General features: G+C 51.2%; 4 protein-coding genes across 9 annotated transcripts in view; 2 read left to right on the top strand and 2 right to left on the bottom strand.

The window, feature by feature from the left end:
* numa1 (nuclear mitotic apparatus protein 1) overlaps positions 1-22,980 on the top strand; it is a 143,579-nt gene extending 120,599 nt beyond the window's left edge. For all 5 annotated transcript variants that reach the window (XM_038817996.1, XM_038817997.1, XM_038817998.1 and 2 more), the window contains 5 exons: positions 10,688-10,824; positions 14,414-14,638; positions 16,590-16,703; positions 19,920-20,069; positions 21,512-22,980. In XM_038817996.1, the coding sequence (XP_038673924.1) occupies positions 10,688-10,824; positions 14,414-14,638; positions 16,590-16,703; positions 19,920-20,069; positions 21,512-21,553 (668 nt within the window). In that variant the 3' untranslated portion in view covers positions 21,554-22,980. The remainder of the gene's footprint in view (positions 1-10,687; positions 10,825-14,413; positions 14,639-16,589; positions 16,704-19,919; positions 20,070-21,511) is intronic.
* A 526-nt stretch (positions 22,981-23,506) lies between these two features.
* On the top strand, positions 23,507-25,964 carry LOC119977263 (keratin-associated protein 5-5-like). Its single transcript, XM_038818000.1, has 2 exons — positions 23,507-23,644; positions 23,675-25,964. The coding sequence occupies exon 2, from the start codon at positions 23,885-23,887 to the stop codon at positions 24,935-24,937; it is 1,053 nt and encodes a 350-aa protein (XP_038673928.1). The 5' UTR covers positions 23,507-23,644; positions 23,675-23,884; the 3' UTR covers positions 24,938-25,964.
* A 2,186-nt stretch (positions 25,965-28,150) lies between these two features.
* Positions 28,151-42,647, bottom strand: LOC119977867 (interleukin-1 receptor type 2-like). Of its 2 annotated transcripts, XM_038819127.1 has the most exons (7): positions 42,440-42,639; positions 38,130-38,225; positions 33,336-33,401; positions 33,097-33,232; positions 31,062-31,198; positions 29,393-29,441; positions 28,151-28,390 (listed from the first exon to the last, which is right to left on the bottom strand). In XM_038819127.1, exons 1-7 carry the CDS (start codon positions 42,471-42,473, stop codon positions 28,324-28,326), a joined length of 585 nt encoding a protein of 194 aa, XP_038675055.1. In that variant the 5' UTR covers positions 42,474-42,639; the 3' UTR covers positions 28,151-28,323. The 2 variants fall into 2 exon arrangements, with proteins under 2 accessions (XP_038675055.1, XP_038675056.1); XM_038819128.1 differs by lacking the exon at positions 31,062-31,198 and having other exon boundaries at positions 42,440-42,647.
* Positions 42,648-70,045: 27,398 nt separating this feature from the next.
* Positions 70,046-136,374, bottom strand: LOC119977271 (RING finger protein 121). The gene is made up of 9 exons (XM_038818011.1): positions 136,261-136,374; positions 118,794-118,831; positions 111,632-111,773; positions 104,005-104,159; positions 97,627-97,734; positions 89,589-89,709; positions 86,584-86,717; positions 83,616-83,717; positions 70,046-72,927 (listed from the first exon to the last, which is right to left on the bottom strand). The coding sequence occupies exons 1-9, from the start codon at positions 136,345-136,347 to the stop codon at positions 72,807-72,809; spliced, it is 1,008 nt and encodes a 335-aa protein (XP_038673939.1). The 5' UTR covers positions 136,348-136,374; the 3' UTR covers positions 70,046-72,806.
* Positions 136,375-142,045: the final 5,671 nt, after the last annotated feature.

Raw genomic sequence — 142,045 nt, 5'->3', positions numbered from 1 at the left:
GGCCGGACCCGCTTGTCTGGGAACGGAGCCGGGCCGGTCCCGCTTGTCTGGGACGGGGCCGGGCCGGTCCCGCTTGTCTGGGACGGAGCCGGGCCGGTCCCGCTTGTCTGGGAACGGAGCCGGGCCGGTCCCGCTTGTCTGGGACGGAGCCGGGCCGGTCCCGCTTGTCTGGGACGGAGCCGAGCCGGTCCCGCTTGTCTGGGACGGAGCCGGGCCGGTCCCGCTTGTCTGGGACGGAGCCGGGCCGGTCCCGCTTGTCTGGGAACGGAGCCGGGCCGGTCCCGCTTGTCTGGGACGGAGCCGGGCCGGTCCCCCTTGTCTGGGACGGAGCCGAGCCGGTCCCGCTTGTCTGGGACGGAGCCGGTCCCCCTTGTCTGGGACGGAGCTGGGCCGGTCCGGTCCCCCTTGTCTGGGACGGAGCCGGTCCCGCTTGTCTGGGATGGAGCCGAGCCGGTCCCGCTTGTCTGGGACGGGGCCGGGTCGGTCCCGCTTGTCTAGGACGGAGCCGAGCCGGTCCCCCTTGTCTGGGACGGAGCCCGGCTGGTCCCCCTTGTCTGGGACGGAGCCGGGCCGGACCCGCTTGTCTGGGAACGGAGCCGGGCCGGTCCCGCTTGTCTGGGAACGGAGCCGGGCCGGTCCCCCTTGTCTGGGACGGAGCCGGGCCGGTCCCGCTTGTCTGGGACGGAGCCGAGCCGGTCCCGCTTGTCTGGGACGGAGCCGGGCCGGTCCCGCTTGTCTGGGAACGGAGCCGGGCCGGTCCCCCTTGTCTGGGAACGGAGCCGGGCCGGTCCCCCTTGTCTGGGACGGAGCCGGGCCGGTCCCGCTTGTCTGGGACGGAGGCCGAGCCGGTCCCGCTTGTCTGGGACGGAGCCGGGCCGGTCCCGCTTGTCTGGGACGGAGCTGAGCCGGTCCCCCTTGTCTGGGACGGAGCCGGGCCGGTCCCGCTTGTCTGGGACGGAGCCGAGCCGGTCCCGCTTGTCTGGGACGGAGCCGGGCCGGTCCCGCTTGTCTGGGACGGAGCTGAGCCGGTCCCCCTTGTCTGGGACGGAGCCGGGCCGGTCCCCCTTGTCTGGGACGGAGCCGGGCCGGTCCCCCTTGTCTGGGACGGAGCCGGGCCGGTCCCCCTTGTCTGGTACGGAGCCGGGCCGGTCCCGCTTGTCTGGGACGGAGCTGGTCCGGTCCCCCTTGTCTGGGACGGAGCTGAGCCGGTCCCGCTTGTCTGGGACGGAGCCGGGCCGGTCCCCCTTGTCTGGGACGGAGCCGGGCCGGACCCGCTTGTCTGGGAACGGAGCCGGGCCGGTCCCGCTTGTCTGGGAACGGAGCCGGGCCGGTCCCCCTTGTCTGGGACGGAGCCGGGCCGGTCCCGCTTGTCTGGGACGGAGCCGAGCCGGTCCCGCTTGTCTGGGACGGAGCCGGGCCGGTCCCGCTTGTCTGGGACGGAGCTGGTCCGGTCCCCCTTGTCTGGGACGGAGCTGAGCCGGTCCCGCTTGTCTGGGACGGAGCCGGGCCGGTCCCCCTTGTCTGGGACGGAGCCGGGCCGGACCCGCTTGTCTGGGAACGGAGCCGGGCCGGTCCCGCTTGTCTGGGAACGGAGCCGGGCCGGTCCCGCTTGTCTGGGAACGGAGCCGGGCCGGTCCCCCTTGTCTGGGACGGAGCCGGGCCGGTCCCGCTTGTCTGGGACGGAGCCGAGCCGGTCCCGCTTGTCTGGGACGGAGCCGGGCCGGTCCCGCTTGTCTGGGACGGAGCTGAGCCGGTCCCGCTTGTCTGGGACGGAGCTGAGCCGGTCCCGCTTGTCTGGGACGGAGCTGGGCCGGTCCGGTCCCCCTTGTCTGGGACGGAGCCGGTCCCGCTTGTCTGGGACGGAGCCGGGCCGGTCCCGCTTGTCTGGGACGGAGCCGGGCCGGTCCCGCTTGTCTGGGACGGAGCCGGGCCGGTCCCCCTTGTCTGGGAACGGAGCCGAGCCGGTCCCCCTTGTCTGGGACGGAGCCGGGCCGGTCCCGCTTGTCTGGGACGGAGCCGGGCCGGTCCCGCTTGTCTGGGACGGAGCCGAGCCGGTCCCGCTTGTCTGGGACGGAGCCGAGCCGGTCCCGCTTGTCTGGGACGGAGCCGGGCCGGTCCCGCTTGTCTGGGACGGAGCCGAGCCGGTCCCGCTTGTCTGGAACGGAGCCGAGCCGGTCCCCCTTGTCTGGGACGGAGCCGGGCCGGTCCCGCTTGTCTGGGACGGAGCCGAGCCGGTCCCGCTTGTCTGGGACGGAGCCGAGCCGGTCCCGCTTGTCTGGGACGGAGGAGCCGGGCCGGTCCCGCTTGTCTGGGACGGAGCCGGGCCGGTCCCGCTTGTCTGGGACGGAGCCGGCCGGTCCCGCTTGTCTGGGACGGAGCCGGGCCGGACCCGCTTGTCTGGGAACGGAGCCGGGCCGGTCCCGCTTGTCTGGGAACGGAGCCGGGCCGGTCCCGCTTGTCTGGGAACGGAGCCGGGCCGGTCCCCCTTGTCTGGGACGGAGCCGGGCCGGTCCCCCTTGTCTGGGACGGAGCCGGGCCGGTCCCGCTTGTCTGGGACGGAGCCGAGCCGGTCCCGCTTGTCTGGGACGGAGCCGGGCCGGTCCCGCTTGTCTGGGACGGAGCTGAGCCGGTCCCGCTTGTCTGGGACGGAGCCGGGCCGGTCCCCCTTGTCTGGGACGGAGCTGAGCCGGTCCCGCTTGTCTGGGACGGAGCTGGGCCGGTCCGGTCCCCCTTGTCTGGGACGGAGCCGGTCCCGCTTGTCTGGGACGGAGCCGGGCCGGTCCCGCTTGTCTGGGACGGAGCCGGGCCGGTCCCGCTTGTCTGGGACGGAGCCGAGCCGGTCCCGCTTGTCTGGGACGGAGCCGAGCCGGTCCCGCTTGTCTGGGACGGAGCCGGGCCGGTCCCGCTTGTCTGGGACGGAGCCGGGCCGGTCCCGCTTGTCTGGGACGGAGCCGAGCCGGTCCCGCTTGTCTGGGATGGAGCCGGTCCCCCTTGTCTGGGACGGAGCTGGGCCGGTCCGGTCCCCCTTGTCTGGGACGGAGCCGGTCCCGCTTGTCTGGGACGGAGCCGGTCCCGCTTGTCTGGGACGGAGCCGGGCCGGTCCCGCTTGTCTGGGACGGAGCCGGGCCGGTCCCGCTTGTCTGGGATGGAGCCGGGCCGGACCCCCTTGTCTGGGACGGAGCCGGGGCCGGTCCCGCTTGTCTGGGACGGAGCCGAGCCGGTCCCGCTTGTCTGGGACGGAGCCGGGCCGGTCCCGCTTGTCTGGGACGGAGCTGAGCCGGTCCCCCTTGTCTGGGACGGAGCCGGGCCGGTCCCCCTTGTCTGGTACGGAGCCGGGCCGGTCCCCCTTGTCTGGGATGGAGCCGGGCCGGTCCCCCTTGTCTGGTACGGAGCCGGGCCGGTCCCGCTTGTCTGGGACGGAGCTGGTCCGGTCCCCCTTGTCTGGGACGGAGCCGGTCCCGCTTGTCTGGGACGGAGCCGGGCCGGTCCCGCTTGTCTGGGACGGAGCCGAGCCGGTCCCCCTTGTCTGGTACGGAGCCGGGCCGGTCCCGCTTGTCTGGGATGGAGCCGGGCCGGTCCCCCTTGTCTGGTACGGAGCCGGGCCGGTCCCGCTTGTCTGGGATGGAGCCGGGCCGGTCCCGCTTGTCTGGGACGGAGCCGAGCCGGTCCCGCTTGTCTGGGACGGAGCTGGGCCGGTCCGGTCCCCCTTGTCTGGGACGGAGCCGGTCCCCCTTGTCTGGGACGGAGCCGGTCCCCCTTGTCTGGGACGGAGCCGGTCCCCCTTGTCTGGGACGGAGCCGGTCCCCCTTATCTGGGCCGGAGCCGGGCCGGTCCCCCTTGTCTGGGACGGAGCCGGTCCCCCTTGTCTGGGACGGAGCCGGTCCCCCTTATCTGGGACGGAGCCGAGCCGGTCCCCCTTGTCTGGGACAGAGCCGGTCCCCCTTGTCTGGGACGGAGCCGGTCCCCCTTATCTGGGACGGAGCCGGGCCGGTCCCCCTTGTCTGGGATGGAGCCGGTCCCCCTTGTCTGGGACGGAGCCGGGCCGGTCCCCCTTGTCTGGGACGGAGCCGGTCCCCCTTGTCTGGGACGGAGCCGGTCCCCCTTGTCTGGGACGGAGCCGGGCCGGTCCCCCCTGTCTGGGACGGAGCCGGGCCGGTCCCGCTTGTCTGGAACGGAGCCGGGCCGGTCCCGCTTGTCTGGAACGGAGCCGAGCCGGTCCCCCTTGTCTGGGACGGAGCCGGGCCGGTCCCGCTTGTCTGGGACGGAGCCGGTCCCCCTTGTCTGGGACGGAGCCGGTCCCCCTTGTCTGGGACGGAGCCGGGCCGGTCCCCCTTGTCTGGGACGGAGCCGGGCCGGTCCCCCTTGTCTGGGACGGAGCCGGGCCGGTCCCGCTTGTCTGGGACGGAGCCGGTCCCCCTTGTCTGGGACGGAGCCGGGCCGGTCCCCCTTGTCTGGGACGGAGCCGGGCCGGTCCCGCTTGTCTGGGACGGAGCCGGGCCGGTCCCCCTTGTCTGGGACGGAGCCGGGCCGGACCCGCTTGTCTGGGAACGGAGCCGGGCCGGTCCCGCTTGTCTGGGAACGGAGCCGGGCCGGTCCCGCTTGTCTGGGAACGGAGCCGGGCCGGTCCCCCTTGTCTGGGACGGAGCCGGGCCGGTCCCGCTTGTCTGGGACGGAGCCGAGCCGGTCCCGCTTGTCTGGGACGGAGCCGGGCCGGTCCCGCTTGTCTGGGACGGAGCTGAGCCGGTCCCGCTTGTCTGGGACGGAGCTGAGCCGGTCCCGCTTGTCTGGGACGGAGCTGGGCCGGTCCGGTCCCCCTTGTCTGGGACGGAGCCGGTCCCGCTTGTCTGGGACGGAGCCGGGCCGGTCCCGCTTGTCTGGGACGGAGCCGGGCCGGTCCCGCTTGTCTGGGACGGAGCCGGGCCGGTCCCCCTTGTCTGGGAACGGAGCCGGGCCGGTCCCCCTTGTCTGGGACGGAGCCGGGCCGGTCCCGCTTGTCTGGGACGGAGCCGGGCCGGTCCCGCTTGTCTGGGACGGAGCCGAGCCGGTCCCGCTTGTCTGGGACGGAGCCGAGCCGGTCCCGCTTGTCTGGGACGGAGCCGGGCCGGTCCCGCTTGTCTGGGACGGAGCCGAGCCGGTCCCGCTTGTCTGGAACGGAGCCGAGCCGGTCCCCCTTGTCTGGGACGGAGCCGGGCCGGTCCCGCTTGTCTGGGACGGAGCCGAGCCGGTCCCGCTTGTCTGGGACGGAGCCGAGCCGGTCCCGCTTGTCTGGGACGGAGCCGGGCCGGTCCCCGCTTGTCTGGGACGGAGCCGGGCCGGTCCCGCTTGTCTGGGACGGAGCCGGGCCGGTCCCGCTTGTCTGGGACGGAGCCGGGCCGGACCCGCTTGTCTGGGAACGGAGCCGGGCCGGTCCCGCTTGTCTGGGAACGGAGCCGGGCCGGTCCCCCTTGTCTGGGACGGAGCCGGGCCGGTCCCCCTTGTCTGGGACGGAGCCGGGCCGGTCCCGCTTGTCTGGGACGGAGCCGAGCCGGTCCCGCTTGTCTGGGACGGAGCCGGGCCGGTCCCGCTTGTCTGGGACGGAGCTGAGCCGGTCCCGCTTGTCTGGGACGGAGCCGGGCCGGTCCCCCTTGTCTGGGACGGAGCTGAGCCGGTCCCCGCTTGTCTGGGACGGAGCTGGGCCGGTCCGGTCCCCCTTGTCTGGGACGGAGCCGGTCCCGCTTGTCTGGGACGGAGCCGGGCCGGTCCCGCTTGTCTGGGACGGAGCCGGGCCGGTCCCGCTTGTCTGGGACGGAGCCGAGCCGGTCCCGCTTGTCTGGGACGGAGCCGAGCCGGTCCCGCTTGTCTGGGACGGAGCCGGGCCGGTCCCGCTTGTCTGGGACGGAGCCGGGCCGGTCCCGCTTGTCTGGGACGGAGCCGGGCCGGTCCCGCTTGTCTGGGATGGAGCCGGCCCCCCTTGTCTGGGACGGAGCTGGGCCGGTCCGGTCCCCCTTGTCTGGGACGGAGCCGGTCCCGCTTGTCTGGGACGGAGCCGGTCCCGCTTGTCTGGGACGGAGCCGGGCCGGTCCCGCTTGTCTGGGACGGAGCCGGGCCGGTCCCGCTTGTCTGGGATGGAGCCGGGCCGGACCCCCTTGTCTGGGACGGAGCCGGGCCGGTCCCGCTTGTCTGGGACGGAGCCGAGCCGGTCCCGCTTGTCTGGGACGGAGCCGGGCCGGTCCCGCTTGTCTGGGACGGAGCTGAGCCGGTCCCCCTTGTCTGGGACGGAGCCGGGCCGGTCCCCCTTGTCTGGTACGGAGCCGGGCCGGTCCCCCTTGTCTGGGACGGAGCCGGGCCGGTCCCCCTTGTCTGGTACGGAGCCGGGCCGGTCCCGCTTGTCTGGGACGGAGCTGGTCCGGTCCCCCTTGTCTGGGACGGAGCCGGTCCCGCTTGTCTGGGACGGAGCCGGGCCGGTCCCGCTTGTCTGGGACGGAGCCGGGCCGGATCCGCTTGTCTGGGACGGAGCCGAGCCGGTCCCCCTTGTCTGGTACGGAGCCGGGCCGGTCCCGCTTGTCTGGGATGGAGCCGGGCCGGTCCCCCTTGTCTGGTACGGAGCCGGGCCGGTCCCGCTTGTCTGGGATGGAGCCGGGCCGGTCCCGCTTGTCTGGGACGGAGCCGAGCCGGTCCCGCTTGTCTGGGACGGAGCTGGGCCGGTCCGGTCCCCCTTGTCTGGGACGGAGCCGGTCCCCCTTGTCTGGGACGGAGCCGGTCCCCCTTGTCTGGGACGGAGCCGGTCCCCCTTGTCTGGGACGGAGCCGGTCCCCCTTATCTGGGACGGAGCCGGGCCGGTCCCCCTTGTCTGGGACGGAGCCGGTCCCCCTTGTCTGGGACGGAGCCGGTCCCCCTTATCTGGGACGGAGCCGAGCCGGTCCCCCTTGTCTGGGACGGAGCCGGTCCCCCTTGTCTGGGACGGAGCCGGTCCCCCTTATCTGGGACGGAGCCGGGCCGGTCCCCCTTGTCTGGGACGGAGCCGGTCCCCCTTGTCTGGGACGGAGCCGGGCCGGTCCCCCTTGTCTGGGACGGAGCCGGTCCCCCTTGTCTGGGACGGAGCCGGTCCCCCTTGTCTGGGACGGAGCCGGGCCGGTCCCCCCTGTCTGGGACGGAGCCGGGCCGGTCCCGCTTGTCTGGAACGGAGCCGGGCCGGTCCCGCTTGTCTGGAACGGAGCCGAGCCGGTCCCCCTTGTCTGGGACGGAGCCGGGCCGGTCCCCCTTGTCTGGGACGGAGCCGGGCCGGTCCCGCTTGTCTGGGACGGAGCCGGTCCCCCTTGTCTGGGACGGAGCCGGTCCCCCTTGTCTGGGACGGAGCCGGGCCGGTCCCCCTTGTCTGGGACGGAGCCGGGCCGGTCCCCCTTGTCTGGGACGGAGCCGGGCCGGTCCCGCTTGTCTGGGACGGAGCCGGTCCCCCTTGTCTGGGACGGAGCCGGGCCGGTCCCCCTTGTCTGGGACGGAGCCGGGCCGGTCCCGCTTGTCTGGGACGGAGCCGGGCCGGTCCCCCTTGTCTGGGACGGAGCCGGGCCGGACCCGCTTGTCTGGGAACGGAGCCGGGCCGGTCCCCGCTTGTCTGGGAACGGAGCCGGGCCGGTCCCGCTTGTCTGGGAACGGAGCCGGGCCGGTCCCCCTTGTCTGGGACGGAGCCGGGCCGGTCCCGCTTGTCTGGGACGGAGCCGAGCCGGTCCCGCTTGTCTGGGACGGAGCCGGGCCGGTCCCGCTTGTCTGGGACGGAGCTGAGCCGGTCCCGCTTGTCTGGGACGGAGCTGAGCCGGTCCCGCTTGTCTGGGACGGAGCTGGGCCGGTCCGGTCCCCCTTGTCTGGGACGGAGCCGGTCCCGCTTGTCTGGGACGGAGCCGGGCCGGTCCCGCTTGTCTGGGACGGAGCCGGGCCGGTCCCGCTTGTCTGGGACGGAGCCGGGCCGGTCCCCCTTGTCTGGGAGCGGAGCCGAGCCGGTCCCCCTTGTCTGGGACGGAGCCGGGCCGGTCCCGCTTGTCTGGGACGGAGCCGGGCCGGTCCCGCTTGTCTGGGACGGAGCCGAGCCGGTCCCGCTTGTCTGGGACGGAGCCGAGCCGGTCCCGCTTGTCTGGGACGGAGCCGGGCCGGTCCCGCTTGTCTGGGACGGAGCCGAGCCGGTCCCGCTTGTCTGGAACGGAGCCGAGCCGGTCCCCCTTGTCTGGGACGGAGCCGGGCCGGTCCCGCTTGTCTGGGACGGAGCCGAGCCGGTCCCGCTTGTCTGGGACGGAGCCGAGCCGGTCCCGCTTGTCTGGGACGGAGCCGGGCCGGTCCCGCTTGTCTGGGACGGAGCCGGGCCGGTCCCGCTTGTCTGGGACGGAGCCGGGCCGGTCCCGCTTGTCTGGGACGGAGCCGGGCCGGACCCGCTTGTCTGGGAACGGAGCCGGGCCGGTCCCGCTTGTCTGGGAACGGAGCCGGGCCGGTCCCGCTTGTCTGGGAACGGAGCCGGGCCGGTCCCCCTTGTCTGGGACGGAGCCGGGCCGGTCCCCCTTGTCTGGGACGGAGCCGGGCCGGTCCCGCTTGTCTGGGACGGAGCCGAGCCGGTCCCGCTTGTCTGGGACGGAGCCGGGCCGGTCCCGCTTGTCTGGGACGGAGCTGAGCCGGTCCCGCTTGTCTGGGACGGAGCCGGGCCGGTCCCCCTTGTCTGGGACGGAGCTGAGCCGGTCCCGCTTGTCTGGGACGGAGCTGGGCCGGTCCGGTCCCCCTTGTCTGGGACGGAGCCGGTCCCGCTTGTCTGGGACGGAGCCGGGCCGGTCCCGCTTGTCTGGGACGGAGCCGGGCCGGTCCCGCTTGTCTGGGACGGAGCCGAGCCGGTCCCGCTTGTCTGGGACGGAGCCGAGCCGGTCCCGCTTGTCTGGGACGGAGCCGGGCCGGTCCCGCTTGTCTGGGACGGAGCCGGGCCGGTCCCGCTTGTCTGGGACGGGGCCGGGCCGGTCCCGCTTGTCTGGGACGGAGCCGGTCCCCCTTGTCTGGGACGGAGCTGGGCCGGTCCGGTCCCCCTTGTCTGGGACGGAGCCGGTCCCGCTTGTCTGGGACGGAGCCGGTCCCGCTTGTCTGGGACGGAGCCGGGCCGGTCCCGCTTGTCTGGGACGGAGCCGGGCCGGTCCCGCTTGTCTGGGATGGAGCCGGGCCGGACCCGCTTGTCTGGGACGGAGCCGGGCCGGTCCCGCTTGTCTGGGATGGAGCCGGGCCGGACCCGCTTGTCGCAGCTTCTCTAGTTTCCAGATACAGAGACGTTTCACAGAGGTGAGGATTCGAGCTGGTTACTGGCTCTCGATGTATTTCAGGCAAGGAGAGCACGAGTGGAACAGCTTTTTCTTTCTTCGTTTATTCCCAACTCAGTTCAAGAAACCAGTTCAAAGCTTGAAGCTGAGCTCTGTCAGGTGATTTCCAGTAAATGACTAGGTACTTTGCGTTTAACACAGTGTTTCTATCAATTAAAGGAATTGCAGAATGCCGAAGGAGGCTATTGGGCCATCGAGTCTGCGTCGACCCTTTGAAAGTGCCCCCATTTCCCAACCTTATCCCCATAACTCTGTAGCCCCACTGCACACTAAGGGGCAATTTAGCATGACCGATCCTCCTAACCTGCACAACTTTGAACTGTGGGAGGAAACTCCACACAGATCGTGACTCACGGCCAGAATTGAACCCGGGTCCCTGGCGCTGTGAGGCAGTCGCGCTAACCACTTTGCCACGTGCTGCCCTTATTGCCAGCTATGCAGGTCAGTTGGCTGAAGTCATGTAACTTCTAGGAACAGACATTCTTATTAACAGTCCTAGTCTAAAAAGATAAATCCCAGGCAGCTTTCAAGTGTCCAAATAACACAATGTCATTCCACATTTATAAAATATATATCTTGAAGATTTGGGACTGGATTCTCCGCACACGCCTAGCGCCGGGACAGAGAATCCATTTGCGGGAATGGAATCGGGACTGCCCCCCCCCTCGATTCTCCGGCCCCCGAATACGCCGCGCCACGTATCCTCTACCTGCGGCCATCGCCCCGCTATTCTCCGCCCCCAACTGCTCGAATTCCTGACGATGTGGATCTAACATGGTCCCAGCTGTTCAGGATACTCGCGTGGCGGGCCGCTCGGGGGGAGGGAGTGGGGGGGGGGGCTCATACAGGACCGGGCTATTTTTGGGCAGGCAGTCCGGGTTGGGTACACGGTTGATCGGGGACACTATTTGCGCGGTCCAGCTCCGTGCGAGTCCGCCATGGAACTCGGCGTGGCCGCTGGAAGTGCCGGGGGGGCCATAACAGCAGCTGGAGCTGCGAGTTTCACAACGGGTCCCTGCTCGCCTCCTAGAGGCTGAGAATATGTCCCTTTAACACCAGTTTTTCTGGCAGCAAAGACCACCGTTTTCACGACAGCGTGGGTACATAGTCCCTGAAACAGAATCAAGCCCTTGGTTCTAACAAACGTTTCACGCCTAGAGTTCCATAATGGATTGGAAACGTTAACTGTTTGTCTCTCTACAGATGCTGAGAGGCCGGCAAAGTTTAACCAGCATTTTGTTTTAAGCCAATATCTGCAGCATTTATTTAATCTTTATTCAGTACCTGTCAGCAGTTATGCTGCCTAATTTGCTGATTTATCCGGATGGGTTTTGTATCACGTTCGCTTTTCTCTCTACCCCCTCAATCAGGTTCAAACACTTTGTACCCAGGAAGCTGCCAGGATGAGCCGGACCAGCTGGACAACTGGAACCGAATTGCTGAGTTACAGCGACGGAACGGAGAGTGTGCCCCACATATGAAATCCTCGTATCCCTTAGAATCCACTGTAAGGAAGCAGGTTTACTTCACAGTTCTGCCCCCCCCCCCTCTCTCCCCGCCTGCCCCCCTCTCTCCCCGCCTGCCCCCCTCTCTCCCCGCCTGCCCCCTCCCTCTCCCCGCCTGCCCCCCCCTCTCCCCGCCTGCCCCCCTCCCTCTCCCCGCCTGCCCCCTCCCTCTCCCCGCCTGCCCCCTCTCTCCCCGCCTGCCCCCTCTCTCCCCACCTGCCCCCCTCTCTCCCCGCCTGCCCCCCTCTCTCCCCGCCTGCCCCCCTCTCTCCCCGCCTGCCCCCCTCTCTCCCCGCCTGCCCCCCTCCCTCCCCGCCTGCCCTCCTCCCTCCCCGCCTGCCCCCCTCCCTCCCCCCTCTCTCCCCACCTGCCCCCCTCTCTCCCCGCCTGCCCCCCTCTCTCCCCGCCTGCCCCCCTCCCTCCCCGCCTGCCCCCTCCCTCCCCGCCTGCCCCCCTCCCTCCCCCCTCTCTCCCCACCTGCCCCCCTCTCTCCCCGCCTGCCCCCCTCCCGCCCCGCCTGCCCCCCTCCCTCTCCCCGCCTGCCCCCTCCCTCTCCCCGCCTGCCCCCTCTCTCCCCGCCTGCCCCCTCTCTCCCCGCCTGCCCCCTCCCTCTCCCCGCATGCCCCCTCCCTCTCCCCGCCTGCCCCCCTCTCTCCCCGCCTGCCCCCCTCTCTCCCCGCCTGCCCCCCTCTCTCCCCGCCTGCCCCCCTCTCTCCCCGCCTGCCCCCCTCTCTCCCCGCCTGCCCCCCTCTCTCCCCGCCTGCCCCCCTCTCTCCCCGCCTGCCCCCCTCTCTCCCCGCCTGCCCCCTCTCTCCCCGACTGCCCCCCTCTCTCCCCGCCTGCCCCCCTCTCTCCCCGCCTGCCCCCCTCTCTCCCCGCCTGCCCCCCTCTCTCCCCGCCTGCCCCCCTCTCTCCCCGCCTGCCCCCCTCTCTCCCCGCCTGCCCCCCTCTCTCCCCGCCTGCCCCCCTCTCTCCCCGCCTGCCCCCCTCTCTCCCCGCCGTGCCCCCCTCTCTCCCCGCCTGCCCCCTCTCTCCCCGCCTGCCCCCGCTCTCCCGCCTGCCCCCCTCTCTCCCCGCCTGCCCCCCTCTCCTCCCCGCCTGCCCCCCTCTCTCCCCGCCTGCCCCCCTCTCTCCCCGCCTGCCCCCCTCTCTCCCCGCCTGCCCCCCTCTCTCCCCGCCTGCCCCCCTCTCTCCCCGCCTGCCCCCCTCTCTCCCCGCCTGCCCCCCTCTCTCCCCGCCTGCCCCCCTCCCTCCCCGCCTGCCCCCCTCTCTCCCCGCCTGCCCCCTCCCTCTCCCCGCCTGCCCCCCTCTCTCCCCGCCTGCCCCCTCTCTCTCCCCGCCTGCCCCTCTCTCTCCCCGCCTGCCCCCCTCTCTCCCCGCCTGCCCCCCTCTCTCCCCGCCTGCCCCGCTCCCTCCCCGCCTGCCCCCCTCCCTCCCCCCCGCCCCCCTCCCTCCCCGCCTGCCCCCTCCCTCTCCCCGCCTGCCTCCCTCCCCGCCTGCCCCTCTCCCCGCCTGCCCCCCTCCCTCTACCCGCCTGCCCCCTCCCTCTACCCGCCTGCCCCCCTCCCTCTCCCCGCCTGCCCCTCTCCCCGCCTGCCCCTCTCCCCGCCTGCCCCCTCCCTCTCCCCGCCTGCCCCCCTCCCTCTCCCCGCCTGCCCCCTCCCTCTCCCCGCCTGCCCCCTCCCTCCCCGCCTGCCCCCTCCCTCCCCGCCTGCCCCCCCCCTCTCCCCGCCTGCCCCTCTCCCCGCCTGCCCCCCTCCCTCTACCCGCCTGCCCCCTCCCTCTCCCCGCCTGCCCCTCTCCCCGCCTGCCCCGCCTGCCCCCCTCCCTCTCCCCGCCTGCCCCCCTCCCTCTCCTCGCCTGCCCCCTCCCTCTCCCCCCGCCTGCCCCCCTCCCTCTCCCCGCCTGCCCCCTCCCTCTCCCCGCCTGCCCCCTCCCTCCCCGCCTGCCCCCTCCCTCCCCGCCTGCCCCCCCCCCTCTCCCCGCCTGCCCCTCTCCCCGCCTGCCCCCCTCCCTCTACCCGCCTGCCCCCTCCCTCTCCCCGCCTGCCCCTCTCCCCGCCTGCCCCTCTCCCCGCCTGCCCCCCTCCCTCTCCCCGCCTGCCCCCCTCCCTCTCCCCGCCTGCCCCCCTCCCTCTCCCCGCCTGCCCCCCTCCCTCTCCCCGCCTGCCCCCCTCCCTCTCCCCGCCTGCCCCCCTCTCTCCCCGCCTGCCCCCCTCCCTCTCCCCGCCTGCCCCCCTCTCTCCCCGCCTGCCCCCCTCTCTCCCCGCCTGCCCCCCTCTCTCCCCGCCTGCCCCCCTCTCTCCCCGTCTGCCCCCCTCTCTCCCCGCCTGCCCCCCTCTCTCCCCGTCTGCCCCCCTCTCTCCCCGTCTGCCCCCCTCTCTCCCCGTCTGCCCCCCTCTCTCCCCGTCTGCCCCCCTCTCTCCCCGTCTGCCCCCTCTCTCCCCGTCTGCCCCCTCTCTCCCGTCTGCCCCCCTCTCTCCCCGTCTGCCCCCCTCTCTCCCCGTCTGCCCCCCTCTCTCCCCGTCTGCCCCCCTCTCTCCCCGTCTGCCCCCCTCTCTCCCCGTCTGTCCCCCCTCTCTCCCCGTCTGCCCCCCTCTCTCCCCGTCTGCCCCCCTCTCTCCCCGTCTGCCCCCCTCTCTCCCCGTCTGCCCCCCTCTCTCCCCGTCTGCCCCCCTCTCTCCCCGTCTGCCCCCCTCTCTCCCCGTCTGCCCCCCTCCTCTCCCCGTCTGCCCCCCTCGCTCCCCGTCTGCCCCCCTCTCTCCCCGTCTGCCCCCCTCTCTCCCCGTCTGCCCCCCTCTCTCCCCGTCTGCCCCCCTCTCCTCCCCGTCTGCCCCCCTCTCTCCCCGTCTCCCCCCTCTCTCCCCGTCTGCCCCCCTCTCTCCCGTCTGCCCCCCCTCTCTCCCCGTCTGCCCCCCTCTCTCCCCGTCTGCCCCCCTCTCTCCCCGTCTGCCCCCCTCTCTCCCCCGCCTGCCCCCCTCTCTCCCCGCCTGCCCCCCTCTCTCCCCGCCTGCCCCCCTCTCTCCCCGCCTGCCCCCCTCTCTCCCCGCCTGCCCCCCTCTCTCCCCGCCTGCCCCCCTCTCTCTTTCTTTATTTTTCTGTCTCTCTCTCTCACCCTCCCTCTGCCTGCCCTCCATCTCTTTCTCTCTTCTCCAATCTGCCAAATCAGATTTGTGCAGCTTACACAGTGCAGAGGGTGACCATTCAGCCCACTGAGTCCGTGCTGCCTAAAATCATGCTTCAGTTTCCCATTCTGTCTTTGTGCAAAATCCTCTAAATTTCTCACCCTCGAGTACCTGATTAAACAAATGACAGCGACACCCACAGCCCGTCAAAGAATAAAGAAAATAAAACCTGCTGTGATGGATTTGATCTCCATTCTCTGAATTACTGGTGCTGTAATGTTTGTGCTGTGTTACTATCACCCCATCTTAAACACGCTCCCTAATCCTGGGAGACACCAGTAAATCCTCTCCCCCCCCCCCCCCCCCCCCCCCCCCCCCCCCCAGCTGCTTGGGAGGTGAACAGGGCGTTCGCAAAGGCAGCTCAGTGTAACTAAACTCGTTGTATTTTTCTCCCCCTCCCCAACCAGACGGTTGCCAATGAATCGATGATGACTGAGGATGAGCTGAGGCTCGGAGACCCCGAGGCGACTCTGCGAAGAGCCACCCTGCTACCTCAGCAGATAAAGGAAGTGAGCACCGCCCGCCTGAGGAGGACGTCCTCTGACCAGCGTGATCCCAACTGGAAAGGAGTCACCACTCGCCAGCGCAAGCGACTCTCCGAGGAACCACACCAGGGATCGGACACCCCGGCGGTAAGGAGAGGCGAGCCGCTGACCGTTCTCTTTTGTGGCTGGGGGCTCATGTGGGCCATAAACATTGGGACAGATCCGCTGGGCTGAAAAGCCTATTCGATTTCTGAAAGGAACGGAAAATAATACATTTATACAACACCCTTCACAATCTCCGGATATCCCAAAGTGTTTTACTACCCATTACATAACTTTTTCCAAGCTCAGTCAGTGTTGGAGGAAATGCAACAGCTAATATGTACACAAGATCCCACAAGCCACGATATGTTCAAACAAGAGCCTGTCTGCCCCTCGGCTGACTGTCATAGATCCCATGGCACTGTTCCAAAGCTCCAGGAAATGTGCCTGTCAACCTTGACCAAAGCAAAACATCCAGTCATTTGTCTCATTTCAGTTTGTGGGATCTTGCTGTGTGTAAATTGGCTGCTGTGTTTTCTGCTTTGCTGTGCTGATCACACTTCAAAAGTACAGCATCAGCTAGAGTATGCTTTCAGAAACCCTGAGGTTGGGAAAGGCACTATCTAAATGTGAGGTTGTCCATTTCAGGAGCAACAATAGGCAGGCAGATTATTATTTGAATGGGTGCTAATTGCGAGAGGTGGATACACAGCGAGACCTTGGTGTCCTCGTACATCAGTCACTGAAAATAAGCGCGCAGGTACAGCAGGCAGTAAAGGCAAATTAAATGTTGGCCCTCATAGCGAGAGGATTTGAGTATCGGAATAGGGATGTTTTACTGCAATTGTATAGGGCATTGGTGAGGCCACACCTGGAGTATTGTGAGCAGTTTTGGTGTCCTTATCTGAGGAAGGATGTTCTTGCTATGGAGGGTATGCAGCGAAGGTTTACCAGGCTGATTCCTGGGATGGCGGGACTGTCATATGAGGAGAGACTAAATTGGTTCGGATTATATTCATTGGAGTTTAGAAGAGTGAGAGGGGGGGTCTCAGAAAACTCTAAAATTCTAACAGGATTAGACGGTAGATTCAGAAAGAATGTTCCCGATGGTGGGGGAGTCCAGGACTCGGGGTCATAGTTTGAGGATCCAGAGAGAGGTGACTCTGTGGAATTCACTACCACAGAAAGTAGTTGAGGCCAAAACGTTGTGTAATTTCAAGGTGATTAGATACAGCTCTTGGGGCTAAAGGGATTGAGGGATATTGGGGGGTGGGGGGGGGAGGTAGGATCAGGGTATTGAACTTGATGATCAGCCATGATCATAATGAACGACACAGCAGGCTCGAAGGGCTGAATGGCCTCCTCCTGCTTCTATTTTCTATGTATGTCTGTATCTGAAAGCTAGACTTTGTTTCTAATTGCATGGTTTGGGCAATGGCCATTCTGAACAGAGGCACATGAGTAGGCCATTCATCCCCTCGAACCTGTCCCGCCATTTAATGTGATCATGGCTGATCTGTGACCTTACTCTGAATACCTGCCTTTGGCCCATATCCCTTCATATCATTGCGTCACTGAAATCTATCCACCTCAGATTTAAAACTAAATTAATTCCAAGGGTCTGGCAATTCCCAGCCACAGACTATGGCAGAACTGAGAGGTTATACCTATCTTTACCCAGACAGTGGTGATTATGTGTAATTGACTCCCACATGGAGTGGTTGAGGTGAATAATATAGATACATTTAAGGGATAGCTGGATAAACACAAGGCAGAAAAGAATAGAGCGATATACTGATGGGGTGCAATGGGGAGGGCAGTAGAAGGAAGATTGTGCAGCACATTAACACTTGCATATGAATGGCCTGTTTTTGTGTTGTACATTGCCTGTAAATTCTGTGAAAGGAATGGAATCTGGAATTGCTCAGGACTGGGTTTTGAGGCTGAGACTGCTTTGAATGAATGGGGGTTGTATACAGAGCAGGTCTTTCTTTGTACAGTGCTTGTAATGCTTTGCAAATCTTTCTGCACTTCAATGTTTTTCCTTAATCTGCAGGCCAAGAAGCAACTGAGCTGTTTTCCACGGCCTGTCACCCCAAAGGAAAAGGAGAAACGTGGCCACTCGCTGTTCGAAAACCAAGCCAAGCGCCAAAATAAGGCCAAGAACCAGGTACATTTCTCCGTTACTGCAATACAATTTTAGACCCGAAGAAAGGACAGAGCTGCATTTCTCAGTATTCTTGTACCCTGACCGGCGTTAATCCCTCAGTCAAAACAGATTATTTGGTCATTATCTCATTTGTGGGATCTTACTGTGCCGAAATTGGCTGGCACATTTCCCACAATGCAATCGTGGCTGCCGTTACAACCAGTCACTTCTTAAAAGAAATTCAAGCTCCGAGTTCTACACTGACCATTACAGCAAAATGTTTCACGTTTTATACACAAACTTTTACCTTAACTACTAATTTAGTAGTAGTACTACATTTCATAAACCTTTATACTTCTAACCTGGGCAATCCCTGTTCTACTTTTATTTCCATCCAAGAGTATCCCTATATTTTACAGGATCTTGAGGGCTCCTTTGCCTCTCCTGGGTCTAAACCGAGGCGTGCCACAGCTCTCAGCGATTCACCATTATTTTCCTCCGTGTTCCTTCTAGTCTCTGAGTATGAGCGTCCTTGAGGTCATTCTGCTGGCATCTGGCCAGGCAAACCCTCCAACTTCTGTTTAGCACAGGGCTAAATCGCTGGCTTTGAAAGCAGACCAAGGCAGGCCAGCAGCACGGTTCAATTCCCGTACCAGCCTCCCCAAACCGGCGTCGGAATGTGGCGACTAGGGGCTTTTCACAGTAACTTAATTTGAAGCCTACTCGTGACAAGTGCTTTTCATTTCATTTCAACACTTAATTGTGAGGTCCACAGATCAAGCAAGGGCCTCACTGTGTTCTTGCTGATTGACTGCAAATCAGAAATATCACCCCCACCCTGGCTCCTGATGGCCCTCTGCTTCTGGCTCCCCGGCTGCTTTTTCAGCAGATTAGGGTTAGCAGATACTCCCTGCCTCTGTCAGCACTGCTGCCTGGCAGACTGTCTGCTTCTGTGAGAGAACACACAGATAAAACTGAAAGGACAGGAGAATATCTCCAGGCAAACTATTCCCATGGTAACCATGCCACACCTGAGATGTCCAGATAGACGATTAACGTAATTATCTCCAATTCCCAAATTGTCCCTTTGTTCTGGGAAACCATTTGAATAGCGTAAATCCCTTATTGAGACAGTTGTACACGTCATCACTAAGAAGCTCGGCGGTGACCCATTGCTTATTGTTTTCCCACTTCCACTTCTGGCCTTCTTAATAAAGAAGGCCACCCTTTTATTTGCAATTACTTTCCATTTGTTTAGCAGCTTCTCAAAGCAGTGTGTTTTCATTGATCTTCTGCGGGATTCTCCGTCTGCGGGATCCTCCATTGACTGGCAGCGCACTCCTGACGGCAGGTCTCCCAACAGCGTGGGATACATAGAACATACAGTGCAGAAGGAGGCCCATCGCGTCTGCACCAATCCACTTAAGCCCTCACTTCCACCCTATCCCATAGCCTAATAACCCCTCCTAACCTTTTTTGGACACTAAGGGCAATTTATCATGGCCAATTCACCTAACCCGCACGTCTTAGGACTCTGGGAGGAAACCGGAGCACCCGGAGGAAACCCACGCAGACACAGGAAGAACATGCAGACTCCGCACAGACAGTCACCCAAGCCGGGAATCGAACCTGGGACCCTGACGCTGTGAGGCCAAAGTGCTAGCCACGTGTGCTACCGTGGATGGCTACAATGGGGAAATCCCATTAGCCGGCTGCCGGAACGGTGAATCCCGCTGCCAGTTGAGCCATGGGTCCGATCTCTGAATCTCTCGGGTATGTCATTGCCAATGTGGCTGTCTCACGCTGCTTCCTTCCACCTCTGATCAGACGTCTCAATTGCCTCTGCATGGAGTCTTCGCTGCTGGTGTGCCTTGGGCGTCTACCTTTATCCCCATCCCTCCTTCCTCGCCTTTCCAGAAACTTCTCTGGCTTCCGGCCAATGAAGCCTCAGAAGGAGGATCCAACACCCAATCAGTTTCTTGTTGTCCACGTGACAGGACACCCGGGCGGGGTCATCTCCGGTGGTGTTGCTGCACATAACCTGTTTCTGTATAAGATAACGGCAGGAACTCTGGGTGCCCGAGAGTCTTGCTGGGTCTGGGCTACCCAATACAATAGGATCGATGATCTCCTGGAGTGTGACTGACGGGACAGGGTCAGACATGTTCTGGAAGTTTGTCTGTTGGGTTGTGTAATTGACTTTGGCCAAGTCTGAATTCCCATCAGCCTGCCTGAGGTTTGCACTGCAGTTTAGTTTAAAGTGTTCAGTTCTTTAATTTAAGAAATACAATTTAATCGGGCTCAAAACAAGAGTGTAGTGTGAAGCACATACACCAATATAACCGGTCAGGATGAGTTTAGTACATTGAATTTGTCAGTATGTCAATTTGATTTGATAGCAGGACGATCTGACATTCACCGTTTGACACAACTGAGGGGCTGGCGGGGCTGGTCAGAAAGAACCAATCACATTTAGACCCAGACCAAGTTTTCAAACTTTCTTTCACCAAAAGATATTAGTGAAAACAGATGTTGTGCATTATTTTCCAATTCTCTGTTGAAGAGCTTTAGATATGATTTATTAATGCTGGTCAAGGTGGCGTGTTTCAGAGTGATGGTTCGGGATTATCTCCCCAGGCATCACGTTCCAGAGCTCAGTGCTGCATTTCAGCTGCATAGATTGGGAAGGTGGGAACTGTTTCCCTGGAGAAGAGGAGGTTAGGAGGAGATTTGAGAGAAGTGTTTGAAGTAATGAGGGGCCTGGAGAGAGCAGACCAGCAGGCTGAGAACCAGAGGGAACACATTTACGGTGATTGACTAAAGAAGCAGAGAGGTGGTTAAATCTGGAATGTGCTGCTTGAGTGGGTGGCGGAGGCTAGTTCAGAGAGAATTGGATTATTATCTGAAAGGGAAATGCGTTGCAGGGCTATGGGCAGTGGTAAATTGCTCTTTCAGAGAACCCGTGTAGATACAAAGGCTGAATAGTCTCTCTCTGCCGTAACCATTTTATGGAATCTAGATGTTCTCTTTACAGAGCTTCACGTTGCAGCATCAACTCCACCTGTCGACTGATCTGAAACCTTACTTGCAGCACGCTGTCAGAATTGAGTTTCAATCCTCAGCAGCAGGTTTGCGAACTCCCCTGTCCTTTCCCATTGGAGCCTGTGGTATGGGGAGAGGCGACACTTCTCACTTCCCGACATTTACCTTTTTTCTTTTCTTCCTCTCTCCTCCCAGGATGACAGACGCAAATCGATATCTTACACCGTCTTGAACACGCCTCGAAGGTTGGGCAACACTCTGCTGAGGGGCATCAATAAAAGGGCAACTCCCAAGAAAACCCCAAAGAAATCACCCAAGAAATCTCCCAAATCAAATTCTAAAAAGGTAATTCTCTGATTAAATGGCAGGGGTACAAGTGTCAGGAGGAAAGCTTTGTGCTTTTTCAATACTGTTTGGGTTGTGTGTGTTTCTTGCCCATCTCTGGTATGCTGGAAATATTGAAAGTCAACCGTTGGTGTGGGACTGGATGTGGGCCCAGAGTGGGTAAGGACGACGGATTTCCTCTACTAAAGGACAAGAGTGAACCGTCTGGGTTTTTAATAGCAAACCAGCAACCTTGTGGCCGCTTTAATTAATGGCAGCCCAGATTCATTGCATATGAGTGAATGACAGATACATGGTAGGTGCGGTATAACATTGACGAGTGTGATGTTGCCCACTTTGGTCGGAGAAACAAAATAGATAAGTATTATTTAGAGGGTGATAGATTGGGGAATGTTGTCTTGCAATGGGAGCGGTGTGCCCTTGTGCACCAATCATTGAATGAAAGGGTGCAGCAGGGCAAATGATATGTTGGTTTTCATTACAAGAGGATTTGAGTTCCGGGACAAGGATGTCTTAGTGCAGCTGTACAGGGAATTGGTGAGACCACAGCTGGAATATTGTGTGCAGTTTTTATCTCCTTATCTAAGAAAGGTTATACTTGCCATAGAGGGAGTGCAGTAAAGGTTCACCAGGCTGAATTTTGTGATGGCAGGAGGATTGTCGGATGAGGAGAGGCTGGGTCGACTGGGTCTGTATTCACTGGAGTTTAGAAGAATAAGAGGGGGTCTAATTGAAAGGTATAAAATTGCCGAGGCCAAATTTAAGGAGGAAAAAGATTTTTGGACACTAAAGACATCCAGGGGTATGGGGAGAGAGAGTGTGGCATTGAGAGGCTCAGCCATGATCATATTGAATGATGGAGCAGGCTCGAAGGACTGAATGGCCTACTTCTCCTATTTACTGTGTTTCTATAAGCTGTCCTATAGACGTTTAAACTTTTAATGTTTGTGTTTGTCCAATATCATAGGCACTGGGGCAGCACCCCCCCTCTAATTGCTGCAACTTGAAAAGTCTCCATTCCCTTTCCCCATGGTGCCCTGAACCTGGATCCTTGTCCTCTCTCAACCCTTGCTGTGGGAAGCTAGCCTGTGGCCTAGTAAATGTCTATGGGCGAGGCACCATCGCAATGAAACAGCCAGTTCGCGTGCAAGAAACAGTGGGCTGGGCGAGTAGTAGAGACCAGTGAGCTCATCTGTATCCTCCTCTGCCATTGGATCAATCTGCACTCACTGTGTGCCGCCCCCAGCCTGTCCAATAATGCTGCCGCCTGCAACACCATCCCCCAGGAGCCAGTAATATTGTCCAGCACATGGAGAAAAGGGAATGGGTATTCTCCCTGGTGTTCTGGGACCAACGTTTACTCCTCTGCCAACATGTAAACTCGGCTGGGTATTTCACCGCTTGCTCTGCCCTCTGGCTAATCCCCCATTTTACTGTTTCAGGAAATTGGCAGTCGCAGGATGCCCAGGACGGTGAAGATGTGAGTGTTGATTGGAGGGCAACTTGACAAGATCCCTGAGGAGGAAGCTAACCCGCCCAGGGCTGGATGTTTCTGCAGACCCGTTCTGCCTGAAGAAAATCGGGCAAACTGCTGGCTTACTCTTTTATTTTTTTAACGAAACAATTTGCCTTAAGAGTGATTAACGAGGTCAGACTGACTACCAGTCAGTGTAGAGTACAGTAGTATCAGGAAGGTGAGTTAACCAACTCCCTCCTAGTTTTGAATTCTCATACTGGTTACTCGAGTATTAGGATCGCGGCTGAAACTTTCTATCAAACTATATTTCTTACGTCCTTTTGCAAGCCTTGCCTGTTGTAAATTTTCCTGTTGGTGTTTTTGAAGCAGGTTTTCTCCTTTGATAAGACTGTACAGTGGCAGCAATTTAGCACCTGTCACCTGCAGGGGCAGGTTAGTGCGCGTAATTTTATAAAGAAATACAAGTTGAGGCCCAAAGCTCTCAGCTGACGGGGTGGGGGCCAGGGACCCAGTTTATCCAGCCTCGGGGTACACCTTATGTCCCCTATCCCTCCTCTCTCCCCCTTCTCCCCCGCCCCCTCCCCACCCAGAGCACTTCTTGTTCCCATGTCCGAATTGAGGGAAGCCAAGATTACTCTCTCCCACCTCCTGCCACTGTATGGCTCTACAGAGCATTCCTGCAGCTAGTTAGATTGTAGCTGTCGCACATTGTCGCGTTGTGACTATGCAGGGGGCGAGACATAAGAATGGAGACCTGGTCTGGTAACCTGTCTTAAAGCAGCTGTTGTCAATCACTTGGGAGTAATTGGTGGAGGCGACATTAATAATCCGACCCTTTCGATCAGGTCCACTCTGACCGTTTATCGCTCTATTGCCGGCCTCTACTTCCGGGTTAATTTGAAATCGCAGTGTGTTAGCAAAGAAATTGTTTGAATATCTGTGTGCTGTATTTGGGCAAGTGTTGACACAGTTAGTTTGACCAGCAGCACAAGGTAGCTTCTTCCCTTTTGAGAGCTCTCCTGATGTCGGCTTCGCCACCTTATCCCCTCCCGTCTCTAGGTCGAGCAGAGTTGAGCGAGAGTGAATATTGAGCCAAACAGCTTGTCGGGTTGCTGGGGGCTGTTGAAGAGAGCGATTTGGCTCCGAGGTCGCCCACGAGATGCACCAGCTTGTGGTTAATCAGTTGGACATTGTGGTTAAGTACAAATCGCTGACATAGAGACTTCTAATTGGTGGTAAAATTAGCGAGAGAGTAGGGTGAAGAGATTAGAAGGATAAGTTTATAGTGATCAGATTCAAACTGCAGCCTTTTATCCCCACCTCCCCGACCCAGATATTGGAGTAAAAGACTGAGCAACAAGTGCTGTCTCTAGTCTCAACGTGCTGGATGTCAATCTTCGGGACCCCTTAGACGTTATTCAATTGTCTATATTTTTAAAAAACATTTCCGGAAATGAAAGTATTCATTATTGATCCGGATGTACAACATTCTGGTGCTGGAAGGCGTGCACAGGGCATTCTCGTCGTCTTGTCCACCTGCCTGTCACTCTCCCAGTGCCACTGTCTGTACAACACTAATTCATCCTGACAGTGTTCAGAGACATGTCACTCCAGCTCTCTACCCTGTGCAGGCTTGCCCCCTGTATACCGCTGTGCCACGTTATGTATATGTAGACATTATTAATCAGTGATTGCGTGTTTATTATGATAAGCCTGTTTTAAGCTCTTGTAGGTATAAAGAAATTGAATATTGAACTTTTAAAGACACATGGCTAATTTCAGTCTCTGCAACCACAAAGGCTGTGAGCTGGTAACAGAATTCCAGCTGGCTAACGGCACAAATTTATTTAACTTTTAGAATGCCTGATACCAGCCTGGGAAAGCATCAGATCTTTTCATTTTAAATAAACTGAGAGGATCAGGCTAATCCAGACTGCACTGGACAAACGCCAAGGTGTGAGCGCGTGTGGGGCGCTGTGCATGTGAGCGTGTGGGACTCTGTGAGCACGTCAGGCGCTGTGTGCGTGCGGGAGAGCGTGTGGGGCGCTGTGCATGTAAGCGTGTGAGACACTGTGAGCACGTGAGGCGCTGTGTGCTTGCGTGTGGGGCACTGTGTGCGTGCGGGAGAGCGTGTGGGGCGCTGTGTGCGTGCGGGAGAGCGTGTGGGGCGCTGTATGTGCATGTGGGAGAGCGTGTGGGGCGCTGTGTGTGCGGGAGAACATGTGGGGCGCTGTGTGTGTGCGGGAGAGCGTGTGGGGCGCTGTGTGTGCGTGCGGGAGAGCGTGTGGGGCGCTGTGCGTGCGGGAGAGCGTGTGGGGCGCTGTGCGTGCGGGAGAACATGTGGGGCGCTGTGTGTGTGCGGGAGAGCGTGTGGGGTGCTGTGTGTGTGCGGGAGAGCGTGTGGGGCGCTGTGCGTGCGGGAGAACGTGTGGGGCGCTGTGTGTGCATGTGGGAGAGCGTGTGGGGCGCTGTGCGTGCGGGAGAGCGCACCACGCACGCTGTGTGTGCGTGCGAGAGAGCGTGTGGGGCGCTGTGCGTGCGGGAGAACATGTGGAGCGCTGTGTGTGTGCGGGAGAGCGTGTGGGGCGCTGTGTGTGTGCGGGAGAGCGTGTGGGGCGCTGTGCGTGCGGGAGAGCGTGTGGGGCGCTGTGCATGCGGGAGAACGTGTGGGGCGCTGTGTGTGCATGTGGGAGAGCATGTGGGGCGCTGTGTGCGGGAGAGCGTGTGGGGCGCTGTGCGTGCGGGAGAGCGTGTGGGGCGCTGTGCGTGCGGGAGAGCGTGTGGGGCGCTGTGCGTGCGGGAGAGCGTGTGGGGCGCTGTGCGTGCGGGAGAGCGTGTGGGGCGCTGTGAGCATGTGGGGCGCTGTGTGCGGGAGAGCGTGTGGGGCGCTGTGCGTGCGGGAGAGCGTGTGGGGCGCTGTGTGTGCGTGCGGGAGAGCGTGTGGGGCGCTGTGTGTGCGTGCGGGAGAGCGTGTGGGGCGCTGTGCGTGCGGGAGAGCGTGTGGGGCGCTGTGTGTGCGTGCGGGAGAGCGTGTGGGGCGCTGTGTGCGTGCGGGAGAGCGTGTGGGGCGCTGTGCGTGCGGGAGAGCATGTGGGTCGCTGTGTGCGTGCGGGAGAGCGTGTGGGGCGCTGTGTGTGCGTGCGGGAGAGCGTGGGGGTCGCTGTGTGCGTCCGGGAGAGCGTGTGGGGCGCTGTGTGCGTGCGGGAGAGCGTGTGGGACGCTGTGTGTGCATGCGGGAGAGTGTGTGGGTCGCTGTGTGCGTGCGGGAGAGTGTGTGGGTCGCTGTGTGTGCGTGCGGGAGAGCGTGTGGGGCGCTGTGTGCTTGAGGTACCACTTTGTGTCGTGGTTGGGGGAGGGCGACTGCATGTGGGGGGAATGGCGAGGTGCATGATGTTTGGGTGGGGGATGGAGGGGCTGTGTATGGGGTTGGGGGGGCGAGTTGTGTGTGTGTTTGGGGGGGTGTGAGGAGTGGATGGGGTTGTGTTCTTGAACTGTACGTGTTGATGGCTGAGAGTGAGTGATATGCGAGTGTATGTATTTGAATGCATTCATACGCACATCAGAGTCTGTGTCTGTTTTTGTAAAGGATCCTGAGCACTCTGGAAAGGTGGGGCGCGCGTACCTTGAATCCCTTCCTCAGAGATTCACCAAGTGGATCTGCCCTTGTATCAGTTTCATTGGGGAGTGGGTGCCAGTTAATCCCAAAATCCCAGCACCCATCCCCCTCGTGAGCCCATGGTCACCATGGAGACGCACTTATTTTTTTTTTTAAAACACGTTTCTGAAACGTGTCTGGCTGCTGACTGAGCTCCCGGCTCAGGGGCATCCTGCAGCCAGCTTGGAACTCCGTCCTCACCCTGTGTAAAAGCAAGGTGGCATTGCTGGGCATGTGGGTGAAGGCTAGCGGGAGACGCCAGTATTTGGCACGGAGCAGAGATCTAACTTTTCCCCTCCTCCCAGCCACTGGTCACCCTGATCCAGGGAATTTTCCTCCCAGTTTATACTTTGTTGTTTTCCAGTGTCCTTTTCATATCAACACCAGCCAGCCTAAGCAGGAACTTTCGAGCACTTGTACATGATTGAGAATCTGTCAGGTTTTGGTGACCCACTATGCGCTTAGTTTGTGTGGGCGCAGGTGGTGACAGAAGGCGTTTCCTGATGGTCCCATTATCTGGCCGATCTGTCTGCAGACAATGGCTTATGGACTTGCCTTGTGGTGATTTTTATCACCGACTTTATTACTGTCTGAGATGATGTACGATTTGCTCTCTCTAAAGCAGGCTCTTAATATTAATTTTTTTTATACAAGATGTTTAGACTTGTCTCTTTTTCTCTCTACACTGCACTCCTTCCGAATGCACAATGTAATCCTAAATGTTGTCTCCACTTAATAAAATAAATGTACCTGTTGCATACTTCCTCCCTGTGTTTTTTTTGAAGATGTGATGCTGTAACAAAGCTGATTTATTCTGAGGCAGAACCGGGTGGAGTTAACTCTTCAAAAACTTATCAATTGAGCTGGAAGCTCCCCCCATACCCAGCTGCCTGTGGGCCAGGGAACAACCTCCATGAGAAAGAGAAAGGGTCACGTGTTTGCACAGCTGGGAATACTCGGCAGTATCTGTGGAGAGGGAAACAGGGTTAACGCTCCCTCAGAACTGGGAATAGTTTGAAATGTAATAGGTTATGAGCAATGGGTGGGTGGGAGAAAGACAAAAGGAAGGTCTGTGATGGAGTGGGAGAAAGGGGAGATTAAATGACAAAAGTGTTAGTATCCCAGGGTCAACGGGAATGGACAAGCGAATCACTGCTTCACGTGGAAAGAATGTTTTGGGTCTTGGATGGTGAGGAGAACGGAGTTAAAAGGGCTGGTGTTGCATCTCCTATATTTGCATGGGAAGGGGACAGCACATTGGGGTTGATTGTGGAGTGGACCAGGGAGAGAATGGTCCCTTCACAGTAAGATGACGGGGAAGATGTTTTTGGTGGTGACACATCATCCCGGTGGATGCGGAGGCTGGTGGGGTAGACAATGAGGGGGGGATTCCTATTGTGGTTCTGGGAGCACAGGGAAGGGCCTGGAGCACGAGTGTGGAAAATATGGTGGACACGGCGAGGGTTTGTTAACAACAGTGGGGGACAAGGGGAAATCAAAAAAGGGGGGGAAAGGGAGAAGTCTCAAATCCCGGTGTAGAAAGACCATCGTCTTCTAAACATGGATGGAGGAGGAGGAACTGGGAGGATAAATCCATACAGGTGTAAGGAAATTTAATCGAAGGAGTTAGTGGGATTCTAATAAATATTAGTTGATGGTCTCCAGCAGTTGAAGGGAAAAGTCTGGGATGGATGACATTTGGGGCAGCACGGTAGCACAGTGGTTAGCACAATTGCTTCACAGCTCCAGGGTCCCAGGTTCGATTCCGGCTTGGGTCACTGAGCGGAGTCTGCACGTTCTCCCCGTGTGTGCGTGGGTTTCCTCCGGGCGCTCCGGTTTCCTCCCACTGTCCAAAGATGTGCAGGTTAGGTGGATTGGCCGTGCTAAATTGCCCCTTAGTGTCCCAAATTGCCCTTAGTGTTGGGTGGGGTTACTGGGTTATGGGGATAGGGTGGAGGTGTGGGCTTGGGTAGGGTGCTCTTTCCACGAGCCGGTGCAGACTCGAGGTGCCTCTGTGCGGCATTTCCCACCAGTGGAGTGGACCTTGACCTCTAATGTTCTGACTTGGGAGTGGGTTTGCTTCACAATGTGCCAAGGCTGACCACACAAGGCAGCTTGCCGGCTCCGCTGGCTCCCTGACATTGGGCCAGCGGGGCTGAGGTTGTTCCAATGTCGTTCTCTGAAGTTGGCAACTGAAATGTTAAATTGTTTTCCCTGCTTTTTGCGGTTTCTGTTTACCCTCCACGATCGACTCCATCTTCGCCTCGCACCCTCCACATAAATATTCCCTAACTCCGTTACATCCTCCTCCCACACTGTATCATTCTGTTAGCTCCATGACGAGGCCATGTGGCCCATCATACAGCTGCTGGCCCTGAAGATGTAGTAGCATCATCAGTGTACACTCATGAAATTAGTATGATTTATTCTGATTTTTTAAACCTGTAAAATTCGATGGTTTTTTAAAAAAAACCCAAGTTATTTTGCGATCTTGATTATAGAAAGTATTTAAGCATGCAAATTTAACCGTTCTTGGTGTTGTGAGGTTAACACACGCATCTTTAAAAAGCATGTGGTGTCCTGAAGCATTTGCCAGCTATTGAAAGATGCCTGAAGTGTAGCCACCTGTGCAACACAGCAAGGGTCCACAAACGGCAATGAGATCAATATTGACCAAAACACGAGACACCTGATGGAAGACTCCTTTGCTTTTCCAGTAGTGGTTGTGGGAAAGTCTCGGTGAAAGATGGCAGCTCCAGCCGGAAGGAATATCCTTGGTGCTGCACCGGGGGGGGGGGGGTGTGGGGCGAGATTATTGTGCTCAATTCTCCAAAGTGGGACTCGAATCCACCATCTCCCAAGTCAGAGGTCGGGATGGGTTGACTAACAGCAAAGGCTGATGCCTCAAAGTGGGGAAAAATACCAAAAATGAAACAAAAGATGTCCAGGTAGACTTGTGAACTTGTTCTTTGTTTAATTTTCCCGTACTGTACAGTGTTGTTGGCAGATATTGCCAGCTGTCCGTTCTTGGGGCATTTTTCTGTCGCTTTGGGCAGCTGATCGCAGCAATGCAGCCTTCAAGGAGGTTGGCGTGTTCCAGGATAGTTTCTCATCATTTCCCATCACTGAACCTTTCTCTGGGTTGTCATTAACCTGTAGGCAAGTTTCCAACTTCTACTTGAATCGTTGCTGCAAAATTAAAAATAAAACCTCATATTTATGGGCAGCACGGTAGCATGGTGGTTAGCATAAATGCGTCACAGCTCCAGGCTCCCAGGTTCCATTCCCGGTTGGGTCACTGTCTGTGTGGAGTCTGCACGTCCTCCCTGTGTGTGCTTGGGTTTCCTCTGGGTGCTCCGGTTTCCTCCCACAGTCCAAAGATGGGCGGGTGAGGTGGATTGGCCGTGCTAAATTGCCCGTAGTGTCCTAAAAAGTAAGGTTAGAGGGGGGGGGGGGGGGGGGGGGGGGGTTGTTGGGTTACGGGTATAGGGTGGATATGTGGGTTTGAGTAGGGTGATCATTGCTCGGCACAACATCGAGGGCCGAATGGCCTGTTCAGTGCTGTACTGTTCTATGTTCTATGAAACCACACGGTGCAGAAGGAGGCCGTTCGGCCCATTGCGCCTTCTCGGAAAGAGCTACCTAATTAGTCCCACTCCCCCTGCTCCTGCCCTTTTCCTGTTCGCTTCCCATTTCCGATTCACTGTTACTAAATCGGCTTCCACTGCTCTTGACAAGAGATGGATCACTGTTGTCACAGATGTTATTTGTGACTTTGATCACAATTGTCATGGGGGAGGGTGGCACAGTGGTTAGCACTGCTGCCTCACTGCACCGGGGACCCGGGATTGATCCCGGCCCCAGGTCACTATCCGTGTGGAGTTGGCACATTCTCCCCGTGTCTGTGTGGGTCTCACCCCCACAACCCAAAGATGGCAGGTGGATTGGCCAGCGCTAAATTGGACAAAAAAATGAAAATGAAATGAAAATCACTTATTGTCACGAGTAGGCTTCAATGAAGTTACTGTGAAAAGCCCCTAGTCGCCGGAATGTGGCGACTAGGGACTTTTCACAGTAACTTCATTGAAGCCTACTCGTGACAATAAGCGATTATTATTATTAATAATTGATGGTGTGTTGAATTGTTCTAAGGGACAGGAGGGGGATTTCATTAAAAATTAAAATACTTACCAGTTTCCTCTGCATGGGCCAGTGCTCGAGAGTGATACCTTCTTCCTCACTGTAATTTAATGACAGGGAGGGAGATGTGTTTAATCCATTTTTATTAAGGTTTTACCAGTTACAGCACAGTTACTGTCAGTGTCTCACTCATCGCCCATCAATCCAGGAATTGACGTTGAGGTGAGCGGATAACAAAACGTTGCACAACTGAGGATATGCTCACCAGCTCTGGGAAATACATTGTTACATGTGGCTTTGATACATCTGCTAAATATGTCCACTCCCTCCACAGTAACACTGAGGGAGCGCCGCACTGTCAGAGGCTCAGTACTGAGGGAGTGCCGCACTGTCAGAGGGTCAGTACTGAGGGAGTGCCGCACTGTCAGAGGGTCAGTACTGAGGGAGTGCCGCACTGTCAGAGGGTCAGTACTGAGGGAGCGCCGCACTGTCAGAGGGTCAGTACTGAGGGAGCCGCACTGTCAGAGGGTCAGTACTGAGGGAGCTGCACTGTCAGAGGGTCAGTACTGAGGGAGCTGCACTGTCAGAGGTCAGTCCTGAGGGAGTGCCGCACTGTCAGAGGGTCAGTACTGAGGGAGTGCCGCACTGTCAGAGGGTCAGTACTGAGGGAGTGCTGCACTGTCAGAGGGTCAGTACTGAGGGAGTGCCGCACTGTCAGAGGGTCAGTACTGAGGGAGTGCCGCACTGTCAGAGGGTCAGTACTGAGGGAGTGCCGCACTGTCAGAGGGTCAGTACTGAGGGAGTGCTGCAGTGTCAGAGGGTCAGTACTGAGGGAGTGCTGCACTGTCAGAGGGTCAGTACTGAGGGAGTGCCGCACTGTCAGAGGGTCAGTACTGAGGGGATGCCGCACTGTCAGAGGGTCAGTACTGAGGGAGTGCCGCACTGTCAGAGGGTCAGTACTGAGGGAGTGCTGCACTGTCACAGGGTCAGTACTGAGGGAGAGCCGCACTGTCAGAGGGTCAGTACTGAGGGAGTGCTGCACTGTCAGAGGGTCAGTACTGAGGGAGTGCTGCACTGTCACAGGGTCAGTACTGAGGGAGAGCCGCACTGTCAGAGGGTCAGTACTGAGGGAGTGCTGCACTGTCAGAGGGTCAGTACTGAGGGAGTGTTGCACTGTCAGAGGGTCAGTACTGAGGGAGTGCCGCACTGTCAGAGGGTCAGTACTGAGGGAGTGCCGCACTGTCAGAGGGTCAGTACTGAGGGAGTGCCGCACTGTCAGAGGGTCAGTACTGAGGGAGTGCTGCACTGTCAGAGGGTCAGTACTGAGGGAGTGCTGCACTCTCAGAGGGTCAGTGCTGAGGGAGTTATCACTGGTGACCTGACCAATATTCTTCTACCAGGATGCTATTTAAGAATAGCGTCCCGAACTCTCACTGCACTGGGGAGATCCGGCGAGTGGACCTTTCCAGTGTAGAAAACGGCGCTCTGTGCAGCCCTTCCCTGCTTAAGCCCCTTATACAACACAAGTTGCGTTTTATAGCCATGTGTACCTCGGCGGTGCGAGCGCCAGGAAACATGCAGCTAAACGGTGTCGTTTATGGGACTTTGTTCCCGTTTAGTTGAATCGAGCCCCCAGGATCTTTGGTTCCAAGCCTTTACTGCTCTCATTCTGAAGCGGCTTTCGATTGTGCAGCAATACTGCCACCTGCTGTTCACTTACCTAAAGTGATGTTTTTCACTGAACTTCCACTGGGATTCATCACGGCACATGTGAAGTTAGTCTTGAAATCTTCTGGTGTGACCTTGGTGAACCTCAAATATTTCTGGATAATCAGTTTTCCATTATCAGTCTTGAATCTATTGAGGATGGAGGAGAAGAGACACGGTGATTTCCACGGGAAATATTGGCTGACCAAGTGGCTAAGGTTCTTCAAGTTCACCAAGGGCCAGTGCAGACTCGATGGGCCAAATGGCCTCCTGTACTGTAAATTCTATGATTCTAAGATCAATTGCAATTTAGCAGAGGAAGCATCGCTAATCCCCAGGGTGGCAGATGCTCATCACATTTGCTTCAAATTCTCACACCTCTTCAATGATGCTATTGTCACTCGCCTCGTGTACAAATCTCTCCAATTTCTCACCTCCTTCCCCATCTCTGCAACATCTCCCATGTCCACAATCCTCGGATGTCTGATCTTCTCCGCTTCTGTGTTTTCCGTTTTAATCACACCACTGCTGTTGGCTGTACCTTAAGCCACCAAGTCTGTAAAGTCTGGAATGTTACCCCCACCCAAACCGCTCTCTCTCCCTCACCCTCTCACTCTCTCGCTCGCCATCCCTCTGACGCTCTCCCCACTCTCTCTCTCTCAGACTCTCCATTCACCAAGCTTTTGCTCACTTGCCCTATCATCGCCTTCTGTATCTCCGTGTCCACTTCTGTCTGTTAACCCAGTCCGAGTGCAGACCCTTCCTCTCACCAACCTCGCCCCCAATCAACTGCCATCTCCATCTTCTGTCCTGAAGGTTTACATCTAATTTCTCAATACATGACACAGAGAACAACACCAGCTGCACTGTCAGAGGGTCAGTACTGAGGGAGTGCCGCACTGTCAGAGGGTCAGTACTGAGGGAATGCTGCACGTCAGAGGGTCTGTACTGAGGGAGTGCTGCACTGTCAGAGGGTCAGTACTGAGGGAGTGCCGCAGTGTTGGAGGGTCAGTACTGAGGGAGTGCCGCACTGTCAGAGGGTCAGTACTGAGGGAGAGCTGCACTGTCAGAGGGTCAGTACTGAGGGAGAGCTGCACTGTCAGAGGGTCAGTACTGAGGGAGTGCCGCACTGTCAGAGGGTCAGTACTGAGGGAGTGCCGCACTGTCAGAGGGTCAGTGCTGAGGGAGTGCCGCACTGTCAGAGGGTCAGTACTGAGGGAGTGCCGCACTGCCAGAGGGTCAGTACTGAGGGAGAGCTGCACTGTCAGAGGGTCAGTACTGAGGGAGAGCTGCACTGTCAGAGGGTCAGTACTGAGAGAGTGCTGCACTGTCAGAGGGTCAGTACTGAGGGAGTGCCGCACTGTCAGAGGGTCAGTACTGAGGGAGTGCCGCACTGCCAGAGGGTCAGTACTGAGGGAGAGCTGCACTGTCAGAGGGTCAGTACTGAGAGAGTGCTGCACTGTCAGAGGGTCAGTACTGAGGGAGTGCCGCACTGTCAGAGGGTCAGTACTGAGGGAATGCCGCACTGCCAGAGGGTCAGTACTGAGGGAGTGCCGCACTGTCAGAGGGTCAGTACTGAGGGAGTGCCGCACTGCCAGAGGGTCAGTACTGAGGGAGTGCCGCACTGTCAGAGGGTCAGTACTGAGGGTGTGCCGCACTGTCAGAGGGTCAGTACTGAGGGAGTGCCGCACTGTCAGAGGGTCAGTACTGAGAGAGTGCTGCACTGTCAGAGGGTCAGTACTGAGGGAGTGCCGCACTGTCAGAGGGTCAGTACTGAGGGAGTGCCGCACTGTCAGAGGGTCAGTACTGAGGGAGTGCTGCACTGTCAGTGGGTCAGTACTGAGGGAGCGCCGCACTGTCAGAGGGTCAGTACTGAGGGAGTGCCGCACTGTCAGAGGGTCAGTACTGAGGGAGTGCTGCACTGTCAGAGGGTCAGTCCAGGTATGGCATTGGGTTGATTAGACATGGGTAAGGAGGCCGAAGGTGATTCGGGGATGACAGCTAAGCCAGATCTTGACACTGGGTTATTTTCAAACATTCTAACTTACATTTCCTTTCCTTCGTACACTCTGCCATCCTCAAATGCATCCTCGATGAATTGGTGATTGGCCAACCAGTAGATAATGGTTGAGAATTTGTCGGAACTGCCTGTGGTTGCCTGGCAGGTGACCACCAGCGACTTCCCTGTGAGGAAACAAAGATACCGTTTGTGAATAGCTGTGTGGCTCAGCCCTAATTCAGCAGGTCTCGAGTTATTGGTTTGTTGGTCAATGATGGACGTACTTACCCAGCTTGGCATTGACGGTGGTGCCAGCTGGCACGGTGATTATCGGAGGACCATATTCTTCAAACCCTGTGAAGACAGAACCAATTCTTTGATACATGTTGAAAAGAAAACCATAAAGTCACAGAGTTTACGGCCGAGAAAGAGGCCCTTCGTCCCAGCGTGTCTGCACCTACTATCAAGCACCTATCTATTCTCATCCCATTTTCCAGCAGTTGGTCCATAGCCTTGTCTGCAGCTGTTGGAGTTTCAAGGTCTCATCTAAATGCTTCTTAAATGTTGAGGGTTCCGGCCTCTGCCGCCCTTTCAGGCAGGAGAGGTCCAGATTCCCACCACCTGCTGCAAAGCAGAGCACTGGAAGAAGGCCATTCAGCCCATCGAGGCTGTTCTGCCATTCAATTAGATGCTGGCTGATCAGGATTTCCGCTCCATCCTTGCTCCCTACCTTTGCCTCACTAAAGGATCTGATTTTGACATTTCCAATTGAGCCCCTCCCCCCCAGCTTTGGCCGCATTGCTGGGAGCGAGTGCCAGATTCCCACTCCCCTTTGTGTCAGAAACTGCTTCCTTACATCCCCCGAATGATCTGGCTCCTGACGTGTCCTGCCCCCTTATGGACAGATGAATTAGGAGCAGGAGTAGCCATTTGGCCCCTCGAGTCCGAAGGTCACAGCTGATGTGTTTGTGTTTTGGGTTTCCTATCTAACCCTCGGCTTCTCATTCCCAACAAAGATCTTTGGTAATTTAACCCCTTTACCCCAGTGTTACTCTGGGGAATCTGCACTGCTCCCTCACTAAGTCCAGTGCGTCCTTCCTGAGTTTTATATTAGCCTCAGAGAGGGACCTGGTGTTCAGAACGCATCACAGAATAATACAGCGCAGAAAAGGCCCTTCGGCCCATCGAGTCTGCACCGACACATGAAAGACACCTGACCTGTCTACCTAAACCCACTTGCCAACACCTGGCTCATTGTCTTGAATGTAAAGACGTGCCAAATGCCCATCCGGGTGCTTTTAAAGGATGTGAGGCAACCCGCCCCTACCCCCTGATGCACCATCGATTGCACGTGAGGCGAGTGATTTACCAATGTCAGGCTTTAATTAACTAGAACACAGCCTGGCGATCGTCCACAGTGGAAAGGGACGATCGTCAGGCTTCTGAGCATTTATACCTCGTTGATAGAGGCGTGGTTAACTCAGCCTCTCGGCCAATCGGTCGAGAGGCACATGACCGACCAGGGCCAATGGTAAGCCGACGTTCTGGCCCAATGGCAGACGAGTATGCAGATCATATCATCACACCCCCCTCCCAGGCCGTGTGTTCCAGACCATCACCACCCTCTGGGTAAAAAGGGTTTTCCTCAAATCCCCCCTAAACCTCCCACCCCTCACCTTGAACTTGTGTCCGCCTCTTAACTGACCCTTCACCGCAGGGGAACAGCAGCTCCCTATCCACCCTGTCCACGCCCCTCAGGATCTTGTCCACCTCGATCAGGTCGCCCCTCAGTCTTCTCTGCTCCAGCGAAAACAACCCAGGCCCATCCAACCTCTCTTCATAACTGACACGTTCCATCCCAGGCAGCATCCTGGTGAATCTCCTCTGCACCCCCTCCAGTGCAATCACATCCTTCCTATAGAGTGGCGACCGGAACTGCACACAGTACTCCAGCTGTGGCCTCACCAAAGTTCTCCAACTCCAACATGACCCCCTGCTTTGGTAAACTATATGGGGAACTTCCCCAGTTCACAGGAAATGGGTCTCACCATAAATTGAGCGACACGGTAGCACAGTGGTTAGCACCGGTGCTTCACAGCTCCAGGATTCCAGGTTCGATTCCCGGCTCGGGTCACTGTCTGCGCGGAGTCTGCACGTTCTCCCCGTGTCTGCGTGGGTTTCCTCCGGGTGCTCCGGTTTCCTCCCACAAGTCCCGAAAGACGTGCTGTTAGGTGAATTGGACATTCCGAATTCTCCCTCTGTGTACCCGAACAGGCGCCGGAATGTGGCGACTAGGGGCTTTTCACAGTAACTTCATTGCAGTGTTAATGTCAGCCTTACTTGTGACAATAAAGATTATTATTATTTGTTACCAGAGGCAAAGTTAAATGGCTTGAAGCAGGTTTCATGTTTCAATTGCTGGAGCAGTAAATGCAGAGAATGTGTTCAGATCCCAGCACGGGGAGTTTGATAAATCGTATTGGAATAAGGAGCAGGAATCAGTAAAAATGTCCATAATAAGAATAATCTTTAATGAAGTTACTGTGAAAAGCCCCTAGTCGCCACATTCCGACACCTGTTCACCATGAACATAGATACATACAGTGCAGAAGGAGGCCATTCTGCACTGACCCACTTACGCCCTCTCTTCTACCCCATCCCCATAACCCCTCCTAATCTTTTTGGTCACTAAGGGCAATTTATCACGGCCAATCCACCTAACCCGTACGTCTTTGGAGTGTGGGAGAAAAGCGGAGCACCCGGAGGAAACCCACACAGACACGGGGAGAACGTGCAGACTCCACACAGACAGTGACCCCCAAGCCGGGAATCGAACCAACAGGCTTATTTGGAATCACTAGCTTTCGGAGCACTGCTCCTTCATCGGGTGAGTGATGAAGGAGCTGCACTCCAAACGTTAGTGATTCCAGATAAACCTGTTGGACTTTAACCTGGTGTTGTAAGACTTCCTACTGTATTTGGCCACAGGAGAGAGGCTGGGGGACTGGAGGATAGACAATGTGGGGCCATTATTCAAGAAGGGAGGAAGGGAGAAACCAGGAAACTACAGGCCAGTCAGTCTAACCTCAGGGGTGGGGAAACTATTGGAAGCAATCCTGAGAGACAGAATGAATCTGCATTTGGAGAGGCCAGGATTAATCAGGAACAATCAGCGTGGCTTTGTTAAGGGAAGATCATGTCTGGTGTTGTAAGACTTCTTACTGTGCCCACCCCAGTCCAACGCCGGCATCTCCACATCATGGCCAGAGAGGAATTGGAAATTATTGCCAGCACCCCTGCTATTTCCTTCTTTGCCTCATTCAACAGCCTGGGATACATTTCACCCGGCCCTGGAGATTTATCTATTATTAAGCCTGCCAGACCACTCAGATCCTCCTCTCTGTCTATGTTGATCACTTTAATTTTATTACAGTGCTTCTCCCTGATTTCTACACCCACACTGTACCTCTCACTAGTGAACACCGACACAGAGTATTCATTTAGAACCCTACCTACATTCTCTGGCTCCACACGCACATTACCACTGTGGTCCTTAATGGGCCTAACCCTAACTCTTTCCTTAGTTATCTTTAGTGTACTTGTAAAACAATTGAGGATTTTCCTTTATTTTACCTGCCCGCATCCCTTTTAGCTCTCCTGATTTCCTTTTTAAGTTCCCTCATGCACATTCTATACATCCCTACGGCATCTACTGTTTTGAGTCCTCGATATCTGCCATCAGCCTCCCTTTTCCCCTGATCCAGTGCTGTATATCCCTCAATATACAGGGTTCACTGCATTTGTTGGTCCCACCCTTATTCTTAATTGAAACATGTTGGCCCTGAACTCTCCCCGTTTCCTTCCTGAATGCGTGCCACTGTTCTGTCACAGATTTACCGAAAGGTTCCTGCTCCCAGTCCTCCCTGGCCAAATTATATATACGTGGCTGGCTGGAAGGTACACACATTCATAGGCAGGGCACTGTCCTCTGCAAAAACACGTTCAACCTTTGCACCTTCTTCAATTCAACAAAAGGTTAGGGGGCAGCTGTTCCCTGGTGCATTCACCATGGCAATGCCTTGACCAATCAGAGTCCACTTGCCAGCCAATCAGCACCTTGTTACTCCTGTAGTACAAAGTGTTGTTCCATTTGAAGTTTGGTATTCTTGGGTCTGTCCTGATGAATGGAAGGTGCAAGGTTTTCACAGAATTTCTCTTTTTTTGACCTTATTCAAGTTATGTACTAGCAAACAAACATTTGTAAAACAAAAAAGAAAGACATGCATTTATATCGCGCTTTCCACAAGCAAAATGTTTCGCAGCGAATGAAGTACTTGTTGAAGTGTAGTCTCTGTTTTAATTTAGGAATTACAGCATTCATTTTGAGGACAGCAAGATCCCATGAACAGCAATGTGTGAAAGGAAGCAGATCAGCTGTTTTTTGTGATGTAGATTGAGGGATAAATATTGTCCAGGTTCCCGGGGGAAACTCCCCCGCCCCGCTTCAAAATGATGCTTTGACATCCCCGGGCACAGATCGTACCGCAGTTCAGTGTCTCTTTTGAACTACAGCACCTCTGACAGTGCAGCGCTCCCTCTGCACCGCACTGGATGGTCAGCTGGATTGATGTGCTCATGTCCCGGAGTGGGACCTGAACCCAGAACCTTGGGATTCAGAGGCCAGGGTGCTGCCACGTGTTGGTGTGACGTCCTGGACTGCTTTGATTGGCTGTCGGGAAGGGGCCTGTAGCTGACATCAAAATTCCCTGAATACATTTTCTCTTGTTGTTGCTGGGTGTTTTATTTTGCCTCCCCCTGGTGGTGTTAAGCTCGCGGAGCACCGGGAAGGAGAGATGGGGAAGGAATCTGGATTTTCAACCCATTGTGACGGTGGAGCTGACTCAATGTCGCAATCGGCCTTTTCCTGGTGTGTTTGGATGTTAATGTATTTTGTGCGCCGACAGTTCCCCTCACTATAGCTACCATCGCATATCAGTGTAATAGAGCAGCGATTCCCAGGGCAACCCACCATCCGAGCAGAGGGACCATTGCCATGGGAGCTTTCCCCCTCGAGTACGTTACCTTGGTCTTTGTATCCATCTCCTGAAAAATGAGCATTGACAACTCCATGGTGCAGAAACAACAAGGGCATCACGATGCACCACAGTACTTCCTGCCCTGGAAAAGGTAACAAAAAGTATTTCAGGAAAATTGCCCAGACTATAAATAAGCATCAGTAGATGTTCAATTTTAACTCTGACTCTCTTAGTATCTCCCTTGTTTCTAAGGCACAAGGATCAATTCCCACTCCAGAACTTTGACACAGCAGACCAGGTAATGCTCGAGTGCAGTACTGAGGGAGTGCTGCACTGTCAGAGGGTCAGTACTGAGGGAGCGCTGCACTGTCAGAGGGTCAGTACTGAGGGAGTGCCGCACTGTCAGAGGGTCAGTACTGAGGGAGTGCTGCACTGTCAGAGGGTCAGTACTGAGGGAGTGCCGCACTGTCAGAGGGTCAGTACTGAGGGAGTGCCGCACTGTCAGAGGGTCAGTACTGAGGGAGTGCTGCACTGTCAGAGGGTCAGTACTGAGGGAGTGCTGCACCGTCAGAGGGTCAGTACTGAGGGAGTGCTGCACTGTCAGAGGGTCAGTACTGAGGGAGCGATGCACTGTCAGAGGGTCAGTACTGAGGGAGTGCCGCACTGTCAGAGGGTCAGTACTGAGGGAGTGCTGCACTGTCAGAGGGTCAGTACTGAGGGAGTGCTGCACTGTCAGAGGGTCAGTACTGAGGGAGCGCTGCACTGTCAGAGGGTCAGTACTGAGGGAGTGCCGCACTGTCAGAGGGTCAGTACTGAGGGAGTGCTGCACTGTCAGAGGGTCAGTACTGAGGGAGTGCCGCACTGTCAGAGGGTCAGTACTGAGGGAGTGCCGCACTGTCAGAGGGTCAGTACTGAGGGAGTGCTGCACTGTCAGAGGGTCAGTACTGAGGGAGTGCTGCACCGTCAGAGGGTCAGTACTGAGGGAGTGCTGCACTGTCAGAGGGTCAGTACCGAGGGAGTGCTGCACTGTCAAAGGGTCAGTACTGAGGGAGTGCTGCACTGTCAGAGGGTCAGTACTGAGGGAGTGCTGCACTGTCAGAGGGTCAGTACTGAGGGAGTGCTGCACTGTCAGAGGGTCAGTACTGAGGGAGTGCTGCACTGTCAGAGGGTCCGTACTGAGGGAGTGCCGCACTGTCAGAGGGTCAGCACTGAGGGAGTGCTGCACTGTCAGAGGGTCAGTACTGAGGGAGTGCCGCACTGTCAGAGGGTCAGTACTGAGGGAGTGCTGCACTATCAGAGGGTCAGTGCTGAGGGAGTGCTGCACTGTCAGAGGGTCAGTACTGAGGGAGTGCTGCACTGTCATAGGGTCAGTACTGAGGGAGTGCTGCACTGTCAGAGGGTCAGTACTGAGGGAGTGCTGCACTGTCAGAGGGTCAGTACTGAGGGAGTGCTGCAGTGTCAGAGGGTCAATACTGAGGGAGTGCCGCACTGTCAGAGGGTCAGTACTGAGGGAGTGCCGCACTGTCAGAGGGTGAGTACTGAGGGAGTGCCGCACTGTCAGAGGGTCAGTACTGAGGGAGTGCCGCACTGTCAGAGGGTCAGTACTGAGTGAGTGCTGCACTGTCAGAGGGTCAGTACTGAGGGAGTGCCGCACTGTCAGAGGGTCAGTACTGAGTGAGTGCTGCACTGTCAGAGGGTCAATACTGAGTGAGTGCTGCACTGTCAGAGGGTCAGTACTGAGTGAGTGCTGCACTGTCAGAGGGTCAGTACTGAGGGAGTGCTGCACTGTCAGAGGGTCAGTACTGAGTGAGTGCTGCACTGTCAGAGGGTCAATACTGAGTGAGTGCTGCACTGTCAGAGGGTCAGTACTGAGTGAGTGCTGCACTGTCAGAGGGTCAGTACTGAGGGAGTGCTGCACTGTCAGAGGGTCAGTACTGAGGGAGTGCTGCACTGTCAGAGGGTCAGTACTGAGGGAGTGCTGCACTGTCAGAGGGTCAGTACTGAGGGAGCGCTGCACTGTCAGAGGGTCAGTACTGAGTGAGCTGCACTGTCAGAGGGTAGTACTGAGTGAGTGCTGCACTGTCAGAGGGTCAGTACTTTTTTTTTTATAAATTTTAGATTAGCCAATTATTTTTTCTAATTAAGGGGCAATTTAGCATGGCCAATCCACCTACTCTGCACATTTTTGGGTTGTGGGGGCGAAACCCACGCAGACACGGGGAGAATGTGCAAACTCCACACGGACAGTGACCCAGAGCCGGGATCGAACCTGGGACCTCAGCGCCGTGAGGCGGTTGTGCTAACCACTAGGCCACCGTGCTGCCCTGAGAGGGTCAGTACTGAGGGAGCGCTGCACTGTCAGAGGGTCAGTACTGAGGGAGTGTCGCACTGTCAGAGGGTCAGTACTGAGGGAGTGCCGCACTGTCAGAGGGTCAGTACTGAGGGAGTGCTGCACTGTCAGAGGGTCAGTACTGAGTGAGTGCTGCACTGTCAGAGGGTCAGTACTGAGGGAGTGCCGCACTGTCAGAGGGTCAGTACTGAGGGAGGGCTGCACTGTCAGGGGGTCAGTACTGAGGGAGCGCCGCACTGTCAGAGGGTCAATACTGAGGGAGTGCCGCACTGTCAGAGGGTCAGTACTGAGGGAGCGCCGCACTGTCAGTGGGTCAGTACTGAGGGAGTGCCGCACTGTCAGAGGGTCAGTACTGAGGGAGCGCCGCACTGTCAGAGGGTCAATACTGAGGGAGTGCCGCACTGTCAGAGGGTCAGTAAAGAGGGAGTGCCGCACTGTCAGAGGGTCAGTACTGAGGGAATGCCGCACTGTCAGAGGGTCAGTACTGAGGGAGTGCCGCACTGTCAGAGGGTCAGTACTGAGGGAGCCCTGCACTGTCAGAGGGTCAATACTGAGGGAGTGCCGCACTGTCAGAGGGTCAGTACTGAGGGAGTGCTGCACTGTCAGAGGGTCAGTACTGAGGGAGTGCTGCACTGTCAGAGGGTCAGTACTGAGGGAGTGCCACACTGTCAGAGGGTCAGTACTGAGGGAGTGCCGCACTGTCAGAGGGTCAGTACTGAGGGAGTGCCGCACTGTCAGAGGGTCAGTACTGAGGGAGCGCCACACTGTCAGAGGGTCAGTACTGAGGGAGTGCCGCACTGTCAGAGGGTCAGTGCTGAGGGAGTGCTGCACTGTCAGAGGGTCAGTACTGAGGGAGCGCTGCACTGTCAGAGGGTCAGTACTGAGGGAGTGCCGCACTGTCAGAGGGTCAGCACTGAGGGAGTGCCACACTGTCAGAGGGTCAGTACTGAGGGAGTGCCGCACTGTCAGAGGGTCAGTGCTGAGGGAGTGCCGCACTGTCAGAGGGTCAGTACTGAGGGAGTGCTGCACTGTCAGAGGGTCAGTACTGAGGGAGCGCTGCACTGTCAGAGGGTCAGTACTGAGGGAGTGCCGCACTGTCAGAGGGTCAGTACTGAGGGAGTGCTGCACTGTCAGAGGGTCAGTACTGAGGGACTGCTGCCCTGTCAGAGGGTCAGTACTGAGGGAGCGCCGCACTGTCAGAGGGTCAGTACTGAGGGAGAGCTGCACTGTCAGAGGGTCAGTACTGAGGGAGTGCCGCACTGTCAGTGGGTCAGTACTGAGGGAGCGCCGCACTGTCAGAGGGTCAGTACTGAGGGAGTGCCGCACTGTCAGAGGGTCAGGACGCTGCAAATTTGGAATGTTCTGCCTTTCAGGCTGTTGGAAGCGTTGGAAAGGAAAGAGTTTGCAAACGTATGGAGAGGGGCAGGAATGGGAGAAATTGGATCATTTTATTTTAACAGATCGAGCAGAGTCGATGGGCCTAATGAACCCTGTGCTGGTTTATTCTATGAAGGAGGCCATTTAGCCGCTTGTAACTGAGCCAGCCCTATCCTACCCCCTACTCTTTTACCCCCATGACTCTGCAGATTTACCCTTCTCCCAGTATGTTTCCAATTTCCCTTTGGATATTACTGGACCTGCTGCCACTGAACTTTCAGGCAGCCCCTTCCAGATCACAGCAAGTCGCTACGTGATAAACATTCTCCCCTCTCACTCTTCTGTCAATTACCTCCAATCTGTATCCTCAGTTTGCCGATCCTCCTGCCCTGACCGGGAGGGGGGAGGGGAGGGGGGAGGGGGGGGGGGGGGGGGGGGGGGGGGGGGTGGAGCCGTTCACAACCGTTTCCCAAGCACACTAATTTTGACACAATCCGTGATGATAAATGATGCTGGAGGCTCATTCACCAGAACGTGCCCTGCCGACATTAATAAATTTGTTTGTATTTTAATATTTCCATGCCTTCTATCATTTTGTATCTTAAAGAGAGAAGAATGCAAATCCTCACCAATCCGGTTATTCCCGAGGGTTTTGGCTGTCATCGGCAGTCCGGTTGAACGATGGGGCTTTGCGCTGTCGATGTTCGATCTGTGTCAATGTCTCACAGGCCGTCTGTTTATAACGTTACAAAACCGCTTCCTCACCACGTCAGGAAGCACGTGGCTTCCTGACTTTGCTTTTAGATTTTTACCTCGTTGCTGGAATGTGAGATCTCTTTGCGGGCTGACCTGGCGGAATGTGGGCTGACCTGGCAGAATGTGGGCCGGAGTGTGGGCTGCCCTGGCGGAGTGTGGGCTGGGGTGTGGGCCGCCTGGCGGAATGTGGGCTGGGGTACGGGCTGCCCTGGCGGAATGAGGGCTGGGGTGTGGGCTGCCCTGGCGGAGTGTGGGCTGGGGTGTGGGCTGACCTGGCGGAATGTGGGCTGGGGTGTGGGCTGCCCTGGCGGAATGTGGGCTGGGGTGCGGGCTGACCTGACGGAATGTGGGCTGGGGTACGGGCTGACCTGGCGGAATGTGGGCTGGGGTGCGGGCTGGGGCGGAATGTGGGCTGGGGTGTGGGCTGACCTGGCGGAATGTGGGCTGGGGTACGGGCTGACCTGGCGGAATGTGGGCTGGGGTACGGGCTGACCTGGCGGAATGTGGGCTGGGGTACGGGCTGACCTGGCGGAATGTGGGCTGGGGTGTGGGCTGACCTGGCGGAATGTGGGCTGGGGTGTGGGCTGGGGCGGAATGTGGGCCGCCTGGCGGAATGAGGGCCGCCTGGCGGAATGAGGGCCGCCTGGCGGAATGTGGGCTGGGGTGTGGGCTGCCCGGGCGGAATGTGGGCTGGGGTACGGGCTGACCTGGCGGAATGTGGGCTGGGGTACGGGCTGACCTGGCGGAATGTGGGCTGGGGTACGGGCTGACCTGGCGGAATGTGGGCTGGGGTGTGGGCTGGGGCGGAATGTGGGCCGCCTGGCGGAATGAGGGCCGCCTGGCGGAATGAGGGCCGCCTGGCGGAATGTGGGCTGGGGTGTGGGCTGCCCGGGCGGAATGTGGGCCGCCTGGCGGAATGTGGGCCGCCTGGCGGAATGTGGGCCGCCTGGCGGAATGTGGGCCGCCCTGGCGGAATGTGGGCCGCCTGGCGGAATGTGGGCCGCCTGGCGGAATGTGGGCCGCCCTGGCGGAATGTGGGCCGCCTGGCGGAATGTGGGCCGCCCTGGCGGAATGTGGGCCGCCCTGGCGGAGTGTAGGCTGGGGTGTGGGCTGACCTGGCGGAATGAGGGCTGGGGTGTGGGCCGCCTGGCGGAATGTGGGCTGCCCTGGCGGAATGTGGGCTGGGGTGTGGGCTGACCTGGTGGAATGTGGGCCGCCTGGCGGAATGTGGGCTGGGGTGCGGAATGTGGGTTGGGGTGCGGGCTGACCTGGCGGAATGTGGGCCGCCCTGGCGGAATGTGGGCCGCCCTGGCGGAATGTGGGCTGCCCTGGCGGAATGTGGGCCGCCCTGGCGGAATGTGGGCTGCCCTGGCGGAATGTGGGCTGGGGTGCGGGCTGACCTGGTGGAATGTGGGCCGCCTGGCGGAATGTGGGCCGCCCTGGCGGAATGTGGGCTGCCCTGGCGGAATGTAGGCTGGGGTGTGGGCTGCCCGGGCGGAATGTGGGCTGCCCTGGCGGAATGTGGGCTGGGTGTGGGCTGCCCGGGCGGAATGTGGGTTGGGGTGTGGGCTGCCCGGGTGGAATGTGGGCTGCCCTGGCGGAATGTGGGCTGGGGTGTGGGCTGCCCGGGCGGAATGTGGGTTGGGGTGTGGGCCGCCCTGGCGGAATGTGGGCTGCCCTGGCGGAATGTGGGCCACCCAGGCGGAATGTGGGTTGGGGTGTGGGCCGCCCTGGCGGAATGTGGGCTGCCCTGGCGGAATGTGGGCTGCCCTGGCGGAATGTGGGCTGCCCTGGCGGAATGTGGGCCGCACTGGCGGAATGTGGGCCGCCTGGCGGAATGTGGGCTGGGGTGTGGGCTGCCCTGGCGGAATGTGGGCCGCCCTGGCGGAATGTGGGCTGGGGTGTGGGCTGCCCTGGCGGAATGTGGGCTGGGGTGTGGGCCGCCCTGGCGGAATGTGGGCTGGGGTGTGGGCCGCCCTGGCGGAATGTGGGCTGGGGTGTGGGCTGCCCTGGCGGAATGTGGGCCGCCCTGGCGGAATGTGGGCTGCCCTGGCGCAATGTGGGCCGCCCTGGCGGAATGTGGGCTGGGGTGTGGGCCGCCTGGCGGAATGTGGGCTGGGGTGCAGACCGCCCTGGCGGAATGTGGGCTGGGGCGGAATGTGGGCTGGGGTGTGGGCCGCCCTGGCGATGGTGACTCACCAGCAATGCAGACAGGTGAGTTCTGTCTGTCGTTGATACGGTTTCCAATTCACGATTCAATCCAGTTCCCAATCCAGGTAAAAATATATATTTTTATTACAAGCATTGCAAAATGCTTTCACAGACACATTTAAAAAAACACTCAAATATTCTAACTGTAATAACCCCAAGACCACCCCCTCCGCCACACACACACACTATTCACTCGCACCCTAGCAACTACAATAGAGCCTTCCCTGTCTTCAGCAACCACCCGTATATGTCAGAAATCCTTCCAAATCATCGTGACCACCTGTGTCGGTCTCGGCAATTGAGGGAACGGCGAGCGTTCTTGGCAAACAATGTCTCGCGTCTGCAGATACCTCCCGGGAGTTGAGGTAATGACCTGCACCCCCCCCCCCCCCCCCCCCTGCTGCCCGAATTGCTGGCCGATTCTGAGAGATGCCACCACTACCAGGCTCGTTGTGGATCTGGCCGGAGAAAACAGGAGAGGGGCAGTGACCAGCGCCCACCACCCGACTCAGGAGGCTTCCTCCATCTGCCCCCTGCCCGACCCCGCCCCCCCTTCTCACTGTTCGCCGCCCAGTCATAAAACACCAAATTTGGTAGAAAGTTAATTTTAATCGCCTGGCGAGCAGCACATGACTCACTGGGACAGCAGCGCTGAGGACCCGCGTTCGAATCCACCCCCCCTTCCCTTTTTGAACCCTCCACCAACTCCAAAGAACACCTCCCACCCCCCTCACCCCCCCCCCCCCCCCCCCCCCCCCTCCACAAACATACAAAACCCAGCAAACCTTGGCATGGAACCACACCCCACCAACTAGACCGAAACCACCCCCCACCCCCTCACAATGCTCCCATTTCCTCGAGTAACTGAGAGCATAGTGACCCCCCACACTACCCAACCCACACTGCACTCTCCATCCAAGATGGGGCGGCACGGTAGCACAGTGGGTAGCACTGTTGCTTCACAGCGCCAGGGTCCCAGGTTCGATTCCCGGCTTGGGCCACTGTCTGTGTGGAGTCTGCACGTTCTCCCCGCGTCTGCGTGGGTTTCCTCCGGGTGCTCCGGTTTCCTCCCACAAGTCCCGAAAGACGTGATGTTGGGTGAATTGGACATTCTGAATTCTCCCTCTGTGACCTGAACAGGCGCAGCAATGTGGCGACTAGGGGCTTTTCACAGTAACTTCATTGCAGTGTTAATGTCAGCCTACTTGTGGGGCGGCACGGTGTCACAGTGCTTAGCACTGCTGCCACATGGTGCCGAGGGTATGTGATCAATCCCGGCCCAGGGTCACTGTCCGTGTGGAGTTTGCACGTTCTCCCCGTGTCTGCGTGCAGCACATGCAGGAATCAAACCTGGGACCCTGGTGCTGTGAAACAACAGTGCTAACCACTGTGCTACTGTTCCCGCCCGATAAAACTATTATCGTAAAAACCCATCTGGTTCACTAATGTCCTTTAGGGAAGGAAATCTGCCGTCCTTACCTGGTCTGGCCTACATGTGACTCCAGACCCACACAGATTTGAAAATAAGGAGAATTTTTAAATTGTTTGGAATTCTTATACGATTGTTTAAAATTAGATTGGTCAGGAAGAATGAGGCTTTAAACAAGTTCGCGAGCTGAGGACTATACCAGAGGTCAGGAGGTTAAACCTATTCGGTGCTGTAGGTGGATGAACACCAAAGGCCTCCCGTACCAGCCTCCCCGAACAGGCGCCGGAATGTGGCGACTAGGGGCTTTTCACAGTAACTTCATTCAAGCCTACTCGTGACAATAAGCGATTTTCATTTTCAGTGAGTGGTAAACACTCAGATTAAAGGTAGCTTCACAAACAGCCAATGGAGAATTGGCTGAGTTTCTGTGCCAGCTGATAGAGCTGCCCGGTGGATAATGTACCTCAGGGTCACTGTCACCCACAACTCCTGCTGAATAACTCCAGATTAATTCACCCAGCACCCCCTGAGCTCGCTGACCTACACTGCCTCACGGTCCGACGTCACCTCAATTTTAAAATTCACATCCTGGTTTTCAAATGATTCCCAATGGTGGAATCTCCTCCAGACCCACAACAATGTGTCTGCTCTCCTCGAATCCTAGCCCCCTGCGCATCCCTGATTTTAATCTCTTCCCCATTGATGGCCCTCGGCTGCCAGGGCCGTTAAACTCTGGAACTCCATCCCCCAACCTTTCTGTCTCTCTCCTTAAAACCTTTGATCGAGCTAGAGGTCAAATGTCCGAATACATCCTTGTCTGGTTGAGTGTCAAATTGTGTTTGACAATCGTTCCTTTCGAGCACCCTGGGCTGGTTGGCCCTGATGAAGGTGCAACATGAATGTAAGTTGTTGTTGAGGACTTTCTGTGCCTGTTTGTAACTCTCCCACAAGGTTATATAACAGTTGGGAAGCAGTGAGGGCTGTAACTCGGAGTGACGGAGGAGGTTTCTCGATGTATTTCTCCTCTGTCCCTTTTACATGTTTGCTGTTAAACACGATTGTGTTGAATTAAACATTTTATTAGTTAACACACAAGTTTGTATATCTTGTTAGGGCACTAGAGGGAGCTTCACTCTGTATCTAACCCCGTGCTGTACCTGTCCTGGGAGTGTTTGATGGGGACAGTGTAGAGGGAGCTTTACTCTGTATCTAACCCCGTGCTGTACCTGTCCTGGGAGTGTTTGATGGGGACAGTGTAGAGGGAGCTTTACTCTGTATCTAACCCCGTGCTGTACCTGTCCTGGGAGTGTTTGATGGGGACAGTGTAGAGGGAGCTTTACTCTGTATCTAACCCCGTGCTGTACCTGTCCTGGGAGTGTTTGATGGGGACAGTGTAGAGGGAGCTTCACTCTGTATCTAACCCCATCTGTACCAGTCCTGGGAGTGTTTGATGGGGACAGTGTAGAGGGAGCTTCACTCTGTATCTAACCCCGTGCTGTACCTGTCCTGGGAGTGTTTGATGGGGACAGTGTAGCGGAGGCTTCACTCTGTATCTAACCCCATCTGTACCAGTCCTGGGAGTGTTTGATGGGGACAGTGTAGAGAGAGCTTTACTCTGTATCTAACCCCGTGCTGTACCCGTCCTGGGAGTGTTTGATGGGGACAGTGTAGAGGGAGCTTTACTCTGTATCTAACCCCGTGCTGTACCTGTCCTGGGAGTGTTTGATGGGGACAGTGTAGAGAGAGCTTTACTCTGTATCTAACCCCGTGCTGTACCCGTCCTGGGAGTGTTTGATGGGGACAGTGTAGAGGGAGCTTTACTCTGTATCTAACCCCGTGCTGTACCTGTCCTGGGAGTGTTTGATGGGGACAGTGTAGAGGGAGCTTTACTCTGTATCTAACCCCGTGCTGTACCTGTCCTGGGAATGTTTGATGGGGACAGTGTAGAGGGAGCTTTACTCTGTATCTAACCCCGTGCTGTACCTGTCCTGGGAGTGTTTGATGGGGACAGTGTAGAGGGAGCTTTACTCTGTATCTAACTCTGTGCTGTACCTGTCCTGGGAGTGTTTCATGGGGACTGTGTAGTGCAGTGTTCTACAAACTTTTTTTCCAGGGACCCATTTTTACCAACCGGCCGACCTGTGCGACCCACCATTTTCTCTTACCTTGTTTGCTGCTGACAAAAATGGAGGAAATGGTTTTGGGTGCCTTTGGCCCTCGTACACGCTCCTCCAATGTGATGTACCATCCATTGGACGTGAGACACGATGAAGGTCCAAACTTAGGCTTTAATCAGCTAGACCTCGGAGGCAGGGTCTACTAGCCTCTCGACCAATTGGAGAGCAGTCACATGACTAGACCAAGCCAATCAGATTAGAGGCACATGACCAGCCAAAGCCAATGGGAAACCAGTGCTCTGCGCCAATGGCAGTGCTCCTGATCATACCATCACATTCACCCCTTGTGGAGAAAGAAGCCGGGGGGTGGATTGTTGTAAGGGGAAGTGAGAGAGAGGGGGGATGGGGTGGGGTGGGGCGGGGCGGGGCGGGGGGGGGGGGGCGAGGACGAGGACTGGTGGTATGAGTAGAGATAATCAAGAAGATGGAGGCTGCCCACTGGCTCGTGGCAAAAATGAACAAAACCGAATACAGTTAGGTGCAAAGAAAATGACAATAGAGTCCAATAAAGTCCCATGGTCGCATCAGATGGACACGATCAGCCTGTCGGGTGCCCGTGATGTTCTGGTGAACCGTCGCAGTGGAGCCGGTGATGTCGGGCCGATGGTCGTCCTTGCCTCCGGGAGCGTCGGTCGTAGATGTGTCTCCGTACCCCGGGCCGGTGGTGGAGACGCTGTGATCGGGGAATGGGGGGTCTGTGCGCTGGGTCGTGGGGGCGCAGGGGGGAATCGGGATTGGGGGGGAGGTGTTGATGTGGGGGGGGGAGGCCGCAAGCCGGCGGATGCCAGGTCCCGGAGCGAGACCGTATCCTGCCGACCGTTGGGATACTCCACGTACGCATATTGCGGGTTAGCGTGGAGCAACTGGACTTGTTCCACCAACGGGTCGGACTTGTGCACCCGCACGTGCTTCCGGAGCAAGATGGGCCCGGGGGTGGCCAGCCAGGTCGGGAGAGGGGATCCGGAGGATGACTTCCTGGGGAAAACAAGAAGACGTTCATGAGGTGTCTGATTAGTGGTAGTACAGAGGAGAGACCGGATTGAATGCAGGGCGTCGGGGATCACCTCTTGCCAACAGGGGATAGGGAGATCTTGGGACCGTAGGGCCAGCAGGATGGTCTTCCAAATGGTACCATTCTCCCGCTCGACCTGTCCGTTACCCCGGGGGTTATAGCTGGTCGTCCTGCTAGAGGCAATGCCCCTGCTGAGCAGGAATTGACGCAGCTCGTCGCTCATAAAGGAGGACCCCCGGTTGCTGTGTATGTACGCGGGGTAACCGAACAGGGAGAAGATGGAGAGGAGGGCCTTTATGACGGTTGTTGTGGTCATGTCGGGGCAGGGAATGGCGAAAGGGAAGCGGGAGTACTCGTCGATAACACTCAAGAAATATGTGTTACGGTTGTTGGAGGGGAGGGGACCCTTGAAGTCTATACTGAGACGTTCAAAGGGGCGGGACGCCTTTACCAGATGCGCTCGTTTGGGGCGGTAGAAGTGCGGTATGCACTCTGCGCAGACGTGGCAGTCCCTGGTGACTGTCCTGACCTCCTCAATGGAGTAGGGCAGGTTGTGGGTCTTAATAAAATGGTACAAACGGGTGACCCCAGATGGCAGAGGTCCGTGTGGAGGGAGCGGAGGATCTGTGCGCTGGCACAGGTACCGCGGGATAGGGCATCAGGAGGCTCATTGAGCTTCCCAGGACGATACAAGATATTGTAGTTGTACGTGGACAACTCGATCCGCCACCGTAAGATCTTGTCGTTCTTAATCTTGCCCATTTGTGCATTATCGAATACGAAGGCTACTGACCGTTGGTCTGTGAGGAGGGTAAACTTCCTGCCGGCCAAATAGTGCCTCCAATGTCGCACCGCTTCGACTATGGCCTGATCTTCCTTTTCCACCGAGGAATGGCGGAGTTCGGAAGCGTGGAGGATCCGGGAGAAGAAGGCCACGGGTCTGCCCGCTTGGTTCAGGGTGGCCGCCAGAGCTACGTCAGACGCATCGCTCTCGACCTGGAATGGGAGGGACTCGTCGATAGCGCGCATCATGGCCTTTGCAATATCCGCTTTGATGCGGCTGAAGGCCTGGCGGGCCTCCATCGACAGGGGAAAGGAGGTGGACTGGATGAGGGGGTGGGCTTTGTCAGCATAATTCGGGACCCACTGGGCGTAATAAGAGAAGAAGCCCAGGCAGAGTTTGAGGGATTTGGGGGTACTGGGGAGAGGGTGTTCCATCAGGGGGCGCATGCGTTCGGGGTCGGGGCCTATCACTCTGTTACGCACTACGTAGCCGAGGATGGCTAGACGGTTGGTGCTAAACACGCACTTATCCTTATTGTAAGTTAGGTTAAGGAGTTTTGCGGTTTGGAGGAATTTTTGAAGGTTGATGTCGTGGTCCTGCTGGTCGTGGCCGCAGATGGTGACGTTATCGAGATACGGGAAGGTGGCCCGTAATCCGGACTTGTCGACCATTCGGTCCATCTCCCTTTGGAAGACCGAGACCCCATTTGTGACACCGAATGGAACCCTAAGGAAGTGGTAGAGGCGCCCATCTGCCTCAAACGCGGTGTACTTTCAGTCACTCGCGCGGATGGGGAGCTGGTGGTAAGCGGACTTAAGATCCACCGTGGAAAAGACTTTGTATTTCGCGATCCTGTTAACCAGGTCGGAAATACGGGGGAGAGGATACGCGTCCAGCTGCGTAAACCTGTTGGTGGTCTCACTGTAATCAATGACCATCCGGTTTTTCTCCCAAGTCTGAACTACCAGCTTTTGGGCTCGCCAGGGACTGTTGCTGGCCTCGATAACTCCTTCCTTAAGGAGCCTCTGGACCTCGGACCCGATGAAGGTCCGGTCCTGGGCACTGTATCGTCTGCTCCTAGTGGCGACAGGTTTACAATCTGGGGTGAGATTAGCAAACAAGGGAGGGGGGTCCACTTTGAGGGACGCGAGGCTGCAAACAGTAAGAGGGGGAATAGGGCCGCCGAATTGGAAGGTCAAGCTCTGCAGGTTGCACTGGAAATCCAGGCCCAAGAATGCCGGAGCACATAGACAGGGGAGAATGAGGAGTTTGTAGTTTTTGAAAACCCTCCCCTGGACCGTGAGGTCCGCTATGCAGCACCCGGCGATTTGGACAGAGTGCGAACCCGAGGCTAACTCGATCTTATGTTTGACTGGATGGATGGGGAGCGCGCAGCGTCTTACCGTGTCGGGGTGGACGAAACTTTCCGTGCTCCCGGAGTCCAGTAGGCATTTTGTCTCATGCCCGTTGAGCTGGATCGTTGTCGTACTCTTGGCGAGCGTGCGTGGTCGCGACTGGTCGAGTGTGATGGAAGCAAGTCGTGGCGAGAGTTCCAGATCCTCCTCGGTGGCAGAGTAATCGCTGGCAGGGCCTTCCGTGTTGGCCCAAGATGGTGGCGCCCATGGGAACCTCGTGGCGGCTGGGGGCAAGGTCAGCGGCGTCTGCGGGCCGGTCGGGACCACAGCGTAATAGCCCTTCTTCCCGCAGATCTTACACAGAGCGGAGCGGGCCGGGCAGCGCGGGCGGGGGTGTTTGGAGAGGCCGCAAAAAATAGCAGCGGGGCCCCGCTAGCTTGTCGGAGCGTCCCGCAGCGCAGGCCTGGGGGGGGGGGGTCGGGGTCAGCGGAGGACGGAGGTGGCGCGTGCCATGAAGTCTAGGGGGTTGCTGCGCGGCCGGGGGCGTATGAGCGGGCGTTCAGGTCGGCGAACTCCAGGGAGGTTGCCAGGGTCCGTGCCTCAGTTAGGCTGAGGGTGTTCTTCTCCAGTAATCGTTGGCGGACAAAAGGGGACTGCATGCCAGCAACGTAAGCGTCTCTGATCAAAAGTTCCATGTGCTCTGTCGCAGAAACTTGGGGACAGGCGCAATTTCTCCCCAGAGCCGCGAGGGCCCGGTAAAACTCGTCGAGGGACTCACCAGGGAACTGTTGTCTAGTAGTCAGGAGATGCCGTGCATATACTTTGTTGACCGGCCGGAGAAAGTGTCCTCTCAGGATATCCATAGCAGCGTCATAATCATCTTCGTCCTCAATCATTGAGTATACCGCCGTTCCCACGCATGAGTGGAGGATGTGGAGTTTCTGCTCCTTGGTGAGCTTGCCGGCCGCAGTCGGCAGGTAACTGTTGAAACACGCCTGCCAATGTTTAAAGATTGCAGACGCATTTGCTGCATGCGGGCTGATACGGAGGCTGTCAGGCTTGATGCGTAGCTCCATTCCAAAATTCTAGCTGATTAAATTGATGTACCATCAATTGGACGCGAGACACGATGAAGGTCCAAACTTAGGCTTTAATCAGCTAGATGTTAGCCCGGTGGTCGACTACAGTGAAAGGCCGACCACCGGGAACTCTGGGTACTTATACCCCACCTCGGAGGCGGGGTCTACTAGCCTCTCGGCCAAGTGGAGAGCAGTCACATGACTAGTCCCAGCCAATCAGACGAGAGGCACATGACCAGCCAGAGCCAATGGGAAACCAGTGCTCTGCACCAATGGCAGTGCTCACATTCATACCACCACACAACGGAACCTGTTGGGTGAAGGTGAAGCCTTCCGGTGTCGGAAAGTATGGAGTCTCCACCTTTCCAAAGTTTGGCATTTTTGTCCTGTAAAATTTTATCAAATAAAACCCCCCGAACTTGTAAAAACAAATAAAAATAAAATAAATAAAGTAAATGAAAAAAAAAATGAAAAAAATAAATGAATAAAACCCCCCAAACTTGTAGAATGAAAAGCTGCGACCGTTTAAAAAAAAAGCAGCTTCACTGCTCAAGCGCGCCCCATCATTGGTGCGCACCGTCGATCTGGCGCGCATGCGCAGTGCGGCCGCATTTTTTTACACGTTTGCAGCCGTTTTGCAGGCCGCTGGCAGCCGGCTGTTCCACACAGATTCGCGCGATTGAGAGCGGCGATAGACAGCTCAGCGACCCTCCCGAGTTTGACAATGCCTGTTGTAGAGGGAGCTTTACTCTATACCGAACCCTGTGCTGACCATTCAAATTCCGCTTTTCTAAATGTAACACTCTGACTCTATGATTCACCTGAGGAAGGAGCAGTACTCCGAAAGCTAGTGATTCGAAACAAACCTCTCAAACGTCTTACTGTACTCTGACTCTAGGCTGTCGTCTTCCACTTGATCACCTACATTTTCACTTTTTGGTGGATTCCTGTCCTGCTCCCACTGTCGGGGGACAGTCGGCCACTTCACCCAGACAATGACGTATGTTTAGAAATGTCGTCATTGATGTAATGCAGGAAAATTGGAGGCTATTTGTGCATGGCAGGATCCCACAAAGAACAAAGTCAGCACCTGTTTTTAATTATGTCACTGAAGGGATAAGGGTTGGACACAGAACCAAGAGGAAAACTCTCCACTTACCTGACAGGTTCTCTGTTTAATGTTTCAACAGACAGGAAGCACCTCTGAGCACTCCCTCAGTACTGGCCCTCTGACAGTGCAGCACTCCCTCAGTACTGACCCTCTGACAGTGCGGCACTCCCTCAGTACTGACCCTCTGACAGTGCAGCGTTCCCTCAGTACTGACCCTCTGACAGTGCAGCACTCCCTCAGTACTGACTCTCTGACAGTGCAGCAGTCTCTCAGTACTGACCCTCTGACAGTGCAGCACTCCCTCAGTACTGACCCTCTGACAGTGCGGCACTCCCTCAGTACTGACCCTCTGACAGTGCGGCACTCCCTCAGTACTGACCCTCTGACAGTGCGGCACTCCCTCAGTACTGACCCTCTGACAGTGCAGCACTCCCTCAGTACTGACCCTCTGACAGTGCAGCACTCCCTCAGTACTGACCCTCTGACAGTGCAGCACTCCCTCAGTACTGACCCTCTGACAGTGCAGCACTCCCTCAGTACTGACCCTCTGACAGTGCGGCACTCCCTCAGTACTGACCCTCTGACAGTGCGGCACTCCCTCAGTACTGACCCTCTGACAGTGCGGCACTCCCTCAGTACTGACCCTCTGACAGTGCGGCACTCCCTCAGTACTGACCCTCTGACAGTGCGGCACTCCCTCAGTACTGACCCTCTGACAGTGCGGCACGCCATCAGTACTGACCCTCTGACAGTGCAGCGCTCCCTCAGTACTGACCCTCTGACGGTGCAGCACTCCCTCACTACTGACCCTCTGACAGTGCAGCACTCCCTCACTACTGACCCTCTGACAGTGCGGCACTCCCTCAGTACTTACCCTCTGACAGTGCAGCACTCCCTCACGACTGACCCTCTGACAGTGCAGCACTCCCTCACTACTGACCCTCTGACAGTGCAGCACTCCCTCACTACTGACCCTCTGACAGTGCGGCACTCCGTCTGTACTGACCCTCTGACTGTGCGGCACTCCCTCAGTACTGACCCTCTGACAGTGCGGCACTCCGTCTGTACTGACCCTCTGACTGTGCGGCACTCCCTCAGTACTGACCCTCTGACAGTGCGGCACTCCCTCAGTACTGACCCTCTGACAGTGCGGCACTCCCTCACTACTGACCCTCTGACAATGCAGCACACCCTCAGTACTGACCCTCTGACAGTGCAGCACTCCCTCAGTACTGACCCTCTGACAGTGCAGCACTCCCTCAGTACTGACCCTCTGACAATGCAGCACTCCCTCAGTACTGACCCTCTGACAGTGCGGCACTCCCTCAGTACTGACCCCCTGACAGTGCGGCACTCCCTCAGTACTGACCCTCTGACTGTGCGGCACTCCCTCAGTACTGACCCTCTGACAGTGCGGCACTCCCTCAGTACTGACCCTCTGACAGTGCGGCACTCCCTCACTACTGACCCTCTGACAATGCAGCACACCCTCAGTACTGACCCTCTGACAGTGCAGCACTCCCTCAGTACTGACCCTCTGACAGTGCAGCACTCCCTCAGTACTGACCCTCTGACAGTGCAGCACTCCCTCAGTACTGACCCTCTGACAGTGCGGCACTCCCTCAGTACTGACCCCCTGACAGTGCGGCACTCCCTCAGTACTGACCCTCTGACAGTGCAGCACTCCCTCAGTACTGACCCTCTGACAGTGCAGCACTCCCTCACTACTGACCCTCTGACAGTGCAGCACTCCCTCACTACTGACCCTCTGACAGTGCAGCACTCCCTCACTACTGACCCTCTGACAGTGCGGCACACCCTCAGTACTGACCCTCTGACAGTGCAGCACTCCCTCACGACTGACCCTCTGACAGTGCAGCATTCCCTCACTACTGACCCTCTGACAGTGCAGCATTCCCTCACTACTGACCCTCTGACAGTGCAGCACTCCCTCACTACTGACCCTCTGACAGTGCGGCACTCCGTCTGTACTGACCCTCTGACTGTGCGGCACTCCCTCAGTACTGACCCTCTGACAGTGCGGCACTCCCTCACTACTGACCCTCTGACAATGCAGCACTCCCTCAGTACTGCTCCTCTGACAGTGCGGCACTCCCTCAGTACTGACCCTCTGACAGTGCAGCACTCCCTCAGTACTGACCCTCTGACAGTGCGGCACTCCCTCAGTACCGACCCTCTGACAGTGCAGCACTCCCTCAGTACTGACCCTTTGACAGTGTGGCACTCCCTCAGTATTGAACCTCTGACAGTGTGGCACTCCCTCAGTACTGACCCTCTGGCAATGCGGCACTCCCTCAGTACCGACCCTCTGACAGTGCAGCACTCCCTCAGTACTGACCCTCTGACAGTGCGGCACTCCCTCAGTACTGACCCTCTGACAGTGCAGCACTCCCTCAGTACTGACCCTCTGACAGTGCAGCACTCCCTCACTACTGACCCTCTGACAGTGCAGCACTCCCTCACTACTGACCCTCTGACAGTGCAGCACTCCCTCACTACTGACCCTCTGACAGTGCGGCACACCCTCAGTACTGACCCTCTGACAGTGCAGCACTCCCTCACGACTGACCCTCTGACAGTGCAGCATTCCCTCACTACTGACCCTCTGACAGTGCAGCATTCCCTCACTACTGACCCTCTGACAGTGCAGCACTCCCTCACTACTGACCCTCTGACAGTGCGGCACTCCGTCTGTACTGACCCTCTGACTGTGCGGCACTCCCTCAGTACTGACCCTCTGACAGTGCGGCACTCCCTCACTACTGACCCTCTGACAATGCAGCACTCCCTCAGTACTGCTCCTCTGACAGTGCGGCACTCCCTCAGTACTGACCCTCTGACAGTGCAGCACTCCCTCAGTACTGACCCTCTGACAGTGCGGCACTCCCTCAGTACCGACCCTCTGACAGTGCAGCACTCCCTCAGTACTGACCCTTTGACAGTGTGGCACTCCCTCAGTATTGAACCTCTGACAGTGTGGCACTCCCTCAGTACTGACCCTCTGGCAATGCGGCACTCCCTCAGTACCGACCCTCTGACAGTGCAGCACTCCCTCAGTACTGACCCTCTGACAGTGCGGCACTCCCTCAGTACTGACCCTTTAACAGTGCGGCACTCCCTCAGTACTGACCCTCTGACAGTGTGGCACTCCCTCAGTACTGACCCTCTGACAGTGTGGCACTCCCTCAGTACTGACCCTCTGACAGTGTGGCACTCCGTCTGTACTGACCCTCTGACAGTGCGGCACTCCCTCAGTACTAACCCTCTGACAGTGCAGCACTCCCTCAGTACTGACCCTCTGACAGTGCGGCACTCCCTCAGTACCGACCCTCTGACAGTGCAGCACTCCCTCAGTACTGACCCTCTGACAGTGTGGCACTCCCTCAGTATTGAACCTCTGACAGTGTGGCACTCCCTCAGTACTGACCCTCTGGCAATGCGGCACGCCCTCAGTACCGACCCTCTGACAGTGCAGCACTCCCTCAGTACTGACCCTCTGACAGTGCGGCACTCCCTCAGTACTGACTCTCTGACAGTGCGGCACTCCCTCAGTACTGACCCTCTGACAGTGCGGCACTCCCTCAGTACTGACTCTCTGACAGAGCGGCACTCTCTCAGTACTGACCCTCTGGCAATGCGGTGCTCCCTCAGTACTGACCCTCTGGCAATGCAGCACTCCCTCAGTACTGACCCTCTGGCAATGCGGTGCTCCCTGAGTACTGAACTCGTGTTACCTTTTTTTTAACCAATTATTATTTTCTTTCCAATTAAGGGGCAATTTAGCCTGCCCAATCCACCTACTCTGCACATCTTTGGGTTGTGGGGGAGAAACCCACGCAGACACGGGGAGAATGTGCAAACTCCACACGGACAGTGACCCAGGGCCGCGATCGAATCTGGGACCTCGGCGCCGTGAGGCAGCAGTGCTACCCACTGCGTCACCATGACGTCCTTCAATTCATGTGTTTTCCGACGCAATCTAACCACAATTATATAAAAATAATGCAAGGACGATATTTGGTGTTGAGTCACATTTTGACATTTGAGTGATTTTTTGGTTCCTGTCCAGATCGCCCATTGCTTAAAATAATCATTGTTCACAATTTGTAGAATGGGGAAGATAGTTTGGTGTTTCCAATTGGTGTTTCCAATCAGGAAGGCCAAACACTTTCCAGTAATAATGACAATCAGACTTAAACAATAAAATTTCTCCCCAAATCCCCCGAATTTCTGTCTGGTTTCTTGAGCTGATACTTTTTAATTTGAACAATCTCATGACCGTGTTTGGGGTGGACCAGGGGGCTCAGGGAGTGGGGGGCGGGGGGGGGGGGGGTCTCGGGGAGTGGGGGGGGGTCTCGGGGAGTGGGGGGGGGGGGGCTCGGGGAGTGGGGGGGGGGACGCGGGGACAACTTTGTGTTCAGTGATAAATACCTTCTCATTTTTAATTGAAACGAACCACACTTACAAATGGCCAGTGGGGTACTGGGAGTACCCCACTGGTACTGAAGTCCTGGGAGAGCAAAGAGCTGTGAATACTCAAAATCAGAAACATGAACAGAAAGTGCTGAAAATTCTCATTGGGTCAGGTAGCATCTGGGCAGAGAGAAGCAGAATTAATACTTCAGCTCCCCGATCTACACTTGTGCTGCTATAAATTCTTTCAAAATAACATCCATCATTTTCATTATGACCGATGTTGAGCTAACCTGTAGTTTCCCGCTTTCTGTATCCCGCCCTTTTTGCATAATGGAGTTGTATTTGCTACAGAACATAGAACATAGAACATAGAACATTACAGCGCAGTACGGGCCCTTCGGCCCTCGATGTTGCGCCGACCTGTGAAACCATCTGAAGCCTATCTGACCTACACTATTCCATTTCCATCCATATGTCTATCCAGTGACCACTTAAATGCCCTTAAAGTTGGCGAGTCTACTACTGTTGCAGGCAGGGCGTTCCACACCCCTACTACTCTGAGTAAAGAAACTGCCTCTGACATCTGTCCTATATCTACCACCCCTCAATTTAAAGCTATGTCCCCTCGTGTTGGTCATCACCATCCAAGGAAAGAGACTCTCACTGTCCACCCTATCTAACCCTCTGACTATCTTATATGTCTCTATTAAGTCACCTCTCAGCCTTCTCCTCTCTAACGAAAACAACCTCAAGTCCCTGAGCCTTTCTTCGTAAGACCTTCCCTCCATACCAGGCAACATCCTAGTAAATCTCCTCTGAACCCTTTCCAAAGCTTCCACATCCTTCCTATAATGTGGTGACCAGAACTGCACGCAGTACTCCAGGAGCGGCCACACCAGAGTTATGTACAACTGCAGCATGACCTTGTGGCTCCGAAACTCAATCCCCCTACTGATAAAGGCTAGCACACCATATGCCTTCTTAACAGCCCTATTAACCTGGGTGGCAACTTTCAGGGATTTATGTACCTGGATGCCGAGATCTCTGTTCATCTACAGTACCAAGAATCTTGCCATTAACCCAGTACTCTGCATTCCTGTTACTCCTTCCAAAGTGAACCACCTCACACTTTTCTGCATTAAACTCCATCTGCCACCTCTCAGCCCAGCTCTGCAGCTTATCTATGTCCCTTTGTATCCTATAACAACCTTCAGCACTATCCACAACTCCACTGACCTTCGTGTCATCTGCAAATTTACTAACCCATCCTTCTACACCCTCTTCCAGGTCATTTATAAAAATGACAAACAGCAGTGGCCCCAAAACAGATCCTTGCGGTACACCACTAGTAACTGAACTCCAGGATGAACATTTGCCATCAACCATCACCCTCTGTCTTCTTTCAGCTAGCCAATTACTGATCCAAACCGCTAAATCACCTTCAATCCCATGCTTCCTTATTTTCTGCAGTAGCCTACCGTGGGGAACCTTATCAAACGCCTTACTGAAATCCATATACACCACATCAACCGCTTTACCCTCATCCACCTGTTTGGTCACCTTCTCAAAAAACTCAATAAGGTTTGTGAGGCATGACCTATCCTTCACAAAACCGTGTTGACTATCGCTAATCAACTTGTTCTTTTCAAGATGATTATAAACCCTATCTCTTATAACCTTTTCCAACATTTTACCCACAACCGAAGTAAGGCTCACAGCTATAATTACCAGGGTTGTCTCTACTCCCCTTCTTGAACAAGGGGACAACATTTGCTATCCTCCAGTCTTCCGGCACTATTCCTGTCGACAAAGACGACATAAAGATCAAGGACAAAGGCTCTGCAATCTCCTCCCTGGCTTCCCAGAGAATCCTAGGATAAATCCCATCTGGCCCAGGGGACTTGTCTATTTTTACACTTTCCAAATTTTCTAACACCTCCTCCTTGTGAACCACAATTCCATCTAGCCTGGTCGACTGAACCTGAGTATTCTCCTCGACAACATTGTCTTTCTCCACTGTAAACACTGACGAAAAATATCCATTTAACGCTTCCCCTATCTCCTCTGATTCCACACACAACTTTCCACTACTATCCTTGATTGGCCCTAATCTTACTCTAGTCATTCTTTTGTTCCTGATATACCTTTAGAAAGCCTTAGGGTTTTCCTTGATCCTATCCGCCAATGACTTTTCGTGTCCTCTCCTCGCTCTTCTTAACTCTCCCTTTAGGTCCTTCCTGGCTAACTTGTAACTCTCAAGTGCCCTAACTGAGCCTTCATGTCTCATCCTAACATAAGCCTTCTTCTTCCTCTTGACAAGTGCTTCAACTTCCTTAGTAAACCACGATTCCCTTGCTCGACAACTTCCTCCCTGCCTGACAGGTACATACTTATCAAGGACACGCAGTAGCTGTTCCTTGAAAAAGCTCCACATTTCGATTGTACCCATCCCCTGCAGTTTCCTTCCCCATCCTATACATCCTAAATCTTGCTGAATAGCATCATAATTGCCTTTCCCCCAGCTATAATTCTTGCCTTGCGGTATATACCTATCCCTGCCCATTGCTAAAGTAAACATAACCGAATTGTGATCACTATCACCAAAGTGCTCACCTACATCTAAATCTAACACCTGGCCGGGTTCATTACCCAGTACCAAATCCAATGTGGCCTCGCCCATTGTTGGCCTGTCTACATACTGTGTCAGAAAACCCTCCTGCACACACTGCACCAAAACTGACCGATCTATAGTACTCGAACTATAGTATTTCCAGTCAATATTTGGAAAGTTAAAGTCCCCCATAACAACTACCCTGTTACTCTCGCTGCTATCGAGAATCATCTTTGCAATCCTTTCCTCTACATCTCTGGAACTATTCGGAGGTCTATAGACAACTCCCAACAGGGTGACCTCTCCTCTACTGTTCCTAACCTCGGCCCATACTACCTCAGTAGACGAGTCCTCAAACGTCCTTTCTGCCGCTGTAAAACTTTCCTTGATTAACAATGCCACACCCCCCCCCTCTTTTACCACCTTCTCTATTCTTACAGAAACATCTAAATCCTGGAACCTGCAAAACCATTCCTGTCCCTGCTCTACCCATGTCTCCGAAATCACCACAACATCGAGATCCCAGGTACCAACCCGTGCTGCAAGCTCACCCACCTTATTCCGGATGCTCCTGGCGTTGAAGTAGACACACTTCAAACCAGCGTCTTGCTTGCCAGTGCCCTCTTTTGAACTTTTAACCCTATCCCTGACCTCACTACTCTCAACATCCTGTACACTGGGACTACAATTTAGGTTCCCATCCCCCTGCTGAATTAGTTTAAACCCCCCCGAAGAGCACTAGCAAATCTCCCCCCCAGGATATTGGTACCCCTCTGGTTCAGGTGAAGACCATCCTGTTTGTAGAGGTCCCACCTACCCCAGAATGAGCCCCAATTATCCAGGAAACCAAAACCCTCCCTCCTGCACCATCCCTGTAGCCACGTGTTCAACTCCTCTCTCTCCTTATTTCTCATTGAGCTAGCACGTCGCACGGGTAACAACCCTGAGATAACAACTCTGTTTGTTCTAGCTCTCAGCTTCCACCCTAGCTCCCTGAATTTCTGTCTCAAATCCCCATCTCTCTTCCTACCTATGTCGTTGGTACCTATGTGGACCACAACTTGGGGCTGCTCCCCCTCCCCCTTAAGGATCCCAAAAACACGATCTGAGACATCACGAACCCTGGCACCTGGGAGGCAACACACCAACCGCAAGTCTCTCTCGTTCCCACAGAATCTCCTATCTGTTCCTCTAACTATGGAGTCCCCAATGACAAGTGCTCTGTTCTTCTTCTCCCTTCCCTTCTGAGCAACAGGGACAGACTCTGTGCCAGAGACCTGTGCCCCATTGCTTACCCATGGTAAGTTGTCCCCCGCAACAGTATCCAAAACGGTATACTTGTTATAGAGGGGAACGACCACAGGGGATCCCTGCACTGCCTGCCGGTTCCCTCTCCCTCCCCTGATGGTAACCCATCTACCTTCTTCTTTTACCTGAGGTGTGACTACCTCCCTATAACTCCTCTCAATAACTCCCTCCGCCTCCCGAATGATCCGAAGTTCATCCAGCTCCAGCTCCAGGTCCCTAAGGCAGTTCTCGAGGAGCTGGAGTTGGGTGCACTTCCCGCAGATGTAGTCAGCAGGGACACTCGAGGTGACCCTTTCCTCCCACATTCTGCAGGAGGAACATTCAACTGCCCTAACCTCCATTCCCACTGAACTAACTTCCCAACTACTGAAAACAAAAAACTAAAACACTAAAAAAAAGAAAAACTTGTTAGTTTAGCAATCCAACGGACAGAACTTTTTATTTTGGTTAGAGGAGGAGGATGGGTGGGTACGTAAGTAGTGTTTCGGGTAAAGCTGTCACTCGAGAACAGCCCCTTCACAAACCACCTTCAACTTACGCTGACCGTACAGCACGTATGCAAATCTCCCCGGAACAGCCAATCAGAATCGCTGCTCTGCTGCCCTCTGCTGGATGCTTGCCTTCACTCAACCTCCTTGGGTCACTTGCGCAGGTACACCTTCAATTTACGCTGACCGCACTGCACGTATGCAAATCTCCCCGGAACAGCCAATCAGAAGCTCTGCTCTGCTGCCCTCTGCTGGATGCTTGCCTTCACTCGACCTCCTCAGGTCACTTGCGCAGGTACACCTTCAACTTACACTGACTGCACTGCACGTATGCAAATCTCCCCGGAACAGCCAATCAGAGCTTTGCTCTGCTGCCCTCTGCTGGATGGCTGCCTTCACTCGACCTCCTCGGGTCACTTGCGCAGGTACACCTTCAACTTACACTGACCGCACTGCACGTATGCAAATCTCCCCGGAACAGCCAATCAGAAGCTCTGCTCTGCTGCCCTCTATCTTCCAATCTAATGGGACCTTCCCTGAATCCAAGGAATTTTGGAAAATTAAAAACAATGCATCAACTATCTCATTAGACATTTCTTTTAAGACCCTAGGGTGAAGTCCATCAGGACCTGGGCTTTTGCAGGCTCACATACCAACGATTTACCCAGTACCACTTCTCCGGTGGATAGACTTTTCCTGAGTTCCTCCCTCCCTTCCGTTTCCTGGGTGACAGCTGTTTCTGGGATGTTACTTGTATCCTCTATTGTGAAGACTGATGTAAGATGCCTGTTCAATTGATCTGCCATTTCCTTGTTTTCCATGATCAGTTCTCCAGATTCACTTTCTATAGGAGCAATGTTCACTTTGTTAACCTTTGCTTTTTAAAATAGTTATAAAAACTTTTACTATCTTTTAATATTTTTGGTTATCTCTCTCTCTTACTCGTACTCCTGCTGCTATTTTCTATGTTTCTCTGTTTAGAACACATTGTTCTAAAATTCTGTCCCAAATACACTCTAACTGATCCACTACGGTATCTTTAACAATTTGATTTATCCAATCTATCTGAAGATTAAAATTTTCTACAATATCTTTCTTACAAACACCCATTATGTCTTGATTTATTCTCTGTCTTACAAACTAACTACTGTTTGGGGGGCCTATAAACTATTTGCACCAGTGACTTATTTCCTACCTCTCAAACTGATTCAACATTTCAAACTGAGATTATTTTTCACAACTGTACTGACTCATGCTTGTTTTAAAAATATTTTTATTGGTTTTATATATTTTGTATCCAACAATTGACAAAACAACACTAAACCTACACATGTATTCACAACCTGGGGGTCATCCAGACAACAGCTGTGGGCGTGTCCCCCCCTTTAACAGACGCATGTTTCTTACATATTTGATATTTTTCAACATGGACAAGACACGAATTTCCAGACACTTAGGTACAGTTTAGTTTGGGTGTTGGATTGCCTGCGAGCAATCCTCTGTAGCTTTTGTCATGGGCAGCACGGTGGAACAGTGGTTAACACTATTGCTTCACAGGTCTAGGGTCCCAGGTTCGATTCCCGGCTTGGATCATTGGCTGTGCGGAGTCTGCACGTTCCCCCTGTATCTGTGGGTTTACTCCGGGTGCTCCGGTTTCCTCCCACAAGTCCCGAAAGACAAGCTGTTAGGTAATTTGGACATTCTGAATTCTCCCTCTGTGTGCCCAAACAGGCGCCGGAATGTGGCGACTAGGGGCTTTTCACAGTAACTTAATTGCAGTGTTAATGTAAGCCTACTTGTGACAATAATGAAGATTATTATTATTATTGTCCCACCTGCTTGTTCCTCACGTTCCACTTGCATATATTAACCCCCCCCCTTTCCTTCCCCAGCACCCCCCCCCCCCCCCCCCCGCCTCAATTCTTTCTCCTCTCTGTCCCTTGGCTAGTCCCGTGTGTCTCCCTGGCTACGAGCAGATCTTGGAACAAGTTGGTGAACAAGTTGTGGTTAGGTGCCTCCTGTTTAGCGCTTCCAGAGTTCTCCACCTATCTTTAGGCCTAGTTCCACCTCCCATTTTTTCCTTGTCTCTTCCAGGGGGCAGCGCACCTCCTCCAACAGTCTCCGTACAAATCCACACAGCCCCCCCCCCCCCGCCCTCGCCCCTGGTATCGGAGGGTACATCGTTCTTTGCAGAGGAGGTTTTTCAGTTGAATATATCTGAGGTTGTTCCCTCTCGGGAGCTGGAACTTACCGTGAGTTCCCCCAGGGTTGCTACTCTATCGTCTTTGTCCATGTCCTCAACCGTCAGAGTCCCCTCATCCTCGCTCCACCATTTGAAGATGGCTTCTATTGTTGTGGGGGTGAACCTATGGTTGTTGCAGACGGGGGCCATGATAGACATTTTGGTTAGACCAAAGTGCTGTCCCATTTGGTACCACGTCCAGAGTGTGGTTACTACCATTGGGCTATTTGAGTACCTGGCCGGGGGAGTGGAGGGGAGCGTGGTTGTGACCAGTGCTTGGAGAGACCTCCCTGCACAGGAACTCTCGTCCATCCTCCCCCACTCTGCTCCCGGTTCCTTGACCCATCCCCTTACTCTTCCTGCAGTGGCTGCCCAAAGGTAGAACTGGAGGTTTGGGAGGGCGAGGACGGCCACATTTCCCCTTGTCTGTCGAACCGTCTTTTGAATTCTCGAACCTGGGACCCTGGAGTGGTGAAGCAACTGTGCTAACCACTGTACTCCCGTGCTGCCCACGATCCTTTCTCTTTGACTTTCCAAGTCAACTATTTAGTTGAATATCTTTGTCACAGCCCTAGATATACATCTAGGACACTGTTCCCACTTCAGGTGAAGGTCATCCCAACAGCACAGGGCCGTGGAAGCAAATGTAATGGTAATTTTCAGAAGGAATTGGATACTTGAACAGGAGGAATCTCCCAGCTGACGGAGTAATGGCAGGGTGGCGAAAATGGGTCAAATCTTTCAAAGAGCTAGTAGAGACTCGATGGGTCGATTGCCCTTCCTCTGTGATTTATGTATTTGTGAGCTTTTTCTCCTTTTTATCTTGATGCAAGAAGCTCGTCAAAATGTACTTTTATCCCAAAATTGTCTTCAAACTGTGGTGGCTTGAGATTGAAGGCTTCCAGTGGTTAACAAGGGGGTTTATTGATGAAAAGCAAAGGCAGTCAAGTAACAGGCTCAGAACACGAGACAAAAAGTCCTAATCCTTCAGACTGCCCAGGATCCCTGCGCAAACTCCAAGCTGGTCACGTGGTCCATGCAGCCTGCCCCTTAAAGGGACCACGCAACCACACGAATGCTCTTCTACTCCAGGCCAGGAGTCAAAACGGTAACCACAATATTGTCATGATGTGGAGATGCCGGCGTTGGGCTGGGGTGAGCACAGTAAGAAGTCTGACAACACCAGGTTAAAGTCCAACAGGTTTGTTTCAAATCACTAGCTTTCGGAGCACTGCTCCTGCCTCAGGCGAATTGGAGAGGTATTGTCATGACAATGAGGTTGTTATTATGCTGGACAAGCTATAATAGATGGTTCACTATATCCTCCAGGGAAGTGAAACTTTTTTTTACTTTCACGGTCACATTACTGAGATTAGCTTCTTAATTCCATAATTATTGAAATGACGTAATTTAAATTCCCTCAGCTCCACTGGTAGGTTTTGAACTAGTTTTCTGATCATTAGTTCAGGTATTTGGATTTCTAGCCCCCCTATGTTACCAAATGCCAATTTGAGAGCAGCCAATTTGACTTAGCTAGCTGCCTGATCCTGTGTAGAGGGTGCCAATTTGCCTTTCACTTTACTTCTTGCCCTTTGTCTCCTGCTTATTAATTCTTCTCACTTCCTCAAAAGCTATTCCTGCAACTTGACCTTTAGTCTCCTTCCCTTTGCGTCCACTGGATTAATCACGTGGGTACATATACTGTGCCAGATAAACGGTTATCATCACCACTGCCTGCTGTCCTCTACGCTTCTACAAAAGAGGGTTACATTAGAAGTGAGGTAATGTATTTTGGGAGGGCAAACACAGCTAAGGAATACTCGAATAACGGAAGGATATTGAGAGGGGTTGAGGAAGTGAAAGACCTTAGGGTGCATGCTCACCTGAAGGTGGCAGGACAGGTAGATCGGGTGGTAATGAAGGCCTAAGGAATGGTTTCCTACATTTGCACGGTAGCACAGTGGTTAGCACTGTTGCTTCACCGCGCCAGGGACCCGGGTTCAATTCCCGGATTGGGTCACTGTCTGTCCGGAGTCTGCACGTTCTCCCCGTGTCTGCGTGAGTTTCCTCCGGGTGCTCTGATTTCCTCCCACAAGTCCCGAAAGGCGTGCTGTTAGGTCATTTGGACATTCTGGATTCTCCCCGTGTACCCGAACAGGCACCGGAGTGTGGCGACTAGAGGGTTTTCACAGTAACTTCATTGCAGTGTTAATGTAAGCCTACTTGTGACAATAATAAAGATTATTATTATTGGGTGAGGTAATGAATACAAAAGCAGGGATGTAATGCTGGAATGGATAAAACACTGGTTAGTCGACAGCTGGAGTCAGGGCAGCACAGTGGAGCAGTGGTTAGCACTGCTGCCTCAAGGCGTCAAGAACCTGGGTTCGATCGCGGCCCAGGTCAGTCTGTGTGGAGTTTGCACATTCTCCCATTGACATAATTAAAGACCCCTCCCACCCGGCTTACTCACTCTTCCAATTTCTTCCAACGGGCAGGAGATACAGAAGTCTGAGAACATGGACAAACAGACTCAAAAACAGCTTCTTCCCCGCTGTTACCAGACTCCTAAACAGCCCTCTTATGGACTGACCTGATTAATACTACACCCCTGTGTGCTTCACCCGATGCCGGTGTCTATGTATTTACATTGTGTACCTTGTGTTGCCCTATTATGTATTTTCTTTTCATGTACTTAATGTGTTTGAACTGCTCGCAGAAAAATACTTTTTACTGTACCTCGTTTATAACTTGTTTATAACAATAAACAAATCCAAATCTATGTGGGTCTCACCCCACAACCCAAAAAGATGTGCAGGTGGATTGGCTATGCTAAATTGCCACTTCATTGGAAAAAAATTGAATACTCTAAATTTTTTTTATTTTTTTAAAAGTCCACAGCTGAAGTTGTGTACACAGTTCTGGTCACTTTCCAGGAAGAATTGCTCTGGAGAGTGCAGAGATTTATTTACACGAATGTTGCCACGGCTGGAAAATTGCATCTTTGAAGAGAAATTGGATAGTCTGTTTTCCTTAGAACAGAGGAGGCCGAGGGGTGACTTGATTCCGGTATACAAAATTATGAGGGATCCAGATGGACAGGAACAACTTGATTCCCCCTCGTTGAGAGTCAATTAGCAAGGGACACAGATGTAAGGGGATTGGTAGGATTAGAGGGGACATAATGGCAAGACCTTTTTCACCCAGATGGTGGGTACCTGAAATTCGCTGCTGCCCAACTCGTATAAAAGGTACCTGGATCTGCACCTTCAGTGCTGGAACCTGTGTGGACACAATGGGCTGATTGGCCTCTTTCTGTGCCATAACTTTTCTATGATTCTAAGGGGTAGTTTAGCATGACCAATCCACCTAACCTGCACATCTTTGGACTGTGGGAGAAAACCGGAGCACCCGGAGGAAACTCACGCAGACACGGGGAGAAAATTGCAGTCACCCGAGGTGTTGAACCCGGGTCCCCGATGCTGTAGCTGTGCTGACCGTAGTATTTATGCTACAATCAAGCCTCCTCCCATCTTTCCACATCTAAATTTCGCATCGCAACTATCTCTTCCATCGTAACTATCGTCTAGTTTTGTATATATACGACTCTCTTCACCGTTTCCTACGCTGGGGAGATCCACATTCTCACCAGTCCTTGGGTTAAAGAAATTTCTTCTCAATTCCCTATTGGCTTTCTTGGTGACTACCTTATATCGACGGCTTCCTGTTATGGGTCATCCCCACAAGAGGAAACATTCTCTCTCCATCCACTTTATCAAAACCTTAAATAATTTTAAAGACCTCCATCAGGTCACCCCTCAGACGTTTTTCAACATAAAAGAGATTCAACCCATCAATCTTTTAATCATGTGTAAACCCACGAAGGAAAATCTTCTCTGCACCTTCGCCAAAGCCTTGATGGCCATTTTATATGGTGGCCAGAACCACATACGGTGCTCTAAATATGGCATAACCAACGTTTAATACAGGATGAGCAGAACTTCCCCTCTTTTCAATTTTATCTTTTAGAAATAAAGCCTATTGCTTGTTTTTTTTCTTGAAATGCCCTTGCTAATCTGTGGCACGTTTAGTGATTGGTGTAGATCATAGAACACAGTGCAGAAGGCAGCCATTTGGCCCATCGAGTCTGCACCGACCCACTTAAGCATTCACTTCCACCCTATCCCCATAACCCACCCTAACCTTTTTTTTTGGCTACTAAGGGCAATTTAATTGGATACTAAGGGGTTGGTTTAGCACAGGGCTAAATAGCTGGCTTTGAACGCAGACCAAGGCAGGCTAGCAGCACGGTTCGATTCCCGTACCAGCCTCCCCAAACAGGCGCTGGAATGTGGCGACTAGGGGCTTTTCACAGTAACTTCATTTGAAGCCTACTTGTGACAATAAGCAATTTTAATTTAATTTCATTTAGCACGGCCAATCCACCTAACCTGCACGTCTTTGGACTGTGGGGGTAAACAGGAGCACCCGGAGGAAACCCACGCAGACACGGGGAGAACGTGCAGACTCCGCAGACAATGACCCAGCGGGGATTCGAACCTGGGATCCTGGCGCTGTCAAGCCACACTGCTAGCCACGTGTGCTACCGTGCTGCCCGTGTACTTGTACTCTGGGATCTCTTTGCTGACCCCCGCCCCCAGATGTGCACCTTTCAAGTAATAAGTGACCTCCCTGTTGTTTCTACCAAAATGTGTTATCTAATTTTTCTGTGTGAACTTCATTTGCCAATGTTTTGCCCATTCTGTAAATGGTATTAAATGTCACAGGTAATTTGTGGCAGGCCTTTTATGTACTATGTCCTCCCCTCAATTTGGCGTCATCCATAAATTTAGAAATTACATTTCTGATCCCAAAATCCAGACCATGAATTGTGAACAGCATTGGTTCCAGCACTGATCCTTATGGAACATCACTTCCCACCTTCTACCACTTTGAATAACTACCCTCTACTGTCTTGAAGCCCCCAACTCACCATTCTCCACCCTTATTCACTAGTCTATCGAAGGCCTTTAGAAAATCCAGATATATTACATCCACTGCCTTACTCTTGTCCACCCTCCTTCCTTATTCACTGTCCAATCTGACAAAATATCCCAATCTGAAACATGAACTCCTCTGCTCTCTTTGAGGTTGACAAACATTTACCGATCTCTTCCTTCCATGACATTTCACTGCCTTTTTGAGGTGTGTTGACTCGACAGCCCAGACAGCATGTAACGTGTACACTGTTTATTGATATGGATTGCACCAGTCTATTTTTACAGATCCAGAATACCAGAGAAATGGCAGTATGTTTCAGAGGTGACGATACTGACCAAACCAGCTTCTTGATGCAGCAGGGTTGCGGGAGACGAGCAAACATTTCAATGTTGACTGAAATAATTTTTTTCCCACCAGCCAATCGCTGTTGGCGGTGCCAACTGAACCCTAGCCAATAACTGACCAGCTGACAGACCAGACATAGTCCCAATCACCAATCAGTGGATAGGGTCAGAAGGTAATCTCAGTGATAGCTGCCAATGAGTGAACACTCTCTTGCCAGGCCACGAGCAGTGATTTCTCTGTCTTCTTTTCCTCCTCCAGTTCCATCTCTTCCCCCACCCACCCAAGATCAATGCACACACTTTCCGATGAGGAGGATGAGGCTGCAGGGAGCTGGTCACCGACAGGGATCAGGAGCCGGTACCTTGGCTTCTTTCACCCACCCAACGGCCAAGTGAACCAATATTCATCGCAGCTGAGGTCAACTCCATTCAGGGAAGACCGGCCCTTCCTTTACCCATCCGGGTTGGCAACACGCTGCACGGCACATCCCATGGAGGAAATCTGCCTCATTCCTTGCAAGAAGGCACAAACTGCATTATTTTCACATTTGTAGAATCAACAACTTTGGAAAGGACAGGAGGGCACACCAGCTGACATACACTTGTCTATTTATCAAGCCTTCATACACCAAGACCACAAAATGTGGTCAAATACATTAACTGGTCATTTCTACATTGGTGGAGTGATTCTGGGGTAGGGGAGGGGCTGAGCTTGCAATGAATCCAATGCATTGCTGACTAACCCCCCCGGAGAATCTAATATAAAAGATCAGAGTGTAAAAATAGGGCTTTTTAAATATATATCTAGTATAAAAAGGATGGATTTCAACCTATTCCTCTTTGAATTTTGTCTACTGGTCTCAACCCCTCCTCCACTTCAGTTTCTAACTCCCATCTTTAACAGATTCTCTCTCTTGCTCCCTCTTTTAAGGCAATAGTTTAGCCCAACATAAATCAGAGTCCGCCAAATGGTACACACCCTTTGGTGAAATTCCTCAGTTCCAGGTTGAATGTACTTCATTCCCCAATAAACCTGGTCAGAGAAACCAGGAATTTTATTTGATCGGACTCCAAGTCCAAACCCTATTACAGCCCCAGTTCCTGTAATGGCTACCCCCTTATTACAGCCCCAGTTCCTGTAATGGCTACCCCCTTATTACAGTCCCAGTTCCTGTAATGGCTACCCCCTTATTACAGTCCCAGTTCCTGTAATGGCTACCCCCTTATTACAGTCCCAGTTCCTGTAATGGCTACCCCCTTATTACAGTCCCAGTTCCTGTAATGGCTACCCCCTTATTACAGTCCCAGTTCCTGTAATGGCTACCCCCTTATTACAGCCCCAGTTCCTGTAATGGCTACCTCCTTATTACAGTCCCAGTTCCTGTAATGGCTACCCCCTTATTACAGTCCCAGTTCCTGTAATGGCTACCCCCTTATTACAGTCCCAGTTCCTGCAATGGCTACCCCCTTATTACAGTCCCAGTTCCTGTAATGGCTACCCCCTTATTACAGTCCCAGTTCCTGTAATGGCTACCCCCTTATTACAGTCCCAGTTCCTGTAATGGCTACCCCCTTATTACAGTCCCAGTTCCTGTAATGGCTACCCCCTTATTACAGCCCCAGTTCCTGTAATGGCTACCCCCTTATTACAGCCCCAGTTCCTGTAATGGCTACCCCCTTATTACAACCCGTTCCTGTAATGGTTACCCCCTTATTACAGCCCCAGTTCCTGTAATGGCTATCCCTGTACAGTATTACAGCCCCAGTTCCTGTAATGGCTAACCCCTTATTACAGCCCCGACTGCTGCATTAGCTACCCCCATGTTACAACCCAGTTCCTGTAAGGGCTACTCCCATATTACAGCCCCAGTTCCTGTAATGGCTACCCCATATTACACCCCAGTTCTCGTATTGGCTACCCCATTACAGCCCCAGTTCCTGTAATGGCTGCTTCAATATGCTACCCCACATACCTACACCTAGTCTCCCCCCTCCAGAAAAGAAACTGTTGACTGTTCATTTACAAATGTTAAGTTGCACTCAGATTGGCCCTAGCTCTCTCCAACTCACTTGTTGATAACCCTGGCCCTACACACAGTGAGTAACCAAGCATCATTTATATCAGAGAAATGCAGATTTTCAGTACTATTAGCCAGGTTGGGTCTTCAGAGACGAGAAACAAAACACCCCTCGGACCTGCGCTTCCAATTCTTTCAGGGTAATCCGCAAAGGAAGAGCCGGACGTTCAGCCCCCAAGCCAGTTAGGTGGGAACAGGAGGCGACCATTCAGCCCCTTGAGCCTGTTGTGTAGGAACAGGATTAGTCAATGCCAGTCCACGATGGGGGAGACAGGTATGAGAACAGGTCTAATATGAATATTCACTCTTTTGGCAGGAGGAGGGGAAAATTAAACTGAAGAAAATAGTTCAGATGTCAACAAGCTCAATTCTGCACTGGTCCAGGTGTTGGCTTCCTTCTCTCAACTCACTTCTTTGGAGGATGCAGGGATCCAACCGAGTTCAACGAAACGTCCTGGTTGCTGCATTCCATGGAATTGAAGTTTGGGGGAGGGTTTTCAGAAAGGGGGGGGTGAAGAAAAGGGGGAGGATGAAGAGGAAAAAATGAAAAAGGGTAGGGGGGATATTATGATATTATTCAAGTCCCAAACTGTAGTTGATGCCTTGGACCAGTCCGATGATCACAGGTTGCCAAGCAACCAAGTAACGTAGCCAATCCAGCAGTTGGCCGTACATGACGTGAGGTCGCTCCCAGCTTGGAAAGGAACCGTTAAAGAAATTGCAATTGTGAAACAGGCAAACCGAGAAAAAGGGGAATACGCCAACCAACTTCCTGAATCTGCCCAGGACACAGTGACATGTTTACAGAGCCGTTCTCTGTGGGCCGTGCAAGTCAACAACTTGTGACAGCCACTCAGTTTTGATCTGCTCTGTATTTAGACACAAAAGCATCTGACACAAGTTCCAACCTCCAACACCCACCAGTCTGTGCAGGTGACAGAGTTCCTTATTCCATAGAAACAAAACACAACATGCGGTTCATTAAACACTGGTTAAAGAACCTCTGCATCATGCTAAAGAAATAAAGACAACATTGGTGAATCATTGAGTCATGCAGGCCCCAGTCCAGAGCAGGCAGATTGATTATCATTGAAAATAAATAGATATTGATGACATTCTTGGAGCGAGGCAGGGAAGTGGGTGGATTGGCGTTGCCCAACCTGTGTGGGTATTACTGGGCTGCGAACGTGACAATGATTCGTAGGTGGGTGATGGAGGAGGAGGGAGCCGCATGGAAGAGGATGGAGGCGGCGTCCTGTGTGGGTACGAGTTTAGAGGCGCTCGTGACGGCCCCGCTGCCACTCCCCCCAGCAAGGTACTCTTCGAGTCCAGTAGTGGTGGCTACCCTCAAAATCTGGGGGCAGTGGAGGCGGCACAGGGGGGGAAGTGAAGGCCTCAGTTTGGTCCCCGATACGGGGGAACCACCGGTTTGTACCAGGGAGGATAAATGGAGGGTTTCTGAGTTGGCACAGGGCAGGTATCAAGCGGATGGGGGACCTCTTCCTCGACGGGAAGTTTGCGACCTTAGAGGAATTGGAGGGGAAGTGGGGTCTCCCACCAGGTAATACCTTCAGGTATATGCAGATTAGGGCATTTGTTAGGCGGCAGGTGGCGGAGTTTCCGCTATTGCCGCCAAGGGGGGTTCAGGATAGGGTGCTCTCGGGGACGTGGGTCGGTGAGGGTAGGATCTCTGCAATTTATCAGGTGATGCAGGAGGGGGAAGAGGCCTCGGTGGAAGAGCTGAAAGCGAAGTGGGAGGAGGAGTTGGGGGAGGAGATTGAGGAAGGGACGTGGGTGGACGCCCTGGGGAGGGTGAATTCCTCCTCCTCTTGCACACAACTTAGTCTAATCCAACTAAAGGTGCTGCATAGGGCGCATATGACTGGGACCAGGCTGAGCCGGTTCTTTGGGGGAGAGGACAGGTGTGGCAGGTGTTCAGGGGGCCCAGCGAATCACACCCACATGTTCTGGGCGTGTCCGGCGTTGGAAGGTTTCTGGAAGGGGGTGGCGGGGACCTTGTCCGAGGTGGTTGGCTCCAGGGTGGGACCGGGCTGGGGGCTCAGTATTTTTGGGGTAGCATCGGAGCCGGGAGGGCAGGAGGCGAGAGAGGCCGGTATTCTGGCCTTTGCGTCCCTGGGGGGGGGGGGGGGGGGGGGGGGGGGCTGTTTAGCACACTGGGCTAAATCGCTGGCTTTTAAAGCAGACCAAGGCAGGCCAGCAGCACGGTTCGATTCCCGTAACAGCCTTCCCGAACAGGTGCCGGAATGTGGCGACTAGGGGCTTTTCACAGTAACTTCATTGAAGCCTATTTGTGACAATAAGCAATTTTCATTTTCATTTCATTAGTAGCCCGGCGCAGGATTCTTTTACAGTGGAGGGACGCGAAGCCCCTGAGCCCGGAATCCTGGATCAACGACATGGCTGGGTTCATTAAACTGGAGAGGGTCATGTTTGCCCTGAGGGGGTCGGTGCAAGGGTTCTTCCGGCGGTGGCAGCCTTTTCTGGATTGCCTGCCGGAGTGTTAGAGGGTGGTCAACTTCAGCAGCAACCCCCGGGGGGGGGGGGGGGGGGGGGGGGGTGTACAAGTTCGTTCTCATGGTTTTATGCTTATTTCTTTTTCTTGTTAATTAACAAAAGCACAAAATGCTGGTTGGGCAGCATCTGAGGAAACGGTTAACGTTTCGGATCTAAATGACCCTTCTACACAATTGAAGAAAGCAGAAATGTGCAGAATTGCATGGTTGGAAAGGAGGTGGAGGAGGTGGGGCAGAATTGAAGACCAGGAATAAGTTCAGGCCTGGATGCAAAAGAATGTTAATGTTGGCAAAAGGAGTGTTAGCAGAATTGATGACCTCCTCCCCTGACACAAACCAAACCAATTTCCGCTCTTTCAGCTTCCGAGGGGGAACGGGTTCCTGTACTTGCAGATTCGGAATTTTGTGAGGAAGGAGCTGGCCACACTTCCACAGTTACCATCCCTTTCATTGCTGGAAAAGATAGTCTCGGAGGATGAGGTGGGAGTGGGCAAGATCTCAGATAGCAATGGGCAGTTAATGGAGAGGGCGAGGGCCTCGATGGAGGAGCTAAAGAGAAGTGGGCGGAGTTGGATGGTGCATTTGAGGATGGGGCGTTTGGAGTGAGGCCCTGCGTAGGATAACCGCCTCATGAGATTAAGTTTAATTCTATTTAAAGCACATATGACAAAGTTGTGTGAGTGGGTTTTTCCAGAAGGTGGAAGGCAGATGAGAGCGGTGTTTAAGGGGGTTGCGAACCACATACATGTTCTGGTGTTGTCCGAAATAGGGTGGGGTTTTGGGAGGCCTTTTCGGGGATGATGTCGGAGATCTTGGGGGTGAAGGCGGCCCTGAGTCTGTGAGAGGCGATATTTGGAAGATCTGGGAGTGCAGGAGGGGAGGGAGGCTGACGTGTTGGCCTTTGCCTCCCTGATAACCCGGGGTTGTTCGGTTTTATATTATAGTTTTAAAGCGGTGCATGTTGGTGGTATAGTGGAGGGGGTGTTTATAGTAGAAAATGTACAAGGACGGACGTTTGTATATAAAATGAAAATGTCCTGAATAAAAATATTTTAAAAAAAGAGAATGTACACAGACACAAAGGGTGAATTAGCCTTTTGTGCAGTAACCCGCAATTCTGGAAGTCAGCGATTGCATTGTGTTCATTTAGGAGCAGTCAAGGCAATGGAGAGATTTCCTGAAGTAGTACCAGTGATGAAGGACTTTAGTTACACAGAGACCATGGGGTTGGCTTTCCTCAAAGCAGAGAAGGTTGAAGGGACATTTAATAGAGATGTTCAAAATCCGGACAGAGAACCTCTTTCCAAACAGCACAGATCTAAGATAATTGACAAAAGCAGAGGGACTTGGAAGAGAATTACCTTGGCTGGAGAGCTGCTCTGGCTGAATGCATTGGCTGAAAAGATGGTGGAAGTAGATTCACAAATACACAAGCAATAGGGCCAACCATTGGGCCATCAAGCCTGATCTACCCACAATTTATCATCCAGGATAATATCCAGGCCTGGGGCTGACAAGTGCCAGGCAATGACCACCTCCAACAAGACAGGATCTAACCATCTCCCCATCACATTTAATGGCATTACCATCGCTGAATCCCCCAATATCTACATCCTGGGGGTTACCATTGACCAGAAACTGAACTGGACTAGCCGTATAAATACTGTGGCTACAACAGCAAATCAGAGGCTGGGAATCCTGCGGTGAGTAACTCACCTCCTGCCCCGCAAAGCCTGTCCACCATCTACAAGGCACAAGTCAGGAGTGTGATGGAAAACTCTCCACTTGCCTGGATGAGTGCATCTCCAACAACACAAGCAGCTCAACACCATCCAGGACAAAGCAGCCCACTTGATTGCTCCCCTTCAACAAACACTCACTCCCTCTGTCACTGATGCACAGTGGCAGCCGTATGTACCATCTACAAGATGCCCTGCAGGAACTCACCAAGGGTCCTCAGACCACTACCATCTAGAAGGACAAGAGCAGCAGATACCTGGGAACCCCACCACCTGGAGGTTCCCCTCCAAGTCACTCACCATCCCGACTTGGAAATATATCGGCCGTTCCTTCACTGTCACTGGGGCAACATCCAGGAACTCCCTCCCTAACAGCACAGTGGGAGTACCTACACCACAGGGACTGCAGCGGTTCCAGGAGGCAGCTCACCACCACCTTCTGAAGGGCAATTAGGGATGGGCAATAAATGCTGGCCTAACCAGCAATGCCCACATCCCATGAATTAATGAACAAAACAAATGATCATAATTTTAAAAAATATATAAATTTAGAGTGCCCAATTAATTTTTTCCAATTAAGGGGCAATTTAGCATGGCCAATCCACCTACCCTGCACATCTTTGGGTTGTGGGGGCGAAACGCACGCAGACACAGGGAGAATGTGCAAATTCCACACGGACAGTGGCCCAGAGCCGGACTCGAACCTGGGACCTCGGTGTCATGAGGCAGCAGGGCTAACCCACTGTGCCACCGTACTGCCCTTTAGATGATCTGTGTTTCAAGTTATCTTTCCAAGGCGAATTGGATAAATATTTAAAAGGAATAAAGAAACCTTGTAGGTCTAAGGGGAAACTGCAGGAGGAGTGGAGGTAATTGGATAGTTCTTTCCAAGCGTTCCCTGTGTTAAAAATTCTATGTAAACAGTGGCCTGTGACTGAAGTTTCGGCACGATGGAATATTTCTCTCCAACTTGCTGCAATTTATTGAAAATAAATAATGACAGCATTCGGCCATTCGACATACCGCTCCCCTGACTAAAAGCAGATGCAGCCAATTCTCCAGTCTTCCCTAATTTAGCTGCTGCAGCAATCAATCTTCCTTCCCTTGGAAGTCCTCGCCCTCTGACTGACACTTTCACAGTAATCAGGAACTCTGTACGTGCGTGCGTGTGGGGTCTGACCTCCTCCAAATTCATGTTGTGCATTACTCAGGCTGTACTCATAATCCACACGTCACTGATACCTCTGTGACTTCCAGAAACCAGCCTGCTAAGGGGAAACAATAGTCGGCGTTTTCAGCCCTGATTCAGGATTCTTCCAACTTATTAGTAACCTAAATGAAACTGCTTCGTAAAAATAATTCTCAAAGCAACTAATGCGTATTCCCCATGACTCGATAACACTGAAGCGACAAGTGGTTTACGAGAAGGTTTTGCAGTAATTGATACATGACCGACTTCACGAGATAACTGGTTGGCAAAATCTCCAATACAACAGCTGAATAAAAAGCCCGGGGCTCTGAACACCAAGATTTCCTTTCTCGGCCGCCAACTGCCCCGTAAAGCCCCAAGGACAGACCTGGGGACTCCCCATCACTGCAAAGCTCTGGTATCTGAGAAATGAAAATCGCTTATTGTCACAAGTAGGCTTCAAATGAAGTTACTGTGAAAAGCCCCTAGTCACCACATTCCAGCGCCTGTTCGGGGAGGCTGGTACGGGAATTGAACCGTGCTGCTGGCCTGCCTTGGTCTGCTTTAAAAGCCAGCGATTTAGCCCTGTGCTAAACCAGTCCCAGATATCTGGGTGTACATGGGAGCTAGCATTTGTCTTGGAACAAGTTTGAGATGGGTGGGGTGGTTGAGAGAGAGTGAGAGTGAGAGTGAGAGTGAGAGTGAGAGTGAGAGTGAGAGTGAGAGTGAGAGTGAGAGTGAGAGAGAGATCATTCCCGGATTCAATAGCAGCTTTGAAAAGGAATTGGAAAAATCACATGGGATACAGGGAAAGAGGAGGGGAGAGGAACTAAATGGATTGTTGCTGTTTAAAAGAGCCGGCAGAGGCACAATGGAATGAGCAGCCTCCTCCGACCTTCTGTACTACACCATCATTCTAGGGTCGGTGTAAGTGTTTATCTTGAATATAGGGGGCGAGGAAAAGGGGAGGATAAATTGTACAACTACTTGGAGAAGGCAGGCAGGGAGGATTTTGTAAGGCTGGACATTGATGGGTTCTGGGTCTTTACAATGAATTTTAAGATCTCCTAGAGTGTTAGCGCCTGGCAAGCTGATTAGTATTTAGTAATGGGCAGCACAGTAGTTAGCACGGCTGCCTCAGTGCCAGGGACCCAGCTTCAATTCCGGCCTCGGGTGACTGTGTGCAATTTGCACTTTCCTCCCGTGTCTGCGTGGGTTTCCTCCGGGTGCTCCGGTTTCCTCCCACAGTCTAAAGACATGCAGGTTAGGTGGATTGGCCATGATAAATTGCCTCTTAGTGTCCAGGGTTGTGGAGGAGTAATCTTTCGGAGAGGGCTTTGCAGACTTGACAGGCTGAATGGTCTCCTGTAGGGATTCTATACATGTAATTACCTCCTGGTAAAGTATTGCTTATGACACGTTGCAGAGATGGTGGCAGCAGTCAGCAAAATAGGCCAATGGCAGCCAATGTTACTGCTGGAAACTTTCAGCTAATCAGGAATGAGAATGAAAATCACTTATTGTCACAAGTAGGCTTCAAATGAAGTTACTGTGAAAAGCCCCTAGTCGCCACATTCCGGCACCTGTTGGGGGAGGCCGGTACGGGAATTGAACCCGCGCTGCTGGCCTGGGTCTGTTTTACAAGTCAGCTGTTTAGCCCGCTGTGCTAAACCAGCCATACCAGAGAATGGTAGCATAATGGTCATATAACTGGACTAGTAATCCACAGCACGGGGCAACTGATCTGGACTCAAATCTCACCAGGGCACCTAGAGAATTAATTTCAACCCACTTCACAACTTGGTCCTCAAAGCATAATAACCTTCGTGCTGCAAAGCTGCACATCTAAACCACGGAGGAGGAACTGTCGGTTACATGGGACAGCCAGGACCACACGTTTGGGAATGAGAACATGGAGAAAGATTTTGGGTTAATAATCAACAGATCTAGCGTTTCCCCAACAACGTTTTGAGGTTGGAGAGGGAGTTTTCAATCAATGTTCACAAAATCGGTTGCGTGTGCTTATTTTTTTGGCCTCTCCCCAGAGCTGTGTTGTGGGAAAGGAGCGAGTCCAGGCAGGTTTGATGGCGTTTTTGGAGATTGATCTGTAGTTACATTGTGTAGGAATACAAAATCATGCAGCATAGGAGACAATTTGATGGTACTTTGAAACAACTATTGAATTAGTTCCATTCCCCAAGACTATAGAAATTTCACTTTTTATATTCTGGTGTCACTGGTTGGGCCAACATTAGAGTCTCACTCGGCCAGATCAGAGGGAAGTTAAGAGTCAACCACATTGCTGTGGGTCTGGAGTCACGTGTAGGCCAGACCGGGTAAGGACGGCAGATTTCCTTCCAGAAAGGACATTAGTGAACCAGATGGGTTTTTACAACAATCGATGATAGTTTCATGGTCATCATCACCAAATGTTGGCCACGTTTATGAAAGAGATGGGGAGGGGTTGACTGGTGGAGATTTTTGCACCTGTGAGATAGGGAGTATTTTTTTTTTTTTTTAACCAGTGCACAATGTGTATTTGAGGGTTGTTTTTTTTTTGCGATGGGGAAGGAGCGTTAGCTGGGGCGAGGAAGGCAGAGTATTCTGCAATCGTTATTTTGGACCATGCACCACACTGGGTGGACGCGGCGTTGGAGAAGGGGTCAGGGCCCAGCTTCGGAAGTTGAACTTTACAAGTCTGGAAGGTTGGGTTCAGGCGGATCTATAGAGGTGAGCTTTGACAAACAGTCATCCAGAGTGGAAACGTTAGCTCCCTTCTCTCTCCACAGATGCAATCAGACCTGCTGAGATGGTCCAGCATTTTCTGGGGAGGGGGTTTCAGATTCCAGCATCCGCAGTAATTTGAAGTGAGATAGTTTTCCTCTGTTGTTGGCCGGTCGGGTGCAGGAGGTGAAGATGAATATTTCGCCTCGGTTTTTATTTCAGTGCCTGCCGGTCTTTTTGTCGGAGTTATTCTTGAAGGGGTGGATAGATTGGTTTTGTCTGGGCGGGTAAAGTGGCTAGGATTAGAAAGATGGTACTTCAGAGGGGGGGGGGCGTTGGGCCATCCAAACTTGTACTATTTCTGGGTGGCAAACGGAGAAGGTGTGAGATTGGAATAGGGAGACTGAGGCTCTGTGGGCGAGGATGGAGGCAAGTGTTTGTCGGGGTTTCGGGCGTTGGCAATGGCGCCGCTTCCGTTTACCCCAGGTAGATATTCGGGGAGTCCTGTTGTTGTGGCCAAGCTGAAAATATGGAGGCAATTTTGGCAACACTTGAGGTTAGGGGCAGGTTCGAGGTTGATGCCGATCCAAGGGAACCATGGGTTTGAGCCTGAGAAATGAAAAATGAAATGAAAATCGCTTATTGTCACGAGTAGGCTTCAATGAAGTTACTGTGAAAAGCCCCTAGTCGCCACATTCCGGCGCCTGTTCGGGGAGGCTGGTACGGGAATCGAACAGTGCTGCTGGCCTGCTTTAAAAGCCAGCGATTTAGCCAAGTGTGCAAGGATTCGGGGATGGGAGGAAAGAGGGGTGAAGGAGGTGAAGGACATTTTATTTTTGAAAGGGAGGTTTGCAAGTTCGGGGAGAAGTTTGGGTTTGTGTGTGGGGAGGGTTTTAGGTACATGCAGGTGCGGGACTTTGCAAAAAAGGTCTTTCCGACCTTTCCGGGGCACCTTCCTCCTCATGACTGGAGGAGGTGTCGTCAGTGATGGGGTTGGAGGGTCGGGTTGTCTTAGCAATTTATGGGAGGATTTGAGGAGGATAAGGGGTCCCTGGAGGGAGTTAAGATCAAGTGGGAGGAGAAGCTGGGGATGGCGCTAGAGGAGGGATTGTGGTGTGAGGTGCTGCGGAGGGTGATTGCCTCAAGCTCGTGTGCGAGGCTGGCTCGATGCAGCTAAAGATAGTACACAGGGCACACCCAAATTAAGTCGAGCATGAGTCGGTAGTTTGAGGGGGTCGAGGATACTTATGAACGGTGTGGGAGAGGCCCAGCTGATCATGTACACAATCTGGTCCTGCCCGAAATTGGATACATTTTGGAGGTTGTTTTTCAGCAACATGTCAGCGATCTTGCATGTGGGCTTGGAGACCAGTCCCCTGAGGGCCATATCCGGGGTGTCAGCCCTGCCAGAGTTTTAGGCGGCAGCGGGGGCAGATGTTTTGGCTTTCGCTTCGCCAATGGCTCACAAGGGGGCTTTTATGGGGTAGAGGTCAACTTCTCCACCCTGTGCCTCGGTGTGACTGGAGGATCTAATGGAGTTCTTGCATTTAAAGAAGGTAGAATTTGCCTTTAGGGGAGTGAATGAGAGGTTCCACAAAAGATAGGGTTTGTTTATTCTTCATTTTGGAGAACTAGTCACCATCAACTGTTAGGGTGGCCTGAGGGGTCTATTTTTGCATAGCAATGTCTTTCAAATGTAAAAAATTTGAATAAAAATACTTTAAAAAAAAAAATGAGTCAACCACATTGCTGTGGGTCTGGAGTCACATGTAGGCCAGACCGGGTAAGGGCGGCAGATTTCCGTCCCTAAAGGACATTAATAAGCCAGATGGGTTTTACAGTAGTTAACACAAGCAACTTCTACAGCTGAAAAGCACTTTGGGACATTGGGGATATGAAAGATGCTCTATAAATGCAAATTTGTCCTTTACTAACGCACGGGACCCAATGCATTTTCCTACCATTACCATTTCATTTCATTCGGAGTCTCTCGGTTATCCCTATTCAACACAAATATTTACTTTTTGGCTTCAACACCCTTCCGGCTTTAACAATGTGCCAAAAGCACCCGTTTCCTGTCAGCATGGAGACTAAAATAACCCCAACCTCAAATACATCAAAACCACATCATTTACATTTTTGCATTCCCCTCCTGCACCAGACTGGAAACTCTTGCTCTTTCTAAACACTTAAGATTAATTTCCAACCAAAGGTGCTGCCCAGTATTATGCTTTAGCAGTAACATAATTTCACTGGGCAGCACAGCAATGAGCTAACAGAACTGTTCCAGGTAATACTGGGGACTGACCAGGCTGATTCAGCCAAACAATATTGCCTGACAAATAGATTAAACACCAGCAAAACTGAAATTATGAGGCTGATTCTTTTCCCACTCCGATCCCATGACGAATAGTTCTGTACACTATGGAAGGTCATTGAAGCAAACTACTTTAATATTCAGAGACTCAGGGGTATTCGGAGGTACAGACAGGTGGGATATGATCAATTAAAAAATGTTTCCTCATTTCTATCAACCTTTTTCACTCAAATTGTCAGCACCATCATTCAGCCAACCTTAAAAATGGCATAAAGTCACATATCTAACCCAGAGTTGTTTGATGAGGAGAGTGTTATGGGAGCTTTACTCTGTATCTAACCCCGTGCTGTACCTGTCCTGGGAGTGTTTGATGGGGACAGTGTAGAGGGAGCTTTACTCTGTATCTAACCCCGTGCTGTCCCTGTCCTGGGAGTGTTTGATGGGGACAGTGTAGAGGGAGCTTTACTCTGTATCTAACCCCGTGCTGTACCTGTCCTGGGAGTGTTTGATGGGGACAGTGTAGAGGAAGCTTTACTCTGTATCTAACCCCGTGCTGTACCTGTCCTGGGAGTGTTTGATGGGGACAGTGTAGAGGGAGCTTGACTCTGTATCTAGCCCCGTGCTGTACCTGTCCTGGGAGTGTTTGATGGGGACAGTGCAGAGGGAGCTTGACTCTGTATCTAACCCCGTGCTGTACCTGTCCTGGGAGTGTTTGATGGGACAGTGTAGAGGGAAGCTTTACTCTGCATTCAAATCTCACGAGATTCATTTCTTGGGGAATTGAAGGAAAACTAAAAAAAAAAAGTAATTTGTCCAAGAAACAAGAAAGAACTGGCTGTGAACATTCTCTTTCAGTCCTTGCAGCAAGGAAAAGGATACGGGTTACTGAACATCCTCTTTAGATCCACCTTCTCTTTACAGTACGGGCAGGTCTGTTTCTTTCCAACGATGCACCAACCTCGAATGCAGAATTCATGGAACCTGAAGAACAGCAGTTAAGGAAAATGCAACACACCCTCCTGGTGAGTGAATCTGGAACAGTGGATTAAATGGGAATCTCAATCAGTTAGACAATAAGACACAGGAGCAGAATTCGGCCACTCGGCCCATCGCATCTGCTCCTTTAGAGTGTAATTGCAGCCCATTTCAAATTTCATTAAAATCTTCCATCTCTCCATGGCTGTGCCTGCCCCAACTCTCATCTCCCATAGCAGTACCATCCCTCCGGAATCTCTGCACGCAGCAAGTTTGGCTTCTTCAGCATCCCTGATGTTAACTGCTAGACAGTTGACCGCTGTGCTTTCAGCTGCCGACGTTCCGAGCCCCACATTCCCCTCTCCTCCTTTACTATGTTCCTTGATACCTACCATTCTTATAAAACCTTTGGTCACCTGTTACAGCACCTCCTTCATGTCTCAAGTGTCAGATTTTGTTTGATAAATGGTCCTGTGAAGCAACCGGTGATGCCGGGAGTATTTGATGGGGACAGTGTAGAGGGAGCTTTACTTTGTATCTAACCCCGTGCTGTACCTGTCCTGGGAGTGTTTGATGGGGACAGTGTAGAGGGAGCTTTACGCTGTATCTAACCCCGTGCTGCACCTGTCCCGGGAGTGTTTGATGGGGGACAGTGTAGAGGGAGCTTTACTCTGTATCTAACCCCGTGCTGTACCTGTCCTGGGAGTGTTTGATGGGGACAGTGTGGAGGGAGCTTTACGCTGTATCTAACCCCGTGCTGTACCTGTCCTGGGAGTGTTTGATGGGGACAGTGTAGAGGGAGCTTTACTCTGTATCTAACCCCATGCTGTACCTGTCCTGCTAGTGTTTGATGGGGACAGTGTAGAGGGAGCTTTACTCTGTATTTAACCCTGTGCTGTACCTGTCCTGGGAGTGTTTGCTGGGGACAGTGCAGAGGGAGCTTTACTCTGTATCTAACCCCATCTGTACCTGTCCTGGGAGTGTTTGATGGGGACAGAGTAGAGGGAGCTTTACTCTGTATCTAACCCAGTGCTGTACCTGTCCTGTGTGCGCGAGAGTGAGTGAGTGTGCGCGCGAGAGTGAGTGAGTGTGCGCGCGAGAGTGAGTGAGTGTGCGCGCGAGAGTGAGTGAGTGTGCGCGCGAGAGTGAGTGAGTGTGCGGGCGAGAGTGAGTGAGTGTGCGCGCGAGAGTGAGTGAGGGGCGGGGGTCACATGGGCACTGGAGAAGGGACATAGTAAGAATATCGGGTGGGGGGAGTTTCCCCCAGAGTACTGAGGAACAGAAAGGATAGAAAGGGGGCATGAGAGAAAGAGAATGGGGAAGGAGATGTGGGGAAGGAGATGTGACAGTGAGTGAGATAAGAAAATCTTCCTGCCGGGTTTCAAACCTTGCCCCGAATATGGACGACAGCAGGCCATGCGGGCTGGAAACACACTATTAATAGGAAAGAAGCAAAATAATTAAGCTCTTCTGGGCAACCACCAGGGACTCGAGGGGGGGAAAAGATCAATGGGGATTTCTGGCACATCTTCCCAAATATTCTCATGTGCAGAAAAACAAACCAAAGTATGACATTATATATGAACCTCAAGCTTCACATCAGGGCTAAAAGCAGAAGAACAGACAAACACAAAGCCGGTGTATTTGTGGAAATTTTCATGCAAAGTAGCCAAATTAGGCTGCACAAATTTCCTTCAGAAGAGGAAGCTGGACATTGATGTTAAATCTCATCCTTGATACGCAAGTGGCAGATACGACACAGGCCATTTAAGGCCGCACCTCCTCCCGATCCCCGTGACCCAGCAACCCCACCCAACCCAACCTTTTTGGACACTCAGGGCCATTTAGCATGGCCAATCCACCTAACCTGCACATCTTTGGACTGTGGCAGGGAACCCACGCAGACATGGGGCGAATGTGCAGACCCCACACAGACTGACCCAAGCCGGGAATCGAACCCGGGACCCTGGAGCTGTGAAGCAACTGTGTAACCACTGAAATGAAATGAAAATCGCTTATCGTCACAAGTAGGCTTCAAATGAAGTTAGTGAAAAGCCCTTAGTCGCCACATTCTAGCGCCTGTTCGGGGAGGCTGGTATGGGAATTGAACCGCGCTGCTGGCCTGCTTTAAAAGCCAGCTCTTTAGCCCTGTGCTAAACCAGCCCCTCTGTGCCACCATGCTGCCCTCCTTGGATCTGTAACATGTTCACTCACTCCCTAACAGCACCGTGAATGTATCTACACCACATGGAGTGCAGTAGCTCAAAAAACCACCTTCTCAAAAGGTAATTAGGGTGATAATCCCTGGCGTAGCCAGTGATGCTCATTTCCCATGAACGACTCCAAAACTATCGCTCTGCGTTTCCAAATGCTTTTTTGGAGGAGAGGGTCCCAGATTCCCACTCCCGTTCGAATGAGGAAGTGCTTCCTGTCATTCACCCTGGATGGTCTGGCTCTCATTTTAACATTCTGCTCCCTTGTTCTCATGCACAGAGGAGGAAATTGTTTCTATCAACACCATTCATCATACACAGAGGATGACAGCATCGATTTTGACAGGGGAGGGCGGGGTGCGCAGCGCTGGCCGGGAGGGGAGCGCAGCGCAGGCCGGGAGCGCAGAGGGGATGAATTACATTTTTTTCCCTCCCAGGAGCAGGCATCATTATATGGATTATTGTCCTGGGACCAGTAGCCCAGAGACAGCTGTCCATGGGCCCATCTCGCCGTGCACTGACCCCAGCCCATTTTGTATTTCTGTGCTAAGTAGCATCTTTCAGCAAAGCTGCGATATCCACGGAAAGGAAAATACATAATTTTTTTTACAAGTGTCAGATTTTGCTCCTTGTGGTAGCTCTCATTCTGTGAAGGATACACGTGATTACAGGTCAGCATGTATGTATTTTCTATGATGCCTTCCTCATTGACGTCCACAAAGATCTTTTGTCCGCAGACGGCACAGATCTCATTGGAGAGGTGTTTGGTTGGCATTCCAGATGCACTGTAGTACTGCAACACACAACAAACACTTCAGAAACCAACCACAACAGCTAAATTGGCAGGAGTGCCTTTAGAAAAATAGACTTATTCCTACGTTTTAACAATGATTACAATTTTCAAAAGAATTTCACTGAGCATAAAGCACTCGAGGACAAACCGAGGTCATGAAAGGTGCTATATAAATGCAGATTTATTTTTCTCTTTAACCCAACGTCCCAAAAGTAACTTCAAACCGTGGTTGGGCAAATGGCGGATTAACCTGTCCTTGGAGATGTTGGTTGAATGTTGGCGTAGAATACCATGAGTTCCTCACACTCACGTCCCCTTGGGCTGAATTTGACAAGACAAAGGCATTGCATATTGCTCACAAACCGGCCAACTAGGCGCGGCTGGGACCACAATGAGGCACGCAGAGATCGAAGATGGACACCAGATCCAGGGCCGTCTCAGGTTTTCACAGTGGGAATTGTTGTGGTCAAGCCAAAAGGACGTACAGCCTATCACACAAATAAGTAGTCTGCGAATTTCAGTCTCAGTGCGATGCCAGGTAGGTAGGCCGAGCATTCCAACGTTTGGTAGATCATATCAAACAGCGCATCCTTCCGGCTGTTCAGAACAAAGTGCTGACCGTATCTAACCAACCCCTGCTTGCGAAACTCAAAGCAAAAGATGCCCAACATTAAACATGGTTCAGCAATTGAACAACTCTGCCAAGACAATCCTGATCATATCAAGAATTACGCTGACTGCCACTTGGACTCTCAGTGTGGCTCACTTATTTGTGCTACAGGCTTCATCTATTCTGAAAAGAGCCTGTTCTCTGCAGACAGAGGGAGCATGACCACGCATTGCGCCTTTTTCAACTAAACCTTGGGGGACAGCCATTCGCTGGTTCATTCCCCATGACAATGACTTGACCAGAGTCGATCTGCCGGATTCAAATTTAAACAAAAGCTTTAAAGCGGACTGCTGCCTTGTGCATTCTCCATGGCAACGCCTCTACCAGAGATCACTTGTAAACCAATCAGCACTCTCTTCTCAAGCAGTATAAATTGTTGTTCCCATCACATTTGGTTTTCTTGCAAATTCTGACTGGATGAGTGCAAGATAGTTTGTGTTTTTCAGCAATATTCAAGTCCAAACAAGTTTTTTTATGCTCAAATAAAACCCGCTGGTTTAATGATTCACCAAAAAGATGCCACCTCTGACAGTGTAGCAGCTCAGGTCCAAATCCTCTGGCTGGGAGGCACATGTGATACCATTGAGTCATGGTATGGGATCATGGATATTCAAGTAAAGCAATAATTTAATTAAATGCCTTTGCTTCATCAAAACTGGACTATTTCAACACTCTCTTGGCTTGTTTTCTATCTCATACTTTCCTTAAACTGGAGTACATCCAAAACTCTGCTGCCTCTACCCCAGGGGTGGGCAAACTACGGCCCGCGGGCCGCATGCGGCCCGCCAAAGGTATTTCTGCGGCCCACCAAGTCATTAAAAAAAAAAAAAAAAAAATTTTTTTAAAAAAAATTTTTTTTTTTTTTTTTTTTAAATTTTTTTTTAAAGGTTAATGGGTGGGGGGGCTGTTGGGTTACTTACTGGTATAGGGTGGATACGTTGACTTGAGTAGGGTGATCATTGCTTGGCACAACATCAAGGGCCGAAGGGCCTGTTCTGTGCTGTACTGTTCTATGTTCTATATGAGGCGCCCACAATCATAACCGGGTGAAGTAATTATTTTACTTAATATACTATGCGGCCCTTTGTGAATTGTGAATTTCTGAATGCGGCCCTTGCACGGAAAAGTTTGCCCACCCCTGCTCTACCCTAACTGGCACCAAGTCTCTTTCATCCATCAGCCTGTGCTCATTGAACTACGTTGGCTCCGAGCCCAGCACTGTATCCTTATTTTCAAATCCCTCTAAATCCTCACCCTTTCCTAGCTCTGTAACCCCCTCCAGTCCGGAATATCTGCACGTCCTCAAATCTGGCCTCTGGCAGATCCCTCATTATAATCGTTTTTTGATGAATTTCCTCAATCTTTGCTTTGCCAAAATGTAGCAAAACAATCCCTCTGTTCAGACAGCGGTGTGGAGGGGGGGCAAATTAAAAACAGATTCTAATCTATCCCGTAATTCCAGTCATCTGTGTAAGATATGTTTGAAGTTTGGGATTGGGCCACTAAAACTGAAGAGGAATTCACTATCAAAGTTGGGATGGTCAGGCGCAATCGAACGGTACGTGGAGGGCTATTCAACTAGGGAAGCAGGAAGTTTAAATATACTGGGGGGGGGTTGCAGCACAGATTCACCACATCGATAACAGGGCTTAAAGATTTAAAATACGTGGAGAGGGTGTATTAACTTGGTTTGTATTGCCTTGACTTTAGTAGGGGGTGCTGTAACCATGGCACGGTAGCACAGTGGTTAGCACTGTTGCTTCGCAGCTCCAGGGACCCGGGTTCGATTCCCGGCTTGGGTCACCGTCTGTGCGGAGTCTGCACGTTCTCCCCGTGTCTGCGTGGGTTTCCTCCGGGTGCTCCGGTTTCCTCCCACAAGTCCCGGAAGACGTGCTTTTAGGTGAATTGGACATTCTGAATTCTCCCTCAGTGTACCCGAACAGGCGCCGGAATGTGGCAACTAGGGGATTTTCACTGTAACTTCATTGCAGTGTTAATGTAAGCCAACTTGTGACAATAAAGATTATTATAGTGGGGGAGACATCAGGAAGCATTTCCTCACTCAGAGGGGAGTTGAAATCTGGAATTCTCTCCCCACCATGAGGAAACAAAACCTTTTCCAGCATTGGATAACCACAGGGAGGCAGTTTCAAAGTAATTTATACAGTTAGACAGAGGCTGCTGCCCCGGGCTCACTTTACCCCTATTGTAGATGCCATGTAGTCTGCGCACATTTCTGCAAAGTCACGACTCAACACTCCATAATACAACCCATAAAACAGCAGTGACACTCCAAAGTCCATTCCATCTTCTGGCTTTATTCTGAGGGAAAAAGACAAATAGGAATTACGTCAAATGCAATTCCTGCAATCCCGACTGCTCCGAGTGACGCTCAAGGAAGAACCTGCATGTTTATAGAACCAACACAACTCCTGGGAAGGCAGTGGTACTGGCAGCAATCCAGAGACCCAGGGAACTCGGGTTCGAATCCCACCACAGCACATGTTGAAATTTGAATTAAATTTAAAAATCTGATGTTAAAAGTCTAATGATGGGGGCAGCATGGTGGCACAGTGGTTAGCACTGCTGCCTCGGAGCCGGGGACCCAGGTTCGTTCCCAGCCTTGGGTGACTGTCCGTGTGGAGTTTTGCACATTCTCCCCGTGTCTGCGTGGGTCTCGCCCCCACAACCCAAAAGATGTGCAGGGTAGGTGGATTGGCCACGCTAAATTGCCCCTTAATTGAAAAAAAAAAGAATTGGGTGTGTTAAATTTATATTTAAATAAAAATTAAAGTCTAATGATGACCATGAAACCATTATCGATTGTTGTAAAAACCCATCTGGTTCACTAATGTCCTTCAGGGAAGGAAATCTGCCGTCCTTACCCGGTCTGGCCCACGTGACTCCAGACCCACAGCAATGTGGCTGACTCTCAAATGAACTCTGAAGTAGAGGGCAGTTAGGGATGGGCAATAAATGTAAATTAGCTTGTGCATGTTAGCTTTAAATCCAGGTTAGTGAACTCTGCTCTACTGGGAGAGGATGTGGATCCCAGATCTGTCAAATAGAAACTCTACCCGTGTGCATTTCTCAATGGTTAAGTTGTTAATAGGTTCCTGGAAACCCCTTTCTCACAGACGGCATACTTTGTCATATTTATGATAAGTAGTCATCGTGGCCAGGGTGGTCAAAGATACATAGCAACATAGGAATTCTTGGAAAGGTCAAAGCCTATCAGGTTTCCCCTCCAGATCGAGAGCCACATGATGATGGAGTCGATGATCACAATGATTGATGATCACAGACCCAGCAATGAGGTTGCTGAAATAGTCCAGCGTGGACAGCTTTGTGAACCATAATCAAAGCCACATGTTCCTCCTAGATGTATGTTAGAAAGAATCATAGGATGGTACTGGCCATTTGGCCCATCATGCATGTGGCAGCTCCTTGAAATAGCTACAATTAGCCTCACAGCTCTTTCCTCATTGGCCCGCAAATCGTTCCTTTTCCAGTGTTTATCCAATTCACTTTTGGAAGTTGTTATTCAATCTGTTTTCCGGCATTCAGGCAGTGCATTCCAGATCATCATAATTCACCACGTCAAGAAATTCTCACCTCCCCTCTGGTGCTTTAGCCAATCGCTTGAAAGCTATGTCCCCTAGTTACTAACCCTTCTACCAGCGGAAACAGTCTCTTCATTGAAATCTTTTGAGACTTTGAACACCTGTCAAATCCTGCGCTAAGGAAAACAATTTCTTCCTCGCTAATCTCTCCATGTAACTGAACGCCCACCTCTGGAATCATTCGAGTATATTTCCTCTGCATTTTACCTTCCCAAAGTGTAGTGTCCAGTATTGGACACAATACTCCATTGCTTTTATAAAGGCTGTTCTTCCACTCCATCCCTCCAATAATAACGCCTTTTAAAACACCCTTCTCACCCAGTCTTGCCATTTGAAAGATTTGTGTAACATATCTCCAAGTCTCTCTGTGTCTCCGCTCCTTGTAAAATTGTACATTTGAAATTTGTTAAATTTGAGAATTCATGCCTTAAATCGTTCACATATTGTAATGCACAGTGGTTAACACTATTGCTTCACAGTGCCAGGGACCCAGGTTCGATTCCCGGCTTGGGCCACTGTCTGTGCGTTCTTCCCGTGTCGGCATGGGTGTCCTCCGGATGCTCCGGTTTTCTCCCACAGGTCCCGAACGACATGCTGTTAGGTGAATTGGACATTCTGAATTCTCCCTCGGTGTACCCGAATAGGTGCCGGAATGTGGCAACTAGGGGCTTTTCACAGTAACTTCATTGCAGTGTCAATGTAAGCCTACTTGTGACAATAACAATTAAAATATTTCATTTTCAATAAACAATCTCACCTAATTTGTATTTGAATGAATCAACACTAACTATTTTCATCATCTCCCTAGGGAGCCTGTTTCATGAACTGAACCCTCGGTCACTTAAATATTGGATCCGAAGATTGGAATTGGAGTAACGCCCTCCCGTTCAACGTCCACAAACTGCGGTTTCAGAGCTTCCCATGTGTTTAGGCCATGATCCTTTGAGAGGACTCGAAAGACACACAGTTCACAATCTCAGGGCATCTCAAACCACTTTGCAGCCAATGGAGTGCTTTTGACGTGTTGGCGCTGTTTGTAATGTAGGAAACGCAGCATCCAATTTGTGCACAGCAAGCTGCCACACACACGTGCGAAATGACCAGGTCAGCCGCTTTTTAGTAATGGGTTAGATATTGCACAAGGATATGAAGGGAGAACTCACCTGTTCGTCATGGGATCTTTTAAATCCACTTTTAAGGACGGGGGACTTCAGGTTAACATTTCACTGGAAAAGCATTCCCTCGGCATGTCTGCTAGATTCTGCGTTCCAGTCTATGGAGTAGAGACTTGAACCAACAACACTGTGACTCAGTGGTGAGAATGCACCAGCTGATCCCTGGCTGATGCAGCAAGATTTGGCTGGTGAGGGGCAGCACGGTGGCGCAGTGGTTAGCCCTGCAGTCTCATGGCGCCGAGGTCCCAGGTTTGATCCCGGCTCTGGGTCATTGTCCGTGTGGAGTTGGCACAATCTCCCCGTGTTTGCGTGGGTTTCGCCCCCACAACCCAAAGATGTGCAGGGCAGGTGGATTAGCCTTGTTAAATTGCCCCTTAATTGGAAAAAATGAATTGGGTAATCTAAATTGGGGCAGCACAGTAGCATAGTGGTTAGCACTGTGGCTTCACAGCGCCAGGGTCCCAGGTTCGATTCCCGGCCTGGGTCACTGCCTGTGCGGAGTCTGCACGTTCTCCCCGTGTGTGCGCGGGTTTCCTCCGGTTTCCTCCCACAGTCCAAAGCCGTGCAGGTTAGGTGGATTGGCCATGCTAAATTTCCCTTAAATGTCCAAAAAGGTGAAGAGGGGTTATTGGGTTAGGGTGGAAGTGAGGGTTTAAGTGGGTCAGTGCAGACTTGATTGGCCGAATGGCCTCCTTCTGCACTGTATGTTCTATGTTCTAAATTTATTTTAAAAAAGATTTGGCTGGTGCAATGAAGGAAGAATATCCCAAACTTCGATTGCCCTTTGAAAGTCGCAGCATTATTCTGCTCCCTTTACCAGCCCTTCGGACTTTAGATATTCCAGCGGACAGGTGAGCGAGCAAGTGAGCGAGTTCACTGCAGTTTCTCCATTTCCTTGTGTCAAGTCTGCTCGGCACTCTAAATGCTTTTACCTCTTCAAAGCACCTTTCACAACTTTGAATAGTTCTGGTGGAACCAATGAGATGAGGGGAAGGGGATGGGTTGGAATGGATTAGATTTCCCCCAATCCTCGCAGTACTAGGCTGGATCTCACATGCCTCTCCTTTGTGGGTGTTTCAATCCAGCTGTAGCAGGCTGCTGTTGTGCCACGTATCAATGTAATTTACACCAGGCAGGCTGGGCTGGGTTTCACCAGGGAGAAACAGCTCCATCCATAGGTCATACGGTTTCATTACAGTTCAAGTGTAAAGTTGGAAAAGGCGAAATATTCACACAATGGAAACAGGTTCTATGCTGGTGTTTGTGCTCCATACCTCCAAACCCGTGACCTGTACTACCTGGAAGGATATGGGCAGAAGACCTGTGGGAACAACACCACCTGGAAGATCCCCACCATCCTGATTTGGAAATATAATCGCCGTTCCTTCACTGTCGCTGGATCACAATCCTGGAACTCCCTAACAGCACTGTGGGTGTACCTACACCTCTCAGACTGCAGTAGTTCAAGGAGGCACCTCACCACCACCTTAAGGGTAATTAGGGATGAGCAATAATGCTGGCTGAGCCAGCGACGCCCACATTCCATGAGCCTACAATAAAAACACAAGTCTCCCCCATCCCTCTTCACGCCACCCCACCGGGGTGTATTTGTCTAGATACATCTTAAATGACGTTATTGTGCCCGCCTCTACCACCTCCTCCGGCAATGCGTTCCAGGCACCCACCACCCTCTGCGTAAAGAACTTTCCGCGTACATCTCCCTGAAACTTTTCGCCTCACCTGGAACTTGTGACCCCTAGTAATTGAGTCCCCACTCTGGGAAAAAGTTTGTTATCCACCTAGTCTATACCTCTCATAATTTTGTAGACCTCAATGAGGTTCCCCCCATAACCTCCGTCTTTCTAATGAAAATAATCCTAATCTACTCAACCGCTCTTCACAGCGAGCGCCCTCATTACCAGGCAACATCCTGGTGAACCTCCTCCGCACCTTCTCCAAAGCATCCACATCCTTTTAGTAATGTGGCGACCAGAACTGTACACAGTATTCCAAATGTGGCCGAACCAGTCTTATACAACTGTAACATGACCTGCCAACTCTTGTACTCAATACCCCGTCCGACGAAGGAAAGCATGCTGTATGCCTTCTTTTTTAAAATAAATTTAGAGTACCCAATTCATTTTTTCCAATTAAGGGGCAATTTAGCGTGGCCAATCCACCTACCCTGCACATCTTTGGGTTGTGGGGGTGAAACCCACGCAGACACGGGGAGAATGTGCAAACTCCACACGGACAGTGACCCAGAGCCGGGATCGAACCTGGGACCTCGGCGCCGTGAGACTGCAGTGCTACCCACTGTGCCACCGTGTTGCCCGGCTGTATGCCTTCTTGACCACTCTATCGACCTGCATTACCACCTTAAGGGTACAATGGACCTGAACACCCAGATCTCGGTACACCAATTTTCCCCAGGGCTTTTACATTTACCGTATAGTTCGCTCTTGAATTGGATCTTCATATGTTTGATAGAAGGTGTTCAAAATATGAATAGTTTGGGAGGAATAAATAAGGAGAAACAGCATCCAGTGGCAGAGGTTTGGTAACCAGAGGACTGAAATTTAACCTAAACAAAACCAAGAGAGGGGAATGCAGAGAGTTGTGATCTGGAAGGCATTGCTTGAAATGGTGGTGGAAGCTGATTCACTAACAACTTCAATTATGAATCGGATAATGCTGGAAGGCTTTTGGAATGTGTGGAACGTGGAAGATGATATCTAATATAAAAGTGTGAAGTGATTCATTTTGATAGGAAGAATAAGGAGAGAGGGTATAAAACAAATATAAAGGGTATGCAGGAACAAGCAAGAGAGCTTGGGGCACAAGTGTGGAAATCACTGAAGGTGACAAACAGGTTGCGAAAGTTGAGAGAAACGTCAAGGCAAATGGGATCCTGAACTTTATAAAGTATAAAAGTAAAGAAGTTGCGGTGAGCCTTTTAAAACTCTGATTCACCCTCAACATTTAATTCTGGGCACTGAACTTTAGTAAAGATAGGAAGGCTTTAGAGAACGCACAGAAAAGATACACGAGAACGGTTTCAGGGAGGAGGGACTTCAGTTACGTGGATAGATTGGAGAAACTTGGACTGGTTCCCTTGGAGAGGGTTGGGAGGATATTTGATAGATCACAAGCAGGCTGGACAGAGTAGACAGGGAGACACTGTTCCACTTGTGGAAGGGTCGAGAACCAGATGGCATCGATTTAAGGTGAACAGCTAAAGAACAAAGGCGACATGAGGAAAAACGTCTTTACACAGGGAGTGGTTAGGACCTGGAATGCACTGAAAGTCTAGTAGAGGCAATTTAACTTGGCTTTCAAAATGGAACTGGTTAATCATCAGAAAATAAACCGTTTGTATGGTAGGGAAAAGAGTGGAACTCGGAGAGTTGCTCCTGCAGAGTGCTGGCATGGACAGCACCGGATGAATGGCCTCCTATGGTGTAACCCAGGGGTGGGCAAACTTTTCCGTGCAAGGGCCGCATTCAGAAATTCACAATTCACAAAGGGCCGCATAGTATATTAAGTAAAATAATTACTTCACCCGGTTATGATTCTGGGCGCCTCATATAGAACATAGAACAGTACAGCACAGAACAGGCCCTTCGGCCCTCGACGTTGTGCCAAGCAATGATCACCCTACTCAAGTCAACGTATCCACCCTATACCCGTAACCCAACAGCCCCCCCCCCCCCCACCCATTAACCTTTAAAAAAAAAAAAAAAAATTTTTCTTTTTTTTTTTAATGACTTGGTGGGCCGCAGAAATACCTTTGGAGGGCCGCATGCGGCCCGCGGGCCGTAGTTTGCCCACCCCTGGTGTAACCATTCTATGTAATTAAAATTCCCATCAAAAAATGACATCCATAACTCGGAGACCAAGACAAAGCTGTTAATGTCCGGATGCTTGAACTAACAAGTACTCGAATTTCGCATTTAACAAAAAAAGTATGACACATATCTCAACCTCCAGGATCGAGAATCATACTGATAGGAAGAACAAGATGCGGCAATATATAGTAACAAAGGGAACAAATGTATTGGTCATCCAGGAACAGCTTGCAGCTGATGAAAGCCAGCTACCATTATACAGCTCCAATGGGTAAACAAGCCTTGACCCAACTACCAGATACTGCTGCAGTCCCCATGGACACCAATAACTTTTTAAAGAAGGAATTCCCACGTCAATAGAAATAAATCTGATGGACACTTTAAAGCTTTTACTGTAACAAACCAAGTAAAACCAATATAATTAAAACATCAATTAATAAGCAGGACATTTCAAACAAAGACCTAATTTCACTTTAATCAATCATTAGAATAAAAATGCACCTCACACGATTATAAGCACTCACATTACTTTGCACACAAATGTGCGACCACATGCAACCTCACAGCGTTTCCAACTCAGCCTCCGCTATGCAGGATCCCTCAGTTCCCACTCAATTGTTTGGTCGCAGAGTCACAGTCACCAGAAGCTGTATTCAATCCAAAGTCCCTGGACACGGTTATCACTGACGGCACACATGTCTACTAACCCTCTCACTCAGGTCATGATATTCCCGAGGACACAGAATCCCCAGATCCCCTGCTCCGGGTCCCTTTAAATTAGCTGGGGTGGTCTCTGGCAACACTGAAGCAGCAGCAATGGGTCCTGGACAATCCACAATCCCTTGCCCTTCTTGTCTTCAGCTCTTTGCACTTTCCAACTCTCGAACTCACAGTAACAGTCTCTACAGAGAATAGTCTCAGAGATCTGCTTCAACATCAGGATCTGTTCAAAAATAGCCAAACACAAAACTGTCCCATTTGGGAAGAACTCTGCATGCTTTCTCTCATCCAAATTCTCAAGGGGTTCTGAAATGCAATTAACCCTCCTTCAGAATATTCTCCAGCCCATAATTGACTTAAAAGGACATCGCACAAAAGAAAAGGCAGGCGTTTCCAAACTTATGGGTCATCACAGTGCCACAGATCAACTTTCACTTAATTACGTAACAATTTACGAGGCGACACGTGATTTTTTAAATACATCTTTGTACACCGGAATGTGGACATTTCTTTCCCATCCTATATTCCTGTGAGGGTTATGGTGGGCTTTTGAACCCCTGTAGTCACTGTGGCAATAGAGGTTTAGCAATAAACTTTGGTATGAATTTCCAGGATATTGACCCAATTACATTACTAACCAGAGTAGCAGCAACTTTAATTTTCATCTCACCTTCCTGTTGTGCTCAATCTCTACATTGGATCCAGAAATTTCACAAAAAGCTACACATTGCATACAGGAAATTCCATTCCCTCAGAACTAACATTACTGTTTCTGACAAGAGCAAAATTCTGTCTCACGTGTTCATTGTTTAAGTTCAGTCCCTTCAAACATTGTTTAATGCTTTTTAAGAAGTTAAATATCAAAACACTTACCTAAATAATAAGTTTATACCAAAGAGAGTGAACATCACTCCAGCATAGCCCACGATCCCACTGGCATAGCTTAATTTGTAGAGTAGGAGAAACCATTTATAAACCAGCCTGGAATAGAAAAGAAAGAGACTGTGTGAGTAAGGATGTGTCCTAAAGAACCAAAGATGGAAAACTGCACCAATGTTAAACTCTTATGTCAAATTAACCGAGCGGTCTCAGTTTTATAGTGGGCACAAGACAAAACTGCATTTATCAACGGATATGCTGGTACGGTTTGATAAAGTAGAATGGGAGGAGCCTCATGAGGAGTATACACACCAGCAGGGACCAGTTTGGCTGAATGCCCTCTTTCTGTGCTGTAAATTCAATGTAAATCTCTATAACCAGCGACCGGGCACGAGGGCAAACTAGAAAGTCCCACACAGGTCCAATAAGGGTTTCTTCAGAGGTTGCTGCATAAAGTCAGAGCACCATCAAATCCATGCTGTATCTGTCCTGGGAGTGTTTGATGGGGACAGTGTAGAGGGAGCTTTACTCTGTATCTAACCCCGTGCTGTACCTGTCCTGGGAGTGTTTGATGGGGACAGTGTAGAGGGAGCTTTACTCTGTATCTAACCCTGTGCTGTATCTGTCCTGGGAGTGTTTGATCTGTCCTGGGAGTGTTTGATGGGGACAGTGTAGAGGGAGATATACTCTGTATCTAACCCTGTGCTGTACCTGTCCTGGGAGTGTTTGATGGGGACAGTGTAGAGGGAGATATACTCTGTATCTAACCCCGTGCTGTACCTGTCCTGGGAGTGTTTGATGGGGGCAGTGTAGAGGGAGCTTTACTCTGTATCTAACCTCGTGCTGTACCTGTCCTGGGAGTGTTTGATGGGGACAGTGTAGAGGGAGCTTTACTCTGTATCTAACCCCGTGCTGTACCTGTCCTGGGAGTGTTTAATGTGGACAGTGTAGAGGGAGCTTTACTCTGTATCTAACCTCGTGCTGTACCTGTCCTGGGAGTGTTTGGTGGGGACAGTGTAGAGGGAGCTTTACTCTGTATCTAACCCCGTGCTGTACCCGTCCTGGGAGTGTTTGATGGGGACAGTGTAGAGGGAGCTTTATTCTGTATCTAACCCTGTGCTGTACCTGTCCTGGGAGTGTTTGATGGGGACAGTGTAGAGGGAAGCTTTACTCTGTATCTAACCCTGTGCTGTACCTGTCCTGGGAGTGTTTGATGAGGCCAGTGTTATGGGAGCTTTACTCTGTCTTTAACCCCGTGCTGTACCTGTCCTGGGAGTGTTTGATGGGGACAGTGTAGAGGGAGCTTTACTCTGTATCTAACCCTGTTCTGTACCTGTCCTGGGAGTGTTTGATGGGGACAGTGTAGAGGGAGCTTTACTCTGTATCTAACCCCGTGCTGTACCTGTCCTGGGAGTGTTTGATGGGACAGTGTAGAGGGAGCTTTACTCTGTATCTAACCCCATGCTGTACCTGTCCTGGGAGTGTTTGATGGGACAGTGTAGAGGGAGCTTTACTCTGTATCTAACCATGTGCTGTACCTGTCCTGGGAGTGTTTGATGGGGACGGTGCAGAGGGAGCTTTACTCTGTATCTAACCCCGTGCTGTACCTGTCCTGGGAGTGTTTGATGGGGACAGTGTAGAGGGAGCTTTACGCTCTATGCAGTTAAGAATCCACCACACTGTGTGGAGTCAGATTTAGGCCAAACGAGGCACGGGTGGCAGATTTCCTTCCCGAAAGGTAATGTGAACCAGATTTCATTGTACAACATTGAGTTTCATGGTCATAATTACTGAGACTAGCTTTATAATCCACATTTATTAATCGACTTTTACAATTCCACCAGCCACCGTGGCTGGATTTGAACCAACGCCCCCAGAACACTAGCCTGGCTCTTTGGATCACTACCTTCAAAGATTGTTCGGACAGAATCAAAGTATACTCCCTCGAAGGGGAAAGGCAGGGCAAACAAATCCAGAGCTTCCTGGATGACAAAAGAAATGGGAATTAAGATTAAACAGATTGTTTCTCGGCCTTTTGGTTAAGATCAAGCCCAAGGTGAGGTGCGATGCCTTTTCTTGTCCGATTGGATCTCGTATGTCTCTCTTGTGGAGACCATGAATTAGCTTCAATTTGAATTGGAATTGGTTTTCAGAGCAGGCAATGAGATGGATTAGGGGTTTGTCCTGTACTCTGCACACTGGCTTTGCAACTTTAAAAATTATGAAACAAGAAAAGTGTGCTAACGACAGATGTCAGATGGATAATATAATGGAGAATCAAGCTGAATATAGAAGGTTCAGTGGGAAAGTGAAAAAGAAAATAATAGAAGCAAAGAGGGAGTCTGAAGAGAGACTTGCAGCTAACATAAAAGGGAATCTCAAAAATTTTCTAGGCATATAAATAATAAAAGGATGGTAAAAGGAGGAGGAGGGCTGACTCGGGACCAAAAAGCGGATTTACACATGGAGGCAGAGGGCATGGCTAAGGTACGAAATGAATTCTTTGCATTTGTTTTTGCCAAGGAACAAGATTTTATCCAGGCCATGGTGAAAGAGGAGGTCATTAATACAGCAGGGGGTTTTAAATTGATCAGGTGGAGATATTAGGTCAACTGCCTGCACTTAAAAGTTGATAAGACACCAGGACTAGATGAGATGCATGGAAATGCAAATGGGCACTGGCCAGAATTTACCAGTCTTCCTTAAGACTTACAACCGGAGAATTGCAATGTTACAACCTTGTTCAAAAAAGGGTGTCACGTTAAGTCCAGCAACTACAGGCCAGTTTAACTTCTGTGGTGGGGAAAATTCTAGAAATAATGATACACGACAAAATTAATCATCACTTGGACAAATGCAAGTTCATGAATGAAAGACATTCATTCTTTCAGGGAAAGTGCTTTGATGAGGTAACAGAGAGGGGTGACGAGGGCAAAGCTGTTGATGTGGTGTACTTAGACTTTCAAAAGGCATTTGTTACAGTGCCACGCAACAGACTTGTGAGCAAAGGTATAGCTCATGGAATAAAAGGTACAGCGGCAACATGGATAAGAAATTGGTTAAGGGACAAGAAAAAGAGAGCGGCAGTTAATGAATCCTTTTCAGGTTGGAGAAAGGGTTGCAGTGGAGTTCCCCAGGGTTCAGTAATGAGATCCTTGGCGTCCAGGGCACAATTTTAAATATGCAGGTGATTTTAAAAACTTGGAAACACTGTAAACTGTGGGGAGGATAGTTTAGAACTTCAAAAAGGACATAAGCAAGTTGGTGGAATTGGGTAAAAAGTGGAAGATGAAGATTAATGGGGAGAAATGCAAAGCGATTCATTCTGGTAGGAAGAACATGGAGAGATAATACAAAATAAACGGTACAATTGTAAAGGAGCTGCAGGAGTAGAGGGACCTGGGTGTACATGAGCACAAATTATTGTGGGTGAAAGGCCAGGTTGAGAGAGCGGCTAATGAAGCGTATAGTATCCTATTTATTAATAGGGGCATTGAGTACAAGAGTTAGGCTTGCATACGACACTAGTTCAGCCTCAGCTGGAGTACAGCGCCCGCCTTTAGGTCCCAGACATTAGGAAAGATGTGAAGACATTAGAAAGAGTGGAGAAAAGATTCTTGAGAATGGTTCCAGCAATCAGGAGATTCAGTTATAAAGATGGATTGGAGAGGTTGGAACTATTTCCTTGGAAAAGAGAAGGTGGAGGGGATTTGATGGAGGTGTTCAAAGACATGAGGGGTCTGCACAGAGCAGAGAGAGACATTGCTCCCGTTGGTGGAAGGATCGAAATCTAGAGGGCACAGATTTAAAGTGATTTGTCAAAGGAGCAAGTTGATGGGAGGAAAATCTTTTTTCACCGAGGTTAAGGTCTGGAATGCACTGCCCGAGTGTGGGAGAGGCATGTTCAATTGAAGTATTCAAAAGAGAATTAGATTGTTGTCTGAAAAGGAAATAGGTTCAGTTACGGGGAAAAGGCGGGGCAATGATACTAGGTGAACTGGTCATTTGGAGAGCCAGTGCAGAAAAACGGGCCGAATGGCCTCCTTTTGTGCTTTAACAATTGTGTATCTGACCCCATACTGTACTTGCCCTAGTGATGGGGACAGTGTAGAGGGAGCTTTACTCTGTATCTAACCCATGCTGTACCTGCCCTGGGAGTGTTTGATGGGGACAGTGTAGAGGGAGTTTTACTCTGTATCTAACCCTGTGCTGTACCTGTCCTGGGAGTGTTTGATGGGGACAGTGTAGAGGGAGTTTTACTCTGTATCTAACCCATGCTGTACCTGCCCAGGAAGTGAAAATGCAGAACAAGCTTAATGCTGCCTTGCTGTTGAATGTGCCGTTCCCCAGCACTAATTCACTTCAATGAACAAGTTCACAGGGATTCACGCTCTTTCCACAAGCGGGGGGCGTTCGGGGTTTTGTTTAATGTTCCGGGCACCATGCCTGAGCTGCTCAGTGTAGATGACATCGCATGAAGCTTTATCCTTCCTGTAGTTTGTTTCGGAGAGTTCACACTAAGGGGAAAAGGATATACTGAAGGGGAAGGTGAAGAGGGATTGGGGGAGGGGGGCTTGTGTTTTTATTGTTCGTGGGACGTGGGTGTCACTGACTAGGCCAGCAGTTATTGCTGATCCCCAAGTTCCCTTCAGCAAGTGGTGGTGAGCTGCCTTCTTGAATATAAAGGAGTAGCTTGCTGGGCCATTTCAAGGGAAGTGGAGGGAGCTCACGTTGTTGTGGATCTGGAGCCACATGGAGGCCGGACCGGGTAAGGTTGGTACATTCCCTTCTCTAAAAAAGATTAAGTAACCCAGATGGGTTGTCACAGCAACCTGGTAATTTCATAGTCACCATTACTGAAACTAGCCTGTCATTCCACATTTAATTCATTAATTGAATTTGAAATCCACAAGCTATCACGATGGAATATGAACTCAAGTCTCTGAAGCACTTGATCAGGCCTCTGGATTATTCCTCCAATGACGTAACTGCTCTGTTACCCTCAAACATTAACGTAGCTGTGTGAAACGCCTGGAGGAGGAGAAATTCTTTACCCGTCTCACCACAACCTTTGATCGGGTTAGTGTGTGATTAACGAAGCAATTATTTTCTCTCAGAGAGCCCTCAGTCTTTGAAACTCTCTTCCAGGGAGAGCAGTGGCGGCAAGGCATTGCATATTTTTAAGGCAGAAGTAACAATAATAATCTTTATTGTTTCACAAGTAGGCTGACATTAACACTGTGATAAAGTTACTGTGAAAATCCCCATGTCACCGCATTCCGGCGCCTGTTCGGGTACACAGAGGGAGAATTCAGAATGCCCAATTCACCTAACAAGCACATCTTTCGGGACTTGTGGGAGGAAACTGGAGCACCCGGAGGAAACCCACTCAGACACGGCGAGAACGTGCAGACTCTGCACAGACAGTGACCCAAGCTGGAAATCAAACCCGGGTCCCTGATGCTGTGAAGCAACAGCACTAAGGAATGTGCAACCATGCTGTCCATAATAGATTCTTGAATAACAAGTAGTCACATTTAATCAGGAGTAGGGGGAAATATGAAGCTGAGGACATAATCAGACGAGCCACGATCCCGTTGAATCACGGAGCAGGCGCGAGGGACTGAACGGTCTACTTCTTCTCCTAACTCAAACTCATATGTTCATATGGTAACCAACTGCCCAGAGAGACATGTTTGTCACACGTTGTTGATAATAACTGGTCTTTGCACCAGGATGAGATGGCTGCTAGAACGGGGCAATGGGGAGCAATGGATGGGGTGGGCAGGTTACTTTTGGCGGGGGGGTTATTTATTTCTTAATCTACGGGATTTAATGCCATGAGCGAACCAGAAGGGGTTTTACAGCAATCAATGATAGTTTCATCGTTGCCATAACGGAGACTAGTTTTATATTCCAGATTTATTAATGGAATCCAAATTCCATCAGTTGCTGGGATGGGATTTGAACCCACCTTCAGAGGATTAGCCTGGGCATCTGGATTACTCGTAGGGAGTTTCAGATGGCAAACTGGAACAAAGGTTTAAAGGCAAACCTCTGAAAAGGCAAACCTTTGAAAATGCACTGAACTGTCAACCTAGATGATGCACCCAAAAATAAAGAACATGTATTTTTAATGTGTTTAATGTGTTTCAGGATCTCAGCACAACTAAATAACCAACATAGAAGAGTGACTCACGAGGATAACGGGACCTCAATTTAACACCTTATCTGGGCGGCGGCCCTCTCTCAGGAGTTTTGGCCCGGGGAAATGTCAGTTCAGTATCTAATGCCGAAACAGAAAGACGGTGAAGGGACAGTTAAAGGGGTAGAATCGCTCTGCAGGTTTCCCTCATTCACAAAGCACGTTACCTGGGCGTCGTTCCCTCTAGTGGTTTCCGCGTTGCCCGGAAAGTAATAAAGGCTGTGATTATAGAGAACAGCACCCAGATCACTAGGAACCTCCACCAGTGCAGTTTAGCTGTGAAATACAGGGGCACCACCCACATCTGGAACAGTGTCACGAGCTGTGAGAGATCACAAAACACAAGTTTAACATCACACACTCACACTTGGTGCACATCTGTGTATAGGACCCAGAAGAAACAAAGAAAATAGGAGGCCATTCAGCTTTTCGAATCTGCTCTGCCATTCATTATCATAGTAAGAAGTCTTACAACACCAGGTTAAAGTCCAACAGACTTTAACCTGGTGTTGTAAGACTTCTTACTGTGCTCACCCCAGTCCAACGCCGGCATCTCCACATTCATTATCATGGCTGATCATCCAACTCAATAGCCTAATCCTCTTTCCCCCCAATATCCCTTGATCCCCTTCACCCCAAGTGCTATATCTAACCGCTTCTTGCAAATGCAGTGTTTTGGCCTCAACTGTTTTCTGTGGTAGCGAATTCCACAGGCTCACCACCCTCTGGGTGAAGAAAGTTTCCCTCATCTCAGTCCTAAATGGTCTACCTTGTATCCTCAGAATATGACCCCTAGTTCTGCCCTACCTTCAGGAACATCTTCTCAGCATCCAGTCCTGTTAAAATTTAATAGCTTCCCTGAGGTCCCCTCCCCTTCATTCTGCTGAATTCCAGCTAATACAATCCTCGCCAATTCAATCTCATTTCTGGAGATCTATCTCCTCCGTTTAGGCCAGTGTCCGAACAATGCACAAGAGCACTCGACCCTTCTGTCAGCCTGCCTGCGGTCTGTTCTATGTCTCAGCTGCACCCAAAAGATTACTCCATGCCAGTGCCCCCCCTCACTTTGAAAATATTCTACTTGCTATCTACTTGAATTTGTTATTTACTAGTTTATATTCACAAGATAATAACAGATATTTAGGTTTTCAGTGAAGCACAATGTGAGAGCCAGAAGTGTTCATAATTACACCCACTTGAACTGTGATTAAACAATTAAAGGACGCAAGTCTGTTTAAAACAGTTTAACATTAGGTTGGAGACAGCAGGTCCAAGTATGCCCTAGAGCAATTTGAAGGGACAGTGCACGAGAAGATGATAACAGTATTAAGGCATATTTCACTTTGAATCTTACAGCAGCTAAGGAATGCATTTAACTCTTTGAAAGAGCTATCCATTTCGCTTTCCTCCCCTGCTCTTTCTCCACAGCCCTGTACCTTTGCTCCCTTCAAACAATCATCCATTTCCCTTTTGAAAGTTACTATTTAATCTACTTACGCTGCCCTTTCAGGCAGTGTATTGCTGATCACAAAACTCATTGCGGAAAAATGAATTCACCTCAGACATTTGTCAATTATCTTGCATCAGTGCCCTTGTCAAGAAATGAACGGGGTAGACTACACAAAATATAGCAAAGATGCATAGGGGATTCCACAGAAGTGCAATTAGGCATTTGGTAGTACAGGACTTGATTATTGCTGAAAACAAGAGGTACATTGTCAAAGCTTTCTCGTCTTGCACTCATAGGGCAGATTCGCAAGAATACCAATTGTAAAGAGAGCAACCATTTATATTGCCTGAAAGAGGCTGTTAATTGGTTGGCAAATGAACTCTGATTGGCAGAGGCGTTGCCATGGAGAATGCACCAGGGAATTGTATAAATTGTTGTTCCCTTGACAATTGGTATTCGTGCAATCTGTCCTGATGAGTACAAGACCAAAAGCTTCGACAGCATGTCTCTTTGTTCAGCAATACGGAAGTGCAATTGTTCCTCATTATAGACTGGAGATCAAAACATTCAGTTGTGTAACAAGACTTAAAGAAATATGTAAAAAGGTACAATGGCAACAACCATAGGTTCACCCCCACCATAATGGACGGCACCTTCAAAAGGTGGAGACAGGACGAGGGGACTATGACGGTTGGGGGCATGTATACAAACTAAATTGCTAAATTGCCCTTCGTGTCCAAAATTGCCCTTCGTGATGGGTGGGATTACTGGGTTATGGGGATAGGGTGGGGGTGTGCGCTTGGGTAGGGTGCTGTTTCAAAGAGCCGGTGCAGACTCGATGGGCCGAATGGCCTCCTTCTGCACTGTAAATTCTATAAAATTCTATGACAGAGTGGCGACCCTGGAGGAACTCATGGAGAGGTTCCAGTTGCCGAGAGAATCATAGAATTTACAGGCCATTCAGCCATCGAGGCTGCACCGGCCCTCAGAAAGAGCATCCACTTAAGCCCACACCTCCACCCTATGCCTGTAATCCAGTAACCCCACCTAACCTTTTTGACACCAAGGGGCAATTTAGCATGGCCAATCCAGCTTTTCATTTCATTTTTTTCACCTCACCCGCACATCTTTGGACTGTGGGGGGAAACCGGAGCGCCCGGAGGAAGCCCCCCCCCCCCCCCCCCCCCCCCCCACACACACGGGGAGAAAGTGAAAACACCACAAACAACCTGAAATACCTACAGGTTTAAAAACTTCCTCCACAAAGAAACAATGATGTACCCCAGATACCAGGACACTCACTAGTTGAAAGACTGCTGGATGCAGATGACCTTTGGGGGGGGGAACTGTGGGGACATGTATGGGCTACTGCTGGAGGAAGTACGCTCCCCCACACTGGACGAGACACGGGGAAAAATGGGAGCAGGAACTGGGCTTAGAGAAAGGGGAAGGACTCTGGATCGAAGGGTGATCTTCACCTCCTTGCGCAGGGCTGAGCCTAACGCAGGTAAAGGTGGTGCACAGAGCGCACCTAACCAGAATTCGACCGAGCAGGCTCCTGGATCAAAGCACTGCACAGGGTGATCTTCACCTCCTTGTGCGGGGTTGAGCCGAACTCAAGTAAAAGTGGTGCACAGAGCGCACCTAACCAGAACTTGAATGAGCAGGCTCCTCCTGGAGGTGGAGGACAAATTGGCAACACCACCCAAGGCTACAAACTGGCCGTCCGACCTAGCTGCATTTCTCAGGCTGGAGGAAATAAAATCCCCATCTGCGGATCGGAAGGAGGAGTCCTTAGAACATGGAAGCCATTCACCAACTTGTTTCAAGACCTGTTCATAGCCAGCAACCGGTAGAGCAAGAAAAGGGGTGGCGGTTATGAAGATACTCCCTTCTAAATATAAGTGTTGGTCTTTGCATGGTTTTTTTTTTCCTGATAATGTATAATTTGTTGGATATAAAATATGAAAACGCAATACGGAACAATTCTAAAGAAAAAGGAAACTATCTTCCTCTGGCAGCATGATAGCACAGTGGTTAGCACTGTTATTTCAAAGCGGCAGGGTCTCAGGTTTGATTCCTGGCTTGGGTCACTGCCTGTGCGGAGTCTGCACGTTCTCCCCGTGTGTGTGGGGGGATCTCCTCCGGGTGCTCTGGTTTCTTCCCATAAGTCCCGAAAGTGCTCGTTGGGTGAATTGGGCATTCTGAATTCTCCCACAGCATACTTGAAACAGGCTCCAGAATGTGGTGACTAGGGGCTTGTCACAGTAACTTCATTGCAGTGTTCATGTAAGCCTACTTGTGACAATAATAAAAGATTATTATAAATATTCATTGACCCTGCCTCCACTGCTTATACGGCTTGGCGTGATTCATTCTTTTATAACGCTCCTGTAAAGCACCCTGGGACCTTTCACCATTTTAAAGTTGCTATTGAAATAAAAGTTATTGATGTAGCAATAAAAAAATAATTAATGCAGGATGACTGACGAGTCTGAAAATTCCAGTGGAACAACACAGGACTGGGAGAACTGTGCCACTAACTTCACACGGGTGAAGAGTGAACATCTGGGTCCCTCTTTCCACTTCTTTGCCATTTTGCCCCCAGGCCTTGGCAGCCTTGATGGAGGCAACCCTCTTGGGGCCTCTCATTAACACTGCAGTATGCATGTTATTCTCACAGTAAGAAGTCTTACAACACCAGGTTAAAATCCAACAGGTTTGTTTCAAACACTAGCTTTCGGAGTACTGCTCCTTCCTCAGGTGAGGAATCATTGGGCTGGGGCTGAAGACAGGAGTCCAGACTTAGTAAGGGTAGTAGGTTTCCTTCCTAAAAGGGTTAATCATGAACCAATCGGGTTTGTGCATCAATCCGTCAGTTTCACGGCCAATTTTGCTGCAGGAGATCCAGCCTCAAGTCTGTTCCATTATTCAATTTGATCACAGCTGTTATATGTCAATGCGCTATCAATTACATTGGGGGGGGGGGTGTCCCTGGAAAGGGAACATGCAGCGTCCCAATTGCACCTTCGACGCCTTCCGGGCCCGCTGGGCCTTGCAGGAACTTGGCCCCTTTACACACTTTAATTTGATGTTTTAAAGTTTCATTGGTGATTCACTTTTTGGTTAAGGCAGTTTCCCTTTAAGGGACTGTCCCTTTAATTTGTCTCAGTTTATTTGATTTCCTTCACTTGGTTATTTGCGTTGCTCAAAATAGCAGGACATGGGCGGGGGTGGGGGGGGGATGAGATGAGGAGTTTAAACACTGAACAAAGTCAATGAACACTCTTGGCAAAGAATGGCTGTCTTAGTTTTCATATTTGTGCTTGAACACCCTCAACCTCCTTAGTTCAACATCCATTAATAATCTTACCCAGTCCCGGCACTGGAGGAGTTCTGGAAGGGGGTGGCGAGGACGGTGTCGAGGGTGGTGGGATCCAGGGTCAAGCCAGGATGGGGACTAGCGATTTTTGGGGTTGGGGTGGAGCCGGGAGTGCAGGAGGTGAAAGAGGCCGGTGTGCTGGCCTTTGCGTCCCTAGTAGCCCGGCGAAGGATCTTGCTACAATGGAAGGATGCGAGGCCCCCAAGCGTGGAGACCTGGATCAATGACATGGCGGGTTTCATTAAGCTCGAGAAGGTCAAATTCGCCCTGAGAGGGTCGGTACAAGGGTTCTTTAGGCGGTGGCAACCCTTTCTCGACTTTCTGGCTCAACGATAGGGTACAGGGACAGTAGCAGCAGCAACCCGGGGGGGGGGGGGGTGCGGACAATGACTATGTTTGTTTATTTAATTTTAATTTATTTTTAAGTTCTTTTGTTGTTCATTGGGGTTGGGGAGTGGGGGGATGGGATACATATGGTCTGGGGGTGTTACAGTTATTATGGGTTATTTTGTTGCATTTCATTGTTTGTCGTTATGTTTTATATTTTCTGTAAAAAATTCCAATAAAAATTATATTTAAAAAAAAAAATCTTACCCAGAGACGGGAATTTCTCTCTATTTAACCTCCACATCCTTTAATCACCTTAAAGATCGGAATCCGACTATCCCATAATCTTTTAACTGCAAGGAAATGCAAACCTAGACCATGCAACCTGTCCTTATCATTTAAACTGGCTTGCGTAGTATTGTTCTGGTAAATTTGTATTAAATGGAGAGTGGGCAAAGGAGTGGCAGATAATTATAATAATAACTGCTTATTGCAAATGCAATGTTAGCATTCATGTTGAGAGGGCTGGAATATAAGAGCAAGGATGTACTTTTCAGGCTGTATAAGCCTCTGGTCAGACCCCATTTGGAGTATTGTGTGCAGTTTTGGGCCCCGTATCTAAAGAAGGATGTGCTGGCCTTGGAAAGGGTCCAGAGGAGGTTCACAAGAATGATCCCTGGAATGAAGAACTTGTCGTATGAGGAGTGGGTGAGGACTCCGCGTCTATACTCAGGAGTTTAGAAGAATGAGGGAAGGGATCCTATTGAAACTTACAGGATACTGCGACACCAGGATGGAGTGGCCTTGGACAGGATGTTTCCACTTGTAGGGAAAACTAGAAGCAAGAGGACACTGTCATGTGAGAGTACCTTTAAGAAATGATGTTTATAAATGGGTGTGTATATAAATATCTGTAGTGAGTGTACCTTTAAGAAATGGGTGTTTACTACTGCAGTGATGTCAGAGTGTGGGTGGGCTGGTTTAGCACAGGGCTAAATCGCTGGCTTTGAAAGCAGGCCCAGGCAGGCCAGCAGCACGGTTCAATTCCCGTACCAGCCTCCCCGAACAGGTGCCAGAATGTGGCGACTAGGGGCTTTTCACAGTAACTTCATTGAAGCCTACTCGTGACAATAAGCGATTTTCATTTCGCTTTTTGCTGCAGGGTGGGTTTGGTTTCATTTTAGTTTTGGAGAAGCTGCAATCACGGAAGGATGTATGTGAATCTCTGCAAGCTTATGAATGTCCATTTGCTGATTTCTACGTGGTAACTATTCTCAGTAGTGAATTTAAACCGGAGGTGCTTCTGTTAAAAGGTTTTGTTTTCAGTCTTATGGATGTTAAAATGAAAGCTCAAGGATTACTTAGTGTTGCATTCTTTGGGGGTTGTATTTGAATTAATGGTTGCTAAGATGTTCACTATATGTTTTAAAAAGATTAACTCGAGTTCATAGAATAAACATTGTTTTGCTTTAAAAAAATACTTTTCCATTTCTGCTTTACGACACCTGTAGAGTGGGCCGTGTGCTCGCCGTGTACATACAATCTATTAAAAGTTGTGGGTCAGGTGAACTCCATGATACACTTTGGGGTTCTCTAAACCCTGGCCCATAACAACAGTCTCAGACTAAAGGGACGATCCTTTAAAACAGAGATGAGGAGAAATGTCTTCAGCCAGACGGTGGTGAATCTGCAACTCTTTGCTGCAGAAAGCTGTAGAGGCCAAATCACAGTGTCACTCACCAAACCTAGGTCTATATCCTTCTGTAGCCTCCTTATGCCCTTTTCACAACTTATTGTCCTACCCATCATTGTGTCATCAGCAAATTCAGTCAGAGGGTGGTGAATCTGTGCAACTCTTTGCCGCAGAAGGCTGTAGAGGCCAAATCACAGTGTCACTCACCAAACCTAGGTCTATATCCTTCTGTAGCCTCCTTATGCCCTTTTCACAACTTATTGTCCTACCCATCATTGTGTCATCAGCAAATTCAGTGAGGGTGGTGAATCTGTGCAACTCTTTGCCGCAGAAGGCTGTAGAGGCCAAATCACAGTGTCACTCACCAAACCTAGGTCTATATCCTTCTGTAGCCTCCTTATGCCCTTTTCACAACTTATTGTCCTACCCATCATTGTGTCATCAGCAAATTCAGTCAGAGGGTGGTGAATCTGTGCAACTCTTTGCCGCAGAAGGCTATAGAGGCCAAATCACAGTGTAATTCAGTCAGAGAGAGATAGGCTCTTGATTACTAAGGGGACCAGGAGTTATGGGGAGAAGGCAGAAGAACAGGCATGAGGAACAAATCAACCATGACTGAATGGCGGAGCAGACACAATGGGCCAAGTGGCCTAATTCAGCTCCTATGTCTTATACCCTCCCAGAATTGAATGCAGTTACTCTAGATGAGGTCTAACCAGAGCTTTATACAACTAAACCCTGGCTTCCACCCCTTTGCATACCAGACCCCTCAGGGTAAAAAACTTGAATACTTGAAACTTGTACATCTGATGTGCTAACTGTAATTGTACCACATGCAAAAAAAAAAAATTCAAGTCCTCAAACAGCCTATTAAGTCGCATTCCCTGGATTTTTCCTTCAGTATCACAACCATTGCCGTCCGTGAAATAAATACACCCTTACATTGTAGGACTTGGCATGTCTCTGCTTCCACTGCACCAGAAGAATCTGTGCAACCACCAGGGTAACAATGAGAATGAGGACCATCTCCGCGTGCATCGCCTCGTGCCCACGATGTTTGGCATGCATCCGTGCATGTTCCACCCTGAAATAAAGCACAGCGTAGTAAACAGGTCAAGACCATTGGGGTGATCAAAGATCTGAACGGTGTTGTATAAATGCAAGTTTTTCTTTTCCTGCCCTCAGGCCTTCCCAAAGCACTTCACAGCCAAGGTAGTAGTTTCCTGAAGCATCAACGTTGTTTTTACAGCAAAAAGACATGCCAGTTGGCATCGTTTTAAATTGAAACCAGGCAGCTTGACTCGGATTGGTCTAAGAATGAACCAGTGAATGGCTTTCATTTTTGTTCAGCTGAAACAGGTGCAATCATAGAATCAAAGCATCCCTACAGTGCAGAAACAGCCATATGGCCCATCAAGTCTACACCGACCCTCTTGAAAGAACACTCTACACCCAGGCCTATAAGCTTTGCTAATTACTTGCAGTGCCTGCATATTCACCTTTTGCGATTCATTCACTAGGACCCCCAAGTCCTTCTGTATCTCAGAGCTCTACAATCTCACACATTTAGATAATATGCTTCTTTATTTGTCCTGCCAAAATGGGCAAGCTCACATTTTTCCACATTATATTCCATTTGCCAGATCTTTGCTCACTCACCAAACCTAGATCAATATCCTTTTGTAGCCTCCTTATGTCCTTTTCACAACTTATTGTCCTACCTATCTTTCTGTCATCAGCAAATTTAGCGACCTTCAAACCATCCAAGTCACCAATATAAATTGGAAAAGGTTGAGGTCCCGGCACTGATCCCCGAGGAACACCACTCGTTACATCTTGCCAACTAGAAAAAGATCCATTGATGCCTTTGTTTCCTAATTGCTAGCCAATCTTTTACCGATGCCAATATGTTGTTCTCTACACCACAAACTTTTATTCTCCGCAATAACCTGGGATGAGGCACCTTCTAAGTACAGTAAATCCACCACCACCTCTTTATCTACAGCACATGTTACTCCTTCAAAGAACTCCAACAAATTGGTTAAACATGGTTTCCCTTTAGAAAACCATGCTAGGGCAGCACGGTGGCCTAGTGGTTAGCATAACCGCCTCACGGCGCTGAGGTCCCAGGTTCGATCCCGGCTCTGGGTCACTGTCCGTGTGGAGTTTGCACATTCTCCCCGTGTCTGCGTGGGTTTCGCCCCCACAACCCAAAAATGTGCAGGGTAGGTGGATTGGCCACACTAAATTGCCCCTAAATAGAAAAAATAATTGGGTAATCTAAATTTTAAAAAAAATTAAAAAGGGCAGCACGGTGGCGCAGTGGTAGCACTGCTGCCTCACGGCGCCGAGGTCCCAGGTTCGATCCCGGCTCTAGGTCGATGTCTGTGTGGAGTTTGCACATTCTCCCCGTGTTTGCGTGGGTTTCGCCCCCACAACCCAAAGATGTGCAAGGTAGGTGGATTGAATACGCTAAATTGCCCCTTAATTGGAAAAAATTAATTGGGTACTCTAAATTTATAAAAAAAAAAGAAAACCATGCTGACTCTGTCGGATTACCGTGAATGTATCCAAGTGCCCGGTTGTAAAGCCTTTTACAATAACCATCACCTTTTTCTTTATAACAAGTGATAGCTAACCGGCTTATAGTTTTCTGCTTTCTGTTTCCCTCCCTCTTCAAATAAAGGAGTTATCGAATGGAACTGTCCTCAAACCTAGTAAATTTTGGGAAATTAAACCCAACACATCAACTATCTCAGAAGCCACTTCTTTTCAGACCTCACAAAATCCATCAGGGCCTGGGATTTGTCAATCCACAGTGTTAGGACACCGGACAAGACCCCAAGCTTTGTTACGATACCAGACCAGAAAGCCCAGGCAATTTTTAACTTGTAAAACTGTCAGGAAAGGATTCCTCACTCCAGAAGAAGTGATGACGACTCTGACCACAGGTACTTTTATATTAAAATAAACATTAATTTAAACACAGAATTAACCACATTATCAAAGAAACAGTTGTACAATTATCAGTTAAATAGTTCTTAAATAAAAGGAAAAACTTATGCCCTGCACCTTCACTATAAATATTCCAACCAAGCAACCCCAATACAGTTCAAATGCTACTTATAAATGAAGTTAACAAAACAGGTTTTTTTGCTGCCATTCGAGTTGAGACTTTAGAGAGAGATTCTCTAAGGAACTACCTGGAAATCCTTCTGTCTTGTTAGACTCCATGAGACCACGAAGCATAGGAGCAGAATTAGGGCACTCAGCCCACTGAGTCTGTTCCGCCATTCAATCATGGCTGACATTTTTCTCATCCCCATTCTCCTGCCTTCTCCCCATAACCTCTGATCCTCTTATTCATCAAGAACCTATCTATCTCTGTCTTAAAGACACTCAGTGATCTGGCCTCTACAGCCTTCTGCGGCAAAGAGTTCCACAGATTCACCACCCTCTGGCTGAAGACATTCCGCCTCATCTCTGTTTTAAAGGATCATCCCTTTAGTCTGAGATGGTGTCCTCTGCTTCTAGTTTTTCCTACTAGTGGAAACATCCTCTCCAAGTCCACTCTATCCAGGCCTCGTGGTACCCTGTAAGTTTCAATAAGACCCCCCTTATCCTTCTAAACTCCAATGAGTGCAGACCCAGAGTCCTCAACCATTTCCTCATACGACAAGCTCTTCATTCCAGGGATCATTCTTGTGAACTTCCTCTGGACCCTTTCCAAGGCCAGCACATCCTTCCTTAGATATCTGGGCCCAAAACTGCTCACAATACTCCAAATGGGGTCTGACCAGAGCCTTATACATCCTCAGAAGGTCATCCCTGGTCTTGTATACTAGCCCTCTCGACATCAATGCTAACATTGCATTTGCCTTCCTAACTGCTGACTGAACCTGCACGTTAACCTTAAGAGAATCGTGAACAAGGACTCCCAAGTCCCTTTGTGCTTCTGATTTCCTAAGCACCTCTCCATTTAGAAAAATTCCTCCTTCCAAAATGCATAACCTCACACGTTTCCACATTGTATTGCATTTGCCACTTCTTTGCCCACTCTCCTAGCCTGTTCTTCAAATCCTTCTGCAGCCCGCCTGCTTCCTCGATACTACCTGTCCCTCTACAGATCTTTGTATCATCTGCAAACTTAGCATCAGTGCCTTCGGTTCCTTCTTCCAGATCATTAATGTACATTGTGAAAAGTTGTGGTCCCAGCGCCGACCCGAGACACACCACTAGACTCCGGCTGCCATACTGAAAAAGACCCCTTTATCCCCACTATCTGCCTTCTGCCAGTCAGCCAATCCTCTATCCATGCCAGGATCTTACCCTTAACACCATGGGCTCTTAACTTATTTAACAGTCTCCTATGCGGCACCTTGTCAAAGGCCTTCTGGAAATCTAAATAAATCACGTCCACTGGTTCTCCTCTGTCTAACTTCCTTGTTACTTCCTCAAAGAACTCTAACAGATTTGTCAGACATGACCTCCCCTTGATGAAGCCGTGCTGACTCAGTCCTATTTTATCATGCACTTCCAAGTACTCTGCGATCTCATCTTAATAATAGACTCTAAAATCTTACCAATGACCGAAGACAGGCTAAACGGCCTATAATTTCCCGTCTTCTGCCCCCCTCCCTTCTTAAACAGCGGAGTTACGTTAGCCACTTTCCAGTCCTTTGGGACCCTTCCTGCCTCCAGTGATTCCGAAAAGATCACCACCATTTCCTCCACAATCTCCTCAGCTATATCTTATAGAACCCTGGGGTGTAGTCCATCTAGTCCAGGTGATTTATCCACCCTCAGACAGTTTCCCCAGAACCTTCTTATTGATGGTCACTGCACTCACCTTTGTCCCCTGATTCTCCTGGAGCTCTGGCATCCCACTGGTCTCTTCCACCGTGAAGATTGATGTAAAGTAACTATTCAGTTCCTCTGCCATTTCTTTGTTTCCTATTATTACTTCCCAGCCACATTTTCCAGTGATCCAATGTCTATTATTGCCTCTCTTACCTTTTATATATTAAAAAAAAAATCTCTTACCATCTTCCTTTATATTACTAGCTAGCTTGCACTCAAATCCTATGGCAAATTACTGTTCAACTTAAAATCTTCAGCATACTGCAAAACTACGGACAGACCTGGTTCCTCAGATTAATTACAAATCTACATCCTGCTAAACTGTACCATGATCTGCTTAACTAGGCCCTCTTGCATTCCAGGGAAAAACTCCAGTTGTGGCCTAACCAGCATTTTATACATTCCAGCATTACATCCTTGCTTTGATATCCAATACCTTACCCAATAAAGCAAAACATTCCATACTATTCTTGACCACCTTGTCCTTATTTCTTTGTTCTTTAGAGGGATACGGACCCAGGAAGTGTAGAAGATTTTAGTTTAGACGGGCAGCATGGTCGGCATGGGCTTGGAGAGCCGAAGGGCCTGTTCCTGTGCTGTACTTTTCTTTGTTCTTTGTCCACCTATCCAGCCACCTCCAGGACCTGTGAACATGCGCCCTAAGGTTCCTCACTTCCTTAACGTCTCTCAATAATTTCCCGTTTATTGAGTGGTCCCTCTCTTTGTTTGCCCTCCCCAAATTCATTACCTCACACTTTCCCAGATTGAACTTTATTTGCCATTTCTCTGCCCACTCAATTAAAACCACTGATATCATTCTGGAGTCGACAGCTATCCTCTTAACTATTGCCCAATGTTTACACCATCTGCAAGTTTCCCAATCATGCCTCTGTATGAACTCTACGCAGAACAATACTTGGTCACCAAAGAGGTAGGTTAGGTGGGATTAAGGGTATAGGGTAGGGAATGGACCTAGGTAGGATGCTCTTTAAAGGTGAGTGCAGACTTGATGGCCCGAAAGGCTTCCTTCTGCACTGTAAGGATTCTATACCATATTACAAGAACTTTGTTACGGTTGAGTGGGTTAAACAATCCAGAACTGGAGAGGGTACTGGTCTCTGGATTGTGATCAATGGTTTGGGTTTTGGGGGGGGGGGGGGGGGGGGGGGGGGGGGGGGGGGGGGGGGGGGTGTTGGTTAGGTTTAGGTTTTCTGACGTTGACCATGGGATTATCTTTGTATTGTTGCTGGGGTTGGTTTGGCGACCATCCTGGGCCGACATCCTCCGGCCAGGCACTTGAGAATGCTTTACGGTGGAAATGGCTGCCTCCGGGTTAAAGGTGGGTGGAAGACTCTCCAGTTGGTCACCTGGAACCCAAGGAGATTGGGGGCCCTCAGTAAAAAGGTCGATCACCTAAAGAATCGGATGTGGTGTTTTTGCAGGAGACTCATCGGTGGGTGAGGGATCAGACAGGTTGCTGAAGGGGAGGGTGAGCCAGGTCTTTCACTCAGGCTTCGACAGTAGATCCGGGGGTCAAATTGAATCAACAAACGGGTTCATTTTTCAGCAGACAAGGTGGGTGACGGACACATACAATCAGTACGTGATGGTGAAAGGGTCCTTGGCAGGTAGGTTGGTGGTATTAGTTAATGTATATGCCCCAAATTGGGACAATGCAGCATTTATTAGGAGGTTGTTGGCTTCCATTCTGGATTTGGATACATATCAACTGATTCTTTTTGGGGGGGGGGGGGGGGGGGGGGGTTAACATTATGTGCGAGATCCCAAGACAGACCGCTCTAAGCCAAGATCGTTGGTGCTCTCGGGGGTGGCAAAGCCGCTGTTAAGCATTTATGAAACAGGCGAGGGGAGGGTGTAGATCTATGGAAGTTTATGCACCCAGGGGGAGAGGAAGTCTCATTCTTCTCCCCAGTACATACTCGAGGACTGACATTTTCCAGTTAACAGATCTCTTCTCCCTTGGTTGTGGAAGGCAAGAATACTCGGCCATTGTCATCTCAGATCATGCCCCTACGTGTAGATCTGGTTCTGGAGTTGGGCCCCATTCAGTGCCCATCATGGAGTTTAGATATACGATGGTTGACGGATTTGGGGATTTGTGGGCACATGTCCAAAGCCATTGATGCGTATGTGGAATTCAAGAAGAATGATTCGGTCTCACCTCCATGCTTTGGGAGGCTTTGAAGGTGGTGACCAGAGGAGAGATTATATCATAAAAGGTGCATATGGAGTGGGAGGAAAGGTTGGAATGGCAGAGTTTGGTCGATGAAATCTTGGGGTGTACAGCAGGTACTCAAGCGACCCTTACAGAGGGTGATATAATGGAGCTATCGAGGAGTTCGGGTTCATTTTCAGACTACAAATTAAATCTGGAGGGGGAGAACCAATTTGGGGGTGTTGTCTCTTCACTTGCCCAGCTCCAGTTTCAGGTATTTGGGAGTCCGGGTGGCCCACAATTGGGCCCTGCTGCATAAATTCAATTTCGCAAATCTGGTGGACAAGGTTAAGTTTGATCTGCAACAATGAGAGAACCTTCCTCAGTGCCTGACTTGCAGAGTCCAATCAATTGTCCAAAAATTTATATTCTTCCTAGGTTTTTGTCTCAACGTCTTCCTATCTTCCTCCCCAAGTCTTTCTTTGGGAGGGTTAAGAGGGTTAATGGGCGGGCAAGACTCCGAGAGTTCAAAGAGTGATTCTTCAAAGGGTTAGGAAGTCGGGGGCCCTAACATTGCCAAATTTGCTTTATTATTATTGGGAGGCCAATGCTGAGAAGGTGCTGGGTGGTGCAGTGACCCAGATTCTGTATGGGGGCAGATAGAGTCAAGATGGTATCGGGGGTCCAGCCTGGGTGCGTTAGTAACGGTCTCGCTTTAGTTTTCTCCGGCTTGGTACTCTCAGCTACTTCAAGGATATGGGAACAATTCAGGCAGCATTTTAAACTTGCTGCCGTTTCGAGGCTCGCCCCTATCTGTGCCAATCATCTATTTGAGCCATTCAGATTGGACGCAACATTGGGAAGTGGGAGAGAGACCTGAGGCCTACAGTAGATGAGGAGGTTGGAGTGAGGCCCTTTGCTATCGGATCACCCCCTCGGTCTTGTTTTTTCTAGAGCATGTTCAGTCTTTCCTGACAGTTATAACCTCTCAGCTCTGGTATCATTGTGTGGATATTCTCTGCACCCTCTCCCAGGTCTCCATCTCCTGCTTTAATATACGAGGCTCACCTCCATCTTTCTTCTGGTGACAGGCCTGTCAGGTCAATCTGCAAGAGATGGGGAAAGGCATTAGTAACAAAGACTTGGTTAGATTCAATTGGAATTATGCACAGAAATGGCTTCAGCTTTGGGTATGATACTGGTCACATTAAGCACAGTGGTACAGATGCTGTCAGAATGAATCAACAGGCTGTAATGTTGGGCAGCATTTACACATGAACAGAAGAACTAGGAGCAGGAGTAGGCCATCTGGCCCCTCGAGCCTGCTCCGCCATTCAATGAGATCATGGCTGATCTTTTGTGGACTCAGCTCCACTTTCCAGCCCAAACACCATAACCCTTAATCCCTTCATTCTTCAAAAAACTATCTTTATCTTAAAAACATTTAAAGAAGGAGCCTCAACCGCTTCACTGGCAAGGAATTCCATAGATTCACAACCCTTTGGGTGAGAAAGTTCCTCCTAAACTAAGTCCTCAATCTACTTCCCCTTATTTTGAGGCTATGCCCCCTAGTTCTGCTTTCACCCGCCAGTGGAAACAACCTGCCCGCATCTATCCTATCTATTCCCTTCATAATTTTATATGTTTCTAGAAGATTCCTCCCCGCATCATTCTAAATTCCAATGAGTACAGTCCCAGTTTACTCAACCTCTCCTCGTAATCCAACTCCTTCAGCTGTGGGATTAACCTAGTGAATCTCCTCTGCACACCCTCCAGCGCCAGTACGTCCTTTCTCAGGTAAGGTGACCAAAACTGAACACAATACTCCAGGTGTGGCCTCACTAACACCTTATACAATTGCAGCATAACCACCCTAGTCTTAAACTCCATCCCTCTAGCAATGAAGGACTAAATTCCATTCCCTTTCTTAATCACCTGTTGTACCTGTAAACCAACTTTTTGCGACTCATGCACTAGCACACCCAGGTCTCTCTTTCACGAATTACTCCCGCCGTGGCAATCAGCAAACATCCTAGTGAAGTACCCGTCTCATAGAAACCTATAAAATTCTAACAGGACTAGACAGGGTAGATGCAGGAAGAATGTTCCCAATGGTGGATATGCCCAGAACCAGTCTGCGGATACGGGGTAAACCATTTAAGACAGAGATGAGGAGAAATTTCTTCACCCAGAGTGGTGAGCCTGTAGAATGTGTTACCACAGGGAGTAGTTGAGTCCAAAACATTGTACGTTTTCAAGAAGCAGGGCTGGTTTAGCTCAGTGGGCTAGACAGCTGGTTTATGATGCAGAACAAGGCCAGCAGCGAGGGTTCAATTCCGTACCAGCTTACCTGAACAGGCGCAGGAATGTGGCGACTAGGGGCTTTTCACAGTAACTTCATACTTTTGACAATAAAAGGTTATTATTATATAGCACTTAGGACGAGGGTTTAACCCTCTGCTCTAAAGAATTAAGCACCTCAGTGCTGTACTGAGGGAATGCAGCACCGGTCAGCGATGTTGTCTGATGGGCGAAAGGTAGACCGAGGCCGAGTTGGATGGTAACGATCCTTCATCTCTAATCAAAGTAGGGAGATTCTGTATAACCCTTATTTAAGTGGCCCAGTCAATGTTCAGCCTCTCAATTAATGCTACCAAACCAATTAGTTACTCAATTGTAGCATCTTCCCGTGTACAACATGGCTACCACATTTGTCTACACAAGAGTCCGTACACTTTTAAAATTGAGCTTATTATTGACTCTGGGGATGTGGTGGTTACTGGCAAGATCTGCATTTATTGTCCGTGTCTTGAGATAAAGATGGTGGGCCGCCTTCTTCAACCACTGCAACCCACATGGTTAAGGCACTCCCACAACAATTCCGATATTACAACTGTGGCTGGAGAGGGTGGGACTGTCTCACGAAGGGAGACTGGGCAAACTGGGCCTGTATTCCCTAGAGTTTCAAAGAATGAGGGGTGATCTCACTGAAACCTAAAAAATACTTCAGACAGCGTATATACAGGCAAGATGTTTCCCTTGGTTGGAGAGTCGAGAATCAGGGGGCACAATTTCAAAATAAGGGGTAAGATACTTAGGGCCGAGATTAGGAGAAATTTCTTTACACAGAGGGTTGTGAACCTTTGGACTTTTCTACCCCAGAGGGCTATGGTAGCTCAGTCAATAAGGGTGTTTAAAGCAGCGATTGAGAGATTTCAGATTAACAATAGCGTAAAGGGTTATGGAAATAGTGGGTGGAAAAGGCATCGTAGTGTCCAATCAGCTAGGGTCGTAATGAATGACGGAGCAGGTGCGATGGGCAGAATGGCCTTCTCCTGTTCCTAAAGGAATTCCAGCTCAGTTGGCTGGACGGCTGGTTTGTGAGCCGGAGCAATGTCAACAATTCCAATGCCGGCTGGGGTTATCCATGAAGGTCCTGCCTTCTTAACCTTGCCCCTCATCTGAGGTGTGGTGACCCTTATGTTAAACCGCCACCAGTCAGCTCTCTCAAAAAAGGGAGGGCAGTATATGGTCCTTGGGGACGGTGGCAACTTTCACGTTTGGACACCCAGAGATGGCGAGGCACACTATAGAAAGGCAAATTATGGACCTTGGCCAAGCAACAATAAAGTGATTAAATCGGATGTTCGGAGTGACATGACGCAACACAAATTCCTTTAATCTTGTGTTCAAATCTTAGAATCCATCATTGCACTTAGCAATCCAAGGGGATAGAGTTATCTGGACTTGTAATTCTATAGCATCTTTCAGAATTTCAACACGCCCCAAAACTCTTTACAGCCAAAGGGAGCACTGCAGAAATATGTTTTGAAATGTAGTCACTACTGCAATGTAGGAAGTGTGGCAAGCTATTCCCACATAAGGTCCAAATGGTAATGTGATAATGTTTTTAGTGGTGTTGTTTCAGGTATAGATATTGAACTAGGGCACGGCCTTCCCCTCAAAATAATATTTCACACAACACCATAAGACACAGGAGCAGGAATAGGCCACTCAGCCCATCGAATCTGCTCCACCATTCAATGAGATCACGGCTGATCTGATATAATCCTCATCTCCACTTTCCACCTTATCCCCATAACCCTGGATTCCCTCACTCATTAAAAATCTGTCTCTCAGCCTTGAACATAATTAATGACCCAGCCTCTACAGCTGTCTGCGTTAAACAATTCCACAGATTCACTACCCCCAGAGAAAACATTCCTCCTCATCTCTATCGTAAATGGCAAACGTCTTATTCTTTGATTATGTCCTCTGGTCCTAGACTCTTCCACAAGAGGAAACACCTGCCTGACAGGGCAGACAGGTCCGTGATTTAATGCCTCATTCACAAGATGGCACCTCAAACTGTACAGCGCTGCCTCAATACTGTATCAGAGTGGCAACCTAGATTTTTGTGCTCGTCTCTGGAGAGGGACTTGACCCCACAACCCCCTGACTCAAGAGTTAAGAATGCTACCTGTAAGGTTCACATGGAAACATCACACCCATGCCTCCTGTCCTTTCAGCGCAGCTACAAAATTTTCAACTAAAACCTGAAACCAAGAATGTAGTTCTTTCTTTAAGAAGGGTCGCAAGGATAATCCAGGGAACTACGGGCCAGTAAGCCTTACGCCAGTGGTGGGGAAATTACCGGAGAGAATTCTTTGAGACAGGATCTACTCCCATTTGGAAGTAAGTGGACGTATTAGCGAGAGGCAGCACGGTTTTGTGAAGGAGAGGTTGTGTCTCACTAACTTGATAGTGTTTTTCGAGGAGGTCACAAAAATGATTGATGCAGGTAGGGCAGTGGATGTTGTCTATATGGACTTCAGTAAGGCCTTTGACAAGGTCCCTCATGGCAGCCTGGTACAAAAGGTGACGTCACACAGGATCAGAGGTGATCTGGCAAGATGGATACAGAACTGGCTAGGTCATAGAAGACAGAGAGTAGTAATGGAAGGGTGCTTTCTGATTGGAGGGCTGTGACTAGTGGTGTTCTGCAGGGATCAGTGCTGGGAGCTTTGCTGATTTGGAGGAAAATGTAACTGGTCTGATTAGTAAGTTTGCAGACGACATAAAGGTTGGTGGAATTGCGGATACCGATGCGGACTGTCAGAGGATACAGCAGGGTTTAGATCGTTTGGAGACTTGGGCGGAGAGATGGCAGATGGAGTTTAATCCGGACAAATGTGAGGTAATACACTTTGGAAGGTCTAATACAGGGAAGGGAATATACAGTGAATGGTAGAACCCTGAGAGTATTGGCAGAGGGATCTTGATGTACAGGTCCACAGGTCACTGAATGGGGCACCGCAGGTGGAGAAGGTAGTCAAGAAGGCATACGGCATGCTTGCCTTCATTGGCCGGGGCATTGAGTATAAGAATTGGCAAGTCATGTTGTACAGTAGCTGTATAGAACCTTAATTAGGCCACACTTGAAGTATAGTTTTCAATTCTGGTCACCACACTACCAGAAGGATGTGGAGGCTTTAGAGAGGGTGCAGAAGCGATTTACCAGGATGTTGCCTGGTATGGAGGGCATTAGCTATGAGGAGCGTTTGAATAAATTCAGTTTGTTCTCACTGGAACGACGGAGATTGAGGGGCGACCTGATAGAGGTTTACAAAATTATTAAGGGCATAGACAGGGTGGATAGTCAGAGACTTTTTCCCTGGGCAGAGGGGTCAATTACTTGGGGGCATAGGTTTAAGGTGCGAGGGGCAAGGTTTAGAGGAGATGTACGAGGCAAGTTTTTTTTTTTGTTTTTTTTTTTACACAGAGGGTAGTGGGTGCCTGGAACTCGCTGCCAGAGGAGGTGGTGGAAGAAGGAACGATAGTGACATTTAAGGGGATTCTTGACAAATACATGAATAGGATGGGAATAGAGGGGTACGGACCCAGGAAGTGTTGAAGATTTTAGTTCAGACGGGCAGCAGGGTCGGCACAGGCTTGGAGGGCCGAAGGGCCTGTTCCTGTGCTGTACTTTTCTTTGTTCTCTTTGTTCTAATATCAGATTCAGTCATGGCCAATCAGGTCACCCTGGCTGTATGCAATGTAAATGTTGTTTCCCAGTCATACCATTTGCAAACATTTAAGCCCCCGGGAAAGAGTTGAGAATCATTTATTTTTTGCCCAACTTGTATTGCACCTGTTAGAATCATAGAAATGTTACTGCACAGAAGGAGGCCCCATCTTGTTCATGCCACCCCGAGGACACCCAGATGTCCTTTGTAACCACACCACCCTGCACCTGGTCCATAGCCCTGTGTCTTACAGCACCCTGCACCTGGTCCATAGCCCTGTGTCATACAGCACCCTGCACCCGGTCCATAGCCCTGTGTCTTACAGCACCCTGCACCTGGCCCATAGCCCTGTGTCTTACTGCACCCTGCACCTGGTCCATAGCCCTGTGTCTTACAGCACCCTGCACCTGGTCCATAGCCCTGTGTCTTACTGCACCCTGCACCTGGTCCATAGCCCTGTGTCTTACTGCACCCTGCACCTGGTCCATAGCCCTGTGTCTTACAGCACCCTGCACCCGGTCCATAGCCCTGTGTCTTACAGCACCCTGCACCCAGTCCATAGCCCTGTGTCTTACAGCACCCTGCACCCGGTCCACAGCCCTATGTCTTACAGCACCCTGTACCCGGTCCATAGCCCTGTCTTACACCACCCTGCACCCGGTCCACAGCCCTGTGTCTTACAGCACCCTGCACCCGGTCCATAGCCCTGTGTCTTACAGCACTTAAGGTGCAGATCCAGGTACTTTTTTAAAAAAGAGTTTAGGGTCTCTGCCTCCACCACCAACTCGGGCAGCGAATTGCAGACTCCTGCTACCCTGTGTTAATAAATTCCTCCTCATGTCCCCTCTGTACTTTCTGCCTCTTACCTTGAATCTATGTCCCCTGGTTCTAGAATTTTCCACCAAGGGAAACAATTCTGTCACCTATCTCTTTCCTTCATAACTTTGTACAGCTCAATTCAGTCACCCCTCAGCCTTCTTTGTTAAATAACCCCAATCTATCCAATCCATCCTTGTAGCTGTCCTTTCCAGCCATGGCAACATTCTTGTAAACCTCCTCTGCACTCTCTCCAGAGTAATAACGTCCTTCCTGTAATGTGGTGACCAGAACTGCCCACAATACTCCAGTGGTGGCCCCACCAGTGTTTTATACAATTCCTTACTTTATATCCTTACTTTTATATTTTATTCCTCTGCCAATGAAAGAGAGCATTCCATATGCTTTCTGTTTCTCCCAAAATTAAGCAGCAATTTAGCATGGCAAGTCCACCGACCTGCACATCTTTGGGTTGTAGCCATGCAGACATGGGAGAATGTGCAAACTCCACATGGTCAGTGACCTGGGCCCCAGTACTGTGAGGCAGGAGAGCTAACCATTGCACCACCGGGTCACCCTCGTATGCTTCCTTAATAATCTCGTCTACTTGAACTGCTGCCTTTAGGGACCTGTGTACCTGTGCATCAAGATCTCTCACTTTATCTAGCCCTCTTAATATATTCCCACTTATTTGTAACTCCCTACAACTGTTTGACGTTCACACCACAGAGTGCCAAGCCATGGTTATCTCCTGCAAGAGAGGATCTAACCTTCACCCCTTGACATTCAATGGCATTACCATTCCTGAATCCCTCACAATCAATACCCTGGGGGTTACCATTGACCAGAAACTGAATTGGACTAGTCATATTAATACAGTGGCTACCAGGGCAGGTCAAAGGCTAGGTCAAAGGCGAGTAACACACCTCCTGACCCCACCAAAGCCTGTCCACCATCTACAAGGTAAAGTCAGAGTGTAATGGAATACTCTCCACTTGCCTGGATTAATGCGGCTCTCAACAACACTCAAGAGGCTCGACACTATTCAGGACAAAGCAGCACGTTTCCTCAGCTGATGCATCGGAACCCTACTAGCTTTCTCCCCATATTCATAACAAACCTGGGACCTCGGCGCCGTGAGGCAGCAATGCCAACCACTGCGCCACCGTGCTGCCCTAGTTATATTGGACAGAACCAAAACATACGAACGTGGTTTGTGTGCACGCCCCCCCCCCCCCCCCCCCCCCCCCCAGCAACGTTCACACACATCTTCTACCCTCTCAAAGAGCCGGCTCATCCTCGTCCTTGTAAGGTGTGCTCTATATACCACCTTCAGCTGCATCTGCCCCAACCTCGTACACGAGATGGAGGCGTTCACCCTCTGGAGCACCTCACACCAAAACCCCTCCTCCATACCCTCTCCCAACTCTATCTCCCACTTTGCCTTGATCCCTTCTAGTGGCACCTTCTCCTCCTGCAAAATAGCCCCGTAAACCGCCGATATTACCCCCTTCTCCAGTCCCCCTGTCATCAGCACCTCCTCCAGCAAAGATTGCGATAGTCTTAGTCGTGTTTTTTTGTGTGTGCTTTTGTTGTTACGTTATACTGTGCAACATCAGCGCTTTTGTTGATATCCTGTTTATATAAATTAAAATTTTCAATAATTTTTTTCTAAATGATCTGGGTGACTTTTTATTCACAGGTTGTTGGCGTCATTGTCTGGGCCAGCATTTATTGCCCATCCCCAATTGCCCGGAGATGGGCAATAAACAGCAAAGCTCATGTCCCAAGAAAGAAAAAGAACTTTCTCATCACCCCTACCAGGCAGGATCAAACAGAACATATACAGGAACATTGTCGGCACAGAATGTTTTCAAAATTAATTTACAGGATGTGGGAGTTGCTGACAAGGTCGGTATTTATTGCCCAATTCCTCTAGTTCAGAGGGCATTTGAAAGTCAACCACATTGCTGTGGGTCTGGAGTCACATGTAGGCCAGACTGGGTAAGGACGGCAGATTTCCTTCCCTAAAGGATATTAGTGAACCAGATGGTTTTTTTTTAAAACAATTGTTTCATCATTCGACTTTTAATTCCAGATTTTCAAAAATCAAATTCAAATTTCACCATCTGCTGGGTGAGATCTGAACCCGGGTCCCCAGATCATGCCCCAGGCCTCTGGATTACTAGTTTAGTGATAAAACCACTGCACCACGGCCTCCCCAGAACGCTACAATCTTTAAACGGTGCTAGTTTATAGAGCACAGTGGGGACGGGGGATTTATTCCATGATACTACAAATTCATTCATTATACAGGAAGTCCTTTGGGATTGCTCGAAAGAGCTGACAATGTGTTATGCAGTTCCTACCTTGGGGTGTTGGTGCCAATATGATTCATCGCTTTTAACAGTGAAACCATCATGAACTATAGGAATTAAACATTCACCCGAGACGCCATCCAGAGGTTTTGGAGTACAAACAGATGGTTGGCTTTTGTACACGGGTAAAATTATTAAAATATTGAACAGATAAAACAGTCCGGCAGGTTTCAGCTGAGGCTTAGCAACAGCACTCGCTTCGGAATCAGAAGATTGCAGATTCAAATCAGAAATCTGCAAATTCAAATCGGAGATTTGCAGATTCAAATCAGAGACTTGGAACTGCTGTCTTTCAGACAAGAGGTCTCTATGCTGATGGGATGACCTGAGGTTACTATAGAAATGCAAGTCTGTCTTAAGTTTTCTTTTTAAGAGCCAAGCATTTAACCTCTGCTGTACTGGCACAGGCCGATTTCTTCCAAAACTGGGCTAATCAGTGGAATAATATGAAGCTCAGTTTCTTGCCCGTTGGCTACCTCACACGCTATTAACCAAAAACAGCCCCTGTCATCTTGATAATGGTGGTTTCCAGGGGCAGCACGGCGGCGCAGTGGTTAGCACTGCTGCCTCACAGCTCCGAGGACCCGGGTTCAATCCCAGTCCCGAGTCCGTGTGCAGTTTGCACATTCTCCCCGTGTCTGCATGGGTCTCACCCCCACAAACACAAAGATGTGCAGGGTAGGTGGATTGGCTAATGCTAAATTGCCCCTTGATTGGAAAAAAATAGGTACACTAAAACAATTTTCAAAAGATAATGGTGGTTTGTGAACAAACAACAAATGTAGTTTTTTTTTCATGTAAAAGGGCTTCTCCGCTGTGGAAAAACAGGAAATTGGTTCCTACGTAAAAGCAAATTACTGCGGATGCTGGAATCTGAAACAAAAACAGAAAATACTGGACAATCCCCGCAGGTCTGAAAGCATCTGTGGAGAGAGAAGGGAGGCAATGTTGAGTCTGGAAACTTTGACAAAGAGTCATCCAGACTCGAAACATTAGCTCCCTTCTCTCTCCGCAGAGGTTTGATACTAGAATCGTTAAATATTGCCAGAAACAGCTATTGCACCCAGGAGCTTATATTACCTTTATAATAGGCTGCCTGGTTAAAACAAATGGATAGAAGTATTCTCCTGATATAGATACAGACCTACGTACACCTCTTTCCCGCGCCCCCCCTCCCGGGCTGCCAATAGAAAAATATCCCCACATTGATCCTAATAACCACAGACATGACAAAGTGAGATCCAACTCTCCAGGAAACGCACAGGATTGGCCATTCCAGAATCCCACCCACATGTTAAAATGGACAGTCAGGAGTTACTCCAGGGTGACAAACATTAGACCCACTCTCTCACTTAACAGGTGGTGGGCTTTACTTTTACACAGTGCATGTCACATCCTCAGGACAGGGTGTGACAATCAATGAATTACTTTTGAAGCCTATTCAATGTGATAAATACACAGTAAGATCCCACAAACAGCAATGAGATAAATAACCAGCTAATTTGTTTCAGAGGTGTTGGAAGAGGGCTATATAATAATCTTTATTGTCACAAGTAGGCTTACATTAACACTGCAATGAAGTTACTGTGAAAAGCCCCTAGTTGCCACACTCCAGCGCCTGTTCGGGTACACAGAGGGAGAATTCAGAATGTCCAATTTGCCCAACAGCACGTCTTTCAGGACTTGTGGGAGGAAACCAGAGCACCCGGAGGAAACCCACGCACACACGGGGAGAACGTGCAGACTCCGCACAGACAGTGACCCAAGCCGGGAATCGAACCCGGGACCCTAGCGCTGTGAAGCAATGGTGCTAACCACTATGCTACCGTACTGCCCACGTACATTGAACAGTGGGAGAACTCTTTGCTCTTCCCAAAAACCATCATGTGATTTTCCAACAGCCACTGGCACTTCATCTGAAGCACAGCACCTGCAGGAATGCAAAACAGTACCACACGGAGCTTAAACCTGGATAGCAGAGTAACACGCAACGGCGATTTGGAAAACGGAGCTTGACAATTACGTACTGACAAACACTTGCTCAGAAACATGCATAGAAAATTGAAGGAGGAGGAGGCCATTCGGCCCTTCGAGCCTGATCTGCCATTCATTATCATGTCTGATCATCAAGTTCAATACCCTGATCCCGCCTTCCCCCCATATCCCTTTATCCCCAAGATACTTGTTCAAAGAGGTAGGTTTTAAGGATCATCCCCTCTAAACAGCATGTTTTATTTCAAAATTAGCATTTTCAAAACGCTCCATGGTCTCACCCCTCCATATCTTAAAATACCCGAAACTCTGGAATTCCCTCCCTAAACCTCAATCTCTGTCTCTGCTCCTGGTGGATGATCCTTAAAACCTACCTCTTTGAACAAATAGTTGGTCACCTGCCCTGATATTGCTTTATTCGGATTAGTGTCAAATTTTGCTTTTCTGTTAACGACGCTATGCGAATACAAATTGTTGTGTTACAGAGCTTACATTCAGCATTAAATTGAAACATAATTTGAGCCAGAAATTAGGTTTTGTGCTGATGCTCTTAAACTGCTCCCAGCAACAGCGACAGGTCAACAGTGACTAAAGCCACGGCTAAACATTTCAAAGAACATTGCGACACTCCAGACAGTCAAATAGAATAGAGTAAGTAACAAGATTCCCTGGCAGTGTGGGGTGTTGTGGGCCAGGGATTAGATAATCCCAAAGTGTATCATGGAGATCACCTGACCCACGACTTTTAATAGATTGTGATTATGGGGAGCACACGGCCCACTCTACAGGTGTCGTAAAGCAGAAAGGGAAAAGTATTTTTAAAGCAAAACAATGTTTATTCTATGAACTCATGTTAACCTTTTTAACCCTTTGGGGGCCTCACGGTAGCATGGTGGTTAGCATCAATGCTTCACAGCTCCAGGGTCCCAGGTTCGATTCCCGGCTGGGTCACTGTCTGTGTGGAGTCTGCACGTCCTCCCAGTGTGCGCGTGGGTTTCCTCCGGGTGCTCCGGTTTCCTCCCACAGTCCAAAGATGTGCGGGTTAGGTGGATTGGCCGTGCTAAATTGCCCGTAGTGTAAGGTTAATGGGGGGGATTGTTGGGTTACGGGTATACGGGTTACGTGGGTTTAAGTAGGGTGATCATTGCTCGGCACAACATCGAGGGCCGAAGGGCCTGTTCTGTGCTGTTCTATGTTCTAAAACATACAGTGAACATCTTAGCAACCATTAATTCAAATACAACCCCCAAAGAATACAACTCTAAGTAATCCTTAATAACTTCCCAAATAACATCCAGACAAAAGAAACACCTTTTAACAGAAGCACATTAGGTTTACCTTCACTACTGAGTACATTTATAATTCTGAATTCACCAAATGATCAAGAGATAGTCTTTTCATGGCAGAGAACACAACAGTACAGCTGCTCTGTCTGGCTTCAGCTCCAACACTGAAAACGAAACTATAAAGCACCCTGCAGCAAACAGCCTAAAACAAAAGTAAAAAGCTGACAGACAGCCCAGCTCCACCCACTCTCTGACATCACTGCAGTAGTAAACACCCATTGCTTAAAGGTACTCACTACAGATTTATATACACACCCATTTATAAACACCCCTTTCTTAAAGGTACTCTCACATGACAGGGGGCATTAACCAGAGGATATAGAGGATGAGTCAGAGTACAGGATAGTAAACCTAGTGACATGGTGCAATGACAACAATCTCTCCCTCAGCAAACCTAAAGAGCCGGTCATTGACTTCAGGAAGCCAAGTGTCGTACACACCCCTGTCTGTATCAATGGTGCCGAGGTGGAGATGGTCGACAGCTTCAGATTCCTAGGTGTGCACGTCACCAAGAATCTGTCCTGGTCCACCCACATCGACACTACGACCAAGAAAGCACAACAGCGCTTATGCTCCCTCAGGAAACTATGGAAATTCGGCATGTCCGCAGCGATCTTACCAACCTTTACAGACGCATCATAGAAAGCATCCTATATGAATGCTTCACAGCCTGGTATGGCAGCTGCTCGGCCCAAGACCGTCAGAAACTTCAGAGAGTTGTGATCACAGCTTAGTCCATCACCCAAACCCGCCTCCCATCCATTGACTCTGTCTACACCTCCTGCTGCCTTGGGAAAGCAGGCAGCATAATCAAAGACCCTGCACACCCGGGTTATTCTCTCTTCCATCGGGCATAATGTACAAGTCTGAGAACACGCACTAATAGATTCAAGAAATGCTTCTTCCCCACTGTTACCAGGCTCCTGAACGGCCTCTTATGGACTTAACTGATCACTTCACACATCTTCATGTGCTTCACCCGATGTCTATGTATTTACATTGTATGTTTATCATCTGTCCTAAGTTTTCAACCTGATTCTGAACTACACCATATCTTATGTCCTTTTCCTAGTTGGTGGGAAAAAAATTACATTTACACAGCACCCAACACATCCACAGGACAACCAAAGGCACTTCAATGCCAATGAGTTATTCCTGAAGTTGCTTTTGTAGGAAAGCACTGCAGTCAATTCATGCTCAGCAAAATCCCACAGATATAAAGTGAATGCGCAGTTAATTTGCTTTTTTGGTGGTTTGGTTGAGTGAAAAATATTGCAAATTTTGGCAGAATCATTCCTGCTCTGCTTCAGATCATGCTGCAGGACCTTTTATAGCCATTTGAATATGGAGTCTACAGCAAGCTTACAAGTCGGGGGGGGGGGGGGGTTAGCTATGGCTCATTAGTAACACACCCACCTTGGAAACAGTTGGCCTCATGTTCAGCATTTACTCTTGGCACAGGAATACAAAATCCAGGATGACGCTGCTGAAGGCGTGCTCATAATCGGTCAGGTGTATCTTAATGCCATCTTTTGTGCCTCAACTCCACTCTCCCAACCTGTCCCCACATTCCTTAATTCCCTCAGTATCCAAAAGTTTATTGATCTCGAGTGTCTACAATGCTCGGAGATTCACAATCCTCCGAGTGAAGAAATTTCTCCCCATCTCAGTCCTAAATGGCCTATCCTCACATTGAGAGATTGCGACCGCTAGTTCCGGACTCCGGAAACATTTCATCCACATTGTCAAACCCTTCAAGAATTTAAACGTTTCAAATTATATCACACCTCATTCTCTGAAACTCTGGGGAATACAATTTACTCAATTTCTCTTCATAGGTAAACTAGTCATCAATCAAGTGAACATTTGTCACACTCACGCCAAAGCAAGTATATCTTGCTCAAGGAAGGAGAGAAAACTGTATACAGTATTCCAGACACTCAGAACCTCTGCTAAACAGGAGGCGGAGTGGATTTTCTTTGTTAAATCAATACCTGCGCACAAATCTGCTGAAATAGTTTACAATCCAGTGCCAACTGTCTCTCTTCTTTACTGATACTGATGTGCATTGAGTGTTTGCACAGTAGCAGTCACTTCACAGCGCCAGGGACCCAGGTTTGATTCCCAGCTGGCTCGCTGTCTGTGCAGAGTCTGCAACACTAAATAATTACAATCAATGTTAGCAACCAGAACACAACAGAAAGTGGAATTTGCCAATCAGAAGAGTACCTTTAACAAGTGGCACAGTGGTTAGCACTCTGTCTCACAGCTCCAGGGGCCAGTGCAGACTCGATGGGCCGAATGGCCTCCTTCTGCACTGTAAATGCTATGATTCTAATTGATGATAGTTTCATGGTCACAAATTTGATTGAATTTTTTGAGGCAGTGATCAGGTGTGTAGATGAGGATAGTGCAGTTGAAGTAGATTGTATGGATTTTAGTAAAAAGGTCCCACATGAGACACTGATAAAGCACATGGGACCAAGGTAACTTGGGTCCAAAACTGGCTTAATGGTAGGAGACAAAGGGTGGTGGTAGAAAGCTGTTTGTGTGACTGGAGGTCAGTGCCCAGTGGCATACCACAGGGATCAGGGATAGGTCCCCAATTGTTCGAATAACCGATATAGACGAGAATGTGTGGGATGATAAGTAAGTTTGCAGATGACATGAAGATTGGCTACATGGTTAATAGCGACGATGAAGGTCTTAGGTTGCAGGAAGATAGATGGGCTGGGCAGATCAGTGACAGATGGACTTTAACCCTGAAAAGTGCGAGGTGGTGCGCTTTGGAAGGAGTAACACATCAAGACATTAGGAAGCTCAAAGGAACAAAGGGGTCTTGGGGTGCTGGTCCACAGATTCCTGAAGGCAGCAGGATGGGTTAACAGGGTAGTTAAGAAGGCATATGGGACACTTGCCTGCATCAGTCATGGCATAGATTAGAGGAGCAGAGGTTATGTTAGAGCTGTACAAAACCTTGGTTAGGCTACAGCTAGAGTACTGTGTGCAGTTCTGGTCGCCTCAGTATAGGAAGGATGTGATTGCACTGGAGAGGGTGCAGAAGAGATTCACCAGGATGTTGCCTGGGATGGAGTGTTGAGTTATGGAGAGATGCTGGATAGGTTCAGGTTGTTTTCTTTAGAGGGAAGGCGGAGGGGGGACCTGATTGAGTTCCCTCTGAGTAAAAAGAAAGTTAGTTATTGAAGTACAAGAGCAAGAAGGTTACGTTGAACTTGCATAAGACATAGGAGCAGAATTAGGCCGCTCGGCCCATCGAGTCTGCTCCGCCATTCAATCATGGCTGATATAAGGCACAAATTCAACCTCAGCTGGAGTAGTGTGTCAGTTTTGGACACGGCAGTTTAGGAAGGATGTGAAGACAATGGAGAGAATACAGAAAAGATTATTGAGAATAGTTCCGGGAATGAGGAACTTCAGTTATGAAGACAGATTGGAGAAACTTTAGTCTGGAATTCACTGCCTTAAAGGGTGGTTGAAAAGGAAGAAATGTTCAGGGATATGGTAATAATCATAATCTTTATTATTGTCACGTAGGCTTACATTAACACTGCAATGAAGTTACTGTGAAAATGCCCTAGTTGCCACAGTCCAGCGCCTGTTCGGGTACACAGAGGGAGAATTCAGGATGTCCAATTCGCCTAACAGCACGTCTTTCGGGACTTGTGGGAGGAAACCGGAGCACCCGGAGGAAACCCACGCAGACACGGGGAGAACGTGCAGACCCCGCACAGACAGTGATTCAAGCCGGGAATTAAACCCGGGTCCCTGCTAACCACTGTGAAGACGGGGTAATGGCACTAAATGAATTGCTGCTCGTTCAAAGACCCAATGCAGACACTGGGCCAAATGACCTCTTCCTGAACTGTAGCAATTCTGCAGGTGTCTGTGAACCTCTCTCCCGCGCTCTCTAGGGAAGAATACTCTGCAGACTCTTGACCCTCAGAGAAAAGAATTCTCATTTCGGCCTTAAACGAGAGATCCCTCATCTCCTGTGCCTTACTCAGCCACAGGCTTCTCCACTCTGTCCGTTAGTGAAGCGAGGGAGGGAAAATGTTTGAACTTAGTATTTCAGAATCATAGGATGGTTAGAGCGCAGGAGGAGGCCATTTGGATCATCAATTCTGTCCTGGCCCTCAGTCCCACTGTTCTACCTTTTATCCATAGCCGTGTAAATGCTGCATCTAACGTCCCTTGGTTTTTTCCCCTTTATTCTTTCATGGGATGTGGGCATCACTGGTAAAGCTCATATCCCAAATTGCCCTTGGAATGGACATTTCAGAAGATAGTTAAGAGTAAACCACGTCACACGAGTGTTTGATTAAGGGTGACAGATTTCCTCCCCAAAGGACATTTGTGAACGAAATGGGTTTTTACAATAATCAAATAGTTTCATGTTCACCATTAGGAACATACGATAGAGAGGTAGGCCATTCTGCCCCTTGAGCCTTCTTCACCATTCATAGCTGACCTGCTTGTGTTGAGTTCCACGTTCCCTTCTACCCCCAATAACCATTGGTTATCTTATCGGACAAATATTCAACAACCCTATCTTTAAGCATAGTCGTGCAATTTTCAGACAAAGAATTTCTCTTCACATTTAAAAAACAATATTCCTTTTGCAGAGTTACAAAGCTAACGTACAGAGTGGACAGGGCAAGCCCTTATTTCATCTCCTTGCTTGCTCCAAAAACAAATTCAAAGCCAAATTGAATGGTCCCCACAAGAGAGGCACACGAGATCCAAGCTGACAAGTTGGCTGGACGGCTGGTCCGTGATGCAGAGCGACACTGATAGCAGGGGTTAAATTTCCATACCAGCTGAGGATAACCATGAAGGTTTTCTCAATCTTGCCCCTCGCTTGAGGTATAGTGACCCTCAGGTTAAATCATTACCAGTCAGCTCTCTCTCGCTCAAAAGGGGGAGAGCTGCCTCTAGTCTTCTGGGACTGCGGCAACATTTCTGTTTAAACTTGAACCTACACTTGATATTATTTTAAACACTAAGAAGCGATTTTGGAAATTATACTAATCTCTGTGGCAGAGGCAACACGGCGGCACAGTGGTTAGCACAGGCACTGCTGCCTCAGCTCCAGGGGCCCGGGTTCAATTCCGGCCTCGGGTGACTGTCCGTGTGGAGTCTACACGTTCTCCCTGTTTCTTTGCTGGTTTCCTCCGGGTGCTCCGTTTCCTCCCACAGTCCAAAAATGTGCAGGTTTGGTGGGGTTTCAGGGATAGGGTGGCTGAGTTGCCCTAGGTTTCAGAGGGTCCTGCAGAGACTCAATGGGACGAATGGCCGCCTTCTGCAATGTATGGATTCGATGGATTCTACAAAGGGCGACCAGTAGCTTTAAACCAGTGGTGCCTGGTCCTGGGCTCACCCAGGAGGAAACATCCTTTCCAGATTTTATTACTTGAATTTAAATCCCGAAAGCTGCTGGTGGGGTTCAAAGCAGCACCCGGGGGAGGGGGCAGAGCCTTTCCACCACTTTCTCCAGGGCGCCCAGAGCCTCCACCAACCGGGGGGGGGGGGGGGGGGGGCTGAGCCTCGGGGTGGCTGATCCCTGGTTCCCCCGCCCCGGGGGGGTGCCTGAGCCTCGGGGTGGCTGGTCCCTGATTCCCCCGCCCCGGTGGGGGTGCCTGAGCCTTGGGGTGGCTGATCCCTGGTTCCCCCGCCCCGGGGGGTGCCTGAGCCTCGGGGTGGCTGATCCCTGGTTCCCCCGCCCCGGGGGGGTGCCTGAGCCTCGGGGTGGCTGGTCCCTGGTTCCCCCGCCCCGGGGGGGGGGGGTGCCTGAGCCTCGGGGTGGCTGATCCCTGGTTCCCCCGCCCCGGGGGGTGCCTGAGCCTCGGGGTGATTGGACCCTGGTTCCCCCGCCCCGGGTCAGTCAGACCGGGGGGGCACTGTCTGTACAGAAGGAAAGCTGAAATCCAGGCTCAGCCCGAGGACATCCCGCTCTTACCGGCTCGTCCTCGTCCTCCAGCCGGTGCGGGGCTCCGTGCGGCCCGCCGTGCGAGCCGGGCCTGTGCAGCTCCAACACCGCCGCCATCTTGAGCCTGGTAACCAAGACGGCCGCCTCCCATTGGCTGGGCGGATCCGGCCAATCGGCGCCCTCCATGCTCCGCGGGTACAGGGGTGGGGGGGGTGGGGCGATCGCCTGATTGACGTCATGCCAGCGGCCCCGCCCACTCTCAGCCCCGCCCACTCTGTCACGTGTTGCCAGCCCTCCCGGGTTACATAGAATTTACAGTGCCGCAGAAGGAGGCCATTCGGCCCATCGAGTCTGCACCAGCTCTTGGAAAGAGCACCCTACCCAAGGTCAACACCTCCACCCTATCCCCATAACCCAGTAACCCCACCCAACACTAAGGGCAATTTTGGTCACTAAGGGCAATTTAGCATGGCCAATCCACCTAACCTGCACATCTTTGGGCTGTGGGAGGAAACCGGAGCACCCGGAGGAAACCCACGCAGACATGGGGAGGATGTACAGACTCCGCACAGACAGTGACCCAAACCGGTATCGAACCTGGGACCCTGGAGCTGTGAAGCGATTGTGCTATCCACAATGCTACCATGCTGCCCTGGAGTCTCCCAGAATTGGACTTTCCACCTTTTAGATATTTCTGGGAAACTCAAGGTTCAAATAGAATGACCGGCCCTACAACCTGAGGAGGTTTAAGATGTGTTGGGAAGATTGGTTCGATGTGGACTGCACTTGATGCAGTGTGGCAAGAGACAGACTTCTGACACTGGAGAAGATCCAACACAATTTTATTCAACGACATAACTAATATACATGCTCAGTTCTGGGTCGACACGATACTGAACTGACTGGAGATCTGGTACTAGCCTAACCCAACTTACTAACTACCGCATGGTGTTTGTACTGGCTAATGCTCACGAACTCTGACTGTCTCAGAGGCTGCATCCCGAGAGAGCGGGAAACCTAGTGCCCTCTGGCTTTATAGTGGCCGTGTCCTGTCTGGTGATTGGCTGTTCTGTTCTGTGTGCTTACTGGTCATCCTGTGTGTCAATCACTGCCTGTCTGCACTCCATTATTACATGGGGGATATTATGACATCTCCCCCATTTTTTTAAATAAATAAATATTAAGGTGTGTGTCTGTGTATGTATATGTGTATGTGCCTGACTATATACAAAAGGTGTCGAAATGAACGTATATACATAGGAAGGTGTCGATAGTGCAGATACATGGCAGCACGGTAGCATTGTGGATAGCGCAATTGCTTCACAGTTCCAGGGTCCCAGGTTCGATTCCCGGCTGGGTCACTGTCTGTGCAGTGTCTGCACATCCTCCCCGTGTGTGCGTGGGTTTCCTCCGGGTGCTCTGGTTTCCTCCCACAGTCCAAAGATGTGCAAGTTAGGTTGATTGGCCTTGCTAAACTGCCCCTTAGTATCCAAAGGTTAGGTGGGGATGGCGAGGGGGGGGGGTGCGTGGGATTGTGGGCCTGGGTAAATTGCTCATAGTGACCAAAATTGCCCTTAGTGTTGGGTGGGGTTACTGGGTTATGGGGATAGGGTGGAGGTGTTGACCTTAGGTAGGGTGCTCTTTCCAAGAGCTGGTGCAGACTCGATGGGCCGAATGGCCTCCTGCACTGTAAATTCTATGAAACGGTATTTACAGAGGTTAAATCTATGAGGTCACAAAATGTAGAAAAGTTCAGTCTCTAGATTTAGTCTTTGTGGTGGGCGACGAATTCTTGTTGACTGCCGCAGAGGTGGATCAGGGGCCGCCTGCACTTGGATAGGCAGGATCGCTGCCATCGCGGTGGTCGCAGGGGCCGGCAGGATTGTTGGTAGATCGGTGGCCTCATGGTAGGGTACGTCCGGAAGAAGCATCGTGGGCGGCGGGGCATCTCGGTCAGGTAGCGGGCGTGGAACTCTTCGCAGTGCCCGTTTGTTGCGCCGTAGCAGGGAGCCATCAGCCATGCAGACAAGGAACGATCTTGGGTAATTTGTGTCTTGACTTTTTATTTTTGTACTGTGCAATGTCATTTTTTCTATATGTCTAAAATACCTCAATAAAATTGTTTGGTTAAAAAAAAAGAAAGAGGCAGCAACTAAAGCCAGTAAGGTACTGGATAATAAACTCAATGTGACTAAGGGGAAGGGTTGGCAGGGAAGAGATGATGAACGCAAAGGGACAGGTGGTCTGAGGTGCATTCGTTTTAATGTGAGAAGTGTAGCAGGTAAGGCAGATGAATTTAGGGCTTGGATTAGTACCTGGGAATATGATGTTGTTGGTATTACTGAGACATGGTTGAGGGAAGGGCACGATTGGCAACTGAATATTCCAGGGTATAGATGCTTCAGGAGGGATAGAGAAGGAGGTAGAAGGGGTGGAGGAGTTGCATTACTAGTCAGAGATGATATCACAGCTGTGATTAAGGAGGGCACGATGGAGGATTTGAGCACTGAGGCAATGTGGGTAGAGCTAAGAAATAGGAAGGGTGCAGTAACATTGTTGGGACTTTACTACAGGCCTCCCAAAAGTGAGCATGAAGTAGAGGTACAAATATGTAGACAGATTATAGAAAAATGTAGGAGCAATAGGGTGGTCGTGATGGGAGATTTTAACTTCCCCAACATTGAATGGGACTCATGTAGTGTTGGAGGCGTAGATGGAGCAGAATTTGTAAAGAGCATCCAGGAGATTTTTTTAGAGCAGTATGTAAATAGTCCAACTCGGGAAGGGGCCATACTGGACCTGGTATTGGGGAATGATCCCGGGCAGGTAGTTGAAGTTTCAGTCGGTGATTACTTTGGGAATAGCAATCACAATTCCGTATGTTTTAGAATACTCATGGACAAAGACGAGAGTGGTCCTAAAGGAAGAGTGCTAAATTGGGGAAAGGCCAAATATAACAAAATTCGGCAGGAGCTAGGGAATGTGGATTGGGAGCAGTTGTTTAAGGGTAAATCCACATTTGAAATGTGGGAGTCTTTGAAGGAAAGGTTGATTAGAGTGTAGGACAGACATGTCCCTGTGAAAATGAGGGATAGAAATGGCAAGATTAGGGAACCATAGATAGCAAGTGAAATTGTGAGACTAGCTAAGATGAAAAAGGAAGCATCTAGGCGACTTAAAACTGGTGAAACTTTGGAGGAATATCGGGAAAGTGGGACAAATCTCAAACGCGCAATAAAGAGGGCTAAAAGGGGTTATGAAATATCTTTGGCTAACAGGGTTAAGGAAAATCCCAAAGCCTTTTATTCGTATGTAAGGAGCAAGAGGGTAACTAGAGAAAGGATTGGCCCACTCAAAGACAAAAGAGGGAATTTATGCGTGGAGTCAGAGGAAATGGATGAGATTCTTAATGAGTACTTTGCATCGGTATTCACCAAGGAGAGGGACATGGCGGATGTTGAGGTTAGGGATGGATGTTTAAATACTCTAGGTCAAGTCGGCATAAGGAAGGGGGAGGTTTTGGGTATTCTAAAAGGCATTTAGGTGGACAAGTCCCCAGGTCCAGATGGGATCTATCCTAGGTTATTGAGGGAAGCGAGGGACGAAATAGCTGGGGCCTTAACAGATATCTCTGCAGCACCTTTGAGCACGGGTGAGGTCCCGGAGAAGTGGAGAATTGTTAATGTTGTCCCTTTGTTTAAGAAGGGTAGCCGGGATAATCCAGGGAATTATAGACCTGTGAGCTTGATGTCAGTGGTAGGCAAACTGTTGGAGAAGATACTGAGGGATAGGATCTATTCACATTTGGAAGAAAATAGACTTATCAGTGATAGGCAGCATGGTTTTGTGCAGGGTAGGTCATGTCTTACAAACTATAGAATTCTTTGAGGAAGTGACAAAGTTAATTGATGAGTGAAGGGCTGTAGATGTCATATACATGGACTTCAGGAAGGCGTTTGATAAAGTTTCCCATGGCAGGTTGATGGAAAAGTGAAGTTGCATGGGGTTCAGGGTGTACTAGCTAGATGGATAAAGAACTGGCTGGGCAACAGGAGACAGAGAGTAGTGGTGGAAGGGAGTGTCTCAAAATAGAGAAGGGTGACTACTGGTGTTCCACAGGGATCCGTGCTCGGACCACTGTTGTTTGTGACATACATAAATGACCTGGGGGAAGGTATAGATGGTCTGATTAGCATGTTTGCAGATGATACTAAGATTGGTGGAGTTGCAGATAGTGAGGGGGACTGTCAGAGAATACAGCAAAATACAGATCGATTGGAGAGTTGGGCAGAGAAATGGCAGATGGATGAATCCAGACAAATGCGAGGTGATGCATTTTGGAAGATCCAATTCAAGAGCGGACTATACGGTCAATGGAAGAGTCCTGGGGAAAATTGATGTACAGAGAGATCTGGGAGTTCAGGTCCATTGTACACTGAAGGTGGCAACACAGGTCGATAGAGTAGTCAAGAAGGCATACAGCATGCTTGCCTTCATCCGTCGGGGTATTAAGTACAAGAGTCGGCAGGTCATGTTACAGTTGTATAGGACTTTGGTTAGGCCAAATTTGGAATACTGCGTGCAGTTCTGGTCGCCACATTACCAGAAGGATGTGGATGTTTTAGAGAGGGTGCAGAGGAGGTTCACCAGGATGTTGCCTGGTATGGAGGGTGCTAGCTATGAAGAAAGGTTGAGTAGATTAGGATTGTTTTCGTTTGAAAGATGGAGGTTGAGGGGGGACCTGATTGAGGTCTACAAAATTATGAGAGGTATGGACAGGGTGGATAGCAACAAGCTTTTTCCAAGAGTGGGGTGTCAATTACAAGGGGTCACGATTTCAAGGTGAGAGGGGGAAAGTTTAAGGGAGATGTGCATGGAAAGTTTTTTACGTAGAGGGTGGTGGGTGCCTGGAACGCTTTGCCAGCAGAGGTGGTAGAGGCGGGCACAATAGCATCATTTAAGATGCATCTAGATAGATATATGAACGGGCGGGGAACAGAGGGAAGTAGACCTTGGAAAATAGGTGACAGGTTTAGATAAAGGATCTGGATCGGCGTAGGCTGGGAGGGCTGAAGGGCCTGTTCCTGTGCTGTAATTTTATTTGTTCTTTGTTCTTTTGTAAATCAACTGCAGCAAATTAAACCTAAATCTATCTAGTAGATGGTAAACAAGGCTGCTATTGTGCGTTGGTATTGGAGGTGTGACGACTGGGAGATGTTAGGAAATTGGATCGAAGATGCAGTGGGCCATTTTGGGGTTAACAGTCTGAGGGTAAAACTGCAGGCAACGAGTCAGAGGTATACGTCCACACCTGGTCTCAGTTACATTGTCCCATTCAGACATCAACACGTTAATGGGAATAAACAGGATACCCCTGTTCAGCCGGGGTGATTCACTGAAGATCCACTGTCCTCCGGAACACTCTTGTCTGACAGCCATTAGCCCTTTATGGAGTCTGATGGCCTCTTTTGTCTGTAAATTGGAGGTAAGTTGCATATTCATAGCATGGCCCTGTTCTTTTCTGTAAATGGGGGTGGGTAATCAAAAGTCAAGATAGCAATGATGAGTTCAAGTCTGGTCACATCTGGAGAGAACCATCTTTGAAGGGCTGAGGGGCAGCACGGTGGCACAGTGGGTTAGCACTGCAGCCTCACGGTGCCGAGGTCCCAGGTTCGATCTCGGCTCTAGATCACTGTCCGTGTGGAGTTTGCACATTCTCCCCATGTTTGCGTGGGTTTCGCCTCCACATCCCAAAGATGTGCAGGTTAGGTGGATTGGCCACGCTAAATTGCTCCTTCATTGATAAAAAAATGAA

Source organism: Scyliorhinus canicula, chromosome 14, assembly GCF_902713615.1.
Source record: "Scyliorhinus canicula chromosome 14, sScyCan1.1, whole genome shotgun sequence".
NCBI lineage: Eukaryota > Metazoa > Chordata > Chondrichthyes > Carcharhiniformes > Scyliorhinidae > Scyliorhinus > Scyliorhinus canicula.
This window is presented reverse-complemented; position numbering and strand designations above follow the sequence as displayed.

Bases quoted from the DNA above. Each gene is read 5' to 3' on its own strand.
- LOC119977263 (XM_038818000.1), top strand. From the start codon at position 23,885: ATGTGGGGCGCTGTGTGTGTGCGGGAGAGCGTGTGGGGTGCTGTGTGT.
- LOC119977867 (XM_038819127.1), bottom strand. From the start codon at position 42,473: ATGACAGCCAAAACCCTCGGGAATAACCGGATTG. The intron at 38,226-42,439 runs GTGAGGATTTGC...TACCTTTTCCAG, and splicing joins CCTCGGGAATAACCGGATTG to GGCAGGAAGTACTGTGGTGC. The intron at 28,391-29,392 runs GTAAGTATTTTA...TTAATTTTGCAG, and splicing joins GGCCCATGCAGAGGAAACTG to CAACGATTCAAGTAGAAGTT.
- LOC119977271 (XM_038818011.1), bottom strand. From the start codon at position 136,347: ATGGCGGCGGTGTTGGAGCTGCACAGGCCCGGCTCGCACGGCGGGCCG. The intron at 111,774-118,793 runs GTGAGCCTCGTA...GCTTTATTTCAG, and splicing joins TCACCAGAAGAAAGATGGAG to GGTGGAACATGCACGGATGC. The intron at 83,718-86,583 runs GTATCCTTCACA...GCTGTTCTTCAG, and splicing joins ATGCTGACCTGTAATCACGT to GTTCCATGAATTCTGCATTC.